This window comes from Atractosteus spatula, chromosome 13 (assembly GCF_055471065.1).
Source record: "Atractosteus spatula isolate fAtrSpa1 chromosome 13, fAtrSpa1.hap1, whole genome shotgun sequence".
Taxonomy (NCBI): domain Eukaryota; kingdom Metazoa; phylum Chordata; class Actinopteri; order Semionotiformes; family Lepisosteidae; genus Atractosteus; species Atractosteus spatula.
This window is the reverse complement of record NC_142718.1, coordinates 27780645-27898346: the sequence shown is the minus strand read 5'-3', so window position 1 is coordinate 27898346 and position 117702 is coordinate 27780645. Positions and strand designations below refer to the sequence as shown.

The following is a 117702-nucleotide window of genomic DNA, read 5'->3' as shown; positions in this document are numbered from 1 at the left end:
CAGGTGAGCAAACTGCCACTCCATTAAATGTATTGTGGAATTTGCAATAGACACACAGAGGAATTAGTGAATTATATACTATCATATGTGTCACTATTAGTGGTAACAGAATAGTTCTGTGAGGAAATGTTCTTGTCTGTACCCACATTACACTTTTCTCAGTATCTCCTTTTCCATTAAATAGATGTAAGGTGTTTTCCCTGACTTTCAAAATAAAAAAACATCACCACCACGGAATCTTATCCATTAATACCTGTAAGTCACATCTTTATAAAGTTATAGATTCTTCAACATCAGAGTTAATGACCTAAAAACCTGCTCTTTGGCTGCATTCCAGACAATATATGGGTTTATGAAACTTTAATATTGATTTTTGTGAAACCTATTGTATCTGCAAAATTTCACTTTTGTCACTACACTGACTAAGAATGAAATAAAGTGTCTGGATTCCATCTGTGTGCCCATCAGATTTGTATAAGTTACATTCTGACTTACTACAGAATGATGCAACCTTACAGAACACCTTACATGTCTTTCTGTCATTACATTCTGTCATTAGCTGAATATCATTACATGTAATATTCAGCTGATACTATTAACATGATTGCCTTAGTGAATCTGCTTTCTACATAAATTCTGTTTTAGAGAGGGACTAAAAGTGGTACAAATGTATCTAAAACTTAAAAAAATAAGTCGAGTGAATTATTTCAGTTTCACAGGCATGTTAGATGAAAGTGTACTCTTTCGTCTCCTTTCCGTAGTTAACTAATTGATTTTGGTGTTATTTTGTAATTCTGCTTTGAAAAACATCGGAACAAGACCCCCAAATAATGGCTCTCATCCATTCAAAGCCATTTCCTACACCCAAAGGAGTTTAACGACTGCATGGAAAATTGAGTTCAATGACCACAAGTCCCTTACCTCCAGCCTAATTCTTATCTCTGACAGCCTGTGTTGTGAGAGAGTCATAAATTATTTATTATTTTGGCCTTTACCACAGCTTAGCAGTAAGTGCTTCTTTTCTCCTTTTTAGAGCTTCCTCTGAAATTCTAGCTCACAAAGACATGTGAGCTGTTTATATAATTGTCCCATTAAGAGGACTGTACATATTGTCTTCACATTTTATACTCAATTGTACAGTTTATGGACGTTTGTGCATTTACTTCAACTAGATGGGTACATAATTTAATCCTGAATAAAGTATCTAATATATACTAATTTGTTCACTAACAAGTGTCATCATTTTTGCAATATGGAAACATTGTCATAAATTCTTATAAATCATGCAACAAATTACAAATACTATAAACTGCATAACAAACTTAAGATGACTGACTAAAATGCCTTCTGGACAGTTTCCTGAAGCTTTTTGTATTACACAATTCTGGAAGCATGTGTTACTTGTACAATAATTAAATCCACTCAAGTCACATCAAAAGGAACACGCAGTACAGGGAATATTATGGAGCAGAATTTGTAATGGAATATCCAGTGCTTTGACATTACACAATCAGCAGATAAAAAGACACTTTGTAACAACATGAGCAGCAGTGTGTAAAGAAGCACTATGGTCACAGGTACCTCTGGCAATGTAACCATGTCATCTTGAGACATGTTAGTACAGCAATGGGAGTGCCTCTTTCAAAAGTAGTTAATCAAAGTCATTGGCGAGATGCCACTGTTAACGGCTGGCTGTTGTGTGGGTGTTGAGCCAGTCTGCACGCTGTTATTGAGAGCTCTGTGTACCCTGTGGTTTTGATAGCTCTAGACAGTGGCACTGTATTGGGCTGGAGAGCACTTGAGCACCACAATAGGTACAGTATACACCTCATCCTGATCTCAATCCCAATCCCATGTCTGGGAATAGGACAGATTGATGAGAAATGCGTCCACATACACTGATCGGTGCTGAATTCCATGTTTATTTCTTTGATGGCTCAGAGCCCCTAATTTGACACCTACACCAAGTCATGAAAACCAATCATGACTAGGTTTTAGACAAGTTTACCGTCCACTCATTGTAGATCTTGATCATTGGCACTTAGAAAGTGTGCATTTTTCACTAAGCATGTGAACAGGTAAATTAGATCTGCCTTAAAGAAGATTAAAGACCACAAGGTGTAAATGCAAAGGACAGGGCTTGAGTCGTATATTTTCCATTTCATATTTAAAAAGAAATTGGTACAGGTGAAAACAACAAGCACTTAGTAGAATGGTACTGTACAATTCTCCAGACATATCCTAAAACAGCAGGCTAGATTAAGGACTCTGAAGTAGTTCAGGATGTACTGACAACTTGCTGAAAATACATTAACAAAGTACAATCTAGCTGCCGAACAGTTCTTTGCAATCATTAACTAAAGAGCAATCGATATTTTTGAAAGGAACAAACTGTGATAAAAAAAGTCAGGGCAATGGTCTCTGGGTGAAACACCACTATTCAGACAGGAATTTGAACTTTGTTAGCCATTTACCCGTTTTTAATTCGCACTTGGGAATTCTCACAGATGATAACATTTCCACAAAGGAAATTTGCAGAAAATGTTGAATTTGAATACACCAAATGAAAACAAATGAACAGCATTAACAACAGCTCATGACAGCCAAAAGCTGCAACGCTGGCTATCTGTGGATCAGATACTGTCATTGTTGAATTGAGATCTGTCTTGCCTCTAATAATATAGCAGACCTCTGCTGCTATAGTGAAAATGATTGGATTCAAAGTTGTCCTCCAAGATATGAACATGAGGGTAATGAAGAAGGAGAAAGGATCTATTGACTCCTCATGTTGATCCAAGTGTTTGCTAATTTTGATTTAAACTCCTAATGAACTGGCATCAATTCAGCTAGTTTTGCAATTCCTTTACTGTAGAAAATTGCCTTCCGCAATTGATCCATAAAGAATTTGGTCATTCCAGTGCACTTCCCAGTTTGGGTGTCTTTAATTCTTCTTATGAAATTATCAGCACTGATCAAACATCTAACTTGCATTTAGCAGAATTAAGAATGAAAGGTTTGCATTCACCTTTGTTAAGACTGAAATGGGTTATAAAGAAAAAGTGGACCAATGAACTTTTAATGACCGCAATTGAGTTGTATCAAATCTATTGCTCTGTAATTGTGTTAACAGTGCACAGTCAGAAGAAGATTCAGTGCCTATCATTTTCCAAATTAATTTATGCTGTTGTTTACTTCCATCTAGTGGTGCTACTTTCTGTAAAATACAGTAATACAATTCAAATCATATCTGTACTCTATGTAGAAGAGTAGTAATATATAAGTAATTAAAAAACAAACACAGGAAGCTTGATTTAAACGTGTGTATTCACATAGTTGTTGTATTAACACTGTGATGAAGTTACCTACTTATTCCTTACTCTGTTGAATTGAAAGAGGTAACATACTTTACATCATCATGGTTCAATTCAGACAGCACTCTGAACAGCTGTCAAATGCTTATTGACCTACACAAGCTCAATACTGTATACCACTTTCCACAGTAAAGCCCATTACCAATAATCATACTGTATATCAGTATGCCACAGGTGGAGATCTACTGCAGAAACTGGAACCATTCAGGCCAAACCAGCAGAAACTGCCTGCAGGAATGTGACACTCAATGCTGAAAAAGAAGCCCCTCCTCAGGATGGATTGCAGAAAGATTTGACTAAAAGTTACCAAACTACTTTTGAATGATGACAGCAACCATGTCTTATAGTCAAATTAAACAAAAAGTGAGCTTTTTGGACATGCTTATCAAAAGGGGGTATTTTTTTCTTCATATAAATTTCTAATTCCAACACTGCACTCAGTACTGACAAATTCCTGACTTTGTGTGCTTTGCTTGCCAGGATAACCTCCAGCTCCCCCACAACCCTCTTTGGGATAAAGCCGTTTGAAAGTGGATGGATGCATGTGACCAAGGGTGGGGTGCTGGCGCAGTGGTTAGCATTGCTATCGCATGGTGCTGGGGCCCTGGGTTCAATTCCTGAGGTGCTATATGTGTGGAGTTTGTACGTTCTCCCTGTGTTAATGAGGGAGAAGCCAGTTTCCTCCCACAGTCCAAAGACAAGCTAATAGATCACGTGGCTTCTGGGAAGATTGGCCCTTGTGTGAGTGTGTTTGTGTCTGTGTGTGCCTTGTGATGGACCCATCAGAGTATATCCCACCTTGTGTTGCTTAACAGTATAGGCTCTGGCTCCCCTGCAACCTTGTATTGGATAAAGAGGTTAGAAAATGGATGGAATACTAACAAATTGTTAACTCTATAGGGGCAAGGTGTTTTAAGGATATGCCCCTGGAATTCCTGTTTATGCAAAAGAAAAACTGTCCTTCTGTGCACTATGGTTATTTTTTCAAACCACTCCTGTGGATAATAGCAGTCTATGCTGGTAAATCTGCTGAAATAAAAATATAATACATCAGATAATCACATACGATTACTGTATCAAATAAGTTTCTATGTAAACTGGCTTATGCTTGCAATACCAAAAATGAGTAAATTATATGAGTAAAAAAACGTCTATAAAGTGCAATCCAATTAATCATTACTTTGTTGTCGTTCAAAACTTTTTAAATTGTGATAATTTAAATGCTTTGGAAACAACAGATATAAACTAAGCAACACTAATTATTTCAGTAGACAGAACAACAAAGCAAATTTCTATTTATACTATTTTAATAGCTAGGAAGCATAGCACCAAACAGTAAGAATAAAAAGTAAATTTAAAAAGTATTTTTTTAAAAGCCAGCAGGTGGCGTTTTATGAGAATTGAATATATACACACACCCTACACCGGAAGAAGAGGGTTTGCTTTTAAGTGGTACTAAAAGTTCAGGGTCCATCTTCTATATTGGATCAATTGAGGCCACAGAAAGTAGGTGAGTTTACTATAGCTTTCATGTTTCAGACATATTTCAGAGTTCATCTTTTAGTGTAAATGATATTATTATTGTTAATGATTTTATTACAAACAGAAAAATCTACAACATGTACAGTATGTATGACTTTGAAGTATAAGATTGTCATCTCGAATTGCTAAATCGTGAAGCAGACTGATGTTTAAAAGCGATGACAATTAATTGGATTTTTAAAGACTTTTTCGGCCCTACTGGTTGTAATTTCCCACATCGTCGGTATCGGCGTAATCTCTCAAACTGTCGTTTTTCAGTAGGAGCGACGGAGTTTCTGCAGCTTCGGCTAATTATGGAAGCTGCGCTTCGTGTTAACGCCTAAACCGTGGTGTTAACTGAGGTGTAGTCGCAATTTTAAAAAAAGGACTGGATAACTTAATTTTTAGAAAGACTATTCTCGGCTCCTTTCAGAGCTAAGAAAGGTATTATCAATTTTAGATGATCTTCATTCCACAATAATATTTTCAACATTCGGGACTGTTCAGGTAATTTGCTAATTGCACTTATACACTATGAACAGGTCATGCACTCAGAGTGCCTACATTATTTTTCTGTATGAACACTATCAGCATACAGTTTTAATTCTTTATTCCGTCTGCGTTATTTTTAATCTTTGCTGTCGTTATATTAATTTATTGCCTTATTGTACCTGCACGTTTGCTCATCATACGTCTACATAAAGCACATTTCCTATACATTGTAAGTTGCCTTAGATAAAGCGATTGCTGTCCAGGATATAAAGATGATGCTAATCATTAACCTGTTGTTGCAGAACGAGCCCCATTTTGCAAACCGTGCACTTTAAATAGAAAAATGCTGTAATGCCCGGAGCAGTTTTACTTATCTTTTCAACTTGATAAGAATGCATCTTCTTCTGTTACCTCTGTTCATTTGACTAAGTAGCTTGCTTACAGCGAAAGTGCTCTCAGACTAGCCAGTTTGTGTTCACGGTATCATTTAAAGGTATTAGGGGGCTCCCTGCACTTATCTGACACTTGTTTTCAACGATTATGCAAAGTATCTCGGTGTAAATCGATGTGTAGTCATGGATTCCATTACTATTTTCAAGTGCATGCGTTGTTTAATTCTTTCCTGTAATTTGTATAGCTGTGTTTTACTAAATGTTCCCTTTTCTCGCAGTGTCTATTATTTTCTACAATAATTCCCCTTCAAATAACGAATTTGTACCACTATAGTGAGGTATGGCACACTTCAATTAGGCAATAATCCTCACACGTCACTTAGGTTTACAGATTGTGTAACGTCTGCACTGACCAGATTTCCTGTGTTGCTTTCAGAACTATATTGCTTATGAGACGTATCAGCAGTTGGACAGTTGTCGTCAGCTGCCACCTGCTTGATAAAAAGTTAAAAGAAGTACTTTACCAAAAGTGGGATTTCTTGCATCGCCGAGATCTAGTTTATTATTGCAATCAATGTCAAGATTAGAAATTTAGCCCATACATTTACAAAGGTTCTTAGTGCAGGACTGCACTGAAAATAAGCTATCTCAAACTCTTTCTTTCTCTTTTCAGACATGTTTCTGTACCTGCTTGCTTTAGCGGCTCTCTTCTGTGTGTACCGCTGGTACAAGGAACGCAAAACCGTTCCCAATAAATCTGACAAATATGTGTACATCACTGGATGTGACACGGGGTTTGGAAACCAGCTGGCGAAGCATTTGGACCAACAGGGCTTTCGTGTGATTGCTGCGTGTTTCACTGAAAAAGGAGAAGACGCTCTGAGGAAAAGCGCTTCTGACAGGCTCGTGACTCTCCACCTTGACGTCACCAAGTCTGAAAGCATTGCTAAAGCTGCCGAGCTCATAAAGGACAAGGTGGGAGAAAAGGGTACGTCTCAACTCTGTTAATTTCTGGTCTCGGTGAAGTCAGACGCGGAATGGAACCTAAGTACTTTTGGATTTCGTTGATTTCACTCTTGTTGCCATGACGTATCGCTTGTTTGTTACCTGCAGAACTCTACATCATGGCACTGTGTCACAGCCCAACTCCAGCAGAATGAGTAGCCAAACACCGGGGTTAGTCTGCAAACCTTGGCATTGTTTTCATTGTTGTTTGGAAAAGGTAATTACACAGAATAGTACAGAAGGGATGTCTAATTTGATTAAGCCTGAGAAAAAATGCTTGTTGGCACATTTGTATTCTCTCTTTTGTTCACTCTTTTTTCCCAAACAATCTCATTGTTGGCAGCTCCTGAAGCCTGTAATTAGGGTGAGGTTGTCAGCTCTCGTAAGAATGCGACACCGACAGGTATATCAAAGAGCCGCAGGCTTTCCCGCAGAAAAAGAGCTTAGGCCGGTGGTAACCATCCCTTTCCCAGGTATCTAACAGGTTGCAAAGAAACAATAGTGTGCTGAACAGGAAGTATTTAACCACAACAACTAGTTCGATGATATAGGATTCATCCGAGATTTAGGCTACCCATGAGCTTTGTTCTGTGTGCTTGAAATGCGTTGTTATTTTCTGTGTTCGCCAATTCATCGTTGTGTTCTTTTAGCTCTTGAGGCGCTGTTCATTATTATAAAATTAAGTAGCAAGCGACGAAGAGTTGGGACAGTATTTGTCACTGACCCCGTGGTTCAGCTGCAAGGAAACTCCGCCTTTTTCTGCGTCATAGCTTTCAAGGGTCCAAAACACCGAAAGCGTCGGATTAGTATATCAAGTCTGTTATTTCCGCAGTTAAAGAAACTACAGTACATTGTCAAGAGCTTGGCTCAAACACAGAACCTAACACTCTAGCCCCTCCAGAAATTAAGTTTGAGACTCCTGCTTTTGATTGATTCCGAGAAGAGTCGTGATGAGATGTACAGTACTACACTAAGGCTGTCTTTGAGTTTAAATTTCCAGTGGGTGCTATTCATAGTGTACTGGGGGCAGTGCGGTGGCTCTGTGGCTAAGGATCTGCGCCTGTGGCTGGAAGGTTGCCGGTTCAAAATCCCGCGGCCAGCAGAGGAATCCTATTCCGTTGGGCCCCTGAGCAAGGCCCTGAACCCCAACTGCTCCAGGGGTGCTATATAAATGGCTGACCCTGCGCTCTGTCCCCAAGCTTCTCTCCCTGTCTGTGTGTCTGGTGGAGAGCAAGCTGGGGTCTGCGAAAAGACAAATTCCTAATACAAGAAAGTGTATATGGCCAATAAAGTGATCTTATCTTTGTTGAGTGCAATAATCACGCCTTGGTTATCCAGGGTGTCTGTCATGGCGGTGTTTGTGTTGTGCTTTGCAGGTCTGTGGGGTCTGGTGAATAATGCAGGAGTGTCTGTCCCTTCCGGGCCCTGCGACTGGCTCACTGTGGACGATTATAGACAGATGCTGGATGTGAACCTGCTGGGTGTTATAGCTGTGACGCTGAGCGTACTCCCTCTTATTAAAAAAGCCCGGGGAAGAGTCGTGAACGTGGCCAGTGTCTTCGGAAGAATCAGTCCATTTGGTGGACCCTACTCTGTTTCAAAATATGGAGTCGAAGCCTTCAACGACAGCCTTAGGTATGATTTTAGAATTTTTTGCCATTATTATTTGAGGTACAAGTACAAAGACACATGCAAGTCTGCCTTGCTTAGGTCCCAAAAGAAATTCACAGAGCATTCAAATAAAATCATCTCATCTCTCAACAAATGTAGGCTTCCTTACGGTGTGCAAACTGAATGGTCTTCTTACTTCAAAGCAATCTAAAATTGTCAGGTGGTTTAAAGACAGCAATAAACCATTTCCTGTTCAACAGTGAGCAGCTTGTCTGTAAAGTTAAATAAAGCTGTAAGTCTTTAAGAACTCTCATTATATAAATAAAACGTTGGCTATAAATTGAAACAGTTAACTTTTTATGAATACATAGTGCAGTCCTTTCAGTCTGTTACTACTGTTATATTGAGTTATGTATTTGTGTTTGTTAAAACATGGGCACACAGTGTACTGGAGGTACTGGACTGAAGTCTGTACATATGTGTCATAGGTGGTACAGCAGGCCTTTAAGTATGAACCTATGTTGTATTTAGATATTTTCTCATGTTGCTTTTTGTTTTTTTTTTTTAAGGAGAAACATGATACCTTTTGGAGTGAAAGTCCTGTGCATTGAACCAGGCTTTTTCAAAACCAGTGTGACTGACATTGATATTTTATTAAAAAATGTTCAGCAACTATGGGATAAAATGCCACAGGAAGTCAAAGATGACTATGGAGGCTCTTATGTGCAGAAAGGTAATTTTTGCAGACTTACAAAATGAAGATAAAATATAGCACCTTTTACTATCTTAACACATAAACAGGTGTTAATTCTAATATTTAACAAAGTCTAAAATCAGTGTAATGTTTAGCTTGCAGTACTGCAAAATACAAGATACAGAAACACTTTTGGTAGATACCAGTCTTTTGTACTAAATACAAAGTTGTAGTAACTCATTCTTTTCCGTGCAAGAGCAAAAAATACTTTTATCTTTTCAGTCCCAATTCTAGAAAGCTTCCAGATTCATTTTGAATTGTTTTTGCTTGTTATCTTATGTTTAGATAGTGCAAGACCTAAGACTTGTGACGGAGCACATTTCCATCATGAGCAACATTATCAAAACTCTTAATCTGTCACATCATGGTTTGGTGTGCACATACAGTACATAGCGATGGGGCAACCAAGAATCTGTTTCATCAACTAACAGCCAGTTTTCTTCCTATGGCTGTAAATCCAAATTACATTTCTAGGGTTAATGCAAAGGTAAGAAAGCAGTACTTTCCTGTCTTGCAGTGTCAGTGTTGATGAAGAAGATGATGGGTCAGTTGCCAGACTCTGACCTGATGAAGGTGGTGAGCTGTATGGCGCATGCTGTCTCAGCCGTCCATCCCCGAACCCGCTACTCTCCAGGATGGGATGCCAAGTTCTTCTGGCTTCCTCTGTCTTACATGCCAACAGTGATCTCTGACTACCTGCTCCTCAAAGACAGCATTAACCCAGAAAAGGCAGTAGTCTGATTTTTAGAATTTGCTGACTTTCAGGAACTCCAGAGAGTCACTGAAAGTCGTGGCTTAAATAGTTTCTCCGGGGTCACTGTCCAGACCTGTCTAGTGAGTTCCTCCCTGAGTGGTTTTGAATTTTGTTTTTGGCACTTGACACATTTGCAAGTCTGGTGAACATGTTCACCAAAATTACATTTATTCTATTCTGGTTGATTTCTAGTATAGGATGGTACACTAATACTGCAGTTTGGTTTTGTGTGATTTTTGAATTGACATGGGAAGCTGTAATTAAATAAACTATATAGACTCATTTACCAAAATACTGTTTGAATAATGTTAACAAATTATTTTCTTCTAAACAAATGACTGTTATTTCAAAGGGCAACATGTCTCAGATTGGCTTTCCATGTGCAAGAGCATACATCCAGACATTTTTAACTGCTTTTTCCAATTCAGGGATGCAGGAGAGATGCAGCCTATCCTGGTAAGCAACAGGCACAAGGCAGGGTACACCCTGGACAGAACGTCAGTCCATCACAGAGCAGAAAGACACACACACTCACAGTCACTCCAGGAACAATTTTCCTAGAAGCCAGTTAACCTGCTAGCATGTTTTGGGACTGGGGGAGGAAATCCACATGACTATGCGGGTAACATATAAACTCCACACAGATAGCAGCCCAGGTACCTTCTCAGCCCTCATATTTTAATAGTAGTTCAAGTAGGTAGCATGCGTAGGCTGCAAAGGAACAGGTAAAGGTTTATTCCATGCTGAAAAGAAACAGAACGTTTCGGCTGTGGAGCCACACACCCGAAGAAGGCTCCACAGCCAAAACATTGTATTTCTTTTATGAGGGTTGAGAAGGTAGTTTCTATCAACATTTTAGATTTACTTGTAATATTCTTCATAATTACTAAGCTGTCATTGACAATGTTATTCATTTTGTTCTTAAGGTAGTCCTTAAGTTAAGCCTTCCTATAAATATAAATATGAATTTTGTACTGGGAACGAATACTGTGGAATTTCTCTCAGAAAGATTAAAAAGGCTTCCCACATTTTGCTTAAATATTTACATACGAGAGAGACTCTTTTTTTGTTGTTCTCCTTTGTTTCTGTACATAAAAATATGAAACCTGTGTAGTACGGTTCTTTTCTGTGGAGTGCAATTAAAACCAAATACTCAAATTTGTTTAACATTTTTAAGCAAAGCAGGCACTCAGCATAGCCTTTTCTACGGGCAAATACTTCCTATTTAAATTAAGGTAAATGAGGTCAATTGAAAGGTGAGCTGTTTTACCTCTGTTTCCAGTATGCATAAAAATACACCCTTCTTAATTTGTGTATGTCCAGTGCAACAAATTGAAAGGCTGAGTGTTATGTTGATTCTTAGTCAAAATAAGCTAAACATGCATTTACATGTATAAACAATTAAAAATGAAGCGGTAGCATGCGGTTCAATTTGTATGTCTTCCCAAACAACCATGCAAACTAATACACAGCAAACAACTTGATAGTGCTCTGAAAAATACTTAAATTTAATCTTTTTAATTCTTAAGAAACATAGCAATCTTCAGTAATACTGTATAAAACACTAATTTATGAAATTCTTTCACTTTATGAATCCCTCAAATCATCCAGTGGTGTACCGTGGGACCCACTGCTACAATCTCTCGGTAAAGGAAGGTAAAGACTTTATGTAACATCTTTCATTACTGCTAGTACTAAAAGCCTATGTCATTTGAGTACTTATTCATGTTTAAATTGTTCATGGTGAATGGAGTTTTAAAGTTCTCTTTCTGAAGAAAGTTAAGGAGAAGGTCAACCTCTAATCTTGCCCATTTCAGCCTACCTGTGTGTAAATATCACATTTCTGTTGTACTCCTTTGCCCGTCCTCTGCTGTACCTTCACCCTAATCATTCATCCTCCCTGGCTCTTCCCTTACAAAAAAGGGAGGACAGGTTATTCACTCAGTCAGGTGAGATAAGCCAATAAAGCGAATGAAATCGGAAAAGAAATCACATCTGTTCTCCTTCTTAATTAGGGCTTTTAAATCACTAAAAATAAATGAACCAATTGTTCCTATGTAGCTCAGACACAGTTTCCCACTCTGTCCTCTTCATAAATGATTGTTTTTTTTATTAATTTTTTAAAAACTATTAAGTTAAATAATTTTTATCCAGTGTTTTGAGCATTCACAAATCATCCTGTATTTTCCTTTCAGAACTTTGACATAAAAATACAGGTGGATTCACTAAAATACATACCATTTAAATAAAATATTTACCATTTACATTTTTTCAAACTCTGAACTTCCTTATTCAATATATATATATTCAATATAGCTTCAATATATATTCAATACCAATGAACAAACCGAATACTCAATAAAGAGCTTTAATAAGCTTTACTGAAAGGGAAAACATAAACAATTAGAAATACATTTGTGAAAGACTAGAATAGTACAGGCAAATCAGTAGCATGTTGCTACTTTAATTTTCATTAAAACGAGACAGAAATTCATGGTAAAAAATGTTGCTCAACTACATAATAACATCATTTGAATATATGAGATGGAAAAAGGCAATTGATTAGAATTACAGAGTAGATCTTTGAAATAAGCAGATTTCCTAAATAGCCACAATTATACTATGGTAATGAAAATATACAGTACCAGTTAAATGAAAAAAAGAACTATAAATATGTACAGTATATAAAATGATCTTTTTCACTAACAATTTTGAAATGTTTTCTGGTTTTGAAGCAAGAAAACTGTAGAATCAATGTAACACAGAAACAAAGCAATTTGGAAGTTGTGTTCACTTGTTGAGAAATGTATTTTAATGTAAAAACTGTAGAGTAACAGAAATATGGATTGGCTATCTTCTTTTTAAACATAATTTATTTCTTGGAATCAAAAATGATTCCATAAATTCCGGATACAAAAATACATTCCTTGATTCTATTTTTGTATTACTAACAACTTATAATGTATTTAGTACTAATATGGAATGAGAAATTCTAAATAGCATACCTACAATATTCAACATTCTGCAGATCTTGTCTTACATTTAAAATATGTAAATATCTGAGCTGCCAAGTCTAACACAGCCACAGTACATTTTTGTGGGACTTATCAGTTCATTATATGTCACATGCTGTGTTTTGTCTGCATACTATTGTATTGTGTTAATGTTTGTGTATTTATTGTTCGTGTTTTTTTTACTCTAGTACTTTCCCTGCTTAACTGACGGAGAAGTGCATTTTTTACTGCCTCACTATTTGTGATAAACGTGAGGTGAAAGTCCTTCTGCTCTGACATGATAATCAGGATATTAGCTGTTGTAGGCACTGATAATGTTTAGCAAACACTCTGTCCAATGGTACTTTGCTGATGCCCCCCTTAAAGGCCTCATTTGATAAGTTCAGGGGAACACACTAAGGACTGTTCACAGAGATCTATTACAGTATGTGTGTCAGTGTCTCATCAGATATGAAGAAACATACGTTTTCAATCAGTATTTGGACATATTAGGTTATGACTTGTACTATTCAATAATTTAATTAAACTAAGGCCCACTGTCATTATCATGGTATCATAATTAATTGCTTGCGTTTGTATAGTGCTTTTCTTGTCAAAACATGCCATAGTGCTCTGCACATAGGAGGGGACCCACTTTATGAACTACTTGAAGTGCAGCTCTCACGTGGCAGGCCTTACGTGCAGAGCAGAACCCTGCACAGCAGATCAGGAGCAGAAGTGTTAGAAGTGAACAACTACTTCACCCACCGAATTCTCAGCAGTGCAGTCAATCAAGGGCAGGCACAGCGACATTGAATGGCGTAATCCACCAGACTGAGGAGCACGACAGCCTGTCTGACGTGAAAAGTAGATGTGCAAGTGAGTAAGCAAGGAGTGTGATATTCATACGCAGGTAGGCGGACGTGTGCGGACAAGATTAGGGTTCAACTTCCTCCCTATTAGGTGAAACTCTGTAAATTTGTCAATTTAGGGAAGCCAAAGTTAACAAACCGGTAGTACAATCTTGTGAGGATACCAGGTTTGACATTGATATTCTTAAAAACAGTGCAATGGAAACTTTGGTAGCCAAATTCTGATCTGATTAAATTAAGCCAACAATTTAAAGACCTATTGCTACAGGTATGTGCTTATTCTTTTTCTGGTATTCTTATATGGCATCTCAAAGTCAACCAAACATTCATCCTAAGAAATTGCACAAATTGAATATTTATGTGTTAGAGACTTCTATATAAACTGTAATATATTCATAGGTACAGTAGGCTCATTAAAAGCAGGGCATTCAAATTAAACTTTTTTTAAAAAGTTCAACAATATTGTAAGTTTCTAGACTGTTCAGATAAACAGACCTTTGTTTTCATGGTACACAGATAAGGATAGAATGAAAAGTGCTTTTATGTACATAAACATATCATTCTCTATGAAAACACTCGGCCTCTTTCTTCTGAGAAGAGCATGACCAGCAAAATGTTTGGAATGGACAAAGACAACTGCACAGACTCCTCCTGAGGCAGAAGTACATAGTAAGAACATTTTTTTCATTCCAAAAAAACATTGGCATTTCAGAGGCAGAAGATAAAATAGGGGTGGGATCTAGACTACATTTGTATCGAAGTACCGAGAGATTTCTTTTAGTGAAATTTTGCCTCACTTTAGACGGAAAACAATTCCCATGCCTGTTTGGTAATAACAGTGGGAAAGTCTGGAACGGAGTTACTGAAAAACAAGAGATACAAGGAACATCAGCCGTGTTCATTGGTACAACACAAGAAGATTTTGACCAAGTAGACCATGGTAGGCTTTATTTTGTTTATATAGACAATAGTTTAGTTCCGAGTCTGTTTTTGCGTGCGCTTTCATAGTACTCGTGGTGAATGTGGATTATTAAATCAATACCTTTTTAGTGTGAAGTTTCAGTTTGATTCTTATATTAACTGTTATTGAAGTGCTGTCCAATTTATAATTCAGTGTAGAGTTACATAAAGCAGTACTATCTTAATGCAGAAAGCTAAATTTTCATACTGTACCTCCTTTTTCGTGGCACACGCGCGCCCTCTGCTGGCACATTCAGTACCGCATTGTGAAAAGAACTGAACCAGGTTGCAGTGCAGTTCTGCTTTTCAAATCACATTAATCATTGTCTTCAACTTTAATACATCTCTGGATGATTAGGTATGTAAACTTTCTAAGACTGTGTATAATTAGGACAAAAGTACGAAAGTCCACCAATTAATGGAAATCAGTATCAAGAGACCTGTCCTTCCCAACACGGAAACTGACAAATAATCACACATTCCATTTCTTTTCACATTTGTGGTGTTGGTTCATCAAAGCATCAAACATAATAATAGCATTTTCAATGCAAAACAAAAAAAAAATACGCATTAAAAATTAATTTGGGAGAAACAGACAATTCTTAAAGTAGGCGCAGAGACATTTAAAATATTGACAGAACAACACACAGCTCGAGTACTAAAAAGCAGGTTTTAAGTGAACTAAATACTGTATACCTAATACGCTCGTGTTAAAATACTAGGAACTTGTGCCTTCTGGCAGCCTTGTGTACGGCCTTCAAACATGTTCCAGTTCCACGTTTCCCCAGTAGGGTGCGCTCTCTAACCATGTAAACAGCACAGCCGAAGGAGTGGCGGAAAGGACCAGAAAGAACATGCCACTGCGATTGAAGAACTAGAAGAGCAAAGTCAGGACATATCAGGAAGAAATCTGCAGTAAGAAGAAGGTCGTTTTGCGGTTAAACGGAAATTTTTTAGTTGTTCACGGACTTTCCTCAAGTCCGTGAAGTCCACTAACCCATTTATTAGATAGATATATTTATCAAGTCACTTATTTCATTAGAGAAAACGAGGCATCCATTATTACTACTATTTTGGCAGTTGTTGTTTTTTTTTTAAGATACACTGTTTTTCCCTGTTCCTTTCAACTATGCCTTCCTTTCAGTACCTAAAGCACCACAGGCACTTATCGGTGAGGATTTCATCCCACCTGCTGTTTGCTTTTCTCCACCCTGGTGTTTGAGGGCCTTGAGTGTCTAAGCCACTTGCCTTGCCAATGGAAGGCTAACAACTGTGTTCTCGTTTTGGACCACTTCCAGCAGGCTCCGCTCCTTTGTTGTGACGTTTTAATTACTGTCTGACTGCGCCCTCTCCGAGCTTTGTGATGCTGTCACTTTGCGCTGAATGCCGGCACCCAAAGCTGACAGCGAGGGCCAGCCATCTGGAATGACAAAAAGCACTGAGCTCCTTGAGGCGCATGGAGTAGCTCTGGAGGCTGCGCTTTAGGTGAAAGTGTTTCTTTTCTCCTGTGCTGAATCGCTGAGAGATTTCCCTGCTTCATTCACGTTTTGCAGTTCATTTCAAAAGCTGCTAATTTTACACTTGCCTTTCACCGGGGCGCTAGCACAAGACGGGCCCACAATAGCCAGGAGAAAGCCTGTGGCTGCTATTTCTTCCCTACAGTCCGGACGCCTTACAAGTAGGGCCCACTGGGCCTATATAGAGGCATGGAAACAGGGGAGCATAAGCTGAAGGTTGCAGAAGAGAAGCCACAGAAAGACACTGTGTCAGGGATTAGACATCCCCTCAAGCCTCAAAGAGACAGGCAATTCAACCCATGTGTACACAAAATAAAGCATATGTAGGGAAATCTGATGTTCCACAGTCAGAATGCTAGCTTTCTAAATCTAAGCTAAAACCTTATTTAGATTTTTTTAAATAAAAATAAATTGGTTAAAGATTAAGAAGAAAGGAACTGTCTGTACTGTACAACGTGACAGGTCTTCCCAGTCAGAAGAATGTTCCTATAACAGACATCAAATAGATCCAGAAAACACAGAAGGAGTGAGACACGTTGATGATTGATGTAGTCTATGAAGAATTTTATCTAACATTATCTTGTATTATTATTATATTATATTATAATTATTAAATTAATGTAAGAACTCTTTCAGCTCTGGTTAACTCTAAAGTAAACTATCAAAACAGTCTCACAAAAAAAGAAAGAATTAGCAGCCAGTAGTATGTCTTGACCTTCATTATTACAGGGATTATACTGTATTATAAATCCGGACATGTTATCACACTTGACTATACTGTAAGTAAGGTAATATTTAAACTAATCATTGCAGTTTATTAGGGGGTATATAAACATTTGAACTTGAATGTTTTTCAGTGGAGACTGTGCTCTTTGCAGTCTATTTCTGCAAAGTTTTCCTGAAAGCAGCTGACACACTCTTTACTTGAAGTAGAGGTTTAAACTGGCATAATAGGATTAGCTGGGAAGATGAAGATCCTACTCCAGTTTACAGGCAGGGATAATAATGAAAGCCTTGGGATATTTAATACCCTCCATTCTATTTGCTGAGCACAGACTTCACAGCACAGTCATTTACAGCAGCTTTATAAAAGCAATGGATGAAGACATTCCTTCTAAAAATGAGGTAAGTAATGTTATACAGTACAGTAATTCAACATTCACTTAGTTTATGTGAAGTTGTTAAATGCCTGTATTTAATATTATGGAATATCTGTATTGGATTTGTTTTATCATAAGGATATTTATATCTACATTAGCAGTTTTAAACTAGAATATATTTCAAAATGTGTCAAAGAATGATCAGATACAGTATACAGCCCCGGACTGAGCTGTGACCATGTTGTGTTTATTTTAAGATAGCTGAAGATGAGGGTTGTCTCGATAATTTCATTCAGGTGAGTCCCAATAACACATTTCTAAAGGTGACTTTGTCATTTTGTATGAGGAAACCCCATCTAGTGTTTCTTAGAAAACATACAGTTTTACTGAATCATGTGACATTTTACAATATGGATTCAACAAAAAAAAGCACTAAGGAACAGTCATACATAGAGCAGAAACCTGCAGTCAGATTGCAAAAAAGTACTGACCAGTAATAAACAGAAATTGATTCAGCTGGTTTTCAGCTGGTATCAAGATTTCAAAGTAGAAGGTGAAAGCATTACTACTTTTTATTTATTTTTTCATTGTTTTTTTCTTAACTGGGCATTTACAGTAGTACTGGTGAAGATTTCCTGTCATACAGCTGTACTGTATACGAAGTAATACATTTCCAAGGGTTGTAACTTAAAGTTCTGCAGTTTTCTATTTTGTTTTAGTTACATTTGAACATAGAATTGAATAACATTAGGATATTTATGTGAATGCAAAATTCTATGCTAAGTATGATCTCTGACATTTGAATTTAAAAACACTGGCTATGGCATCTTCAAATTCCAGTGTTTTTATAGAACACCAAATAGTTGTTTTTCTTTTCAGGCCGTCATTTCCAACCCAGTTCTCTCTAGCATCTTGGTTTCCTCTCTCATCCTGTTCGCTGCCTGGTACATAAGGGATTCCCTGAAGATCGATCACTTTGACCAGAAAAGCGTCTTGGTGACGGGCTGTGATTCAGGCTTTGGGAATCTGCTGGCCAGACAGCTCGACCACCGAGGCTTCGGTGTCATAGCCACGTGCCTGACAGAGAAGGGGGCTGAAGACCTCCGAGCCGCAGCCTCCCCCAGACTGAAGACGCTCCTGCTCAATGTTACTGACAGCACGAGCATTGAGAGAGCTCTGGAGTATGTGCGGGCTGAGGTTGGAGAGCGAGGTAGGTGGAGATAGTGTGCAAGTCAGAGTCAAGCACTGGGAAAGATAAAGAGGAGATTCCTGCAGTCCAGACAGTTATAAATATGCCCACTCCTAAGCTACCTGCCACCCTTGCAGCAACAGGTTAATAGAAGCAGGGGCATACAGTACCTGTAAGTTAATTTATCTGCAGTGTCCTTACTCTGAAGGATACAACAAATGAACAAATCATAAAACCAACTATTGCTAAGGACAGCAATCAAATCTCGTTATATGGAATTCTACTACAAGTACACTTTTTCTTGCCAAAGTGCCTTTTAGTTTTCTTAACTTGAGTTGTCATGCCTTAGTCTAATTTTGCTCAATATTCTTGTTCTCCCGTTAACAGCCACTTAAGATAAGGTGTAACATTATTGTCAGTCCAACAGGGTAGAAATAGGTGTTTGGCATGACGATACAAAACTACAAAAAAGAAGTAACACTCAACATGAACTAAAAACACATTAACAAACAATAGTCCTAGACGTTCATCAATACATTTGCACACATCTTGCTCTGCCCATATTACAGGACCATTACACATTTTCCAATAGCTCCATACAGGAAACAGTCACTTAGCTGTGTTTCATATACCAACTGCACAGGGAATACAGGATTTCTTGTATATATTTTTCTTGGCCACAGGCGTTCTAAAACACCTCCCTGAAGGTAGCAGAGACCAGGAGGGGTCATCAATGATAAACTGAGCTTTGCTTTGAACTGCTATACAATACAGTTCTTTAAACTGTTTCTGTGGTCGACTAGTTATTTTACTAGCAACACTTACTGTAGGTTTGTAAACTACCCTAGTAAGCAAAGTGGATTTACACACATAAATGCTTTGAATGTACTGTAAGTCTCTCTGCTTTTCATCTGACCACAATATTTTCCATTAATTTTCATGGCGAGTACTCATGGTCCTCAGGCCTTGTGTCAGGTTAAGCCTTCACGAGGAAAAAAAAACCCATTATCTGTTGCCTAAAACCTGTTTTTAAGAGTATATCATTCTATCCCTCACAGTTCTGGAACCTTAACATTATTAGTGTTCTATTTTCAGGTTTTACGGCTGTTTGGATTTGTAGTCTTTATTTTCCTGGAATACTGAAGTTGTGGTCTTTTTTTTCTATAGTATCCTTAACAGGAGTACTCCTCAATATACAGTACTGTACAAGGCCCATTTACAGCCTTCACTGCCTTTGTCACAACAGTCACAAACCAATGAAGACTGAAAAGACTGGAGAAAAAATTAAATCAACTGACCAGGAATAAACGAGAATGTAAAATATATTTAAAACGTTCTGTGCAGTAGTTGTGATTATATGTTTGATTTTACGTACAGTACAACTGTTTTGTGGCTGTGCCTATTCTATTATCTATTTTTTGTAGTGGTCTAAAAAGAATAGGTTTCTTTGGTATGTTCGGTGATTCTTCTACCTAGCAATGCCAACCTAGTTTAGAAAAGGTTATTACAACAGTGTGAAAACCTGAATCATAAAAATAAACTGTGCTCTGTGTACAAATCCGATTGGCTATACACAAGTGCCAGAATGACCCTGTCCTGAAGAATATTCATCAGGTACTATGCACCAGACAGGCACGTCTGTCCAGCAGTCCTAGTCATTTACAAGATTAATTCGTTAAAGTACGACGGTAATGGGCATTGCATCATTTCCCATTCAGGGATTTAATCTGGATTACATCAGGTTTCATTTACTGTAAAGTGCCTTTTGACATAAATTACAAGTTTCACTGGTGTTTGAAAGTTTTCCATTCAAGTTCCTTGAGGTATTTATTAGTATTGGATTACTTATTGTCGAGAAGCTGTTAAAGGTCTTTTCCTTGCTGGGTTTCTTTCATCCTGTTAAAGATATTTCATTTACTTCCAAGATATGTCAACTGCTCACACAATGTTTCATTTCCTTTACAGTTTGTTATATATAATAATACAATCAATTAAACAATAATACTGTCTGTTTTTAGCTTGTACTCTGGCTAGGGTTTGGACACTTATTAGTACAGAGAGTTTTTATGTAACGTTTCTCTTTGTTGTCTTTTGTGCGTCAGGCCTCTGGGGGTTGGTAAACAATGCAGGCATAGCCTCACCGATTGGTCCGACCGACTGGATGCAGGTGGAAGATTTTAAAAATGTCCTTGACATCAATCTGATGGGTCTGATCGAAGTGACGCTGAAGTTCCTGCCGCTCGTGAAGAAAGCCCGAGGCAGGGTGGTGAATGTGGGAAGCGTCATGGGCAGACTGGCTATGACTGGCGGCGGGTACTGTTTGTCGAAGTGGGGTGTGGAGTCCTTTTCAGACAGCCTGAGGTACAGCAGACGGCTTTTTAAAACAGAATCTTAAGACACATACTTCTATTATACTTCAATTTGTTTCCACTTAAAAAAAGACGATTATGCCGGAAAGCCAAACTGTAAATGTAATCAACTGGTCACATGAAGGAACAATTAATATTGAAGGTATAAAAGAAGTAACTGAAGCAACGATGCAGTAAATGATAGTTACACGTTGCAGCATCGTGCAATAAGTGCCCTACTGTGAAAAGTAAATTGTCACTGGGTCGAAGAATCAAATGCTTTGTTGTGAATCCTTGGAATACTTCTTGATTAGATAGGTTTGGCTTAACCCGCTTGGTTAATGGGTCACCTCCAGGCCATAGGATGAGGAGACTCAAACCCCAATCAGACTGAGTGAACCCAGGGGCAGCTGCAAGGTGGAGATGGGAAAGAGGAGGGATGCTTGAGATGGATGCAAAGAGAAACGTTTGAGTTCAGTATATGTACAGTAGCTAGTTTAGAAAAATGATGGTTATATAAACAGCTTTATGAGCTTGGCTTGCATTGTTATTCTTCCAGAACTTCATTTAATAACTTCCATTTAAAGTAGATTTTCCATCTGTTCATATTTTACCTGTAGAATTAATACTTTTAAGCCTTTAAGAAATGTGTGCTTTTTTTCCACTTCAATAGGAGAGACATGTATCATTTTGACATCAAGGTCAGTATCATAGAGCCTGGTTTTTTCAAGACGGGTGTGACAAGTCTAGAATTGATTGAAAGAGATCTTCTGCGGCTCTGGAATCATCTCCCCTCTGATGTCAAGGACTCTTACGGGGACAAATATTATGAAGAGTGTAAGTAAAAAGGATGTAACCATAACTTCAAGATTAAAGCAAATAACAAATTCATTTTCTACAGTCTGCTAGTAACCAAACTGCATTTCTCAGAAGGTCTTTTGTGTCTTCATTTTCTGTTTTGCCCAAACTGTCTCTTTGAAATCTTCATTTTCAGAATCAGTTTTATGGTTCTATACAATTTTTTCTTAGCATTACTTGTTACAAGACCAGCCGCTGTCACTGTAGATGTTTTGTAGAAAAGAGATTTTAGTGTTTCTGGCGGTTACTCGGCTTATTTCAGCACAGTGAGTTCTATTAGCGTAAGAGCTTTTGGAAGTGGAGAAAAATCCCACAACTGTGTTTCTCCTGTTGCCTTATCTAAATGTCTTCTATCTTTTAACATTTAAGAGGCATTCGTGACGTTCACTCAAGGCAAATCACTTAGGCCTCTTCATTTTATAAAAAATGCACTTTGAGCAACACTAATATTTTTTTCTTGATCTTCTGTCCTAGATGTGAAAGCCCAAAGTGTTTCAATGAAAGTGCTTCGCAGTTCTGACATCTCCAAAGTCACTAATTGCATGGAGCATGCCCTGACAGCTCGATACCCCAGAACACGATACGGAGTAGGCTGGGACGCCAAACTTCTCTGGCTTCCTCTCTCTTATGGGCCCTCCTTTGTTTCGGATTCCCTGATAAGTGCCCTTCTGCCGAGTCCAAAAGGCAAAATTGTACAGACAAATCAGGTGGATGTTTCCAAAACCTGACCAAAACAGAGATCTAGGTTTCAAATCCACATATCTTTATCTTTATACTGGGTGAAAAATATGTGTGTTTACTTTGTTGGGTTTAATATACAACCTTCTTGATCTCATTGGAATGTTCTAGTAAATAAACCAAAAGCTCAGTATACCAAGTTCACAAAGTGCCATATTTTACCAAGGTGTTACCCAGGCATTTTCCCAAGCCTGTGCAGAACATTATTGTTGTAAAAAACCATAGACAACAAAAACACAAGTGCAAGCTGTGATTTCATACAATCCATGCCAAAGGGTTTTTGAAAAGAGCACAACACAGGAAAGACACTGTATTTGGACTGTGGAAGGAAACCAACACAAACACAGGGAGATCATTCAAACTCCACACAGACAGCACTGTAGAACCAGAATTGAACCCAGGGCCCTAGTGCTACAAGGCAGTAATGCTAATCACTGTGCCACCCTTTAAAAGAATTGTCAAAATGAAGAACTCGAGAGTGAATTAAAATGATAAGAGTGTAGGATTCAGTGTAAGAATACAATAACTTCTGAACATATAATTGTTTGCTACATTTGACATGTTTTGTTAAAAAATGTGGATTAAAGAACAGATGTAAGAACCGATAATACACATGATTATATACAAAAGACAGAGAAGCTAGTATTTTGCTATGTTCTTTTTTTTTGTCTCCTGTTTTTCCTTTTGTTTCACTTCTTTTTTGAGTGATGATTTAGGAGGAACATGGAAAGGAGATTATATTTTTCCTTTTCATAAATTATGCTCAGATGAAACACTGCACAAATAATTTATATGTTCTGTAATATACAAGATGTTTTTTGTTGGTTTAAAAAATCAATAAAAATATTTGATACAAATTTTACTTTATGTAATTTGGATTTACGTTTATGTAAAATGTGAATTATTTTCATCAGGAATATTAATATTGTTTGTCTAACCTTCAAATCTCATTACAATACTATAAATGCCTTCAGCTGTATGAAGCTGCACATCGGGTTAAAATCCTACTAATTGTTCCCCAAAATGAATTGCCTCATGAATATTTATCCAGTGTTACTGTCTACAACCCTATGAAAACGCATGCAATTTTACAAAAATATATTTGTTCGTTTTAATGTTGTTTAGCATGAAGTTTGTTTACGTACTGCTAAATCATTTAAATGTATTCGGTATGGTCCATTGTATCCATCGCACAAGTATGCAGAAAATACTAGGTAATTTAATGTCGTACTTTTAATCATACTCATGAAAAATAATTTAGACAATTTGCATCATGATTATTCAATAAAACCACCAGTCTATAATATTCATTAAGTAACACCTTTTCTAATGATTCTGTTCTGTTGCCTTTGTAGTAAACGCACATTTACAAAACAATCACAAAATCAGGTATTGATAAAATAACACATTTATTAGATTTGTTTCAGCAGCAGCAATTTTTTTCCAGTTCCTGTTCTTTTCATCTACAAGTATATTTAGGCATATTAAATGTGTCTCACAACTTCATCAAAAAAGTATTCTACATACTGTATGGGTGCAAGGTGTTTTATTATATTCTTCTTGTAATTAGAATACAAAATGGTGATCCTTGAAAGTTTTGCACTTAACAAAAAGTCAGCAAAAGAATCCTACCTTATATTCATATTGGACCACACGACCTGTTTGTTGAAAACAGAACTGAAATGTTTGGAGCAGGAAAACTGTTTGACAAGGCAAAAACTGCAGAAATATGGAAAACTGCAAAGGAGTGGGCCTGTTTATGTATTGCTCACAAGAAAAGATACTGTCTGTGCATGAAATGAATGCTAACAGCATTTTTTTTGTTTTCAGTGATAATGACTTGAGATATGATGGCAAATCTCAATAAAAAGGAACAATTTATAGTGTTTCATAATTCATTTTAAAGAATGTTCTCAGTGCTGATGTCCCTAAACAGAGCACTCACAAACTCACAAACAACAGGCCCCCAGTTTGCACTAGTCCTGGATTAGTGCTAAGAGATATCTATGAAACTATTGCTTTATGTCCTTTCCTACCCTTGAAGGACTTTCCCATCCAATCATTTAATCATTTCATTTCTTTATATGTAAAGTTATTTGTAACACCGGTCAAAATGTTGAATAACTTACCTAATGCACCATCTACAACAGACTGTGTGATCTACAGTCCTGAGTTTCTGTGAACTGCACTGCAATGTTAAATTTCCATGATATTGCAGAAAACTTTTGTTCGTTTAAGCATTTCAATGGAAATATTAGGCTAAAGTACTAATCTGAGGTGGATTTAAACACATTTCCTGTTTGTCCTTTGAAAGTGAAAGAAATAATATTCTGACTTACAATTCTCAAGAACAGACAACAAGATCCCAGTTTTATGTCTTTGTTTTGTTTCTCAGCCTAGGTATGAGGTATATAAACATTAAAGATGAAATGCGTTAATCTTCATCTTTGTTAAAGACTGCTTCATTATTTAGATTAATCCAAGCTATTGTTATTTTTTTACAGTTATAGCTGTTTGTACTTTTCTCATAAACTGTGTTTTCTTGCTCATGTACCACTATGGAGCAGATCTTCTATTGCCAAGAGCGTATTTTCCAGAGAAAGTTGACATAATCTTTCACAAATTTACAAATATACAACATATTTATAACATTAAGCAGGTTCAGTGCAAAGATATACATATAGTACATCACCATAAAAAATCATAAAAAATATGAGAATTGGCATTAGAAATATAACAAGGCAATGTTAAGACAGACCCCCACTCTGTAAGCTATTATAATTTCATATAAAGTTTTTTTTTGGAAAATAATCTAGTTTTGTACAGGCTGCATATAAAAATATATTATGTGCAAAGGCAAGTCTGTCTCTGATGTCTCTGCTGAACAGTTATACGTCACTGTCTTCTTTGACGAGAGTGGCCGTGTCTCTGAAAGTGTCTTCCGTGGGCGTGAAGGCAGATGGTCGGTCTTTCTTTTGAGATTTCTGCGGTGGAGCAAATGGAGAAGGTTCAGAAGCAGCAGCTCCGTCCTCAGGACTGCCCTCCGGCTGATCTTTCTGCATCTGTGGAACCAAGGAAGATGAAAAGACTAAGAAGCTTTGCATGGTAGCATGCTTTTTGAAAATGTTTAGTTAAAATAAAATAATGCTGAAAAGAATTGTTCCAGACTATTCAGATCGGACAGTTCATTATTTCTTTATTTTTAAATTCTAAAACAATTCTATAGGTATTACGAGAGTTGTGAACTCAGCTAGCTCGGTGGGTGCGATAATTCATGTTTCATTGCATTTTGAGCATCAAAAGTTTCACAGCTATTAGGAAAATAAGATATTTTTTTGTAGCTTGTGCACTGACATTGTGAACAGACATGAGAAGAGAATTTCATTCTGCTGATTCACATTTATTATCAACACAGATAATCAACAGGGGATCTACTGTGAAACGTCACAGGTCTCAGTAGTGTGTGACCACATCTGGTAATAGGGCATGAGTATGAGAACAGTGTGAGAAATCACATTGTCCTGCTGGGAAATTACCCAAATACAGCTTTCAACACACTGATGACACAAAAGCATTGTTCTCCAGGAAAGACGAAGGACGAAGACAAACCAGCAATGGCAGGTAACACAACCCATTCACCAGTTCTTTCTTGTGTTTTTTTCTGGATGTTTATCAGGCTTCAAAAAAGCCTGATGCCCAGTGAACCTTCTCACTAATGAGTTGAAGTAGTGCTTTTGCTTTTATGCATACGTACTAACATTATCTTTTAATGCAGCCAAAGTTTCCCCATGTGTATCATGGCCAGTCATGAAGGATTAATCAAAATTATAATCAGGAATACATAGTCAATATTCAAAATATATATGCATTATTTTCTGAAAATGTACATGCATAAACAGTGATAAGTTTCTTTTGATGTTCAGTATATTGATGCTCTCAGCATTCTACTTGTTTTCTGAACTATTATGCTAACAATTGACAGTCTAAATGAACCCAATGAATACTTTGTAGCTTTACATTTCTTTAACTACTTACCTCTGTGTATACAGGATTTTCAAAATTTGTACTTGGTTTCAGCTTTCTCTTGAAGAAAGTCCATTTAGACTCCTATTAAAAAAAATAACAATTTAAAACGAATTAAGTTGAATATTAATGCACCCTTTAACCTTATTCTCCTTAATTCCTTCAGTAAAGAATAGATTTCCACATACAGTACGTCTGTTTATTTGTAAAATACATTTTCACCAGAAACAACTCCCAATAGTATAGGTTGCAAGCCCATTTAGAATGCTTTCAGAGAATTATGAAGCCATGGTGGACATTGCTTGTATTGTTGTATTATGTTTTTTTTATTTGTGTGAAAGGTCATCTAATGGACAAAAGATTGACCAAAAGAAGCATGGAATTCAAGGCTATAGTTTCCCTCTCCCCTGGGCATTCCCTTGTACTGGTGACAAACTGACCACACATTCATCGGTTCATCGGCAGGGAGGGTTGGCGACTCGGCCAGTCTTCCTTTGCTGCCCTTTCACAGATACTTGCCTGTGGTGTCTCTTTGCTGGCCGAAGGACCTTCCACTTCAGCCGCAGGCTGCTCCACATAATAGGTGGGGTTATCAAAGCTTTTTTCAGTCCGCTCAGAGTTCACATTCACCGTAACCTAGCGAAGTCAAAAGAGCCGCCATGTCACCCTGTAATTCACAATTGGCAGTCCACTGAAGCTCAGCAGGTGTGAGCCTGGCCAGTACCTGGATGGGAGACCTTCTGAGAGAAACTAAGGTTGCTGCTGGATGATGAGTTAGTGGGGCCAGCAGGGGGCGCTCACCCTGTGTTCTGTATGGGTCCTAATGCCCCAGTATAGTGACGGGGACACTATACTGTAAAAAGGTGCCATCCTTCAAATAAGACATAAAGCCAAGATCCTGACTGTGGTCATTAATAATCCCATTGCATTTCTCGAAAAGAAAAGGGGTGTAACCCTGGTGTCCTGGCCAAATGTCCCATTGGTCTTTACCAATCATGCCCTCCTAATAATCCCCATCTCTAAACTGGCTTCATCACTCTGTTCTCCTCCCCACTGAGAGCTGGTGTGTGGTGACCGTTCTGGCACACTATGGCTGCCGTCGCATCATTCAGATGGATGCTGCACATTGGTGGTGATGGAGGGGAGTCCCCATTACCTGTAAAGCGCTTAGAGTGGAGTGTCCAGAAAAGCCCTATGTAAGTGTAAGCGATTATTATTATTCAAACAGAGACATATAAAAACGAATGAAAAATATCCCAGGCAGAACGATTCAGGAACAGGTGAGTAGACTGCTGACAGAAGAGAAGCGCTGGGTACCTGGGAGGCATGGATGACCGCAGGATCATTGGGCGCGCCTGCAGCAGTCGCATACAAAGGATTCTCAAACGTGACGGGCTGCTTTCCTGGTTCCACTGCGAAGCTTTCGCTCTGCCAAAGACATGGTACTCAGACATTAGTTATAGTTAATGTACAATTAAATACAGTTAACGAGGCATCTGTAATGACAATATATGCCCACAAAGCATTTTTTCCCATATAAATCATATGATGTTAAACCCTGTGGCATTATCCTCAGCTAAACTCTGAGTGCTAAATCACTCAGGTTTCTAGACAGCCTTGCGCACTCAGTGATCTGTTAATTCCCTCACATTCACACTGAATCCTTCCTAATCCTGTGGATGTCAACTGCAGTAGCACTACTGGTTAAGGCAAACTACATGTCAATGGAGAAATGTGTTTGACTGCTCTACCATCCATTATTTGTGTGTCATCTATTTTCAATGTATTTCAGTATTTTGATGTCTTCCAATGATAGGAACAATAATTACTTTTCTTTGGGTTTTAAGGACTACACTACCCTAAGGGATGCAGTATGTATTGTATACTTTACTGCTTAGTAAAGTGTTGTATACACTATTTATGGCCACATTTCAAAACTATAAGAACAAATACATCAAATACAAAACAAAGCAATGTTGAACAAGTCTACTGTACAAACTTCTCTGTACTAATGGTGTTTTATTCTGCATAGTAGAGAGAAATTGGATTCTTAACTACTGAACCAGTGCAAACCTAGTGAACTGTGCGGTCCATTTACCATCCCTGTTAATTATGTACTTCTAAGTCTATTAGCAGGGGAACAAAAGTCAAATGCGTGGTTTATAGGTCAACCTTTACAGCTCTTTAAAGCTGCTGATTTCGCTGTTATGTGCCAAGCAGATAAGGCCCAAACATCCTGAAAACATCACATTTAATGACTACCATTTGCATAGCTCTGTCGATCACAGAAACTCCTAGCGCCACCGGTGGCCCAAGATCCATTGTGACATCGTCTCCTGAATGGAATGTGACCCCATTGCCATTCTCACCAGACTTCACCAGGCTGCTCAAGCTGTAAAGAACCAAAAACCTTTTTAGAATGAAACACATATCAGTACTGTCATGACATACAGGTATCTGATTGGCTACTGACATTTATATAGGGACAGCAGACAAGCAGAAAAGAAATTATGGATGAAGCCACTCACGGAAGTTGGACAACCTCTGGATACATACAGTATATTGTACACGTATTTACTGTAAGTCAATATACAGTATAAACCAGTACAGAAGTCAGGTTAAAGGTTCTTGACTATATAAGAAGAGGTGGGTAGGCTGGGGGGTAAAATGACAAAATCTTATAATGTGTTTCCTGTTAATTTCCTTCTAGTGAAAAAGAGCAATTTAAGCACTATCTTGCAATCAGATTATTACAGGTCGATATTTTAAAAATAAATTGTGTTGATTTGATTTAGATCCAATACGATATAGGCTCCATCACTGACTAGTTTAAAACATACAAAGAAAGTGGTGTAATTCAAGTTAGTAAACAAAACTAATAAACATCAATAATAATCTGAATTAGTAGAAATTTGCAGCTGTCACTGCAATCATGAATTTGTTCTCAGTAATCTTGGGCACGTTGAGGGCAAAGTGGTTGAAGGTGTTTTTTTTCTAAAATTTGCATACAGTTAACAGTGTTGTGCAAAAGTAAATGTTTGAAAACATGCACAACACAAAATTGGTTAATAAAATCTTCCGTTGCCATAATAGGGAAAGTAGATTACCTAGGGAGTTTGGGCAGGGGTGGAAGAAGCAAGCCAGTCCGTTTGTAATTGAAGAACAGCCCAGCTGCCAAAGCCCCAATAAGCAGGATTATGATCACGGCCAGCAACACAATGACTGTGGGAGAACAAGAAGATGCAATGTTACAGAAGAAAAACATCTCTCTGTTTCATAGTTAGAAAACCTCAAGTCGCTAACATGGTCCTATTAAATAGACAAACACAATGGGAGTGTTTTTATATGTAAGAATACAGTATATTAATCCTCCAGCTGCCTTCTTCGATGGAATTAATTCTTCACGTAGGTTCTCCAGTTGACCTGAGTCCAATTATGTTTTTAATCTTTTTTTTTCAGAAATTATATTGTATACTACTTTCACAAGAATTCCCAGCACTTTTAGTTTTTTAAAAAACATTGCTAAACTAATTATAGCAAGCCAGAACGACACAACCCATGACGTCTCTGAATTGTTTTAAAATAAAGCTGAAGTACCTCTGAATTTGTAGACTTTGATCCACGTGTCTGTGTCATTTTCTATTGGTCAATCTATTGAAAGGTGAAGTATTAAAGTACTGCAATAGTAATAAGCTTTGTAGATCTCAAAGCTTGACCTCCAGTGTAAAAATGTAATAAGTGGTAATGCTCAAGAGGAAGACTTTTCAAACCTGATGTTAAAAGTAACAGCCTACCCTTTTTAAGGGTCTACTGTATGTAACTCCTCTGAATTCAAGAGCAGTCAACAGAAGTCAGACCTCAAAAAGATTTCTACAGTCAACCCTAATCAAAGAACTGACCTCAGAGCTGGATAATGAGGTCAAGAGATAACGGGAATGTGCAGTACAAATTGTTCATCTTGCATTATGCTGCTTGATTATTTGAATATTCGCTTATCACATGAGGAAAAGCTGGTCTTGCCAAGGAAATGATCTTCTGCTAAATACGTTTCACACCCATTCTTCCTCCCACAACCACCTATCAGTCTAGATATACATATCAGCCCCGTCTCCAGATTGTAGCAGGAGACTCCCAGTGTCACATTCTTGATGATAAAGATTTCAACAGCCTTCCCCGCCCAACCCCCTCAAAGGAAAACATCAGCAGCCCCCTGTCTGGGGTTCACATTTTCAGTTGTGGATAAGCGATTTAATTTATAATTTGTTTTTCTTCTTGCGGCCATTTCAGTAAATGCTTTAAAACATTAATTATTCTCATTTCATAACGTGTCTTAAAACATTAATGGAAGTGACACAGTAGTGCAAAACCACAGCTTTAAATAAAATCAGTCCTGAGATCACCTGCCAGTAGCAAAAAAAAAAGGACATTGTAGAAAGCATAGAAAATGCTAAATAAATTTTTCTTATCATTTTTGTCTATTTTGAATATCCAGCACTACACGATAATATTGTCTAAATAACCTTAAAGCTGTCAACAGACAGGAAGAATGAGTTAATCCAAGCAAAAGTGCAGTTTGACATTCTACCTGTTCCTGGAGGGGCTCCTTTCCATGTCCCCTGTTCACAGTAACTTCCACTATAGTAAGAAGCACACCTATAAAGGCAAATAAAAACATTTGCTTCAGTGTGAATATGATTTCCTGCATGCTTTTTACCATCGCCACTTGGAATTATTATCTTCAAAATTGAAATCAAAAACGAAAGGTGAATACTGTAGCTGCAGAAAACATTTCTTTACACCAGTGTTACATTTGCATCCTCCACCAGACCACACTTTGTCTTGGGCATTGAAAACAACTACAATGCTGACATTCAGATAGTGCATACTTTCAGCTCTTTTAACTGTCAATCCCCTGAGCTGATTTAGAGCAGACGTCCCCAATCCTGGTCATGGAGGGTCAGAGTGTCTATACTGTAGGTTTTCAGTCCAGCTGGGTAATTAATTATCTGAATCAGCTCATTATTGTCTTAACTGGAACAGTTAACAGATTCTCCCAGCTCTCCAGGTGCTGCTGCTTTAAAGAGACCTGATACACCTGCAGGGACGCACAACTAGCACCAGGAACAGGGACCCCTGATTTAGAGGAATAAAGGTCGCAACGTCTTGTGATCGATGCCTTGTAGAACAATAGATAAAATAGAAAGAACATATTAATATCAGTTCCAAAATAGTCTCCCAAGGAGGAAAGGAAAATTGAGGGTTAAAACGGCAATTAAGGATGAAGAAAGACATTTTAAGCAACAGAAATAATTAATTGAAATCACAGTCTACTGTCATGTATAATTTGTTCTTTTTATCTGCATTCAGCCTGCAAAGCAAGATACCTTGCTCCTGTTAAGGCAATAATAGATAAGAGCTTAATTAAAATTTGATAAAAAAAAACACAAACGTAGCTTCTACCAACCTTTCAAGATGACATTGCCCACAATGTCTGAATTTTTGAGTAGGTCAGCCAGATGTCTCAATCTATCATAATGCAACTCTAATTACAAAACTAACAGGGCAGGAGCAGCATTAGAGATTATCTGCTGTACACAGATTCAAAAGACATGTCAGGTCACACAGAATGCCTTTGTTGGTTAATTAAACACTCCGAAAGATTGAAAAGGTTTGGGCAATTAAGTATTGTTGCTAGAGAGAAACAAACTAGACTTCATAAAACAACACTACAAATAACAACTCCAAGAGCACTTTTCAAGAAACCCAAAAGATCGTGCAAAAGCACAAACATAAGACACACAGCAGACGAAGAAAAACAATAAAAATCTAAAGCTCATCAAAATGACTTTGTAAAACCAAGAGCAAAACAAAATTATACTCTAAAAGCTTTTTGGAAAAGACAGGTCTGACAGAGTCTCTAATGGGCTTCTCAGATATGGGTTAGCAGTAAAGAATGCTCCATTGCCTTCTATGTCTTTGGCAAAATTACAGGGCAGAAAGCAGCAGATTTCAGCTTCAAAGTCAGAATATACTTATTCAATAAATCCTTAACATCACTTGGAGTTAGACATTTCAGTCCCTTTCAGATGGCCGGTATAAATGTTAACTCCCGTCCAGGGAGCTATTACAATTTATAGAGAAGTTATGTGCGGATGCAGAGTACTTTTAATTGACACACAAGCTGCAGAATTTTGGGCATACTGAAGACCACAGAAGATACCCCATTAAGTAATTTCCCCAGTATAACCTAGATATCCCAGTAGTGTTACAGTAGTCTAATCTTGATGAAGTTGTGGCTAAACTTACTTGCATTTTGGAAGACCATTCTCATCAGTATAGCAAGTTCCACCATTCACACATCTGCATGGAAAGGGCATTGTCAGTGGAGCTTCAATCGCTGTAGAAAATAAAGCCATGAAAAACATTAATTCATTGGATGCCAAGCATAAATCAAACAGATGGCAAAAAAAATGGAAAATGAGAGTATTAGTAATGGAAAGTTTTTGACCTGCATCACATTCATAGGGGTTTCCACTGGCAAACTGTGAGCCTTGCGGACAGGCACAGGTGTAACCACCAGGTCGGAGCAAACACAGGTGACTGCAGACCCCTTTACAGGGATTAGGCACTGAGAGAGGACAGGGATAAATCACAACAGACATGTCATTCTGGAAAATATATATACAGTATATAACCTTATTGTCCATTCAAAAGGTGAAAATTGGTCTTTGGTATCACCAAACAAAACTACAAAAAACAAATAACACTCAACATGTTAAGCATACAGGTTAAACACAAAAGTCCTAGCCATTCAAATCACATAAAAACATCTCATTGTGTACATATTACACTAATCCAATAACATGTAGGAAACAGTCACTTAGCTGTTTTTAGTTTAATATAATAATATACCGATTGCAAGGGATCAAAAGATTTCTTTCTGAATTGTTACAGATGATGTACTGCAAGAAGCAATTAATCCAAGCACTTCGTTACATGAATGGAGAAGAGGGGCTGAATGGCCCATTTTTGTTTGCTATTTTCTTACAAAAAACAATGACACCACGGTGAACCTGTCAATTCACATGACGTCAAAGTAGGTTTTAAATTGAAAGAGTCTATTTTTTAATGTATGCCATTGATGTATTTGATAAGGAACAATAAACAGAGTCAAAAAGGACTACACTGTAAATGTGTACTGTAGGGGGTGTCATTTTCTCACCTGAATGGTTGTATCGATGTTCTTGGTAGATGCGAACTTGAGTCAGCCAAGGATTTATTGTTATCACCTTCACTTTTTCTCCCTTTCCAAATTTATTTGTCTTCCAGACTTCACCTTTTTCCTTTGTTGTCCAATATATGTGTCCCTCAAAGACATCCAGACTGTATGGATTGCCAATGTCTATGTTAAAACAAAAGTGCAACGTACTGTAGTGTTATATAATTGGATTAGATATACCGTATGTTCAGCATTGGGAAGGCTGTTAGTGCTTAAAGGCAAACAACTCAAAATACCACATTTGCACTTGCGCGCTTCAAGTCTGTGTTTGCACCTCAAACACATCACATTTGCAAACATGAGGACTTGAAAAGTCGGTGGCTATGTAAGCTTAAAGTTTCCTCTGTCGTGTCACGAGAGAAACAGAAATCTGGAGAGGAGGGAGAGGGAGTGATTTTCAAGTTATTCTGTTGAGAATTTCATAACAAACTATTCCTGTGTACCTGCCATCCACTGAAGCGAAGGCCTCTCTCACAAAATGTCAAATGTTTTGAAACAGGAGGCAAGCATAATAAAGATTTAAAATGTAAATGACTCATATCAAGGTTATTTAAAAAAAAAGATATTTAAAATGAACCTGGTCTCTTTTTATCTTACCCCCTGATACAATTATCTTCCTGTCAGTTCCATCTGCCTTCATGGATTCAATAATGTTCTCTTTGGAGTCGCTCCAGTAGATCCGGTCTCCATTGAGATAGTCCACAGAGAGGCCAGTGGGCCATCCAAGGTCTTCACCCACCAGGACGTTTCTGTGCTGGCCATCCATCCAGGCACTCTCAATCCTGGGCTCCCTGCCCCAGTCAGTCCAGTACATCACTCTGAGACAAACACAAGAAAGGCCTTTTTACCAGCTGGTGGCAGTCACAGTTAGTTTGCTGTAATTGGTGAATCTGACTGAAACTGTATTTGGTGATGTTTAAACAAGCCGGCCTTCCACCTCCATAGTTAAATCATGAAAACAGAAGACTAAATAATCTGATGGAATACAATCAGGAGTTGGATTTAAAAACACACCCTGCTGTCCCACTGTAGTGTGAAATCAAGTAAACCATGGCAAGGACATGGCTTCCACATAATGCAAATGGACTTAAAAGTTCCAGATATTGAGTATGATCAATTGAAGATGGCCAAAAAAAAACCAATCATCAGCAGACAGAGTCAGTACATATGAAATTCAAGCAGCAGTTTCAAAATATACAAGTTGTTAAATATGTAGAAACCAAAAGGCTGAGCTAAAGAAAGTCAATTAGGCTGGTTTGTTTGCTTTTGTTCTGCAGGGACGTCAGTTGGGAACACCAGTCTGTTGCACAATAATGTGAGCATGTGCAGGGAAATTTAACAAGCCCTAGGGGAAATCAACCAGGATTTAAAGAATGAGAGAGAGCAGCAACGCCTTCATAAGGAACATGCCATTAAGCCAGTTTTTATTTGGGAAAATAAATTCTGCAGATCAAGAAACAGCAGAATTGCTTGCAAAAGATTATTTTTATAGCAGAACTGAGTTTTCCTGTAAATGAAAAACCTCATAATTAAGACTACTTGTGTGAGTTAGTCCAGAACAGACTAACTGGTACTTTAAATTATTCAGTTATCTTGAATTATTCTATGAATTATAGGCTTGCTTTTTTTGAGATTTATATTTCTGTGATAGAACAACAGCATTTTTATCTAAATTTATATTTGTAGGTTAATTTTGGGTTAACATAGCTTGTTTATCTTCAATATCCAAAAAGTAAAAGAAAACCTGGAATTCTACTTTTCCCTGTGTTTTTTACCTTGTTATTCTATATATACATTTAAATTGAAAAATTCAATGCTTGAATAAACAACCTGTTCCTGAAGATCCTGTGTTATTTATTTACAGTTCACAACATGGCATTCCATAGTATATACAGGTGGGTTGGCAGTTTCTATTATATACTAGGTGCTGTTTAAAACCCAACAAATGTTATTGTAGAGTATAATATAATGAAAATAATAATATAATAATAAATTGTCGAGTCTTTTTATTGCGCAAGGGTAGCCAAAACATGGCTCTGGAGAGTGGGCGATGCATTGCATGTTTCTCCTCGTGTTTTTGGCTGTTTTGTGTTGTGGGCTTTTTGTGTTCAGTCTGCTTTTTCTGCGATTATGTATGATTGATAAGTACTAGTGGACACTGGATTTGTATAAGCATTTGATTGCACTTGTGCATATGGCAAATAAACTGAACTCTGAACTCCGGAAGCGGTTTGGATGTATATAATTTCCCTGGCAGAGCTCTGTTCCCTCTGTCAGTCAGTTGAGCAGAGTGCTCACCCAAGTTTTGGGTTGACTACAATGGCAGCAGGCTGGTCCAGGTCTGTGTGAACAAGCCACTTCCTATAACGTCCATCCATCTTTGCCACTTCAATTCTATTGGTCCCTGCATCAGTCCAATAAATGTGTCTGCAATGCAAAAATAACATAAAGTTGATATACATATACATTTAGGAGGCACAGCAATTTACACATTTTTTTCAGCTGGTGTCAAGGCCAGCGTTTGTTCCAAACATTAAAATATACATTTCTAGGTAGACAAATCCTTTAAAAGGCAGAGGCTGCTGAGACTGTACCTTCCAATCCAGTCAACAGCAATCCCATCTGGGTTGGCAATATATCGCAGATTCAGATCCACCTCCTTCACTGGGTTGTTACCATTGTCATTGACGGTGGTCATGTAAGCACGTTTAATAGCTCCAAACTGAGCCCCCTGGCCCCGCACTGTCCAGTACACGATACCTGAAAACACACCAGGTTTTGCATTTTATCACCACCATCTGTCGAGCTTATAAGACAGTATTATATCTAGGGAATCCAATCCTGGATACATTTAACAAGGTCCATATATCTGCTAAAACAATGATTTTTCCATTTAAAAAGTATGAGTTCTCAAAATGGCAGAAAAAGAAAGGATCGCGGTATTGCAGTACCTAATAAAGGGACAACATTGAGAAATTGTGTGTTGTCATTACTTTAAAGCATGGAGAGTTTTCTTTATAAAGAGCAGCTCAGCACAGGCTTTTCCGCAGGCTAGGAGCAGTTTAGGAGAACGTTAGCGTTAGCTTACTGAGGCCATTTCCCTCCGGGTCCCAGTCGTAGTCTAAAGCCTGGATGTGCTCTGCGTTGTCAACAAAGTCCGAGTACTGCTGAGAGGAGAGGTTGAATCTGCGGATTCGCACACTGTCAGGCAGGAGCAGCAGAGGAGGAGTCCCTGTGTGGACAGCACTCATTATAAAAGCGACTTCTTTAAGCTCCTTATCTATGCACCATATAGCACTGAGAGTAAGATGTGCTTTTTCCATGTGAAATAGTTTTAGCAGAGACAATTCAGGAACCTTAAATGCCTTTTTTCCCAAAAAAATTCAAAATACAATTTTCTGGCTTTTTTTTCCTTAATACTCCAAAGCTGTCTTCAAACGTGAGTGTATTTAGCAATGTTTGTGAAAACACTGTGGAATATCTGAAACTGTAAAAATATAAGGTCAGTTTTAAAAAGCAGCTTCTAGACATCTCAGTGGAATATTACAGAAACAAGCCTGCACAAAGATAAAAACTGGTATTATTCACGATTGTTGGATAATCTTACTGCAGTGTGAATAACTGAGTTACTGTGCCACCCTGTTTCTCTGTCACACACCTTCTGCAGCACACTCCTCTCCATACTGTTCACTGACTGATCGGAATCCCTCCAAACAGAAACATTCGTAGCTTCCTTTGGAGTTCTTACAGTCCTGGGGACAGGTGCCATAAATCTCACATTCATTGATATCTGAGGGTAAAAAATGGGAAGAGTCAGTCTTTAAAATTCTGAAGAGAAAGGATGAATGAAAGGGCCATGCATGACATTCACAGAAACATATTCTGTAGTGTAAAACAGAGAGAGTTATGAAATTTTTATGAACCAGAAAGAAACAAGCCTCTGGAAACCAAGTTTTTGATTCCACAAGGTGTCTCCAATGAGTCATAGCATCCTTGATTTTTGATTTTCCTGCAGTGGAGTTAGCTTTGATTCTGAAGGGCACTTCAACAATAGTCAAGGAATCATTAGTCATACATACTGTACTGCAGAAAAGTAACCTTGACTTTTTAACAGATGTCAAACAACAGACACACAGCTGCAAACCTATTAAACTGAAATATATTAAACAGTACTTCAAACACAGTTTTGATGATAGGAATATGGTTTTATCGCCAAAAATCAGGCGCGCACACGCACACACCAGCCGAGGAGTACATCTTGTTTGATGTATCCTGTTATTAGAGCGATGTACTGCTTACCATCACATGAGTTTCTGTCTGTCTCTCTGGGTCCATATCCAGCTCTGCAAGAGCAAATGAACCCTCCTCCTTCTGCCAGATCGGTGCAGTTGTGTTCGCAGATGTTCTCGCTGCAGGAGCGCCCAGTGCCATGGTCTAATCGGGGGTGAAAAACACCAGCATGTCGATCGCAAATATAAGTAAAGGGTCTCAACAGCCCTCTGAGTAGCATGATGGTGTCCCAGGAGAAAATGGCATGACTGCTGTTACTTACTGCAACCGAGCTCATCTGAATGGTCTCCACAGTCGTCGTACTCGTCACACACATAATGCAGTGGGACGCACTGGCCATTGCCGCATTTGTATTCATCTGTCATGCAGGGAGCATGGGTGGGTGCTTTACCTGTATTAACAATAAAACATACACAGTATATTAACCTGAATCCACTTGAACTACTCAATACACTTGATTAGCATTGAACTACTCAATACACTTGATTAGCATTGAGCTACTCAATGCACTCGGTTACCATTGAGGTAATTAATGCTAATCATGCTTGAACTTGGCTATCTTGATCCCAAGTTTCAGAATACTAGCCTGTAAATGTATATGATGAAACTGAATTACACCTGCATCACAAGCACTTTCTTTCCAGATGCCTTCAGTAGTTAACCAGGACCTTAAACAGTGAATGATATGACCACTGATATTGCTGCAGCACGGAGGTAAATTCTAGTCCAGGAAGAATATGTTTTCACCAACTGGATATTTTTAAAATGTCAACCGAAGCCCTTGCTTGTTGGCTGATGGGTAACCTATCCTGTGCAGGCAGAGTGACACTTGTATGTTCAGACTTACAGTGCTCTTCTTTCTCATCAGTTCCATCTCCGCAGTCGTCCACTGAGTTGCAGAGCTCATGGTTGTAGATGCAGCGGTTGTTTTCACACCGGAATCGGACACGTGGGTCGCAAGGGATGTCCACTGGGGAAGAGACAGGATGGGCCCTTGGTCAAATTTCAAAACAACCAAGCAAGACTCAGAAAGTCATTTTATAACTACAAATGTCTGTCCTCTACAGGTATCTTGATTTTTTTCCTTTACCATTTTATTGGAAATAAAATCATGCAGTACAGATACAGATCTCTCTCATTTTTTGTTCTTTGCTTGCACAGGAGAGAGACCATTTTGTAATGCTTTGCAGCCATTTTTTAACTATTCTTAAGGGGAATCATTCATAACTAAATGTTGATTAAAATGATCAGAAGCCACTTAAGAAACCGTCTGAGATCTTGTGAGGTTCCTGATGGGCAGTACAAGAAAGGGTTTCGGCTTTCTTCTTACAGCAGAGGTGCAGCTCTTCATCTGAGTTGTCTCCACAGTCATTGTCTCCATCACATTTCCAGTAGGGCTGGACACACACATGGTTCTTACATTCAAACAGGAACGGAGGGCAGTAAGTGCCATTCGGGTAACGTGTTGCTGTGGAAGAAGCAAACAGAATCTCTTACATTTAAAATACATTTCTGAGGGAGGAGAAAGTAGTGGCAAGTAGCACTAGTAAATACTCCAGTGTCAGTGAGTGTCAGTGAGTGACATTATTATACTTCTAAGTATTATACAAGTGGGTTGTTAGAGCCGAGACTTACGACACGTTGTCTCATCGGAGTAGTCCAGACAGTCGGCATTTCCGTCACATTTGAACCTCTCAGCAATGCAATGACCGCTGGTGCACTGGAAATAACCAGGATGACAGGTCCCCAGCTCTGCAAAACATTTTCATGAGGAGACTGATTACAACATAGAAACAAACATTTTTTCTGAGTTTGCCTGTGCACAAACCAATGCTTTAATGAATTACTTAAAGTGTTAAAAAATGCAAATGCAACTTCAGATTCACGATAAACATTAGAAAATGTTGGGATGATGTAGCTCTGTTGCCCCCATTTGCATCATCGTCACGGTAATCATGATATTACTACTGGGGTGTCTGATGACTGTTATGTAATTTATAGCATTCAATGACTTAGAAGTATTAGAATATGTCCAGTTGTGGTGTTGAGGTAATCAGGTGTTAATAAGAATTTTGTTGAGTTGTTTCAATTTTTGCTAGCTGGTTGAGCTGCTGGTGTCTAGAGACTATGGGTGACTCAGAGACATCAGGTTACAATGCTCCAGCAATAACCCAGAATACATCCCCTCTCTTTCACTGAGCTGTGGCTTTTCTGCAGTGTGATTAAACCTAGTCAACTTGTAATCCTTTCACAAGACCACATCGCCCACAATGCAAGTCTTGGGTCATTGTTTTTCGACGGAAGTAGCAAAGAACACAAAAAGGGGACTCTGAGTGGAGCTCTGATATTCTTGGAGCACAATACTAAAGTGAGCTCCGATGCTGTGTAGATATATCACAACCTTTCAAAAAAACATACACACACAGGGGTGAACATTTTCTAAATGTATGTATGCTCTGTGTGCTGGGTCAAGACTCAATATGCCATCATTAGAAATGTTAATGTTTGCTTTCCTTTCCCCACTTGCCCTCTTCCTTCAGCCCTCACCACAGACAGAGTGCGGGAAAGACTAAACTTACCGCAGTCTCTTTCATCAGAATTGTCCTCACAGTCGTTGTCATGGTCGCACACCCAGCGGTTAGGAATGCAGTGCAGATTGTCACAGCGATACTCGCTTTCTGTACAAGCACGAGGGCCTGAGAGCAAACAAAATAGGAGGCTTAAGGTCTACACACACCAGCCATGACTTAACCGCTTGTGTGACAATGTACTGAATCTGCTGTTACTGTATTTGACGTCTGCAAAGTGAGAACTTCTGTTCTTCTGGAAAAATATTTTCAATTGGAAGGACGAAGTAGGAAATACACATCACAGAAATTTAGCATCACACCACTAGGTAGTTACATCTTTGATAAAGTTTTCCCGTATGTTTATTCCCTCCTTTGTGCCTTTCTCTTCAACATCTATTATTCTGAGGTGCTTAACAAGAATGAATTTAACATCTCACAAACCTTTCTAAGGTATTAATATATTTGTTAAGTTTTAAGAATCCATGGATGAAAACTCTTGTATATGATCGATTCATCATCCATCAAAAACAATACACTGTCTAAAGACAGGTTGTTCTCAAATAAGACTTGTTTAAATTCTCTAGGCAAAGCATGAATGACTCCCTTACTCCCTCGAGTTGAAACACGAAGGACAAGTTGTTTTTCTACAATACTGATAAGCAATAGAATACCGAAAGAAAATAAGTCTTGTTCACATAACACTCAAAATGGAAGCAGATTTTTTTTTGACCAGATTACATTTCTTTTAGGATTTTGCGTACTCTGTAAATCAGGGTTAATTCGAGCCACAACAATAGTTTCCAGTACAATAATACACATGAAAACATACTATGAGCTGCGAATAATACTGTTAAAAGATCATAGTGAGCTAATAACATGATCTGGAGGCATGTATTATAATAAACTGAAGTGAACACAATGCTGATCACTCCAGTTTATTTTTCCTTTGCTCTTCATTCCATTGCCTTTCGATTGCTTCTCCACACTGTGTCAACCCTTGCAATGTGATGTTAGCGCAGCTCGAGCCCCGGGGGCGGATGAGAGGTGTGACAGGCTCCTGATGGGACGTACTGCATCCACGCTCGTCGGACCCGTCGCCGCAGTCGTTGTCTCCATCACACTTCCAGCGCATCGGGATGCACCGGTGATTGTCGCAGCGGAAATCCCCCAGAGGCTCGCACGTCAGCTCCTCTGCAAACAAACAGGCCAAAAACATGCCCAGGGTGAGCAAACGCATCCAAAGCCTGAGGCGACACCGACAGATAACGAGAAAGATGAGTGTTTTCATGAGCCCAGTCTTCTTTATTGTCTCGTTTTCTTGTGCTTTACATTTTCTTCAGGCTATGGATTTGGAATCAGCAACTGCTATTCCGAAAGCACTGACCTGACCAATTTGACAATCCACCCAGCCATTTCCTACCCTCTTTATCCAGTTCAGGGTCGCGGAATTTGACAATCACTCATTCCTGTTTATTTTACACTTATAAAGAGCTGTGGACAAACCCACGATGCTCTGAACATTTGGGGGCATTAACAATTGATAGTGAATGAAGCTGTAAAACATTCAAAACCAACTGATTCCTTAGAATTAAAGGAGACATTAACAGTTGAGGGCATCGCAGATTTGTAAAACATATTGAATGTGTAAATTACAATAGTACTGGATCATATATTCATTCTGATATATCAATCTTGATTGTCTATTAAAATCTAACAGACAAACTGAACAGCATTTTTGTACATGAATAGATGTGGCAGTAATGGACTGTGGTCTAGTGATAAGCCATGGGAGTACAAATCGTGTTGTGCAGATCAGGGAATCAGCACAAAGAGCACAGTGTTCACCTTCCCCTCACACTGCTAATAAATCAGGGCAGCTAGAGGCTGTAAAAGAGGAGTGAAAATGGCCTTCAATCAATAAGAACTCCCCATCACTCCAAACATTATCTTATAATGAAATAGCTCACATTTTAGTATTTTAGCATATCTCCTATGATAAAGAAAGCAAGTAAAAATCATTTGACATTCTTAAAAAAGACAGCTTTATATCAGACCCTTAGTATGTATACATATTTCTGCATGTATATATGTCAGTGTCTTATTCTGATCTCAACTAGCCACTATAGATCTTAATTGGCCATAAATACTTTCTATCAACTTCGAGGGAGAGATGGATACACTCTTGCATTGTTAAAATGAAGGTTACCACAGCCTTGCTCATCGCTGTTGTCACGGCAGTCATCGTATCCGTTGCACACTGACCACAGGGGAACACAGCGGTAATTCGTTTTGCAGTCAAACTCCGTGTGGTTGTCACAGCGATATGCAGGGCCCACTACAACAAGGCAAGAAATTGTTCTGTTGGCTGGTTTACAGCACTGAAATATCAAACCATTTTAGTGATCTAAGTGAAACAAAGAGTACAGGTTCTAGTATAGTGTTCTTATCATTGTATTTGCCACTTATTTAAGAGTTAATAAATCAAGACTTCAAACATACTGTTTACATACCATCAATTAAAAAAGCATTAAAAGGGTTTGGAGCCCAGATGTTATATAACTAACATCTGCCATTACCTCTGGAATACTCTTATGATGTGGTAGTCTTGCTGAGAAAATAAGCTCATAAAAAAATAAGGTCATAAGCCACAACCACAGCACCCCAGACCCCAGGATCGATGGCAGGGCTGTGCAGCGGTAAGGATCGACTATAACCGACAGCGCAATGCTTCTGCCTGCCGGTCACTCACTGCACTCATCGTGCGGCTCGTCGGAGCCGTCGCCGCAGTCGTCGTCCACGTCGCACTTCCAGCTCTGCGGGATGCAGCGGCCGTTGCGGCACTTGAACTGTCCGGGGGGGCAGGTCCTGGCGGCGCAGTGCGCGGCCTCCTCGTCGGAGCCGTCGCCACAGTCGTCCTCGCCGTCACACTGCCAGGCCTCTGGGATGCACTTCCTGTTCTGGCACTGCCACTGGTGGCTCTCGCACTGGTGATTGGCTGCAGGAACAGGGGTCACGGAAAATTACGACCAGTTCGGTCAAGGTTTGGCATGAGACCACTGAAGGGATGGGCCCTTCCTGAGAGCACAGTAAAACTCCAAATATAATCACCCAAGCACAGCCCTGGCCCTCCTCTTGTGTTACCATGAATGTCCAGAAACAAAATACATACAGTATATTTAACCAAACAATGCATCAGAGCATAAATGTAAAAAGCAAAGTCAGAAAAACAGCCAATCGGTCTGTTCACCTGAATTCTACACCATTCAAGTATAACTGACTGAAATATGTTTTTGTACTCTGGACTTTTTACACAACAGCAAGACATTTTGGAAAAGATTTCTTAATAACTCAGCTGAGTAATTAAGAAACCTTGTAACCTTGTCTCAGCTCAGGAATTAAAGTTGCTTTGGAATTGGAAAAAAACAAGCCTCTAAAGCTTTTATTAAGTGTTGAATCTTTTTAGTGAATGCTTTTCCTTTGTTTGCTAAGCTTTAATAATAATAATAATTCCTTACACTTATATAGCACTTTTCTGGACACTCCACTCAGAGCTCTTTACAGGTAATGGGGACTCCTCTCCACCACCACCAATGTGCAGCCCCACCTGGATGATGCAACGGCAGCCATATTGTGCCAGTACACTCATCCCAAATCGAACATCAGTGGGTATTATTAGAAGGCCATGATCGGTAAAGGCCAATGTCCAATGTGAAAACCACGGAGTCAGGACCTTGGTTTTACGTCTCATCAGAAGGACGGCGCCTTTTTACAGTATAGAATCCCCGTCACTATATTGGGGCATTAGGACCCACACAGACCGCAGGGTTAGCGCCTCCTACTGGCCCCTCCTACTAACACCATCTCTGGCAGCAACCTTAGCTTCTCCCAGGAGTCTTCCATCCAGGTACTGACCAGGCTCACACATGCTGAGCTTCAGTGGGTTGTCAGTTGTGAATTGCAGGGTGATATGGCTGCTAGCTTTAGATATTATACTGTATGTAATCTTAAGAATACACGATTACAGTTCAAATGTACTTTGTGTACAAGTGAGGACGTACTGAGCTGGAAAAGGGAAGACAGAAGGTGACTCTAATGGAAAGGAGCACCCACCACACAGGACGGGGTCTTCGTCGGAGCCATCGCTGCAGTCGGGGATTGTGTTGCACAGGAAGTGTGGGCTGGTGCAGTTCCCGTCGTTGCACTGGAACTGTCCCAAGCGACAGTGTCGACTGGGGCACACGGGTGGCTCATCGGACCCGTCCCGGCAGTCCCGCTGCCCGTCGCATTTCCACCAGATGGGAATACACCTGCAAAAACCCTCGCATCTCATGAGCCTGCCACACGATACTCAAGAGCGGGTCAGCGTGCAGCAACAAACACGACACGCTAAGGACACAATTTTGTTTTCACTGCTGTAGACCCAGAATGTATAAACTAGATTCCACCCACAAGAATGTTCAAGAACAGTGTAGGAAACAGAAACAAAAGTACTGGCCATGAAATGACTGAGCAAAACACCAGACTAATTGCAGGAATGGATGCGAACATTAGAATATGATCTCATTAAAGATGTGATATAAGCTAAAAGGAAAGGCAGAGGTTTGACTCCTTTGCAGTGTTTTGACTGTTGACCAGGTTTGAAGTGGTAGATTATTATGTTTGCGGGAAGGCGAAGCAATTCTGCACATTCTTAAATACTACCCATCCAAAAAGATCTCAGCTTAGGAAAAGGGGGAAACACACCGTGCCGGCTGAAAATTGTAAGAGCCGTTTTACCGTTCGTTGTCGGCACATCGGTACTGGGTGCTGGAGCACATGGGAAGACAGCGGGCGATGCCCCCCAGCTGCACGGTGAGGAAGTGGTCAGGACACTCGCAGGTGTAGCCTTGGCCACCCGCTCTGATCAGACACAGATGGGAGCAGCCTCCGTTGTTCACACCACAGGGGTTAGTCACTGGGGGACAGATTTCGGAAAACGACAAACAGGCGTCATTCATTCACACCTTGATTTACGAACGTAAATCTCTGCCTTTAATCCTTAATGCAGAACTGTCTCTTCAAAACTGACAATGCATCAAAAGGAATGAAAATATTCAAAAAATGACAACATTTACTGAGAGCGTCAAACTGTAATAATGTGATGAGGCATCATTATCTACTTGTAACATGTGGAGGATCTCTTTTAATGAGCGTTCTTCCTGGATTGCTAAACAAAAACACCACTCTATTCACGGAACCTAATCTATCTTTGCTCAATAAATAACAGTAAAACACATTTTTCTACGCTTGATGTACAGCTTTAAAAACCTGGTTACCTATCGGCTGTCTGTAGGGGTGGTACACGTGGATGTCAAATGGCCTGTGTGTTGTGTTGACAAGAGCACCCCTGCCTGATCCGTCGTACTTGTTTCCTTTCTCCACAGTCCTGGTGTTCCAGTCGGTCCAGTACAGAGTGTCTTCAAACAGCGTGATGGCGAAGGGATGAGGCAAAGTTCCATCATACACTGTGTGACGATGGTGACCATTTAAGTCTGAATATCTGGAAAAACAGCAAAATTATATTTAGATGCATTAAAGTGGAGGGGGGGGGATTCAAATGATTTCACAATACAGTACATATACTGTATATTATATAAGTATATAAAATTTGCTTTCTTACTCAATATAGTTCAAATGTGCATCGGCCCAGTAGAGCTTATCGTTTGTGTAGTCAATGGTGAGTCCATTTGGCCACTCTATCTTGTAAGTGATGATTGCCGATTTATTTGATCCATCCATTCCAACACGGCCAATAAATGCTTTGTGACCCCAATCTGTCCAATAAACGTAGCTGGAAAGAATACATTTGAGAGCTTTTGCTAGGTTTAGAAACGATCACAAACAAAAGGAAAAATGGTTTTGCATAACGTCATGTGATTTCAAGCATCTATACTATAGAAGCGATGTCGAGTGTATTTAACATTTCTGCATGTACATTAAAATGTTTTGTTTTTTATAGTTAAGTAAATATGGTTGTTTATTTAATTACATTTTGCATTATATACAATTTTTATTTTTTAATAGTATTAATGAAACGTGGTATCCTTTCATGGACGTGCATGAATACATAATCGTAGAAATAAAAGTCACGAACCGATGACTAAAAATCTTTTTGAAACAGTTTTTCTAGTACCTAGTACCGGAATTTGAGCTACATTAGAAACCGCTATTGTTATTCTTAGACAAGAGTAGCCTTCACTAGTCCTGGACAGTCTTATTGCAGCACGTTTAATGGGTTACCCATCAATTTCTGAACACTTGCAACTCTTTTGAGTTGAGCACCTAAGGAGCTGATTTTTGTAATTAACTGGTTCAATTAACTCTGTGGCACTCAGGGACCAGAGTTGGCTGTTGCTGATTTAATTGAATGAATCAATTTACCACTCCTGTGTTTCAGGTCTTTACAAACTGATGATTTAAAGGTCAGTTGTAAAACTTTCTGAATTGTGGCTTTCCGTGACCAGGTTAGGTCACTCCTACTGAAAAGGAACATATATAGAAAGCTTATAGTTTTTTTTAAAAAAAGAGACGGAAGTACGAAAACACAAGCCTAAAAAGTGTTGAAGTTTTAGAAGTACTGCAGAAATAAATTACCATTAACTTCTGATAAAACATAAAACAAAACAGAAAACACTTACCCATATTTAGGGTGTACAGCAACAGCCCTGGGATTTTCAAAGCAGTAAGTGTTGTTGAGGTCAACACAACGGTCAGCAAGTTTTTTAACAAAGCGTCCATCCATTTCAGCCACATTCAGGCAGTCCCGAAATGCATCAACCCAGTACAGTTTCCTGCAGAGGAGATATAAGGAGACATAACTTTTAATGTTGCTTTTCAGAAGTGCATTTCTCCTTGCATTTAAAAAATATTCCAAATATTTGTGTTTAAAGGTTTACGCTTTGTGTCGCGTTGGTCCACATACAACAGAATTGATTTTTGATTTTCCATTTGTTGTATTTTCAGGGTATAATAGGAAGTAAACATTTGGCATAAGGTATAAATAATAAATAAAATACATTAAATAAATAATGGTGTATTTTTTAAAATGTTATATTGTGAATGGGTTGATTTAATTGAAAAAGCAACCATTTGTGATAAAGTGATATCCTTCATAGTGCTTTTCTATTCAGTTTTTTAAATATTTAAATAAGGAAATATGTATATGTTTATAGTTCAGGAAACAGATTTGAGAAAAATCAGAAACCATGCAGCACTGCTGCAGTTCTTTGAATACAAAAAAAATAGTTTACCTGCCAACCCAATCCACTGCCAGACCCTCACCATGTAACACTCCGCTGACTACTGTCTCCTTATCTGTGCCGTTGAAGAACATTCGCTCAATCACACTCCTCCCCACATCGATCCAGTACAGCCGCCTGTCCACCCGGTCGAAGTCCATGGCCACTACGTTAGACAGGCCCTGCAGGATGAGGGAGTAGGCTTGTCCGTCTGTCGACAAGTTGCGGAGGTAATAGCGGTTGCTGAAGATCAGGTAGGGGGCGATGTTGCTGTTCTGCCGACATCGCCTCCCGTCTGGCTCGCGGATGTACCCCGGAGCGCACTTGCAGATGTAGGAGCCAACTGTGTTCTCGCACACCTGACTGCACACACTGGGCATTTCGTGACACTCATTGATGTCATCGCAGGTGCTGCTGTCTGACATCAGCCTGTACCCTTGGCGGCAGGAGCAGTAGAAGCTTGTGGGAGTGTCCGTGCAATTGTGATCACAATGGTGCATTGAGGGATCCGTGCATTCGTTGATACCTGGAACGGAAGCAGAATTAGGGCTATGCACGATTACACGAGGTTATAGATGGGATGTACAACAGCTTGAGAAAAAAAATCTCTTAACTCTAACTTCAGTAAATAACCAAATTAAAATTAGAATTGCTTTAGGATAGTCAAAAAACCTAATCTAAGAGTTACTATATCTATAAAATCTATTCGGAGTGAAATTATAATGACAACATCTGTAGAGGAATAGGAGGTTGTAAGGAAGGCTGGTCTTGGAACAGATTGCTGTGAAGAGACGGGATTTAGTGAGAGAAAGGGGCAAGCAGTTCAAGGAGGAGGAGGAGAAGGAATGACGAAGAGACCTAGTAAAAGATTTAGCAGAAACCATAGTGAGTCACAGCGGAAATGGAAATGGGTTGAAGAAGTTCAAGTAGGGAGCAGCGTCAGCATGCCCGGGCTGCAAAGGAACAGGTAAAGGAACCTGTTGAAAGGAAAAGAACATTTCCTCTGTGGAGCCTTCGTCAGGGCGGCTTATCGAAACCCACCACATCCTTTCTCGTCGCTGTTGTCGGAGCAGTCGTCAGCCCTGTCGCAGACCCGGCTGCTCTGGATGCAGTTCCCGTTGTCGCACGCGAAGTGGCCCGAGGGACAGGTGGGCGGGGAGGTGTGGCAGAGGTGACCCAGCTCGTCCGACTCGTCCCCGCAGTCGTTGTCGCCGTCGCAGACGAAGTCTTTGAAGATGCAGCGGCCGTTCTGACAGGTGAACTGGTGCTGCTGGCAAGACTGGTAGGTGCAGCCCTGCTCGTCACTGCCATCGCCGCAGTCATTTCGCCGGTCACACCTAGCGAGAGCCAGTGGCGGCAAAACAGGGTCCGTTTGACCAGACCGGAACTGACCGAACTCATCGACTGAGAGTGAACAACACACGCTACTCCAAACCATCCCGGGCCTTAACTTTGACATCTGGTTTTTTATCACTTGTATTTTAGTCATTTAAAAAAAAAACATACTGTACAAAGATGACAAGAAATGAAGCTGCCTGTCTTTGATATCTGTTAACCATTAACATTTGTCTCCATAAACACGCAGTGTATCAAGACGTATTAAAAATGCAACGCATGCTATTGGTTCTCATGCTCACTGGTTGTGTTTTAATGCCTCTCAGTATATATAATATGAAAACAAGACAAAGGACAGTACAAAATTTTGCTACAAGCACCATCAATGTCACCTTAAGGATTACATTGTCCCTGTGATTAAAATCAATTAATGAACTTTCATGTTCAACCTCAATTCAAATCTGGAGGTGGGAGATAACTCAACCATGGACCCTGACTGACACATTTAAAACGTATAAAAGAAAGTTTATTATTAAACTGGAAGCTGACGCTAGTTATTTGTATTGGATTAAGTTCTTCTTTCGATGGGGGAGTGTTAGCTCTGAGGTAATGCTCCATCCTTTATAACAGCAGGATTTACAACTGAACTCTGAATTCAAATGATCTGTTTAGAAGTTTTTAAACCTGTAGGAGCCACGAATGCAGAGGCCATTGCTGCAGGTGAACTCGTTCGCTGAGCAGGGTACCCTGGTGCAGTTCTGGTGCTCGTCGTAGGCGTCTGCGCAGTCAGCATCTCCATCGCAGACCCAGGACCGCGGAATACACTTCCTCTGCGGAGGCCGGTTGTTAATGCAAGTGAATTCCAAAGCTGTACAGCTGCGGTTCGCTGAAACCCCAAAAACAGACGTGCATTTCAACGTGGTCAGGCAAACTCACCAAACTCTAAAAGCGGTAAGTCAGAATACTGCTTTCTATTACTAAGGGAGGATTATTCTTACTGCGGATGCCGCTTAATTTCAAACCATCGATAAGCAGTTCCTAACAGAGATATTTAGGTCATCTGTGGTATGCTACTTTTGTAAGGAGCAACATCAAATGGCTAAAGTGACAGAGAACATGACAAAGTCACAAATGAGGCAGTGTTAAATCAGAAATTCCTATGCCTAGGTTTTGGACCTTATGCCTTAGACGAATGCAAAAAAGATTAATTTGTCCCCCATACGCATGAATGGGCTTCAATCTGATACAGAGGAAGGAGAAACCCACCACAGTTGTGTCTTTGGTCCTCATCACTCATGTCTCCACAGTCATTGTCACCATCGCAGATCCAGGAAGCAGGAATGCATCTTGTGTCGTCACATCTGAACTGGTCACTGGAACATGTTCTCACAAAGGTGGCTAGGAATCAATATTAAACAATCTAATAAACATGCAGTATCGTGTTGGAAAAACCTACCACCAGCTTGTGAATGCATGGTCATTTGTGTGGTGATGTGCTTGCGTGTGCACTCATGTATTTTCCCATAAAACCTCTTTAGAAGCAAACTGATGGGGATCTCTCAGGTGGCTCAACTGGCAAAGGAGCTTGTGTGACTGTCGCGGTTCCGCACAGGCTCGTGCCCTCGCCACTCCACCCCAACAATTCGTCCTGCAACACCTGGGGCGCAAACCCGGGTCTCCAGCGTAACGCAACGGAACCAGCCGAGTGAGCTAAAGGAGACCTCCCTCGGCCCAGGCGGCTGAGGTCCCTGTTACGTGCAGGGAGGGCGATGACGTTACTGTGCCCAGACTAGCTCCACCATGCCCAGGTGGAGCTTTTGTGACAGTCACGGTTCCGCGCGGGGTCGTACCCCCCGCTGCCCGTTCCGGCCCCCACACCTGGGGCGCGAACCCGGGTCTCCAGCGTAACGCAACAGGACACCAACCGCGTGAGCTAAAGGAGACCTCCTTCAGCCCAGGCAGCTGAGGACCCTGTTACGCGCAGTGAGGGCGCTGACGTCACCACACTAGCTCCGCTACACTTTAAGACCCAGCAGTTCAGGTTCAGGTTCAAGCCTGTGTCATGTAGTGTCCTGGGTCAAGTCACTAGCCAGCTGTGATTGGGATTGCCCAAGCTTCAGCACACAATAAATAGCTGAAATAGTTAACCGGGATTCTCTCAACAAACACAATGACCCCTGCGGGCCCCTGGATGCTTGCAAACTGGCACTGCTACCACTGAGGGATATGCCTCGCCTAAACCTTTTTGTCTATGATGTCTTAAAAGTGGGCAGGTTGACAACACTTCCTCATTTTTCCCTATGTGTTCGCAGGGTTCACTGGCCTCAGCTGAGGTATAAAAACACACAACTGGAGTTTCTAAAACTGGGTGGGAGAAACAAAAAACAATCCTTGGCAATTCTAAATTAAAAAAAAAACAGAATAATGTGGAAATAATAGTAACCTTTATTTTATAAAGCGCATTTCATGGCACATCTTCTCAGATGAGCAATTCAATTTACATGCAGTTGCTTGTGATAAAAAGGAAAAGTGTAGGAGGATGTGAAACGTTTCATTATCCCTGAACAAAGGACAAAAAAAGCTACATTTCTTATGAGCAAATCAAAGGAAGCAGTACTGTGGAATGCTCCACACAATGAGTCGATTTATCAGCTTCCATTGCTGAGTCAATCAACTCCGCAGGGAGTCCCTGAGCTTCCTAATGTCAGCCTGCAGCACCTGTCTCACTTTAACATTGTCACATGCGTGACAGACACTGCACATCTCAGAGGCCCTCCCACAGATGTGTGAATGATCTTAATATAAAGTGGCTTGGAAGCAACACAGGTATATGGGAAAAACACATTTTTAAAATAAAAATACCCACATTTCTCCAGAAATATTCCACCCTATGCTATATGTCTTGGTGTTTGGGAGGTTTTGAAACAGTTTTTACAAAAATCTGAAGTGGAATGGCAAAATATGATCTTCATTGCCAAAGCACAGCATGTACAGTCATCCATGCCTCGGCTCAAAAAGCAAACCATTACTCCAAAGTACCAATATATTTGTATCTTTTAAGTATTTTTATACCAAGAACAACCGTAATGTTCACTTCATTATCTTAGGCCTTTTTGCAGTTTGTTTTTAATCATTCTCAAAGATTAGTATTACTTTTAACACCTCAGTGTAAGTTATTGATAGCAACTTAGATTTACATCACTGGAAACTGAGCTTCATAAAAAAATAGCTGGACCTGTGTGCCATTTTACTTTGCAATTCTAATTCTAATTAATTAAGACATCTAATAAAACCATGCACCCTAACTGGTTAAAGGGTCATTTTGGCATTGAAATAGTGGCTATGGCTGTGTGACTGACAGAAACAGGGACAATACTGACTGAGAGCTGACAGGCAAAACCTACGATCTCATTTGTAAAAGGAATGCACAGTTTTCCTGTGTAATTTTTGCTGTCTTTCACTGGACTAGCATAAAGCCCAATTAGTAACGTAGGTCTGAGTGCATCTGGGAGCAAGCTTAAACATACCTTAAGAGGAAAGCCGTGGGTTAAGGTACAGTATAAGATGAAGTCCTCAGCACTCACCACAGGATGGTGGCTCATCGGACCCGTCAGCACAGTCAGTTCCCTCATCACAGTACCAGTAAGCTGGGATACAGCGTCCACTGGAGCAGCGGAATTCATTGTCCGCACACGTTGCTGTTGCTGTGAAGGGAACATAGAGTAGGTGTCATTCACCTTCACTCAGAGGGCACACTCCTTTCCTTGTCCTATAGTTGATAACAGAGGCATTACTGCTACTACTAATTAAACAAACCTATATTGCACAGGTTTTTGAAAGATGGGCTGGCTTCTCAAAAGTGAATTGCTGCACATCTGTGGAGCAGGGACACTTTTACATGTGAGATCATCTTGATTTTAAGACTTATACGGAGAAAGGTAAAGGTAAATGAGAGCAAATACCATACTGTATGATGTCCAATTTACAAGCTTACTTTGCTACTTTACCTATTTTTTAGAGATGAAACATTATGAACATCCAGATCAATGCAGTGATGAACCGGGAAAATGTCAAGCATTATCAGATAGGGCTGAGACAGTGGTTCAGTGGCTAGCACTGTTGCCTCACAGAGCTGGGGCTTTGGGGTTCAATTCTAATCCTGATGAAGACATACATATGAATTGTCCTCTGGGAAAATTGGCCCTGGTACATGTATGAGTGCCTGGATGTGTGTGTGTCTGAGTCTGTGTGTGTCATGTGATGGACTGGCATCCCATCCAGGGTATACCCTGCCTTGTGCCTGTTTCTTTGCCAGGTGAGGCTACAGCTCCCACAATAAGCATATTATAAAATGGATGGATGGATTATCAGATAGTATCAGACTACTGTAGAATAAAAGTACTGATTATAGGAGTAAGCAGAAGTATTTTTCAGTGGTATTCACTAACTCAGCACAGCGTACCACAGTGAGTGGGGCTCTCATCACTCATATCTCCGCAGTCGTTGTCTCCATCACACAGGTACGAGCGAGGGATGCAGATATTTGTAGTCTGGCACTTTGTATGCTCAGGTTGACATGTACGGTCAGCTAAAAGAAAAGATACAGCATTGAGGAAACACTGATAGAATTGGGCCAAAAGTTTAAATACAGAGTGAAGACAACATGTTAAAAAGATCTGACATGCGCCGTGATGTAGCCTCGTACTTACGACAGTTCTTCTCATCTGTGGTGCCATTGTCATAGCAGTTATTCACCCCGTTACACACGTATTCTTGAGAAATACACCTGCCATTGTCACAGGAAAACTCTGTGTTTGGGTCACAAGGCCGGAAGAGGCAGCCAGCTTCATCGCTGTTGTCACCACAGTCATTGTAGTGATCGCAGCGGTAGTGATACGGAACACATCGTCCATTTCCACAGGTGAACAAAGTGGGGTCACAGGTGTGGAAGGCTGTGGCGAAACCAAAATAGCATGTTAGTATGAAAGCCACATACTAAAGTGGTACAGTGAAGATGAATTCGTATTTACGTAACATAAACATGTAATAATCATATATGCGTGTTACCTGACAAAGCAACAAACGCTGCCATATGACGGACTGCATGCAAAATACAAGTACAAAGTCATTTTAATGTATGTTAATGTGAGTTAAAAATGCAAAACTAAAATCTGTCTACAAATCATTAGAATAATGCAAACTGTACACACCAAAAGGAGTGTTTCTGTTATCTATGAAGGAATCGCTGTTTTTTCCTGAAACAGACACAATGATATTGCAGAAAGGAGATGCAAAATTTGATTAGTGTAACTCAGGTGATGCAGACAAAAGATTAAATAACCAGAGAGGGTATTTCTTACCACAGACTCTCTCCAACTCATCACTTCCATCACCACAGTCATTGTCGTTATCACATTTCCACTGGGCTCGGATGCAGCGCCCATTCATACAAGTGAACTGACTGGGCTGGCACCTGGTCCCATTGTCTGGAATGCAGTGCTTGCTGTCTGCCAAGTACCAGCGACCCTCTGATGGACACTGACACTCTGCACCCTGGGGACCTGAGAGAGGAATGGTCTATGAATATTCCGACGACAAGTCCAAGAATCGTGTCTTTTGCCAAATGGCCCCTACGCCACTATCATCATCCATCTGCTTTCTAACCGCCTCACCCAATACAGGGTTGCAGAAGAGCCAGAGCCTATCCTGGCAAGCAACGGGCACGAGGCAGGATACACCCTGGATGGGAAACTAGTTCACTGCAGGGCATACAGACACTATCACACACACACACTCCCGGCAGGGCCAGTTTTCCCAGAAGCCGGTTAACCTAGCAGTATGTCTTTGGACTGTGGGAGGAAATTGGAGCTCCATAAACACAGGGAGAACGTACAAAATCCACACCCAGAAATCGAACCCAGGGCCCCAGTGCTGCCAGACAGCGATGCTAACCAATGCACCACCAGGTCACCCATCATTATCATCATGCACATTTTTAATTAAAAAATACATCTATTTTATTAAGGTATTTAAAAAAATAGAAATATACTAACATATAGAAAGATACATTACATGATACATGCAATTAAATATATTTGAAATACAAAAATTTAAATAACAAATCGGAGTCAATACCTGGAGCACAAATGTGACTACATCCTCCATTGAACTGGTCACACGGATTGCTGCATTGCAGCTGCTTGCTGTTGGATAAGACATGGATGTCCATGGGCCGCAACGGCAAGTTCTGTATCATGACTATCTGGTCCGATCCGTCATGTTTGTTTGCCCTGTAGATGCTCCTGGTGTTCCAGTCTGTCCAGTAAATATGCTGGTCGTATACCGTCATAGCAAATGGGTAAATAGCTGTGCTGACAATGACTTCACGGTTTGAGCCCGTGAGAGAACACCGCTCGATCTTCTGACTGAGAAAGAAAAGACAAGTCAGCGGGAAAAGAATAATTCCCATAACCACCGCCTTCAAACAAAAGCCATGGATTTCAGTTACAGTACATTCCATCCATCCATCCATTTTCTAACCGCTTCTACCAGTTCAGGGTCAGAGGGGAGCCAGAGCCTATGCCGGCACACAACAGACTTAAGGCAGGGTGTCAGGGAACCGGCAGGTAGTTTTCCGAGGATCCTGTGCGTAGCTGTGAATTCTGCGGGATGCAGAGGCAAACAATCTAAAATCGTAATCCCGAAGCAAGGTCGATAGGAGAAGCTAGAGATCGGATAACCAGAAAGAGCCGAGACAAAGCGAGAAGACAATCCAGAAGGCGAAATCCAAGAGACGAGATCGAAAAGGGAAAAGTTAAGTCTAAAAACCGGGAAATCCAATGAGACAAAAACGTGCACTAGAGATCTCTAAAGGAGGCTTCTCACTAGTGAGCAGGGTTTGGTGCATGAGGGAACTTTGAATACTGAAGGGAGAGGGACGTGGTTGGATAATTGGTCCAGGAGTGAGAATCTGTGGAATCTGGTGCGTGTGGGAATGTGATGGGTTCAGTTAGGAATGAGATAGTGAAACAGTGGGTCTGGGAATGTAATGGCGTTTGCAAGGGAGAGTGCAGGGCGTGACACAGGGTACACCCTGGACCGATTGCCAGGGTCAAAGTCTCTTAGAAGACAATCAATCTACCCACAAAAACACAGGGAGCACCCCAGGTCTGGAATTGAACCCAGGGCCCTAGCAGTGCGAGGCAGCAATGCCAACCACTGCGCCACCCTGCCACCCTCAGTTTCATTCCCTTTGTCAGTAATAAGTTCCTGTATCTGTCTCAAAGAGCAATTACTTACTGATATACAATGTTGGCATGTTCTCAGAAGTGTAGAGAGATTAATATTTATTGAAATCTAATTAGTCTTCTCTCATGACAGCAAAACAATATATAAAATCAGTGATGGAATTAATCCATTAATTACAAAGAGCCTGGGTGCAATGAAAACCAGAAGATTCTGTTTTTCCAGGACCTGGACTGAGCTTTACTGCGATAATTTAAACTGACTTTTAATTTAACACATGTAATTTTAAAAATAAAGAGGAGCCTACAAGAACTTGAAACTGGCAAAACAGTGTGTGGGAGTGGGATCTTTCTCCAAAGACTCTTTTGAAATAAAGAATTGTGAAATATTTCTCACCACATAACCAATTGCTATTTTTGCTTTTTCTGAACATACTGTATATCACATATTTTTGTATTTCTTTAAGTTAGTGTCCACAACTCAAGGCTTGCATTTTTACATAATTTACTTGACTTAACAGTTTTCTTGATTTGGATTCAGACGTTTCCGACACTTACAAACTTGCATCTGCCCAGTACAGTCTTTCCTCATCATAATCAAGAGTCAGTCCGTTTGGCCACACAAGACTGGTGTTTACGATTTCAGTTCTAAAATTCCCTCCTAGTGTGGCTCTTTCAATCTTAGCGTTGGTCCCCCAGTCAGTCCAATACATATACCTAGAATAACACAGAACCATATTATTCACAAGTCATGCATTCCCAGAAGAAACCCTAATGTGCAATATTAGATACAGTATGTGATTCATAGATCTCCACACAATAATCATCACAAGAAACTAACCTTTCAAAGCAAAAACGTAATCAAAATTCTAACATTTTGTCATAACGTTTGTGTCATAAACAGTCACTGAAAAACACAAGAATATAGATCATCCTATCTTGTAATTAAATGCTGCAAAGCAAAAGTGCACCCCAACTATACATATCCTTATTTTACAAATCACTTACTATTTTATTGTACTATTACAGTCTGAAAATAAATTAGGCATCTTTAATTTTTAATTTCGTTTAATTCTTAATCTTGTTTATTTTCTACATAGGGGATGGCACCATGTTATTTTAATACCTTACCTTTAAGCATAAATCCATAAATATACTAGTACACCCTAATAGGCCATATGAAAGACAGGGAAACTTTAAAAACCTACCCTCTACAGGGGTCTAGCATTATGGCTCGGGGACGTGGAACTCGAGCAATGGTTGTGCGCTGAGACCCATCAATTGCCATAGAGGTTATGGTCTGGTTAATGTAGTCACTGTAATAAATCCTTTTATTTATCCAGTCATAGGCTATACCATCAGGAGCACCCAAATCTCAAACATAAAAGAAAGCATTACAATTAGTATCTGTCTCTTTTCAGTGTAGCTGAAATAGAAGCAATAAGCAAACTTTTTGTTCCACGGTAATATACTGTATGTTTATGATATTTAAAGTTTTTAATGAAACAAGTTATCATCAAACACATTCAATGTATCTGTAAAGTTCCTTAAAAACAAAATAATAAAAATCATCATCATCATCATCATCGTCATCATCATTATAAAAGAAACACAAGTGGTTAGGTACATTCATGGTCCTTCGAAAAATGGAGCAGACACAGACACTAATTAAATAAAGGACTTTCTAAAAAGGCAGGTTTTGAGTCTAGATTTAAATGCACTCAGGGTGAGTGACTCTCTGATATCTCTGGGGAAAGAATTCCAGAGCTCTGGGTCATGGCAAGAGAAGGCCCTGACACCCACAGAATATAAACAACTTTGGGGGACATACAGTTTAGGAGACTAGAGACAGATGAATGAATGTTGCGAGATGGTGAGTAGACAGATAATAAGTCAGACAGGTACTGAGATGCCAAGACATTATGTAGAACATAATACTGTACAGTATGTCAGCATGAAGATTTTTAAGTCAACTCAAAACCTGATAGGAAATTATTACAAATTAATGTATTGTTTTGCTTCTAACTCCCAGCATTTATTCTAATAGAATGAAATATGTTTTTGCTTGGATTCAGGGTGAAGGTACTACCAATGTCTAGAGAGATCTTGGAAAGAAGCTCTGCATCAGGAGACAAGCGAGCACATCTGATGGGAATGTGACCCGATGTACAGAGTAGTAAATAGCTTTGGTGGTATTTCGACTATATTCACTTTCTAAAATTGGAGGAAACCCCACCACAAAACAAAATGCTGGGCCTCTGGAAGCAGCCAAAACAGTTTGAACAAGACATAACTTGTTTTCCACAAAGGTTTAAAATATTTTTCCCAAACCCATCCCTTTCTTCTTGCAAGGCATGCTTCCACAAATGTTGTGGTGAGGGGTGGAGGACGTGGGATTGAACTGCATGTTTTACTAGTTCCATCAATTCCCAAAACACGGTTGAGATAGAGGAATGGCTCTGAGCAGGGACAGTGATGAAATTCTGTTTCATGTGCCTCAATCCAGCCACGTTTTACCTCTCAAGGAGAGAATCTATTTACTTGACCAGAGGTTCCAAATATGAGGACCAACGAAGCTCATGAGCTACAAAAAACTCTGAACACGTTGAATTCATCTAACATATGAGACATAATCTTTAAAGTTCGAAGCAACATAACGTATGTAGAAATTTAGTAGCTATTCTGTGTTCAATGGTAAAATAGAGTAATTCAATCACAGAACTATACCTTTGAGACACACATCATCACTTTGATTAAAAGCTAAACGCACATACCTGATGCCACAACAGTAGGGGGCGAAGTAGGAGAGGAGAGGCTTATGTAGCTGATTCTGCTGTTGCCCGCCCCCGAGCTCTGTGTGAAGTACAGTCTGTTATCTGCACGGTCATAGTCCAGAGCCACGGCGGTGCGGAGAACGTTGACCACTGGGAACGGAAGGGCATGGTCCTCTGGGTCCAGACGGAGGCTGCGGATGGTGCTTTCCGTCGTGTAGATCAAGTAGTCGTCCCGTGAAACCACGCAGCTCGCGTCGTCTCTTGCCAAGTTCCCAAAGGCACAGGCGCACTTTCGCGTCTGAGTCCCGGGGATGGCAAAGCAAAAGTGAGCGCAGCCTCCGTTGCTTTCCAAGCAGGGGTTATTGCTGACCTCCTGTGCTGTCCTGGGCTGAGTGCGCCTGTCAAATATGCTGACGTCTCTCAGTAGGTTGATATTATCCCGGACAAGCGCTGGCTGCTCTGTGTTTCCAGGCAGTTTACTGGCTTGGAAGACCTTTTTCAAGTTCCTGTCCACCCAAATCATGGTGTTTTCAAAGATAGTAATGCCGTAGGGAGTGGGGTATCGACTTCCGTACCTCACTATTTCAGTTTCTCCACCCTCAGGCCGTATCCTAGCAATCATATCCAAGGAGTCGTCCACCCAGTAAATGTAACCATTCTGGTAGTCCACAGCCAAACCCCTTGGGGTCACAATACCAGAAGACACAAGCACTGTCCTGTTAGTGCCATCTGGAAATGCCCGTTCAATTTTGGGGTTTTGCCCATAATCTGCCCAGAAGAGATACCTGTTTTTAGGATCCACCACTATGTGTCTTGGCATGTCCACAGTGGTTTTCAGAAGCACACGGCGGAATGTGGTGTTCAAGCGCACCACTTCTATGTATGTCTCGGTCAAGAATGCATTTGTGAAATAAAGATTCCCTGCAAAGCAAAGCAGTCATGAGAATATTATAATATTACAAATATACAAATTAACTTACAACTAATTACAGGGAAATAACTGCTTCCAAAGTAAACCAGTTATTTACTAGTTCAAGATAAAGGAAAACCAAGAAACTGATTATCAGCTGTCAGATCATTTTTTATGTTAGCAATTTCTAAACACTGGCAATTTCATGCTCTCATCTACTGCATTCAAAAGCTATAATATTCCATTTGGCCCTTGCTTTTTATTTTCAGTGATCTTTGGCTAAAACTTTTTTGCTACCACCTGGTTCTTATTATCTCACAGAGATCTCCAAGGCCTCACTCTTTCGTAAATCTACCTATAGTATCTTTTAAATACTAAACACTTCGTTTAGTCTGTCCAGGCCTGTGGTCTTTTATTGTTGGAGCATTCTGAACAAAATGTACAATTGTCCCATAAAACACACAATTACATCAGTATATTTTTGCTCAAGGTTGACAGCCCTCCTATTGTTAGTGGCTTCATGATAGATCACATCTCACCCAGGAGATTCCAAATCTGTCCTTGCCTTACACTAAACAATATGGCACAAGCCATCAAAATATGAAACAAGCTGGTCAGCAGGCAGACATGGGATTTTAGTCCATCTATTCTTTCAGAAGGTAAATAATGAAAATCCATTCTCAATGACTGAATCCTTTACCTGCTACCCAATCAATGGCAATCCCTCTGATTCCATTCCGGCCGATTCCCGATGAAACAACAGTCTTGAAAGAAGAGCCGTCCGGCTTGATTCTTCGGATGCCATTCTGCGAAGCCACGCTGTTGCTGAAGTCACACCAGTAAATATACCCAGAGGGCATGTGCACATCTACATGTAAGGCGTTCCGACCTAAATGACAAGGGGGAAAAATTATTACAGTCAAATCAAGCCGATACATTTCCCCCAAGACTGTGTGTGGGATTGTCATGTGGTGGCGCACGCATTTCTTCAAATTTAATACACCATAAATTCACAGCATATTGCTCATCGGCTGAACAACAAGCAACCCTACAAAGGAACGAGTTAAATGTTTATTCCATGCTCAAAAGAGAAGAAAGGAAACACAACGTTTTGGCTGTCTAGTCGGCTGTCATCCGTGTCTTTATCACACCCGTAGAAGGCTCCACAGCTGAAACGTTGTGTTTCCTTTCTTCCCTTTTTAGCGTGGAATAAACCTTTAAGTTGTTCCTCTGCAGCCCACGCATGCAGACACAGCTGCCTACTTGAACTACTAACAAGCCACCCTGTTTAGTCATGGGGCTTTTGTGAACACGTACCTCTTCCAGCGACTGGCACCATGGCCTCTGAGTGATCTGCGCCTTCCAGACTGAATCCTTTCAAAGCAGACAGCATGGAGATGATGACAAAGGAATCATAGGCGGAGCAGGTCCTGTTGTCCGAGTTCAGTCTGAAGCCAGTGGCACAGGCACAAACATACTGGTCTCTAGGCTTGGGAAGACAGAGCTGCTGGCATGTGCCTATATTATTACTGCAGCCATTAGATGTGCCAGCAGATTCTGAAAGTGAAAAGAAAGACCTGATTTAGGCACACTCCTCCACAGGCGTGACCACCAAAGGGGAATGGTATTGTCTTCCTGTATCCCAATTTTAACTTTTTCCTGTCTTCTATGACTGTCTTTCAGAGCGTGGACTATAAGTGTACTCTCATAAGACTGTAAGAAAGTACTCTGAAAGAAAGTAGCCTGTTTGATTGATACGACTGTTATTGAGTGGCCATGTGATCTCCATTTTGTGAAGATCTTGAATTTCCTGTCTTCTACAGGGTGAACTGTTCTAACAGTATAGCTGGGCTGTTTGTTCCAGACTCCCACATTCCTTTGTGTAAATGATTGTGACATGGTTTAAGTAGTAACACCCAATACAGACATTTGACATTCACAGATAAATGGCAGCAGTTTATTTACATAGAATGTTCTCCCACGCATGTTGGTCGGGGATGACATGCAAGGCTTGTCTTTTTCCCCAAGAGGGAAATATTCCTCCACCCTTCCTCATGGAGCTCTGTAATACAACTCTCACCACTAACAATGCCCAGTGTTCTTTTGAAAGCAAGTGCTGTAGAGCATCCAGTAAAACAACACCCAGCTAAACTGAATCCTTCCTTGTAATTAAAAAAAGCCAAAGCCTGTAGAGTTCATTTTAGCTAGGCTGTGCACAGAAAAGGTTGTGAATCATTCACACCGAACATTTAGAATGGTAATGTTTTTTGGTCAAAGAAAATGTACAGACAGTTTGGATGATAATCTTCCAGATGGATTATTTTATACTAATTTCCTGTCCCAAACAAGTTTTTCATGTTCTCAAAACACAAACAAAAACCTCCAATAGTATTCCAAATGCAATATTATTCATCTTTATTTTATAAAATGAAATTGGTAGGAAATGTGTTTCATTTGTACACAATAACTCAGTTTACACAACAACTCAATTTAACTATCAGCTCCAAAGAAACATGAACTAAATTAATTTTAAAAAAATACATCTCTCTAATTGTCAAAAATAATAAGCACTGGAGCTAGGGTTCACAAAAGTGCATATTACATCCACAACCTTTAGACTTACTCTGTCGATCGTGGACTTTCAGCACTCGCAGTCCAGACACATTGTCTCTCAGCACCACTCTGTTTGCTCCAGTGGCCTTGTCCACACGTTCCACGACCTCATAATCCCTGTCTGTGAAGTACAGGTACGTATTGTGCACAGCGATGCCCCAGGGGTGTGAAAGCCCGTTGACTATGGTGATACGGTTTGTTCCGTCGGGATCTCCTCTTTCAATCTGAAGGAACGCATTTAATAACAGATGACTAAGAACTGAACTGGCGTGTTGCCTAATGCATCAATTCACCTGGATAAACTAGGTTTTTCCCCAAACAATGCAAGTCAAATGACGTCAGTGAATCTCAAAGGTGAGGATGCCCTTTACTTTCTGCTCCACACAAGATTTCTCTGCATTTTTGTTTCTCTTGTTCTCGTTTCTCTGTATTTTTGTTTATCTCATTCAGAAACTAGAAGCTTAAGGTGTAATGACATGCTTTTAACAAAAACAATTGCTAATGAACATACGTTACCAATTATGTTGGCAACCTATATTCCAAGGCAATTATTATTCACCTGAAACATCATCTTTGTATAATACTCTATTCAAATTTGTAAAGTACCTCACTAGTGATTTCTGAATAATTTAAGACTGGGAATAAACAGAAGAGACACACAAATTAAAATGTACACATGGGTAATGTCTATTTTTCCTAATTCCAGCTGTTTGTCTTAACCTTAAACATAAAACAATAGCTTCAACATTATTCAAGCATTCACAAAGACACACAAGTATGAAATGTAAAATTTTAATTCTCACCACAATAACAATAATTGTGAAAAATATTAATTATATGTACTAAGCTCATGTGTCAGTCATAGAATTCATACAGTGATTTTCCTGTTCGGATGAATAATAACAAGGCTGCACACAGGCACTCACCACCCCGTTTGCTGTGACAGCCCAGTAGAGCTTATTTTCACCAGTGTCAATAGTAATGAATTCTATGTGATCCATGTTGTTAGTGAAGAGGTTGACAGCATTGGATCCATCCATATCTGCAGCTGCCACCTTAGCAGGGACACCACTCTCTGTGCCCTGGTCAGTCCAGTACATCCTCCTGAAATACAGTAGTGAAACACACCAGCTAACACTTTACACCCAGCTGAATGCCACTTATTTCAATCTTTCAATCATGCAGCAAAAATAAAATAGAGACACTTATGGGATGTATAAAAATGACAGCACTTGGCGTTCAGTCTGTAAACTTTCTAAACATTTCTTGACATTAGGACATATGGCAAATCTCTCCTGCAGGCACTGCAAATCAAAGAGATTATCAACACTGAGAAGACGTGTTTCAGTGAGCTTACCCACGTGCAGGGTCGACAGTGATGCCAATAGGAGTTCCTGCGCCAGTGGGAGTGCCATTATTAGTGATCAGAGTTTTCCTGTACTTCAGTTCTCCATGGAGCTTCAGCACCTACATGCGTTTACAAATCAAACGATTTTATATTTAGAACTGATATGATTATTATTTCAACATTCCGGTCAGATCCTCCTAAGTGCGACAGAGAGATAAAATGTATTAAAGGTTGATGGGCATAACTCGCCCCAGCTGAGTGAATGGCAGCCGACTGCAAGGAGGAGGCTGGCTGAACCCCCCCTCACTTTCATTAGGAATGAGCCAGGGAGCTGCAGCGAGGGTGAAGATGTGTGGTAGGAAGGGTGAGAGCGAGACATGCAAATAAAGTTATAATAAAAATTAACTTTATTTTATATAGCGCCTTTAAATGTGGTTTCAAAAAAAGTGTTTTACAGAATGGCAACAACAACAATAAAAAAACACAAGATATGCATAATGAAAATACACAATGAGAGGAGACAGTAGACAGGGGTAATGGATACAGTAGGAGCAGAGGAGTAAATAACAGAAGCAGTTAAGTAAACCCTTCTAAAGAAGATGGTTTTGAGTCTAGAAAATATTAGATGGTAAGTCTAGAAGTTCAGTGGAAAAATATATACATAAGAGAGCAGAAGTAGGCAAGATTAGGATCTAACCTTCCTAACTAACTTCTGCCAAACATATTTTCTTATTATTATTAAGAAGAATTTATCTACATATGAATATACAAACCTATACAGTACTAAGAGATTAAATATAACCACTCCCTATGAAGTGTTTTCAGCTTCCAAGTTATAAATTTGTATTTTTTTTTAAAAAAAGGCATTAAATATTGCTCAAAAGTCCCACTTGGTACAAACCAAGGGGAATCCTTCAGGCTTGAGCAGAGATAAATGGGTTGGATTTCTGCATTCAGCTTTAAGCAGCAGCTCGAATTGCAGCTGATGTAAAAACAGCCTCCCGGGTTACCTCAATGGACTGAGACGCTGGATTAGTGTAGTACAGGTTCTGCGTCATCCAGTCTAATGCCAGGCCCACCGGAGAGCCGAGGATGGCAGCGGGGGCGAACTCTGTCCGGTTGGTTCCGTCTGATTTCACCCTGTGAATTTCCCCCTGGAGACGAAAGGATACATTTCTATCAGCTCTGTAATTCAAACTGCGAAGCACTGCAGGCTTCCACTGAAGGGACTGTTTTTCTTTCTGCTTTCTGTTGTGTCGGTAAATCATTAAAAAATAGCGTAAGAGCAAAAAAAAACAATTCAAAGATTTCTTTTTTATTTACCAATGTTTTAGAATGGAAAAAGGCGCTTGAAAAAAAACTGTTGTACTCACTGGGTGCTCTACCCAGTAGATCATCTGCTCGGAATCATCAAAGTCAACATCATAGCCATTGTGCAGACCAGCAATGGGGACCATGGCATCATTGGACTTGTCATCTGGGTTCAGTGGGATGCCATAGATAATACTGTCACGCACCACAATCAGAAAAGGAGCTGCATCTAAAGAAAGTAATATAACAATTGTTTGCCATTTAGAATAAGCAGCTTTGCCAAAGCATGTACACACAAATTTCCTCACTTCATAAACTCACTTAAATTTCAGTAATAAAAAAGGAAAATACATTTACAATCAACAGATACAATAAGTTGCACCAGAAAATACAAAACTCTATAAAAGACACAATCCTAACATTATGTAAAACAACCTCGTGTAGCCAGCAGAAACATATTTAAAAGTTATTTATACATAATTTAATGTGGAAATGTTGCAAAACTTTACTTTCAAACACATTTATAAGCATTGCCCTTGTATTTTCATGTTCACCTGCAATCATTATAAGCTTTGTTGATTAAAAAAAACACCATGTCAAATGCAAAACGTGCCCGCAAAATATTTGTTAGACGTCATTAGAGCAATTTTTATTTATTACATTTTCAGTAATAGTAATTTTTTAATTAGTATTTATATTACCATTTAAAAAACATATAAACCTGCAATTTTAAAAGTCATCTAATTCCAACTTCCTGATAATGGTTTAGATGAGCAAAGCAATTTACATCAGATTATTATTTCTTAGTGCACTGAAAGTTAAAAGAAAGATTGTTCGCTTTATTTATTGTATAAGCCATCTGAAGTCACGCTGCTAAGATATTTTTAAAAAGCTTCATTGTTATCACATCCAAATGATACACCATGGATCTCCAGAGGATAAAACTCAATTTTACTGATGAAAGTTCATGTGTGCAATTTGATTTGCTTTGTCATCAGAGATTAGAGTCAGTAGATGCCTTTGGGCAATGAGTGTATTTTCATTCTCAAGTAATCATTCATCTTTCAGTAGAAAATAAATTTTACAATCTTCCCAGAAGCTGCAACTTGAGATGGGTTGAGTTTCAGACCTAAGAGGACCTGTTGAAGTTTGGATTAAAGGCCTTTTATCAAATTTTAATGAACATTGGCAAACAAAAAAAAAAATATTTCCATTTTTTTCTTACTATTGGTAAGTGAGGATTAAACACACTTCAAAATGGAAGACTGCTGACAACTGCCCTCCACCATTAACATTTATATCCAAATTATCATGTAAGGATTTTCAGTTTAAAGAGGAAAAGTCTGAAATAGTGTTTGTGTACATAACATATTGGAAATAGCTGGGGGCAAAAAGTCATTGGTTTCCATAAAGTGGAACCAACCATTTTCTGCTGATACACGCACTCATCTTTAAATAGATGGGTATTATTATCTAGTTAAATGGACGCTAATGAAAATAACGATAAATGTAATGCTAATCAGCCTTTGTTTTTTTTAAAATGTGATGTTTTAAATATGCATTTACAAGACAAAGATGCACAAATTGTTAAGATAGATTCATTTTCCCCTTAAAACAGACATAGAATGGATTCTGCTAAAAAAATCATAAGTAAAATACATATAGCAAGCTAGACACATTCTGCTCTCTGGGTGTTTTTGTCACAGAGGAACACACTGACCTCTCTCACAGTTCGCCTGGTCTGCAGACAGAGTCCATCCTGAGGGGCAGGCACACGAGTAAAATCTGGGCCCAAGGGTGGACAGGAGACATATGTGGGAGCAGGGACTCATGGAGCAGAAGTTGACACCTGCATTTCAGACAAGATATTTCATTCACCCAAATGAGTCAGAAAGAATTGATTGTGTGGATTGCATAGTGAATTTTATAGGGAAAAAAACCTTGTTAGAAATTTTGAATAAGACCCTTTCCTGATAACAATCACTCCCTCCTGCCAGTCAAATACTGGTGGAATTTTTCATTAGACAGTTGCATGTGGACATTAGCAAATAGAAATCCACTACTAACTGCGGGCTTTATTATCTGAGAATGGAGAATTACAAATGCAGACCTCAGAGTGCAGATTTACAATTTCCTTCTTGCCACATTCCACAGCACAAATGTACGATTGCAGTCCTAACATTGACACTGATACATCACAAACACTGAGAGTTATGACAGCAAGAAAAATGTTGTGTGCACTGAAAAATAAAGAAAGATATTATGAGAAAAAAATATCTGGAAGTTGTCCCCTTGTATTACACACGATTCCTTATTTTATATTTCCTCCTACCTGAAGGCTGCCTGACAGGATGGACAGCCACAACTCCCATAGGCTGTGGGACATTATACAGCATCACAGTCTGGTTTTCCCCATGCCACTTATTGGCTCGAATTACCCGGCTGACATATCTGTCAGTCCAGTACACGTAATCCTCAAAAATCGTAATGGCATGTGGATGTTGCAGCACCTTATTAGTAACAACAGGGGAACACATAATGATTAGGAAATGGAACGTTAAATTCTATTGTACAGTAAGCATTTAGGCACTCTGGACTCATAAGGCTGTAACTTCTAGTCCTCATTTCGGACACTGGTCTTGTACCTTTGAGCAGGCTAGTTTTACCCCAGCTGCTGCAGCCCAAACAGAAAGGTATGTGCATTGATGGGGGTAACCCAGTGATGGACTGCAGTCTCAAGCAGTAAGGAATTATATATTCTCGGTTTACTGAGCCTCTAGCTGGACTGTAATGAGGAGATGAAAGTGTTTTTTGTCAGTCCTCACAGGGAAAAGAAATAGTCTGCACGCCTTAGTTATTGAGTTTATTCTGTTATGTTGAACTAAGTCTTTTAATGAGAGTAACATAGTTTATATGCAGAATGAATATTGAAAGGATGCCTTATGAAAGATGTGAATCTCATTTTTAACTTTTAAATACATTTTTTTGTAATTAGGACACAAAAATATGGTTGAATTATTTTTAAATGCAGAATCAGATTTTTTCTTATTTAAAATAAGGGTTTTTTTTTCTTACCAAATCACTGGCTAAGACCTGCTTCCTGTTGTTTCCATTGTAATCACAATAGTCGATGAAATCAAGATAAGCGTCTGCAAAGTAGAGCAGTTTGTTGGGATAGTCTATGGTCAAGCCGTTAGGCCAGTAGAGTTTGTTGCTAATAATAGCCGTCCTCATTTTGCCATCCATACTGGCCTTCTCAATCCGCGGGTTCCTTCCCCAGTCAGTCCAGAACATAACGTGAGCACTGCACAACAACAGAAGCAGCTCTGTGGTCAATGAACAAAGCAGCAAAATAACTCATACTTCTTTCTAACATACATAACAGCACAGCTAACATGCTTCACTGAGAAACTACAATCTTAATTAAGTGTATGAAGCTTAATACATTTTAATGCACTTATGGTAAAGTTTTAAACTTTATTTGCACCCTGACCAGATCAGGCTTTTACATTTTAGTAGCAAGGTTATCCTTACTCATTCCTTGGATCCAACACTAGTCCTCTGGGGTTCGTCACATTCTCACTGATAAGCACAGTCCTGTGGCTGCCATCTAGTTTGGACACCTCGATGGTCTCAAGGACATAGTCTGTCCAGTACAGATTGCGTCCCACCCAGTCAACAGCGATGCTTTCTGTAACCGTAACCCCGCTGTCAAATATCTGTAGAAACATTTCAGAAAGTGCGTAAATTATGATTTCAAGATTATTTGCACATTCTTCTCTGTTTTGTCTGCCCCTGCCTAAAATATGGGGATCAAATAAACCTCATGAAATTACCTTATGGCATATTTGGTATATTCATTTCTACCTCAATTCTGAGCTCTGACCTCTTTTTGGTAAACATCCCTTATCAGCTTGAATAGATGGGAAAGCTGCTTATTCCTGGTCAAGGGTAATGGTAACCGGGAGTTTATCTGGCAGTATGGGGAAGAAAAAAGGATCTACACCTTGGATTAGATATCTGGGCATTGCTAGGGAGAAGCACTTAGAGACACCAATGGCCCTGCACAGCACGACTCCAGAAGGTGGGAGGAAAACGCAGCAGCAAGAGAAAATGTACGCTAACGCAGGAAGAACATGCACACCCCACACAGAAGGTGCTCCAGTCTGGAAGTGACTGAAGGAACCAAGAGCTGTGAGGCAGCAGGTTTTAACGCTACTGCCTCTGTGCTACCCTTTTTGGCAAAACACGGTTTTAAAATAATAAACTATCATACTTACAACTGTCCGGTCACTGCCATTTTTGAAAGCGCTCCATATTCTATCTTGCGTGGTGTCTGACCAGTAAACACGGTCAGTGACTGAATCAAAATCAATGGCCACAATGTTCCTCCCATCCCGTACCAGGGAGCGGATAACATTCGGCTGGGCTGTGATATTGTCTGAAACTATCTGGTTTCGGCTCGCAACCAGCAACAGTGCTTCTCTGGAACCTAAGAAAAACAGAAAACCAACGAAAAAAAACATATTCAATAGAACAGTTCAAAATAATGGGCTAAACAGCAAAATATTTAAACTGTAATTCATTAATAACCAACTGCTTGTATTGACTATCTCAGAGATACAAATACAAATATCAAACAGTATGTTTTGCAATAAGAAACATGATCATAGAAGAGGTATACGATAATGGCAGAAGTATAACAAATACTAGAAACAAACTTGAGGTAAACAATTCATAAGAGGATACCATCATGTTTATCTGAAGTGGATCTAGAACCTGCTTCTTCTATGCTTATATTACTTATATAGATTTTATTTTTTACTTTTCTCAGCCTGAGACACATGGTCTGTTTCTTCCTTGATAAATGCTGGAGTGAAAAAATTCCCTTCCATCATCTAAAAGTTTCTCCTTATTCTCTATCAAAAACTACTTCGCTTTTGTTGTTGGGATTCTGAAAATATTTCTTATTGATATATATTCTGATTTAAGCCTCTATTAAAATATTGTCTATCTCTCTTGGCCTTTCCTTTTTACAAGTACTTACAATTCAATAAATAGTAAACTCTTGGTTAAACAGACTTTGCTTTAGCAAACAAAATTTGCTAAAGGGGAAATTTTTCTGTAATATCAATTACTTATGAGGGGTGTTTTTTTTATTTGCACACGTTTTAGCACATTTTCATAAACAATCATTTTTAAAAATACAATTAAATAACTAACAATATGTAAATAATAAAACAAGGTATAAACACTGCATAGGTTTATAATTCAGGAATACCAATGGTGTCCTAGGTCACCTGCTGATGATAGGTATTGTTTCCTATACTTTTGTTAATTTTATACAGGAGATTTTCAACACAAAATATTTCATGTCATATTTCGCCATGAAATAAAAATCCTCTACATTTAAGATGAAAAGGCACAGGAACAATTGTGTCAAAGCATCCAGAGATCATATATAGTAAATGTATATATTTATTAATCTAATAGGGTGTTTGGGGGCTTAAAAAACGTCATTCATGATTTAATAGTTATTCGGCAATAATAACTTTTTCCTTATTAAAAACCCTTTCCCCCTATTGGTCAGTTAAACCAAGGCCTTAATGTATTCATTTTCTTCTAGTAGATCCAATGTTTTTTAAATCATTTTACTAAGAACACATAAAGTGGGAACCAGAATACTGTATAATACTGTATTGTGAACGATGGCAGACTTACTGTATAGCAAAACTAAGAAGCACAAAAACCCTTGGTAATCTAAATGCTTGAATAGGTTAATGGTAAGTAATGCTCATACAAAAAAAAATGTATTAGGAACATTAGGCATTACGCATTAGGCATTAGGAACAAAATGAATAAGGATTTAAAAATAACATTTGTGATAAATATTGGAATGCACAGAAAGAAAATTGAAAGGAATTGATCTGTCCCACTCAGGAGTATAGTAAAGTAGTTCTGTTTGGACCTCTCCAATAGTGGAATAAAATCAGAACTAAACAAGTTGACAATGTGATCATGTAAGGTAAGAAAGCTAACCTGTCGGTTGAAAGGTTAAAAGGAAAAGTTCCTCTGGAATAGATCAGGTCAACTGGATTGATGGGAAATAACACACTTTTCTGTAAGTTAAGCCTATAACCTGAGAATCTGCCAAAACTTTCCAGCACAGAGAGAACATGAGGAAAGGCCAGGTCAGACATATAAAGAAGCACATCGTCAGTACACAAGGAATCCTTCTGTTCCTGTCCCTGGTTACTGTGCAATGATATAGAAAGGGTTTGGAAGGCATGCCTTGTACTGCTGTGGAGTGTAGATGACTCAAGAGTACTGAGGGAAAGACAGTAATTTAACCAAATCCATTATGGTTCATTAAAAATGTTCTCAATGCCACCAAATGCTTTTTCTGCATCAACTGAAAACATATCTCCAAGAAGTCTGGTGTCAAGGGACCGATATTAACGATTAACAGATATTAGAAAGAGTGTATTTTCTATCCAAATGTTTGCTCTGAAAAGATAACAGATTCCAGTTTGTGGACCAAAGCCTTAACTTAAGCATTCAGGAATGACATGGAACAACAAAAGCCGCCATCAAAGGGAGGCTTTTTTTAGCAGTACTGAGATGAACGGTTAAAACGTTGGCCAAAAAAAAAAAGAATTAGAAAAGGTCACTGCAAACATCCATCTTAACATGAGATTGAGTTTGAGATTGAGATTGTGGTCATTTGTTTTTACAAAATACAACAGGGAACTGTTCAAAGCCAGGGAAAGGCTCCTAGACTATCAGACTTAGATCCAGTAGTCTGGACAATCTCATCTGATGTCAGAGGCTCCTCCACAGAAGACAGACTGGGATTCAGGCCTGTCAAGATCCTCGAAGAGTCAATAAGTCTGTGATAACTGCGCTCATGTTAGAAGTAATGCTAATAAACAATCCTTTGTTGGAGGTAATATCCTAATTACACCATGTAAATGTTTCTGACTGACATATATGTTATTTTGGTTATCTGTAGTAATCAGATCTTAGCAGGAAAGGAATGAAGTTCTGAAAACAATGCCCCTTTTCTCTTTTTTTAAGATTTCTTACTGGGGTTTGGATGAATTACATCTCATCATTCTGAAACATAACATATTTTTGAAATAGCTAATTAAAATCAATATCAGATGTGGAATAAAGAGGTCACTTATTTGTGCTTCCAGAGCAGCTCTCAGTGTGGGAATTACATCGTCAAAAGTACAAGCAAGCTGCAGGATTGACTGATTTGAAATGTTTAACAAACACAAGTGGCAGAATGTCTTTTTTTCCCTCTTCTTTCCCCTTGATGCATTTAAACACACTTTGGGATGAAGCAGTTTTCCTTGCCATTCAGAACACTCTGCATCAGGAAGTGGCTATTTGATTAAAATAACAAATAAATTGAGTAAAAAAATATATGAAAAGGAAAGGGAAGAATAGAGTCTTATATGAAAATAGCACGAGCCTTTCCAAATTACAGTAAAATAACCATACTATAATATAAACCAGATGAATCATGGAGTATCTGCATGGACCCTCCCAGGCAGGAGTTACTCGAAGCCAGCTTGTGTTTCACCCGGCCTGGAGCTCGCAACACTGACCTTTTTATTTTTTTTTGGGGGGGGGGGGGTTTGTCTGCCGATTACGCCGCGTCCAGAGCAGTCAGAGCCTTACCTGAGGCCTTGCACGTGCGCTGGTCAGCCTCCAGCACGTAGCCCTCCTGGCAGTGACAGCGGAAGGACCCCCGCTCGTTGAAGCAGTGCTGGCTGCAGAGGCCGGGGGGGCTGCACTCGTCCACGTCATCGCATGTCTTGGAGTCGTTGCTCAGCAGGTAGCCCATGGGGCACGTGCACTGAGCCCCGAAGGGGCCCTGGATACAGTTGTGTGTGCACCCCGCGTTGTTGTCCGAGCAGCTCTCCTGGTCTGGGAGGAACACGGGCGGAGGCGATCAGTCAAATTCGCCCATTCCAGACAGCATCCCAATCAAACGCCACAAGAGCACGTGCTCCAAGAACTGTAGCAAGCGGGATACTAAGCTCAAGAAAACGGTTCAACTATTCCAACCTATTCAGCAAGTTCTGAACTGCTACACTAATCTACGCACAAAGAAAGTCGAAATTATGGGCTACCTGTATATACGATATGGAGAATCTATTCTGTGTATGTGCTAGAATGAGTTAACTATAGGGATCTAAAAGCACTTTAGTCATGCATACTGTTTCACATGCAAAGTTAGTGTTTGTTAGTGCAATCGATACTATGATTCAAAACACTAAGCGTATAATCAAGATAAATTCCTACCTGGCAAAGGCTCATCTGAAAGCCATGAAAAAATCAAGAAAGGAAAAATCACAGATCAGTTTCAAGGACTGGATCAACACATGCTTGATTTGACGAAAGAAAAAATGCAACAACAATTTTATCAAACAAAAGTCCACCCGTTAAGGTAAGTGGATTCAGCCATTTAAATATAATGAGACCAAATGATTTGCATCATGACTTATTTAAATCACACAATTACTGTAATTTCAATTTCTGTAACTCAACAGACAAAGGGTAACACATTTATGTGTAATTCATGAACCATTATATAAAAAGAGCACCAAAGAGATATCACGGCCTAACTTGTGAAAATGAATAACCGGTAAGAGCAGAGAAGATACTTGACATGTATTTTGATTATACTATTGACACTGCATCAGTGCTACTACACTAGCAATTATCTGCCCTCTTGAAGTGTAATCAGTGTATGAATAACCTTTTAAATAACATTTAGTAACCCAACATAACAGGATATATAACAACTAACAAGCATCGTAACCCTTTATGGCCTGTCAGAACTTTAAAGTCTCATTTCTCATCAGTAGAAAAGGTTCATGAACCTAAAAACATTCAATTGTTTAATGACGAAAAGACCGTTTGGAGGCAGGAGTCTTATTATTGTTGTTTTAGACACTTATTTGGTATCATGATACTGTACTGTTGCTGTATGATATTATTGTCACATATGTTATACGTTATAAGTTCTCGTTGTGCAATCACTAATTCCGTTAGGAGCAATAAAGGTTAATTAATAATTAATTAACTGAATCTGGGCTTCAAAGAGGAGGAAAGGAAGATTTTCAGTCAAAAATGACATTAGACTGCAGTGTTTAAGTGGATATTGGCAACAGTTCCAACTTCCAAAGAGAGAGATTTAAAAAGCGGCCTATAACATATGAGCACTTCTTACTTTTTTATACAAAAACAGAAGTTCAGGCCACCAAGAGTTAAACTGTGTCATTTCAATCAGAGTTATCATATAGCAACCAGCTAGATTTTTCCAGAATGTCTCGGGAAATGACCGACGTCGAAGACTTACTGCAGAGAGGCGACTCGTCGGCTCCGTTGGGGCAGTCGGGCGTGTTGTCACACACGCGGCTCAGGTTGACGCACATGCTGTGCCCCGGGCACTGCCACTGCCAGCTGGGGCAGCGGAACGGCGGGGTGGGGCAGTCGCGCTCGTCGCTGGCGTCCCGGCAGTCGTCGTCGCCGTCGCAGAGCCAGCCGCGGGGCACGCAGTTCCCGTTGTCGCAGCGGAACATGGAGGGCCGGCAGGTGCGCACCGGGCAGGCGTGGTGCTCGTCAGACCCATCTGCACAGTCCGGGTGCCCGTCGCACTCCCAGCCCGCTGGCACACAGCTGCCGTCCGACTGGCACTGGAACTCGCTCTCGTGGTGGCACATGCCGGGGGGCCTCGTGGCTGCCGGGTTCAAAACACAGCCCGACCATGTTCAAACGAGCAGCGCGCGGGCGAACGTTCACCGCCGGGAGAATACTGTCACAGCTTTAGCTAACTGAAAAGTGCCTCCTAGGTTTTAGATAAAGTTTGTGCCGCTTGGCAGAGTCAACACTTCTAGCTTCAAAGCAGAGGGGATGTTTGTTGAGTTGTGGGATCCCTTGATCATAAACCAAGGTAAAGTTTACCTTGGTATACCTAGGTAAGCTGTGGGTTAGTGATTGTCGATGAGCAGTACAGAAACACACCATATAAGATCACTTTAAGAGCACAGAGAGAACAAGGAAGAAGAGAAAGACAACAAGGAAGAGAACAAGAAGCAGGGAAGAAGGAGAGGAGAGACAAGGGTCCAAAGACTTGGAACTTGAAGCTGGCTCTAGGCGAGAGCCCCTACTTCATGATCGTCCAAACAAAACCTGACTGGAGCTAAGTATTTGCACCTTGCTAGGGAGACCTTGCAATGCTGTGTTTTAGGGATTTTGGGTTTCTTGGGTAAAAGACACCTCGATTAGAAATGTCTTTCTAATTTTTTAGAAAAGGAAGATAGGCTCCCATTTACTTTGTGGCATCCAGGGCGCAGAGAGAGAGATTGAACTGCAGGTTGTATTGCATTTATTTAGAAAGGCAGCTTCTCTCTTCTCTTATTTGGCCTCTGTAGGCATTGTCTGGGGTTTTTCTGGGTAATTAGGATGTGAGGCCTCTGAAACACCTTGTTTGTACATAGTGTAAACATAGTAATATGTTGTATATTTTGTTGTGTGTAGTGTAGATGGTGTCTTGCAATTGTAATAAATATTTGTTTAACCAAGTGTGCCTGGATTATTACTCTTTTCAACAAAGCTGTGCCTCTTCATGTACATCTAATTATACTAGCCGCTCAGGTATTTTCTAGAGAAATCACTTACAAGTTGGGGGTTATGGATAATTATTTTACTTATTGACTAAACCACTCGTTCAATCCTGATTTTAACCATTTAGTAACCTCTGATTTGTAACAATACATATGCTACATGAAGCAGGTAATAAAAAGCAGAACAGTTCTAAACAGCCTCTGTATCTGATTTTTTTCAAATCCCTTTTCAGGGTGATGCAGTCTTTTTTTAAAAAACAACAACAAACAACATTCCAACCCAAATGGAAGCATTCATAAAACCATTCAGATTTCTGAATGGCAGTTTCTCAGAATCCCCCCACAACACTCAGGTTTCCAGAAACAAGTATTAATATAATCCAGAGATCAAAGGATTTAATTCCAGTGCCTAATGGAATTTCATTAATGCATTTAGTATCTAAGGTCTGAAAATAAATAAACCGTGATTAATCCCTCAGCAGTTAGGACTTTTTTCTGCTATGAAATTGTAAACATTCCATAAAATACAACTTTAGCACTAAATTTCTGATCATATATAATGGTATAAATTCCATCTTTTCAATAACTGTACAGAAAGACAGTGAACACTTACGACAACCAGCTTCATCAGAGTGATCCTGACAGTCAAAAACTCCATCACACAGGTAGTAGGAGTTGATACATTGATGGCCATTTGCACACTTGAACTCATAGCCAGTGCAGTTATATGCTGAAACAAGAAAGAGTTTTCAGTGATGGATGAAGCACTGACTGGATACTGTTCCATGTTCTCTGTTTTCTGACATACTTACAGCACCCCTGTTCATCAGCTCCATCGACACAGTCCCTGTCTCCATCACACACGTAGCTCGGGTCAATACAGCGATGGTCTGGGCACTGAAACTGCCCTGGGTAACAAGTTCCTGTAACATCTGCAATTTGAAAATTAACATTTAAATACTGTAAAAAATCCATAATGTATTCAATGACCCCTCTACTGTTATCTATTACAGTCTACATCAACTGACATCATTTCTCTGTTCTTCTCCCCCTGATAGCTGATGTGTGTTGAGCACACTGGTGCACATGGGTGCACACTGGAGATGGTGGAAGGAAATCCCCATAGTCCCCAGCACTTTGAGGTGAGTGTCCAGAACAGTGCTATGTAAGTAAGGATTATTTACTGTTACAGGTTGGGAAAGTTTCAGACTATCATTTCAAGGTCTTGTATCACAGCTTTTGCTAAAGCAGAAAACAGAATATCAGTCTAACACAAGTAATGTCCTGAATACCAAACAGGTTACATCTACTTCATTGGCTTCCAACGCTATCTTTTGTCTTCAGACCTCCGTCTTAAACTGCTTGAATGATCACTACGCTCCAATCTTACATCTAGGCACTAGGCGTTCGAATTAAGAGCAAAGGAAATCTTTGTTAGCAGTAACCCGAGCTCTCACTCACTGCAGTTAAGTTCATCTGAGCCGTCCCCACAGTCATTGTCGGTGTCACACAGCCAGATCAAGGGGATGCAGCGTTTGTTGGCGCAGGTGTGCTGGTTGGACAGACAGGTGGTGGGGACATGCGTGGGGCAGTTCCGTTCGTCACTCTCATCGAAACAGTCGTTGTGCCCGTCACAGCGCCAGCTGGTAGGGATACAACGCTGATTGGCGCAGGTGAATGCAGAGGACGAACAGGTGGTATCTGCAGAAAAAAGCAGGAAGAAAACCTTGTTGGTTCTCAAGCTTAAAGTTGGTATATTACAGTTGTACAGTGAAATATATATTTCAAGAACACAGCAATGCAAGCTGAAAACACTCAAAACGTTTACATACTATGGGTTCCACAGTTGACCTCATCGCTGTTGTCATGGCAATCGTCAACCCCATCACATCTGAAGTACGATGGCACACATTTGCCATTGGCACAGGAGAAAGAGTTGGAGCCACACTGCAAAGTTGGGGGTTCACTGGAGGGATCCTCAACACAGGTTTGTTGATTAGGCGCCAGTTTCATCCCATATGGGCAGCCACAGACTCTTTGAAAGTTAGGCACTGGGAAACAAAAATGGCTGCAGTCTCCATTTGGATTGGAAGGCCTGTTACAATAGTTTGATCCTACAACAATCAGAACAAAACACATCAACAGAATGTTTAGAAGTTAAAAGATAACTTACAGAATTTAACTTTATATCTTTTAAAGCACTAAAGATAACTGCTCACCAGTCTGGGAATTTGCATTAAAAGATTTAACATGCATTATGTGGCTTATGCCTCTTCTGATAACCGTCATTTCTCCTCCATCTGTTTTTCGGACACGAACTATCCCTTCCAGTCTCCAATCAGTAAAATATGCATATGCTTTGAGAAAGAAAAACAAATATTGTTCAAATCAAATAATACAATGCAATAAGGAAAAAATGAAATAACAGGGCAATGCACGTGTTATATGCAAGGTTAATGTGTTTGTTTTATAAAAGATAACGGTTAATTCCACAACATTCATCTTTAGTAAAAAAGAAGAACTACTCACCTCCAAAGATGGTAAGACCAAAAGGATGTGACATCTGGCTGATACGGTCAAGAGTCAATCTATTTAATCCGTCAAATGTGCTGTGCTCAATCTTATCGAAGAATGCGTCTACCCAGTACAAGCGTAGAGAACTGGAAAAAAAGGTAGTTATTTAATTAACACCGAGACAGAAAACACAAAGTTTACTTTCAATGTTTTTACAGAAAACCTTTAACAGAAATCTCCAGTCAGTAAATCAAATCAATAACATTGTGGTTTCTTTCACGTCAACAGGAAAAGTTCATTCATAAACTGAGCTCTGCAAGGGGCTTTTCAGTGCAAAGAGAAAGTGAAAAGGTCTTTCCATTGTTGGTGTTTTTTTTTTAAAGTATTAAAGGTTCAGATGAAAGGAATACTGTAGGAGAGTTTTCAAAGCCTGTAAATCGCTCATATTGGCTCACCTCCAGTCGATGGCCAGGCCGTTGGGCCAGCCAAGTGTTGTGTTTACAATCGACAGTGCATGTGACCCGTCGCACCAGGCCCTCATGATTTTGGCAGGACGATACCAGTCTGTCCAAAAGATGTACCTTGAGGACACAAACAAAAAAATAAAAAAAGAGAGACCCACTTTTTTATTTTAATAATGCAGTTCCTTCAAATAATAGGGATTCTGGCTCTTTTTTTCCTAGTGCATAAGCTCTGAAATTTAGAGAGCATCTTTGGAAGCTGTTAACGACTTTTAAATTTACAACAAGCACCCCGTGTTTGTTACAATACCAGCCATCAAGACGCACTAATCTATGGACCTACAATGTCTTTCTTTGACTAAATAAAGAGTCCCTTCATCAGCCAGGGTTTAAAAGTGGGAACAATCTATAACTGGGTGGGTACCATCATGGTAGATGTGACTGAACACAAGTGCCGTGCTCTCGAACACACTTTCAACTTTTTGTGTTCTTAAGCAGCAAAGAGCCAGGGTCAGAACAAGGAGGCATTGAGTTGTGTTCTTTGCTGACACTTTCTGTGAACTGTGAACTGTGAACTGCAGTTACAAAGTGCAAATCCTGTCCCATGCATTTCGTTGAAGAGGAACTGACTATATCTTCTAAAGATCAAAGCTACAGTATTAACTTTAACTTCTAACAAAAACAGCATTGGATCTAAAGAAACGTTTAAACTGTGCATTCTTTCTGGAAATTCATAAATCAGAATTAAAATGGTATTAGATTATGTTGGCTTGATTTACATGGTAAGATACAACCAATAATGGAAACTCTTTAGCAATCTTTGCTCAGTACAATCATCCCCATGTTGCCCTGTATTCCTATTTTTTTAATTGTGACTTGCGGGAATGGACAGTGTGGGATATAGTGAAATTAGGCTGAAGATACAACACAGACTGAAACAAATATTTACAATTTTCAAAAATCGGCAGTGATTACCCTATTCCTGGATGCACCACTAGTGATCTAGGGTTGTTGAGATTCTGTATTATTGCTCTTCTGGACTTGTCTGCCAGCTTCATCACTGATATGCTCCTGTATCGAGGGTCAGTCCAGTACAGGTTTTTTGAAATCCAGTCAAAAGCCAGATCTTCAACACCATCTACCCTATTGGCTGCAAGAACCTCTCTGCCTGAAAAGATAAATGCAATGACTTCAGGAATACTTCATACTGAAGCCAGCTGTGAAATACATTAAAATACTTTCGTACACTTGTGTCTCACCCTTTTTTATCACTGTATTTAAATAAGAACAATAGAAAATTAAAGCTCTATATGAAATAGTGAATAAACATGGATGTTAAATCACAGAATCACACAAAAAAGGATTTTTTGAGATTTTTTTAGAAAAATCCCAAAAAAGGATTTTTCTGAGAATGCAAGGGGTACATATCAATCATGTGTTACAGTATATGCCCTTTTCGCCGAACTCATGTTCAATTCCAGCACGAAACAACTTTGAACCTACCTGTCCCATCCACTTTCTGTTTATAAATGATATCTTTTGCCGTGTCAGAAAAGAAAATGGCGTCGTCCTCCGCGCTGAAATCGACTCCAACAAAGTAGGATGGGCTTCCAGTCACGGGCAGGATGATATCCTCCTGGGAGGAGAGATTGAAGGGGATTCCTCGCACTGCCAGCTGACTGGAGAAGAGCAGGAACTGCCTCACGGCTACAGAGGGAGGAAAGGACAGGTTTACCTCAAAATACCCACCATCACAGATGCTTCTAAACAAGTCTCCTGATGAGGCTAAAACACCTTGCATTACAGCTGAACAGAATTCTTGGTCTTGTGACTAACTTCTATGCACATTTTGCATATATTTTATTGTTTTTATAGTGACTATGATCATCATATTTTGCACACACCTATGTATTTATTTTTATTTATTTTGTATAACTTTTCGTCTATTCTGATATCTGTTTTTGCTTGTCTTGGGCTGGACTGCTGTAAGACATCAATTTCCCTACGGGATCAATAAAGTCTTATCTATCTATCTTATCTAACTGTAGCCTCCAGATTCACTGCAATTCTATTCTTCCTTCTTGAAATAAATCAATACAAAGTCATATGCATAGTTACCGAAAAGAAAAGAGAAGCCCTTGCAGGTCAGTTCTTTTGCAAATACAGGATTGCACTGGGGAGTATTATTGACATAACTGCACTCTTTGCAGGACTGGGGCATTTTCTTACCCACACAACGTCTTCCGTCGGAGTGCAGGTCATAGCCCATCCGACACTTGCAGCGGTAGCCCAGGCCATCGTTGTCTGTCCTGTGGCTCAGCACGCAAATGTGGTCGCAGCCGCCTTTGTTGCTCCCACACGGGTTTCTCGCTTTTCCCAAAGCACAAAAAATGTCAATTGAAAGGGTTAACTCGGCACTCACGACTAGAAAACCACAAATGACTACGATTTTCAGGAACTCTGCTTCATTACTGTGCGTATTTGCCTAAAGTATTTGTGGCCCGGCCCTGTACTGAACTTACCGTAAGGCTGTCTGAGGGAATGGTAGACAGTCACGCCGTAGGGAGTCAGTGGGGTCTGGTAGACAGCCTGAGGGTTATTCTCGAAGAACTTGTTTGCCTTCATCACAGCCATTTTAGTCCAATCAGTGAAATACACAGTGTGTTCAAACAGGCTGACTCCAAAGGGATGCGGAATGAGTGACCCTCCGTGAACCACAGTTTTCCTAACGTGGAGCGTGAAACACACACACACATCTGGTTCAATTTTAAAATTACACACTGCTTCTAAGCACAGACGTGCTACGTTTTATTTTAACTGTTTTCACCAGAAATTTCAGCTCTTTTCTCCAGTCTGTTAGCACTGTCTTGGATACCAGATGTCAACAGGATACAGAAATAAAAAAAAATGAAATTGAAATATTTTCTTATACTGTGTTACAGCACTCAATACAAAATATTTGAAAGTGACACGCTACATTTTAACTTTGCATTGAGATGATATGTATCCTTTATTTTGCAGGCTCTTACCTGTGCAGGCCATCATAATTTGTTGTTTCAATGTAGTCATATCGACTATCAACCCAGTAAACTCTCTTAGCCACAATATCCAGTGTTATTCCGGCTGGCCAGCCCAGCTTAGTCTTAACTATTTCATAGCGGTTTGTTCCATCCATGTAGGCTCTCTCAAGGCCGGGCTCCCCTGTAACACGATCCCAGTCTGTGAAAAAGAGAAACCTACGCAAAAGGCAGAAAATATTTTTAATACTCAAACACAGTCCATTACTTAGAATAACATCACAGCAGTTTGCTCCATGCAGAGTCTGATATTACACATCAGTAGTATCTCTGCCATGCTGATGCAACTAAACCGCCCTGATCTTATCATTAATTCCAACAGATGGCTGTTTTTTTCATAAATAACATTAAATTATTCGAGGAGCACTTTGCCTTCATCCTACGGAAATCATTTTAACAGAAAAACAAAGACAAAAGCAAAAACAATACTTGTGTTCATACAACTTCTTCAACAGAACGAACAGAGGCATAACAATGCGTTAATTAGTGCTTCCACACAGATGCTATGATTAAATTACACCGAAGCTCATCATGTTTATTACTTTCCACTAATCCCTCAGACAAGAGGGTTCTCTTTGCCCTCCTCCTGAAGGCAAAAGCCTAAAGCCGAAGACACAGGAGTTTCCCTTCTTACCCCACTGTGGGATCGACTGCGATGCCTCTTGGGTTTCCCAGGTTCTCAGCGATCAGGGTCACGCGGTTATCCCCATCTAAATCCACCATGTCTATCCTGTTCACACTCCCCTCCACTACATACAGCTTATTGTTTACCCAGTCCACCGCTAGGTTTTCAGGGTAGTCAACTGATACGTTTAAGACCACCTGGACCCGGGAACCGTCAATATCCACAGAGAACACCTGCAAATGAAATAAAGCATCCTTGTGTCGAGATTATGTTTTCTGGTGGCTGTTCAAAAAACAAACATTTTTAGTGTTTTTTTATTTTAGTCACATAAATAAAGTGGATGTCCTCAAGACCAACAAACATCACTTAATCAAACAGCAAAAACGATGAGTTTCAAATAACATCCTTTCCCCTAGGCTATCGGGGATCCTAGTTATACTACTTCCTTATCGGTTCAGCTGTGTTTTAATGGTACTTCCTCAGTTACATTTCCAACACAATCCTGCTTCACTCAGACTGATTTCAACATGGCACCAGTCTGAAAAACTTTATCAGTTGGCACTCAAGTGCTAAGTAAGGATACTGCACTTTCCTATACCAGTTATTTTGAAATCAGATCCAAGAGCTTTAAAAGCAGTTTTTCGAGAGATTTTAGCTGACTTGTTTTAAGAGAAACAGAAGATGCAAAGTTGCCTTGGGGTTTAGAACAAATTTCCCGTCTCTAGCTTGTAGTCCTCTAGATCAAAAAAGTTGATGTCCCCTGGCCAGTGTGACTGATTTGCAGAGATACTCAGCAGGCTGCCTCTGTGTCCTAGCCTTTCAGCTCTGTGGCTTGTGTTCAAACCAGGAGCAGCGAGAATCTCAAACAAAGCCCTTTGACTTAGCCAAAGAATGCGTATAACTGACGGCCGTGAGTGAAAACAAATACGGCATGTTACTTTGTACATGATCGGGTTACATAAAATTACCAAGAAATATGTGAAGATTTCTACCCAAAGATCAGAACGTTTTCTTGATTAGAAATTTGGATTCCATTCCATGCAGACTTCCCCCCCATTATAACCCATTCATTAGGAGCCAGACAGCTATCGTATTATTATAAGGTAAGCAGTAACAAGAGGGCTCCATGAAAGCACTCCCTTTGATTTTGAGAAAGTCGGGTTCCAGCACAGTACAACATGACCTGCAAGCAACGGGTTGTCGATCGTTTCATAAGACTAGCTAGCAGATTTTTAACAAAGAAGTACTGATGATTAGGGGGGGAAAGGGAAAAACGAAAAATGTCAGTTATATCCATTTTCCACTTCTCAAACATATGACCTATAACTGGGTGCCGAGTCAAGTGCTCCTTCATATCACAGCAGTGTTATATACAAAGGAGCTATAATATGGGGAAGTGTAACTGGAAAAGCTATCAAAAGGAGCATCAAAATAATTGAACACTGTGTTAGGCCTAACAAATGTACAGAATGGTTACAGGGGATTGTAGGACAGCACAGATTAGTAGGGTAAGCCTCTGGACTCATGACTGACAGGCTGTGGGTTTGAGTCTCTGCTGCAGACACTGCTGTTGTGCCATGGGAAAGGGTCTTTACCCCAGCTGCTCCAGTCCCCCTGGCTATACAAGTGAGGACCGGCATTGCTGGGGGTAATTCCTCCCATTCAATCATGTGCTCGGTAGTCTACCTCAGCCTACAGAAACCAGGACGGGCTCTAATGCAGTATAGTGGCTTTGATGTGCTGTTTGCCTTTTTTGCAGTGAATTAACATACATAATATCAGTAATGCAACTTTTTAGGCTTAAGGTAAGTAAAAACAAAACATAATTGCTACGGATGAGTTAAGAACATAATGTTACAAATAAAATTCAGCGTTTTAACCCTGTCTTGAGTGAGTTTTGCTAATGGATAACAAACAAGATCTCTTATTTCTTTAATAAAATTTGGAAAAATACCATTAGGCCCTGGATGGTATATCTTAGTGCTTTTATTACTCAAAACATTTCTGCTTCTTCTATGCTATGTAATTTAAAGCTTTTATCTTTGCTCAGCTTGTGTCATATTGTCTGTTTCTTCCTTACTAACACCTGAGTGAAATATTCAGTTAATACATCAGGTATTTCCCAAATAATCATCTCCGAGACACTTAATTTTTTACTGTTCTTTTACCGTTGTAATACTTAATTACAACATTAAAATAATATTTGTATTATTTATTTTAGCTTCCAATGCAATACCATTTTCTCTCTCTCTGCATTTCTGATATCTTGTCTTATGAATCCCCGTATTTCACACAGAAACCTCCAAGATTGACTGGAGGATGTCTATAGATTTGAGCTGTAAAGGGCTTATTGTCCTGAGCTTTACATCTTTTTATAGGTAACGGGTTGAATTTGGCTGTACCTTTACATCTGTAACTAGATTTTGGGTTTTGACACTAGACATTTTCTTGAGTCATACACAATTGTAATTAAGCAACGGAAGCAGCTGGGAGTAAAAGTGGCGAGAAGCACAAAAAGAAGAACAAAAAAACCTTTCTTGCTGCTTACCTTGTTCTGAATGGTGTCTGTCCAGAAGACTCTGTGTAAGTAATAATGGTAATCTACTCCAACAGCTATACCGCGGTTCTGGGACTGCACAAGTATCCGAGAGCTGTGCCCATGGATATCGCCAACCAGCAGATCTCTTCCATTGGAGAATATAAGTAATGGCAGCCCAGCTAAAGAGTACAAAGTTACAGTTCCGTCACTGGTTGCTCTAATTCTTAAAACAAGATTCACAGAAAAGGCTAATTGTGCCAGGATTCACAGTCACAAATTATCTGCAAAATGTATAGATTTAAATGTATTCTTCGTTTCCAAGTAAAGTATAAGGTATGCAATTTGTATTATACAGTATGCAACTCACTTTCATCAACAGATTCAGCGGGGAATTCTGTTTCTGATCAACAGCTTTACACCAGAAGACAAGACTACTTCAGAGGTAAAAGCTTTCAGAGACTGAAAAGAAGAATGCTTGTCTTGTGATAATTAACATATTTATATTCTTCTCCTGGCAAATTAAGTACTGTATCTAATATAGCATTCTCTGAGCATCAATACAGCAAGACGCAACACATAAGGTCAGAACCTCACTGGCATCACATAATTGGCTGGCATTTAAGGGATGGGCTGGTTTAAGTATGGCTAGGCTCCATGTCGAGGCTGAACTCATGGTTACTTACATGAAGTGTTAGCTCTGCAATGCCTGTGTTGTTCCAGGACGTAGCCTTCCAAACAGCTGCATCTGTGACTGCCAGTTCTGTCTTCACACATCTGGTCACAAACACCCCACATCTTGCACTCGTCAAAATCTTGATCCAGAATGAAAGTACACAATCACAGCAGTGGTCAAGTCCACCTTCTGTTCAATTTCAGGAATATAATTAATCTTATTAATTGTTCCCCATTGTTCTTCAATCTCCCTCCCAATTGGGGGCAAAGGGTGATAAATACTGAATAAACACTACAACAAAGGTTTAGAAACATATTAACAAAAACACCCTTAAAAACATGCTTCCTTTTCTTGCAAAACTGTGCTACAAATGAAACAGCACAAATATAGATTTTCCTTTTACGTGTAATCTGTGAGTTTACCTGTGCAGGTACGGCTGTCATTAATATTGACGATGTAACCTGAAGGACAGTAGCAAGTCCCTCCTGCAGGAGACGGATGACACCGATGCTCACAGCTTAGAGATGCACACCTAGATACACCTGTCAACAACAGTACAGTACACTTCTTAATCTACCTTCTTTGTAAGATTATCACCACAACTGGCTAAATCAAACATATTAGAAGGACTGAAGATTTCCTAAATATCTTCAAATGTACCAGATGAATTTAAAATGTCATACTACAGCTCTTTTATGCAAGATGGAATGATAGGGGCAAGTATGCATTAAACAAACACAGAAACTGAATTTAAATTATAACATACTATTTTTTACAAAACATAAACAAGTCCCAATTTCTTGCTGTACCATATCCAGATTCCATGCCCATATCTTAGAAAACTGATGATACTACAAAAAGTTTCAGAATAACGATGATCTAGCGAGCTCAGCAGCATTTACTCACCTTTTTAAAATCTTGTCTGTAAGATTACTGTATTTAATAATGAATGCAATGCACATATGGAATATGTGGTAAGAGTTGAACTGCTGTGTCTCATACATTGACACGCACCTAAGATGAACAGTCTAAAGAAAATTTAAATTTCCTCAACCAAAATATTGGTCTTCTGGCACAGGTTATTTGAATGTTCTTGATAAACCAGGGACGTAACAGCATCATTAAAGACTCAATATAGACTATGTGACCTGTTACTAGGAGCTAAGTGATAATCATGCCTTGCATTTATATTACATTTTTAATCCCAAAGGATTCTAAAGTATATTACATATAGTAAGGAAACCACCTCATCCTCCACAGTAGTAAAGCACCCATCTGGGTGACATGCATCAGCCAGCAGTTCCACAACATGGCAAAACAGAAGTCAGAGGTTGAATTAAGGGGTAACATGAGGTAGACCTGACGGCATACCTAGAATGGAATTTAGCCAGGAATCCAGATTAACATGTCTTTTAATGATCAAGTGGTTAGGACCTCAGTTTAACGTCTTATCGAAAGGAAAATTCTGGTCCAGAAGAAAGAGAAACACCTACTGGTCCACCCACGCCACTTACTTTAACCTCTGGCGAGATCAGATCTCAGAAGCGGCAAATGTTCATGTTTTACTCACTACAATTCCTGCCTGCAGTTGTGTTGGTCTCGTCCTCCCCCCCAGGGCAGTGGTTGGTTCCATCACAAAGCTTTTCAAGAGAGATACAAACGCCAGAGGCAGGGCATGGCCACTCCCCTGGGTAGCACTCGTGCTCTGATGATTCTAACAAGAAAAGAGGAAGTTCACCTCATAACCCTGCCTGTCTTTAATCAATCTGATACATGAAATATTCAAACTATTACTTTTATGCTTGTGTATACGCTAATTGAAGAGGCAGCGACCTAAGCAGTTGCAAGCACATACTGTACAACTTGACTGTATGGAGTAGAGCCACTATAGTAAAAGACGGCAGATCCAGCAAGCTTTCCATGTGACTTTTCTTCTCATACAGTGGATATACCCAGCTGAACCTATTAAAATGCTGAAGCTACCAGTAGGGCAATCAATCAGTGTCACAGGGAAAGGGAAAAATGAAACATCAATGTAGAAAAAAGAGAACTGTATGTTATAATTCAAACAAAAATGACAGGAATACTAAATGTCAAAGGCAGCCTTACAAGTAACTGTCCCAGAATGCAGCATGGGCTTTAACTATGCAAGCAAAGGCTCAGCAAAAGCATCATTAATTGAGATGACTCTGCAGGGCACGCTGCTTCTTTAAACACTTAAGGAGCCAACTTTGTATGCATCACATGACCATCTTTTAAAGTACACTTTTCAAAGCAACCTGTTGGAAACAAAGCTTTCTTTAAGCCCAAGGGACTGTGAACCACAGACAAAGAGGACGTTAAATAACAAAATCAAAAAAGCATTGAAGTACTCTCCAGCTGCACACTACCCCATAGATGTTAGTGTTAAGGATTTGCAGATTACACAAGAAACGCATTTTCCTTTACATTTAGGGAAAAAAAATGAATCAGTTCTGAAGACACTAATGTTCTTGAATTCAAGCTGGTCTATTACGAAGCAACTCATGTTTACATTGTATTCATGATAAATAGGCTGTAGTAGTATGTCTATAAATTACACACAGAAGCACTAAATATGTTTTTTTTTTTTAAAGTAAGTGACTTCCAGAATCAAAGCAACATACCACAGCCTCTCTCATCAGCATTATCTTCACAGTCATCATCTCCATCACAAAGCCAGCTCTGATGAATGCAGCGCCCACTTGGACAAGTAAAGTAATTCCCACTGCAAGTGGGATAAGCTATATGAAAGAGGAAGATGAGGAATGAATGCATGATAGGAGTGGTCAGTTTCACATCACATCACACACACCTGTAAGTTACAAAGCAACTAAAACACAAAGATTGTTTTAAGATGCGAAGGTTGTACCACATACAGTATGTATGTGATTACAAATCAAAGGAACATACAGTATTTGCAAAGGGATAAACATGTTTCCAGGGCACCCTTGAAAGGAATTATGGGGGTACATACTGCAGTCCTGTTCATCGCTTCTGTCTCCACAGTCGTCGTCATGGTCACAGATGTATCTCTGCGGGATACATTCCCCATTGCCGCAGTGGAACTGACTGCTACCACACCGCTGTGCTGGGGAGGGGAGAACACAACAAAGTAAGAATAGTTAACAACTGTATATTGTAATAATGGAAGCTAATATATGATACAGTCATTCAAGGCCATGATCACATTGTTTACTGAGCATGTAAAAATGGATTGGGATTCTACGAGAAGGAACTACTGTTGATCAGGGACTGGACTTACTGCAGTTGGCTTCATCAGAACCATCCCTGCAATTTATGATGTCGTCACAGTGCTGACTCTGGTTATAGCAGGCTCCATTTTCACACCTCAGCTCTGTACACTGAGGATAATCTGTAAAAAAAAAAGGGCAAAAAAGAAAATGAGAAAATGGATTCCCTACTCTTCTTTGTGGTTGTATAGACCTTTCTGCATGTATAAAGCCCAGCTGAACTGCGTAATACAAATAATATATACAAAATATTTCAAACAGATATTATTTCCTGAACAAAAGGAGACATAAATCAAAACTATACCTACCACACTGAGTTATTATGTACTATTTTCAGTCTGTAAACCTGCATTTTAAAGCTTTACTTAAGAAAAAAATACTTTAGACGCTATGGTTTTTAAAAGGAATTGTTTTCTCTTGCAATTCAAGATTTGGAAACACAAAGTTCCCATTTGTTAAAAAGTACTTTGCTTTACAACAAGAATAATGTAATAGCCTATAGCCCCTGCTTTGTGCTGATTGTTATCTTAGCAGTTCCATGGGCAGCTCTTACATGGCACTAATCTCATTAAATTCCAGTAGGAACCTGACTGTTTGATCTATTTTATTACATTTAATTGTTGAGTTATTTAATATAGGTGGCACTCTGCACTTGGCTGCTCTTACGATCCCTCTAACACAAATAGGTTGGTTTCTTATCTCTTTTACTATATAAATGAGTCTGTTGAAATACTTAGGTACTGAAACCCACACAGACTAAGCTTTGCAATGTGAGGCTGTTCTTTAATACCCAGACACAAGTAATACATAACAATCCACACATTACGGCCTGAGGGAATTAAATGCATTCAGGTAGCCTCAAACCAGCTTTAAGAGACTAGTTTATACAAAAATAATTCAGCAATTGACAAAGGCCATATTAAGGCTCTATTTTTTTCCTCAACCCATAATAGCAGAATTGGTACAATGTATGGTATTTTACACTGATTCTACAAAAACAAAGTACAGTAAATACTTCTTGTGGTATTCTGTGTATTTTGAGGAAACAAAGTTTACAAAGTTTCCAGAGTAAACTAACACATAAATACAGCTGAATTATTAGCCTTAGTAATGTGTGCTACCAGTACTAATACTAATAAAATTCCACAGCAAAATAGTTATTTTCACATCTGTATGTAAAAAGCTAGTGTTTTCTAAAACAGAAGAAGCAAGTAGTCTATTGCGCTAAGAGTCTAATAAACCACCACAATAATGGAATTGTAACTGAACATCAGCTCAGCTAATCCACCAAAGAATCTGAAATGAATTTCTGACAACAAGTAGCATATTGTGGCCATTTCTGTCACTCAACAAGCCCCTTAATCTTACAAATTGATTAAAATGCCAAAGGAGCACGAGTCGAAAAGGAAATCCAATGTTAAAGACTGAAAGACTTACTGCAGCCTCTCTCATCAGCTCCATCGGAGCAGTCAGAGACTCTATCACACCTGTAGTCCCCCGGGATGCAGGCTCCATTGGTGCAGGTGAATTGCCCACTTGAGCATGTTCTGCCAGCTAACAAAAATCAAAATTCACAATAGGAACCTATTCTTTAAAAAGCCTGAACCCCAGTTTTAATTTAAAAGTTACACTAATTTCAAAATCATAAACAAGTACTGTACACCAATGCTCAGCAGGCATGTTTTGTATAGGTTTCCCGACTAATTCTGTTTTTACAATGCTGTTATGTTATCCATCCTGCCATCCATTCTTGATTTCTCATGTTGAAAAGTCATCACCTTATACAGTGAAGGGGAGGATATTGGTGAATAACGAATCTGCAAAAAAAATTAACCAAGATCCATCCATTCATTTTCTTACCGCTTTACTCAGTACAGGGTCACAGGGGAGCCGGAGCCTATCAGGCAAGCAAACTGCGCACGGCAGGATACACCTTGGGTGGGACGTCAGTCCATCACAGGGCACGCACACAGGCACAACCACACTCACACTAGGGCCAGTTTTCACAGAAGCCAAGTACCATAAAAGCATGTTTTTGGACCGTGAGACGAAGCTGGAGCACCTAGCAAAATCCCATGCTGTTACATTATAACACCCTAAATACAAGCCGGATCATCCAGCAAAACTTTATCTTCTAACTGCTGGACATGATTCTTTATTCATATTTAGTGAGTAGACTGTCCTCATGCTCGACTAAATGAAATTTCATATGAAGAGGACACATACTGTAGCAAAGTACAGTCTTTTGCTGTGACCTGTCTTAAAGCTTTGTCGTTTTAATTAAAAGTCACTGGAGATACATCTTCACAGAGCGCGGCTATCGGGAAGAGTGATGGGCAGAAAGCGAAGAAGGGGAGACGTACGACAGTGCTGCCTCTCGTCCGTGCCGTCCTCGCAGTCCTCCTCATCGTCGCACACCCAGCCCGCGGGGATGCAGCTGCCGTCGCTGGCACAGCGGAACTGGCCTTCGGCACAGGTCGTCTCAGCTGGCGGCACACAGCAATCATTGCGTCAGTTTACTCAGACCACCGACCGCCTGAACCGACCGACCAACCGACCGCGCCGGACAGGAAGGAAAGGCGGGGCAAGAAGAGGGTTTTACTCACGGCAGCCACTTTCGTCCGAATCGTCGGAACAGTCCGCTATCCCATCGCATTGCCAGCTAACGGGAACACAGCGGCCGTTTGCACAGCGGAACTGCCCGCTCTCGCATCCTGTAGACAACGCATACAGTAGGCTGTTATCAGAGCTGGGCAAAATGTCAAAGGACCACATATACAGTACAGTGGAGTACTAGGTCTGCACTTCAGTTCATGAACATGTCTGTATTGGACATGTTCATGAACATGGACATGAACATAGATTAGATTGCCTACATACAGGTATACTGTAAGTACTGGCAAGTTGTATCTGAAGCCCTTTTACTCACTGATTTATGAAGTGTACCAAATATTGTTAGATAAGCTGTACTTTTTTGTCAATAATGCCACTTCTAATTGTATTCACTTCTTCATCCTAGTAAATACCATCTTAAATGTTTTAATGGATTACCCAACTTCAGATGAATGCTCTCCAATGTTTCTGCAACTGTACAGTATATCACTAATACCACCAACTGCAATAAACATGTTTTATAATTTGGAGAGCTTTTTAACCTTTTATATTATTAAATGTAGACTTTTTTAGTCTTATCACAAAAATACAAAAAGTCATCTTTTTAGGACAAAAATTTCAGCTAAAGGCTTCGCCATCCCTTCCAATGATAAAGTAACTTTCCCTGACTCCTTCAAGTTCCCACACAGGGGTATAAAAACTGTTCCAGAACATCATTTCTGTGATGTTGCCACAAGTCCTTCTATGATCCTAGTTAGAAGGCAGTTTAGAGTTGAAACAGTCAGAGGATGTACAGAAAAACAAAGTGTCTTTTTCCTAGATCTAGATATACTGTATATATAGATATAGATATGGTCCCTGAAAAATGTTAGCAGCACAAAAATCTGACATTAGCACAAATACAGTAGTTATCCTTATCTACAATCAAAAATAGTTTTTGCACAAAATAATATAAAACAAAAATAAACAATTGATCAAGTCTGCAATATATTGCTACGTCTGCTGGCTACCTTTCAGCAATAACCAAAAATGTTTTATAACACTTTATTATATTAAGACTGAATTGTTTTGTTTTATAAAAGATGAATCAATAACTCGAAAAAGCCACAGGTGCCTATAGAGATAAGAAAGTAAAACTGATCCGTATTGCCCATTGTAGTGTGCTTATAATTTTTAATTCAGCATGTGTCAGTCTTGTGTCAGGCACATAACCCAAAGCCCCCCAGCTCATCTGAGCCAGTAGATGTCTAGATTGAGGAATGGCACTGGCCTATTAAAGCAGAACTGTATTACCGTACTTAACATTTGTGTCAGCGAATACAGCATAGTTCAGTGAAGACTGCTCAGCACGTCCAGCCTGAATGGAATGCACCATTCTGATTGTCTTTCAGTGACACCCTGATTTATCACATAAGCTGTTACATGTCAGAAACCTAACTGGGATAAATAGTGGTACCGCGTGGTACTAGAGCCCCTACACCAAATTCTTTGCGCAATGTAATGTAAGTTGGTGGTTGGTGGTGCAGGTCTAGGGGTTGGTGGTCTAGGTCTCTTATCAACTACCTTTAAACACACTCACTCCCTTATAAAATATGCGCTTGAAACATATCTATGCAAGTACAAAAAGACTATGATAGAATTCCTTTATTGATCTACAAAAAACGATGCAACATTGTAATAATGTATTGACCTATATATACATTCAGTTAATAATATAATTATCAAATTCCACCAAGGTCACCTGAAAATAACACAAACAAAAGAACTGCCTTGAGGCACAGGCCCAAAAAGGCTTAGAAAAGTGACAACACTCTTGACAATCTAATTTTATTTCAAGTTAAACTGACTTTCTTTTTGGTGAAACACAATAATGGATTAGCCATTTAAGAACTTTATCACTTTGCACAGTACAAAAAAATATGCAAGTCATTCAGGCTTCCCCTTCACTTGCTACCTGTGCCATGACAAATCAGCATGCTTGCAGGGTTTCTTTTAAATGAAAGAGTGATTTTAAATTTACCCTCATCAGCATGAATGTACTGTAGGCCCATCTAGTCTGTAAATATCATAGGAAACAGAGCATGAATGAAGGGGTTTTAAACAGCTTCCGCAGTTCTTTCAGAAATGTCTAGGAAAAACAGAACAGTGTAAAAACCTAGCAATCCCCAGATGAAAATAAGTTCAAATGGACAAGAGGCCCCTGTCCATATCAATGGTCAAGTCCATATACTGTATTTGCCAGTTATTACTGCTTCTTGTATCACCTCATCCTATTCTAGAAAACGAAGCAAGACATTTTCGTAACCAACGAGAGGTTTGTTAAATAAATGATTGATTTCTTGCATATTGTAATGCTTAGAGAAACATCACGTCAGTCATTTTAGACAGCACATAAGCTTCCGCATTGAATTTTATCTTTAAAAGAAAAAGAGGCTTGTGTAACTTACTACTTTTGCAATGTGTTTTTGCCTGTTCTCCAAGCACCACATGGAACTATAAAAACAAACTTCTGAATTGTATAGCATAGTTCTCAATATTGACTAAGAATTAAGTGAACCTACTTCATGTCCCAATTCTTTTTAAACCTATCCATTACATAAAACTCACAATCACAGATAACCGAGGTCTCAAGCAGGTTTTCAGAAGCTGAATGTTTTAGAGATGGTGTATTTTGAGCACAGAGCACTTTACAATAATCCATTAAAGAGCGACAGTCCATGCAACTGTTTTTCCAGATACTACAGCATGAACATGCTTCAGAGTCCCAGATGGCCAGCCTGTTAATAAGGAGTTAAGAAACTCCAGTGCACTGAGGTTTAAACACTTCTATGATGTCATCTTTTGATCTTTAGCTGATTAATTTAAGTCGAGGAAGAAACCCTGCCAACAAAATCTGTAGCCATTCAATTGACTGAATTTTAAGTTTCCTAATTAAAACTTACTTGATTCTAAACCAATGTGTAAACCACCCTGATGTGGCAAAAGAGCACCGAAGTTGGAATTTGTGTTGACACAGCAACCTTTTACATGACAGGAAGGCCTGGGGTTTTAAATAGCATTAACAATCCCAAGGCAACAGTTGTATAACCCAATACTACTTTCATCTTACACTTGGCACTTGAGGAAGGTCCTTGTCACATTCAGACATTCTGTTTAAGGCAGAGCATTCTGGAGGAGCTCCAGCATTGCGAAGTTTGGTAAATGCAAAAACACAATGTGGGGTAGTAAAGGAGGCAAAAAAACACCTGACAAATGCTTTTTTCAATGTGTCTACCAGTCCCATGAGTTCACAACTCATAATGTATTTAAATATATATTTCTATAAATGTATTAATATGAATATATAAATATTGTATTGACATTTTATTATAAATGTGGACTAGGTGCTCACTTTTAAATTATAAAGTCACTGAATGTAGAAATGAATATCCGTTTTTACAATGCGCTCTTCAGATCAAGAGCTCTTGTCTGAGATTCGTTTACTGACAGATTCTCACTGCTCTGAATCACATCGGAAATATGAGCTTCTAATTTAACTCTTTCATCCATCAACTGGTAAGTAAAACCTTTTCCTGCTCAGTTTACTAAAAAAAATGTCCTCCATCAGCTGAAAGGTTTCCTTTGTTATCCTGGGGGCTGCTGCATCAATTTTAAAGCACAGGTAACACATACAGCATTCAAGGCATGCAAGCAAGAACACAAATGGACTCTTAGCATGAAGAAAAATAAATACAGATCATTAAATCTTACATCTCAATTCCTTAAAATATATTCAATCTCCACTAGTTTTCCTATAAATACAATCCAAAAAATAATAAAAAATGAAAGATGGCTAGAATGAACCTTTGGAAGTCACACACAATGATGGATAAAAAAGTAACAACTTCTGCATCAGCTGTTTGCAAACTGCAAGCCTTGAAAAGACTTTGAAAGCAGACGGTTTGCTGTGGTACTGCCACTTGAGCAGAGAGTACAAACTGAGTGAGAAAGAAGGGGACTTTGATTCTTGAACGTGAAAAAAAAATATTTCATTTTCCTTTCATTTCATCATTCTTGTTTTTAAACTCTTATCACTAATCCTGCACAAACTTTGGAGCAGTGGAAGAGATTAACATTGTCCTGGACAAATGCTGATTTCTGAGGTTTTGTATTTTTCCATGGGGCAGCTTTTTTTTTTTCTGTGCACGTCTTTTCTAATTAGCTAAATTAAATCCACAGTAGGCAAGCAGGATAAACCAACTCTGGAACAGATAAGGACACCCTACCCCTGTCTAACAAAGAGAAGCAGCACAGGAATTTTCATTAGAAAGAAGCCTCCTAATGGGTCAGAGTCTGCTGTGAAATCACAATGGCACAATGGAGGACCCAGCAGGAAAAAAAGCCTCATAACTGGATGTGTCAACACGCTAAGGGAGAAACAGAGATGGATGACTAGTCTGCAGTACAGTATATTTTCTTGAACCATGAAACCAGGCACGGTTTCCAAAGCACTTGTCTCCCATGAAACATCTCTTTCCAATCATCTGAGCCCAGAAGAAGTTCTCTCTTCTTTTATCAATACTTGTGCTGTTGTAGTGTGTTCTGTCGCTAACCCTGAATGTTCACAGATAATACAGCTGGCACCGTGAAGCGTTCAGCTAGTCCATGTTGTCAGAGTGGGCTGCTGCTGCCTGTTTCATATGGAAATGAAAGCAGTCAATGTCGGAACAAGTGACTTTGGCTCATGGAATAACACAAAACACAGCAAATCTCTCTAGTACAAGTTGAGAGCCCTTAGAAACAAAGAATGACATCTTTTGCATTTTCCTACAGCATAGAAAAAATCACAACTTGTCTGCCATAAACATCTTTTCGAGTCTCTTGGTAAAGCAGCTGACAGTTACAATCGTGTAATCATGTCATTGCTTAATAACTAAAGGCCAGTCGTTTTGTTAACTCGTTGCCTCGTTAACTTCCATTGTGTAATAAAATCACAATCATCTTAATCTTCCAAGCCTGTGAAATAAGAAATGTAATATGTATAATATACATCCTTAACTATTTTAACAATATGTATGGTTGGATAAGATATGAAGTCAACACTTATTTCTTTTAAAAAACTGTTTCTTTTTTCAGCCTCTATTGAACAAGGGCATTCAGTTAACATTTAATGTCTTGTCTGTTTTAATTCTTTCATTCTTTCCACAATTTCTTTTTATGTCCAAGTCCCCCCCCCCCCCCACGCCAAACAGATGGGGATGAGTTAATAAAGCTATGAAAATAAATTTTAAATACATTTATAATAATTATAAATATACAGTATATGCTCACTTCTTTCAATTCCTCCCAAAAAGCACAATAAGCAAAACAAATAGCTGTGCAAAAAAGGCAATTGATCCTCCCTTAACTTCTAAAATGCTATAAAGTTACATTTTAAAACGTTTAAACATTGTTTTGTTCTTAATTAGAAACATAAAAATTAAATTAGAAATCTATCAGGTGTTTACCATTATTCAGTTGCATTTAACAACTGCAGTATTTTAAAAATTACCTTTTAGTATTGTAAGAATATACATATTCACATTTAATTAAGAGACTTCAATTGAAATATGCATTATTTGTATGGAACTGGAAAGAAAAGAAATCTTTAAATCAGATTTTTTACACATATAGAGCACTAAACGGAGACTCAGTTTAAGAGCAGTCCAAAATAAACTCATATTACATCATCACTGAAATTAAAATACATGACGCAAAAAAATAATGTCAAATTACGATACCACCAACGTTTCTCCATTTCCTGTGTTTTGATGCCAGCTTGTAAGAAATGTTTCATGTTACCAAAACTAAACATCCTTACAGCCAGCCATTCCTTTCATTCCACAAGACTCTGAGATTGGAGTTTTTTCAATGACTGTCACTTGACACAAAACAATGTAATAAGATTCTGTTTAAAGTCCCAAACAGAAAGCTGTGCGCTAAAAGAACAATCAGAAGGGAAACTTGGGAAACTATTTGTAGCTATTTCATTTAGAGCTATTTAGTAACTCTACAACAGACTTCAGGAAATGTTTACTTATTATTAGGCTGTACTTGACTGTGTTGGAGGACAGCTTTAGATCATATTCTGAAATTAAAAAAGACATAAACAATGCATAAAATACAGTACCACTAAGGTGCTTTCCCTCTGCTGTAGTTGGTACTGTCAATTGAACGTTTTAGTTCCCTAATTAGCGGCCTTCTCAAGAGCAGTAAAAAAGACTGTTATTCAGCTGCTCATCTTGCTAGTTAACTTGTTGCCTTGTTAACTTCAAAAGTGTACAGTTCGTTCTCTACTTGTTTTTATTAATATTTTACTGTGATTCCGTATTATTGAGCTCACTGAACACAACTGTACAGCCTTACTAAAGCTGTTCTGCACAGGGAAACAATTACTGGCTTCTGCTTGTGCTAACTTTTGTTCTTGGGTCTGAAATCACATATAATGTTAATATAATGTTATAAAATAAAACCTTCTCCCTTTACAGCATTTGCAATGAAGGTTGCTAGCAACAGAATACATTACACCAGACACTTTGTGCTTTACTTGTGCTTTTAGTACTCCCTGAAAAAAAATGCCTCCACACAAGGACGCATCAACAGACAATAAGATGAAGAGATGGTATAGGACTGCATCATGCTGTCTGATATGGAAGATCTAAAGGTAAAAGTAAGATAAAGGTTGGAGCATTTCCATACATGCAGACATTCCTTGCATATCATGCTAAGTCTGGCTAAGTAGTGCACCTCCTATTGTAGATAATATTGATCGTTATGGGCAAGACAGGGTCATGGCATATAACCCCTTCAATGTCAATCCAAACAGAGTGGATTCTAATTAACAGGTCCACAGGTGCCATTTAAAGGGATTATGCAAATTCCATCTGAAGTAAATTAATGCAGAATTTATTGCATATGGTAAAATTAGCATTCCCCAATAACTACATATTATAAATCGAGATGCCTGCTAGTTATATTCATTCTAGAATCCCATGCTTTGTGACATGTGGTTAAAGAAATAGCTGGTGTAAAAGAAAATATCTAATTCCCTCTGATTTGTATGGGTTTGCTGTTCTCGTTTTCAAGGTTCCTATTGACTGTGGTTTCAAATGTCAAAAACGTGTTCGCCAGCCCTGCCCTTGCATTTCTCAGAGACAAGTCAGATTTTCACTCACATATTCCAGTCCTTCTTGGTAACACTACAGTACATACTGTCACTGCCACTGTGAATGCTGCAAGGCACCTCCAACATTACAGCTGCACTCAGTCATACTTTAAAGGTCTTGTCACTTCGACTGACTCTACTCTTACCTTGACACAAAACTACAGAAATAAAAAAAAATACTGGCATCAAAAATAGCTATAGACATAGGACCATTTTCACTTACAGATTTCTGTAACACAAAGGTAAGCAGCTTGCACACACTGTACTAAGACAAATTCAGTTTTATTTTATTGTTCAAAAAGACAAAATTATCAACATTTCTGTCTGCAGACCTCTGAAGTCACTTCAGTACGGTGTGCGGGCGTTTTTATTTCTCATACTGTACATGCTCTTGTTACACAGTTGGTTAGGTGTGTGACTTTTTCTCAGTTTTGCTTACTACATTTGTGAAGATAACTGCTCATTGAAAAGGTTTTTAAAGAGAAGCACAATGTAGCACTGGCTTGTCAAAGTTCAATCAATATGTTCAAGTTTTTCTTATGATCTATTGACCCTGTCAAGTCCAGAGCTGTGATTATATGGTACCTTCTGTAAATTAGTGCTGTTCTCAAGGTAAATGCCTAAATGAAGTGTCTGGTCATTGGATCTAAGACAAGGATCCATGGAGTTTAATTATTTACTATATGCTAATGTATATTGTAAACTAAAGTTTTAAAAAGAAGGTGATTTACAAAACAAACAACGCCCCTATGTCAGATATCAATCCCATCTCAGGCATAACTCATCAGCGTGAGTCAATTCTATAGCTAACTAAATGCTATAACCTGCCAGTGCTATAACAAGATGATGTTACTTGATGTGCACTTTGAGATTCTGCTCATTATTTCCTTTTTTGCAAGCTGTGCTAAGAAAGCCTTAAGGTTTGAAGCATCCCAAAGTAAAATGTAAAAATGTCTCTTTTCAAGGATTGTAACATTAATGCATTGTATGTTGATCAAATATCCTTGAAATCTAGACTTTAAAACTGATGTTCGTAGCCCCAGCAGACACGAGTATTAGTGAATGACAGAATCCCTGTCCCCCTGCTTGTGGCTGTTTTGGTCATTTCCTCTGAAACGCATGCTGAATAAATCCGGATTAAATCAGCCATGAGTTGCTCACTTTTTTTGAGGAAATCTAAATGAAAAATACACATTAGCATGATGGGACAAGCAATAGGTTTATTCCATGCTGAAAAGAGAAGAAAGAAAACACAAGCTTTTCATCTGTGGAACCTATTACTTGTTCCTTTGCAGCCTACGCATGCTGACGCAGCTACCCACCTGAACTACATTAGCATGATGTTAGGAGAGCCAGACACGGGTAGCAAACCACATTCAGATTTTGGGAAACATTTTCTAAAACAGGTTATTTACCATAGTGCAGCTGGACTTTGTCATTTAATAATATGAAGACTAACTTCATTAGCTCATGCACATGTTTTCTTTGCTGGAACCGCTGTAGTGTTAAACTTGAAAAGGTAACTTTTTAATAACAAGAAATTCCTATTTTTGTAGATGATTAACATTGAAAAACTATTAACATTCTCACTGCTTCACCAAAAATGCCTTAATGGAAATTATTTACAAGCAGAAAAATACAAGTAACGAAAACACTTAGTTAAATATTATAGTAATTACAATCACTTCAGTGTTTCCAGCGTCGATAACTGCTACATCAGCATCCTTAAAGACCTGACAAAGGTGCTTTTAAAATGTTTCACAGTTTACCTTGTAAATAATCACCCCACAAAGACATTACTGGGTCTTAAATCTGTAAAAGGAGTTTTGAAAAAATAGAAAGTGCATAGACAGATCTCTTTCTGATCACATGAAGCACATACTTAGTAGATGTTATTTTGGAAATGGTTAAATATCTCTTTAAAAAATTGTCTTAAACCATCAAAGCAATTACAAATTATACTCAGTACAAAGTTACAGTACATATTTTTTTACAATACACTTGCAAAATATATATGATCATTTTAGTAATATGTTTTGTTGAGATGAACCAAAATAAATTACCTACAGATCTATTATATACAGAGACTATTACTCTGTGACAAAACATTCCAAGTTACATACTTTACAAACACCGTGAGATTTGATGCAAAACGAACTGTTAGGTCAATTCCACTGACACCCTAGTCTCGAAGTGCACATTTTGAATCTGAATTTTATATATCTTGTTTTTTGTGTCTTGTTTCTGAAACAGAAATGGTTGCTTCTAGCAGCAGCTGCAGTATAATTAGTGGCTTGATTCACACTAAGGAGCTTATATACTAAGGGTTGAGCAAAAAGAAAGCAGATTATAATTTGAGTAGGTCTGCACAAGTCTGCACGATCAAATCCAAGAACATAGACTGCAGTAAATCAATCTATTTTATCCCCCTGCACAACAATGGGTCTTAAACTGTCACTGTACAAAAAGGCTGCTGTAAAGTTACGACATCTTTAAAATACATGTTACAAAACTAAGAGCGGAGGAGTTCCTCCAAGTCAGATTTGTACCAGTGGCCTGCAGTCCGCAGATTGTCTGCTGGTCACATGCTCTCCTCTGTTACCTAGCAACGGCAAAGCTCAGGCAAAAGTTCTCCAAGAGAACTTCAAATCTGTCTGAGGGAGGCTTTGTGCTCTAGATTAAACTAACGTTTCTGAATTTTATTGAATACGAAAACGCTGAATGAAAAGGAGCATGCCAAAGAAAACTAATGATTTTGTCTTACTTTTAATCATTAAAGAATATGTGCAAATGTTCTAGAGATTTAACACATTCACATGACTGGCACAGCTATTTTGTCACTGAATCCCAAAAATACAAGGATTAGAAAAAACACCGCGAAACACTAATAGAAATTAAAACAAGCGAGAAATCTCTAATATCAGAAAAAGGGTGCATTTAAATAACAGTGCTGTTTAAAACTGTTTAAAACAAATTTTATATTTCATTAATCCAAACACTGAGATTCTATACTCATATTGTTTAAGAATAGGAATTGTAAGTATGCGTGTGTTGGAGATGTTTCTAGAACGACCTTTCATAAAATAACCTGCTTTCTAATTTATAATAAGAGAAATATTGAATTTCACATGCAATATCCCACATATTTACCACCCTTGCTACTGAAGATAAAAAACTAAACTGGCTTGTTTCTGACCGTTAGTGTCCCATCCCTCAAGTGGAGTGGGATGTAGCACCTAAAACAAATGTGAATTTAGCTTACCTTGAGAATGGCACTGAAGCGCGAATAAAGTTAAAAGAAAGAAATTCACGGGGAGTGCTTTCCACATCCTGATGTGCGGTCCCAGCTGGTCAGTCCAGCTCCAGTCCAGGCCGGGTGGTTGGAGGTGCATTAGGGGACTGGGATGCTACCGCTCCTAGCCTCTCCCTTTCTTGTCCCGCTAGCTGATGAAAAAGGGCGTGTTTGAGAGCCGAGACATTGCGCTTTGAATACACTCCTTTCGCTCCGGCCCACTGGATAAAAAAAACCCTTTCTACCAGGGACCCAGGAATCGGCATAATTCAATCATTCACACTAATAAGCTGTCGTCGTCCACACCCCTACAACACAGTGTACTTGCTGCGAGTTCAATACGTTGGCAAAACATTTTCTATGGAAAACTTAGAGTCCATCAACTGTTTTTCTGTGACTCAGTCAAAGCAGATAGCTGATTTAAAATTGGCACAAAAAAAAAGAGTTGTTAACCTGTCATGATGCGCATTGGCAGCATATTGATACAGCATATTGAGACACACTGTCTCCTCTTTGCCAGTTTGAAGCAACTTTTTACCCATTTCTTCACGGCTCTCAAGCGCGCCATTTTTAACTTGTTTAGAGGTGATTTTACACCCCATATAACTGGCACACACAGCTCACAAATTTTAAGCCTTATTTCTGAATTTCAGTATGGAACTTACTTATTTCACAATGAAGATGAAATTGAAATATATTGGATGCACTGACCTGGTGAATAGATTTTTAGAAAATACCACCATCATGTTGAAAACTCTTCTTTGAAATCAACAGTTACTGATTTTAATCAATTTTATTCAAGGAAAGTACAGTCACATATCTGCATGATGATGTATAATCTCGTATTTTAACACAAATTACGTGAGGCCACGTATATTCAGGCGACTACGTGTCAGGTGTGATAGATCAGATCTCTGTTTATCTTATTAAACCGACACAAAGACAACGGTTATTTGGGACGACTATCTCTAATCGCCAACGCAGAGATAACCATCAATACTATATTGTAAATGGCTTGAAGGCGGAGGAGCGCTTCACAGTGCTTGTATTCAGTATCAGGGCTACCTTAGTGTGTTGGTACGGGACAGCACCGGGGTCAAGCCCCAGTAACACGAGGGTAAGATAAGCATATTCAATGAGCTTTTCGACACATCCAGTGGCACAGCAGAAAAAAAAAGAATGAAAGAAAAAAAACATTCTCCCAAGGGACTACATTTCACTGCAAGTATTTCTTACTGTGAATGAGAAAAAGAATTTCCCCCCAAATGACTGGCGTCTCTTTATCCACCTCTTTTGCCAGAGAGCTTGTTGAATTCCTTTCGTGGTTTCACAGCAAGTGTCGGGACGACCAAACGTAACCAGCAGCGTTTATTTAATGGACTCGACTTCGGCTGAAGTAGCCTATAGTTTAATCCAAAGGGTAACAACTGGCGGAGCAAATGTTTAGTTTTACAAAATAAAGTACTGTATATTTGTTGGGGGGTTTTGTTCATTACAAGCTTCATGTGTTCGTATGATTTAGTGTTAATATCCTGTTTAATGGCAATAAACACCATACGTGTATATCTCTATAATGTGTTTTAATTCGATTATACTTCGAAATCACAATTATTTTCCACAAACGAGCATGACATGTTTGAAAGGTCTATACAAAGCTAAGGCCAATTGTTGATTCCCAAATTGCTAAAACGTTAATTTCTTGGGAAAAAAGCCCTTAACTGTGAAATCACCCTTAATTAGATCTGCACCAAACATTATCCTTCATATACTGTACTTCAGTTAGCCAGCGTATAAGGCTACTTATAAGGTTTAGATAAATTGCTTTCCTATTTTACATGCTTGTAACAACTATCAATATCCTCCAAACCTTGCAAATCTAAAATTAGTTTCTGTCACTTTTACAAAGCTAAATCAATAAAGTGTCATATAATGTAGTCTTTTGAAATATATTTTTCTGTAAGAAAGATGGAATATATTAGAATGTCTATTTATGAATCCACTTCTCATTTGCAAACGACATCATGAAAAAATATATATTATAAAATTACGGGCATACTGCTCTAGCGACCCTGGAAGGTGATTCAATTCGAAATTTGCTCATCTAATATTTTTTAAGAAAAATGATGATATCAGTACATTTGCCAAATAAATTTTGAGATTACAACAAACAACCAATGTTTATTTCTAGATGTGCAAATATCGCAACCGCATCTGTTTTTTTGTCTTCGAGAGTAGAAACAACATTGAGCTCTCGAAAAGAGAAACTGAGACTGTCCCGTTAGTTTCACTCATCCACCCAAAGTTTTTTGCATACGCATCTATTGAAAAAGGGGTTTTAAAAACGAAAACGTTAGACATCTGGGAATTGTTGTTATTAATAGTTAATAATTATTAATTAATATTTTCTCAATGTACTTCGCAGCGAATAATGCGAGTGCTTTTAAATGCTGTATTTTAATCTACCATATTGTTGAATTGCAACTACAGCTGTAAAACAACACAGAACTTTCATGGAATTTAGCATTGTCGCCAGAAGAGAAACAAGGCCTTAAAGATTTTACTATTCCTATTTTACTATTCCAGTACATGAAAACTTACAAGAAAACTACCCCGATACGGTTTAGAAAAGAATTCTCGATTGAGCTTGTATGTAAATGGAATGGGACATAGAAAAGACATTTTAAAAATACTACTAATTTAATAAGTATTGGTAATGCAACAAAATTGTGGAGAAGGTTCTTGTGTTATACACGGGGGTGTGGGGAACATGACAAAGGTCTTTATTAAACCTGTGCAGACAGAGCCTTTTTAAACTTATTAGATAAGGTCATTGGGTTTCAAAAGAGAAGCTGATCTCCATGGCCCTTTGAATTTTCAGTGAAATATGTTGGGGCTGATAAGTTATTGACTTTCTGTTAATTCCCTTTTTAGCATTTTTAATCATGTGAAATCTATACATAAAGTGTGCATGTACAGTATGAGTTGGTATTAACACGTGTGTTCGTAGAAAATGAAACTGGCCAGTCCACATTTATGTGGAAGATTCTAAAGCAGCGTGTTAGTGATGCTCTGCCTCTTTTCTTTTTGCCTTATGTAAACATTACCATACACTTCTTTTTCCCTTTGAGCAAATGACAATGATGAAAAGCTACAGCTAAAAACTCAGACTTTTTTTAAAAGCATGAAAAGAAGAAGGTGTAACAAGATAATAAGGGGACTCTTACATTTTTCAGGGTGGCTAACTTTAACCCTTTGTATTGCACTATTCTTTAAATACATTGTGATGCTTCTCTAGGTTCCGACAGCATTTTGCTTTCCTGAGCTGTGGTTTTTGGCACCAGTGCAGGGTATGGTATCTAACTTCAGATTCAGCTGCACCACACACATTGAGGTGTTGCCCCATAGTAGAAAGTAATGTATGACTTAATGAGTTAAATATAAATGACACTTTATTAACCAGGATTTTCTTCCCACTCTTTTAAACCAGGTGTTCTAAGGTCACTTGCAACCGGCAGAATTTATGGTGCTTGATCTGCTTAATCATCGGTTTCAAAGCTGAGAAATGGGTTAAAAATTCTTCAACAGCTTCTTGTTTTGCCATCTACTGTAGGTAAAAACAAAACACCTTTGTTTAAAAACTTTGCACCTTTCTGTTGCTGTGATAAGGTATTTTCTAGAAATGTGTACAATAAGTGGGTGTTTTGCACATTAAACACAGATAATAAATGTCAAGTTAATACTTTAGAATAAATGCCATCAGTCATAAAACTTTGTTAATTTCAGCATTGCTGTTTACCTTAACCAGTTAGTTGTTTTAATAAATTATTGCTTCATTAAACATGTATATCGTTTCAGTCCTAAAATTGATTTTTTTTTCCATTCTGAAGTCATTGCTTGTAAGATTTGCTCCAAATTCAAGTGAGTTAAAAACTTTAGGAAAAAAAGAATTGTTGTTTACTTTTTAATTGGTTCTTTTTACTCAGATTCACCGATCCAATACATGCGTGAAAATTGCATCTGCAGACGAAATCGTGCAGATTTTCAAAAAAATACGTTTTAGACCGAACTCCTGCGGGTTTCCTGCAACTCCAAATACCCTATAATACTCCTTCAGGAATCCATCAGAGCCCTGCAGAGCCCCTTTCACTAGAAAAATAAAGAATTCCTGAGGAGTCTTGAAGGATAAGAATCCGTAAGTATTTTGCCCACCTCCTGTATCCCCAAGCTACCCCCCACAAAAAAAAAAACAGGAATCGTGTGGGATATGGTTCAACTATTACGATCAGTATAAATTTTGTAAACCGTTAAAAGGGGATTAAAAAAAATCTTGCAGCCATCTTATTCCAAACCGAAGAATGTCCCCGTCGCCTGCTATTGATTTCACCCTCAAGTAATAACAAAAATTGACCACAAGTAAAACATGGATCATATAATACGCCACATTGTGGCATTACTGTAGAGTACGGTCACATCACGTTACACCAGCTCCTGATTAGAAATAAAATATAAGTAACCCGTAAGAAAACTGCGCTTTCCACACAGAACTGCAGAGCTATATCCCCACCTTGTGGCCTAACTTGCCGCAGTGTTTTAACAACCTTGGAAATCAGTTCACCCAACTCCTTCTCATTTGAGGATATTCATTAAATGCAACTACCAGAACACCAAAACAAGGATTTTTTTCTTTGTTTTTTGTTTTTTGTTTTTTTTCACCTGGAAACACACTTCAGATTGTAAAACATGTCGGTTCTCTGTGTCTTCAAATGTTCTTGGAAGTGCAACATTTGCAGAGACTGCAGAATCCAACGTGATGGGACATGTCTGGCGTCACAAATTTCCTCCCCTCTACCATCAGTTATTGTGTTCATTTTTAAAGGCAGTAGCTGGTGTTGATGTGTATGTGGGAACACTGTTTACAAAGGACAAAAAGGCAGAGTGAGAGCCAATATTGTCCCAGTGAAGCCGCCGTATGATTGTTACTAGTGGCAACAGGCGAAGCTTGGTATTGTAACCTGCAGTGCAAACGGATCGTCGACGGATCAACAGGCGAGCTGGGCAGCAGTGATTTTGTAGCAGCATCTGTATCCGAGGGGTGTTTACAGGGGGAAAATCAACATGGCATCTCCCCACCGAACTCCCAGAGACCTTAAAAAGATGATCACCGACACGAAGCAGGTTAGAAATTACGTCATGTCATCCACGGTCCACACCCGTTTTCTAGCTTTTGTCCGTTATGTTTGCCAATATGATCTCCGCACCAGTATTTTTTAAATGATTTTTGCAAGCAATTGCGTAGTCGCAATTGCTTCAGCAATGTAAGGCGCTAGTGAAGGAACACGACTAGAGCTATGTGGCATATGCAAAAGATACGTATGCGTAAAATGTGTCTGGATGGAATACAAAGGGAAGTTTTTTTTTCATCTCTCCTTTGCTGATCTTTCATTTATTAGAGCTACTTCCCAGTGGTTTTCTAAAGATATTGGTGTCGGGTTTTTTTTACAATATTTACCCTAGGGACATATTGCATTTCAAGCACCGACAAGGACATTATTTGAAGCAGTTTGTTTTCTAAAGTGGATACTTAAGGGAGTTGACTGTTAAATATATACGCAACACCACATGATGAATGCGGGCCTATAAAGACGAATCTTTTGACACCATCTGGTTACGCTACTTGATCCATCACATTTTTTTAAATTGGTAAATTTAAAATACGACGGGGTTGCATCTGAGGAAGTGTCCATTTTTGGTGCCACGTTTGTTTTTACGCGTGCTGTCACGCCTAAAGTTTTGCCTTTTCCTTTCTGTTTTCTACTTCGTGTGTATACTAGAAGAATCTATACAGACACATAAACCAACTGAACATCAAAAATGAGGTGGAAGAACCTAGTCTTTCATTTGTGACATTAAGTGTAAGTGTCCTTTTTCTGCATAGGAAATGGATGACGTGCACACAGCTCTGGAGAAGCTTCGGGGTCTTTCCCAGGACGACAAGACGGAAAGTGCTCTGCTGAGATCCAGAATTGATGAGCAGTCCAGCCTGATCTGCATTTTAAAGCAGAGAGCCGATGAAATGCTGCTGCGGTGCCAGGCGCTGGAGAGGATCAACAGTGAGCTGGAGACCCTGAGAGAGGACGTGCACAAGGAGCTGGAAAACGAGAGGAAGCGATCCTCCCAGCTGGAGCAGAGGTTCTTGGATTTGGCGGCCAACCACCAGGAGTTAATCAACTTCAAAGACGAGTACAAAAGACAAAACGCAGAGCTGAAGGAGGAGAACGAGAGGCTTCAGCAGGAGAATGAAAACCTCTTCTGTAAAGAGCTCCAGGAGAAAGAGGAAGTCATTTTGCAGCTTACCCAGGAATTAAAAGACCTTGCAGAACAGCACAAGATCCTGGAGGCTGAATATAAGTGAGCATAACCCAATTCCACGCAAGAGAAATGTATCTTCCTCATCCATATTAGTGTATCATTTCCTGTTTAGAGAATGCCAGTTGTTCAGGCTCGGTAGTTCAGTTATTGTTATAGTGAAAGATACTGTACGTTTCCGGTTGCTGCTTTTTACGCTGCTGAGATTTTAAGGGTTTTCTGTCTTTAACAGGGAAAAGACAAATGGATTCCAGACCAAATTGAAAGAACTGATCATAACCCATCAGACTAAAGAAGCATCCTTACAGGGTGAATTACAGGATACGCAGAAACAATTAAAAGATGCTGTGGAAATGTGCACTGGTAAGTATTCATTAGTTTGATGTCTATGGGCAAAGAACAGTTGCTTGTATTATAAAACCAGACCCACAGTAAGTTCCTTATTGTAGTAGATCTTAGGTTCTTGTCATTTTCAGACAGTTTACATCATACTTTGCTTTTCAGATATGCCAAATAAGAGCGGAGAGAAACTGCAGACCTCAATTGGCTGTAAATGATACATTTCTTAAAATGTCTATCCTGATGTCTCTATCACAGTGCTCTTTGGTAACAGATTGCTTTTCTCCTTAGGCATAATTCTCTTAGTCTAAGATGCACTGTTTTCTTATTGTAGAACTAGACTTGCAACTCAGAAGAGCAATGGAGAAGGATGCATTAGAAGAATCCCAGCTGCAGCAGAAATTGGAGGCTTTAGTCAAGGAGAAAGATGAGCTACTGGATCTTTCAATGCAAAGAGGAAGAATAATACAGGTAATTAAAATTTGACAAAAGCTTGTTTTTATAACTGCACCTCATATAAAAGATAAAGGAGTCTGAATCTAAATCCACTTAAATGTTTTTTATACAAGTAACAAAATAATGAACAGAAATTGAGTTCTCAGCTTCCGGACTACAGGATGGATGAATATCCCCTATTCTCTTATAGGATAAACAGAAAGAGATTCAAGAGTTAGAGGAAAAGAGAGAGGAAGCAGAAAAAGCAAGATCAGCTGCAGAAGAACGGTCAGTGCACAGCATTTTATTATATCATTGATCTGGAGGTAAGAATGCATATGCTTAAAACATAGCTTAAATGGTTTGCCATTAAATCATTTTAATTTGTTTTAAAGGTTTGAGAAAGAAGCAGCAGCTGTAGAGGCAAACCTGAAGGTTCAAGATCTTCAACGCTGTCTTGATGAATCGGAACAGTCATACAATGATCTAAAGAAGGTGCGTTGAAACGTTGGGGAAAAAAAACAAAATTGTCCTGCTTAATGAAACGTCTGGAATTATGCAACTTTTGTTCAGTTGAACGCTGCCATTTAAATCATGCAAGTTGTTCCAAGGGACTCCTCTGCCAGCTATAGTTCTTGTGAACCAAGACTGAAAAAAAGTCCAGCTGAAGACCATCACCTATTTTTTTTTATTTTTCTTCATATGCTCAACGGTGTTCCCAATTGTTTTCTAGGATTTTGAGGCCTATAAAAAACACAGCAGTGACCTTCTTGCAAAGGAAAAGGAATTAAATGCCAAACTACGCCACATGATTGGTTAAAGCTACCATCAACTGCATTTAGTGTACTTCAACCCATGCATGTTTAACTACTTTTTTTTTTAATAAACCGTAACTAATTATTCCAAGGCTTGTCTGTATTGGGTAAAAGAGTACTATATAATGCATGTAGAGCTCAACTAGAACACCCTCATTTTCAATATTGTTATCATGCTAGTAATAGTGTTGACCAAAGCTCCCCATCTACTATAAGCTGACTTTTGCATCCATTAAGCAGGTCAATTGTGGAATCGGCGTAGGACTGTTAAAGAACCCTGTGCATCTAGAAGCAAACAAAAACTAAGCAATGTTTACAACAAGAGATTTTATTTCCATCTCCACCATTCCCATTAACATGGAAACATTAAATAGAAACAACTTTTCTTGGAAGATGACACGACATCAGATACAGGTTTTGAATGTTAAATGTTATGAATCAAGTGCTCCTCTATGAACATTTCTCCCCTTCACATCATTTATGAATGTTCTTCAGCCAGTTTCTCTGCTTTCTGGACTACCTCTTCAATGGGGCCAACCATGTAAAATGCCTGCTCAGGCAAGCCGTCATATTCACCTATAAAACAAATCAGAATTACATGTAAAGAATGCCATCTGAGAATCCAGCTTATTAAATATTGCAAATTTAAAGCTTCAGTGTTCAGAATGTAGTCACTTTTTACCTACTCCTATTGAGTCTGGGCTTTAAGAGACATTCCAGTTAACTTGACATGGTCTAAAGTGTTGCTTAATAAATATTACCTGCAAGAATACTCTTGAAGCCTTTGATGGTGTCCTTGAGGGGTACCAGCTTTCCCAAGTGACCAGTGAACACTTCAGCAACCTGGAATGGCTGCGACAGGAAACGCTGAATCTTGCGAGCACGAGCCACAGTCAGCTTATCTTCCTCAGACAGCTCATCCATACCCAAGATGGCAATAATATCCTGAAGGGATTTATAATCCTGCAATAAAAATATTTAAAATAATGTCACACTATTGCATACTTGCAAGTTTCACACCCAATTTAAAGGGGAACTGCAGTCTCAATTTCTCAGACTGGTTATTAAATCTCAGTAAGAAAAATTCACCTAAACTATAGAAACATTTTACAAATTCCAAATTAAGCACAAAATTGTGAACTTTGTGAAAGTACTGTAAGTCACCACATTGTTGCAAACCCCCGATTTCGCCATGGGTGAAAGCTAAAGTTCCCACCAGTTGCGACATGAAGTGGCCCTTCCTGCTCACTAGTCATTGTAATGACTAAGGTAATGTATGAGCGAATAAGTACAAGCTGTGGGGCAAACATTTCACCAATATGTTCCTACGTGATCTGCACACAGTTTTTGGCAAACTATCTCAAAACTGAAATCCAATAAGATTGCTTAAAAGATATTCACAAGCCTGCTTGTTAATGTAATCAGGCCACAACATCAACAGAAGTTTTGTTGCCACGCTCTGAATCACAGCACATGGTGCTGTGCATAAAAGGTAATTTCATTTATTTGGCGATGTAAATTGGAGGTTTTACACTTTTGACTCCAAAATATAAAAATAGCATTGCAGTTCCCCTTTAAGGGTCATTAAACACACTGCACCCTTAAGATCAGTGTATCAAAATAATTCCCTCATTCCACATGGTCTCAATCAAACCATTCCTCCAACCCATTGTGAAAACTGCTCAAGTAACACTCACTAGGGAATTCAGCACAGTTGACTTTTTAATGCCAAATGCTGAATGCTCTAAAAAAAACACAGGTTCCTTATTCAAAAAGGGTTTGGAAGTTCCCCGAAAAACAAAGCATTTGCACACATCGTTCCTTGGCAGCAGTTCTTTAAACTGTAATGAAGACTTTTACCTGAAGGATCTTCTGCACACCACGGGCCACATCATAGTGCTCTGCGCCTACAATGTTGGGGTCCATTATTCTGGATGTGGAGTCCAGGGGATCCACAGCTGGGTAGATGCCCAGCTCAGCAATAGCACGGGACAGCACAGTGGTGGCATCCAAGTGAGCAAAAGTGGTGGCGGGAGCAGGATCAGTCAGATCATCAGCAGGCACATAGATAGCCTTGACAATGAAACAAGAGATTCCAAGATCATTCATTGAAAGTGTCTTAACATACTGCTTCACTTGCTGGTTTGGCAACATAAGTACTGGTAATTGTAATAGGCTGGGTAAATAAGTGAATATAAGTGGTAAAATAATCAAATCAACTTAAGTATCCCTTATAGAGGGTGACTAAGAAAGCCAAAAGCATCATCCTGTAACACTACTGTATTCTCTTCCCTTTTGGTCATGTTTGTCCTTGTGTTGCGTTTGTGCCGTAAAACATATTTCCCCTATGGGACAATAAAACTTGTATTGAAGCTACAGAATACATTGGGGCTGTGCAATATCTCACAGGTTTTTGGTTGTCCATACCTGTACTGAAGTAATGGAACCCTTTTTGGTGGTGGTGATTCTCTCCTGCATGGTACCCATGTCAGTGGCCAGGGTTGGCTGGTAACCGACAGCAGATGGAATACGCCCCAGCAGGGCAGACACCTAATGATGAAAGATAGGAACAAGAAGTCAGTGAGGGGATTGTATCCAGTGCACTCAAGTTTATGAAACACTTGTACTCCATCCATGGTCAATACACATTTAAACTGGAAGCAATTTTATACAGGTAGGGAGACATCACTGATGCATTTCTGAACAATTTTTCCTATGGAATTGTGGTCCTAAAACTGCAACCTCATCATATTTTGGAAAGAGCCTAAAAGAATCCAATTCCATCCTGACTAACAAAAAGGTCTGGATTTTAAAATGTTAAAAACGATACAGCTTCACTAATTTAACACCAACACTACATCTACCAGAATGTCTCCAGATGTGTCAACCTGCCCCATGACCCACTTCCAGTCCAGCAAACTGACCTCTGAACCAGCCTGAGTGAATCTGAAGATGTTGTCAATGAAAAGCAGCACATCCTGTCCTTCCTGATCACGGAAATACTCGGCAACAGTAAGACCAGTCAAGGCAACTCTGGCACGGGCACCTGGGGGTTCGTTCATCTGTCCATACACCAGCGCCACCTGAAATCAACCCAACCACAATGTCCATTAAGCCGTGAAAGTCAAATTTAAGATTTGTAATTAAAATGACAAGACTTGCACGCTGCCATTAGCAAAACTAGAAACTCCAAATGTTTTACCTTTGAAGTGGTGTCCTTCAGGTTGATGACACCGGACTCAATCATTTCATGGTACAAATCATTGCCCTCACGGGTGCGCTCTCCCACCCCGGCAAACACCGAGTAACCACCATGAGCCTTGGCCACATTGTTGATCAGCTCCATAATGAGCACAGTTTTGCCAACACCCGCTCCTCCAAACAGACCTGAGAAAGATAAGGTTAGTGACCACATGTATTCCATCCGTTCCTGTGGACATTACAAATGATAGATCATGCAATTCAAAAGTATATGTGGAAATAATCCCTTCAGCAAGCGTATTGTGAAAAGCATTAAAACAATGAAGGCAAAGTCAAATATGAAGTGCATTCTAATTTTAAGGATGATACTTAAAAGAGCAGGTCATCTGTAAACTGCCACTTCAGACACTGAACAGCATCACAACTGCAGCACTTGATGAAAGTAATTATACACCTGAAACACTATCACAATTACACCCAAGTGCTACTATTTTTTTAAATGTGACCGATCAATATATTCACAGAGGTGCAAAACACTTTGTTGTTGTTGTTGGCAGGTTTTAGATGCTATCCATAAACCATGCTTCATATACACACTTGTTACACAAGGTTTTTAGTGTACATTAAAATTAGCTCTTGAATATTATTCAAAATGACTCCTAAATCATGCAATGTGTAAAGCTGAAAAATGAATAATGCATCACTGAGGTTTAAGCCAATGGCAGAGCCAGAGTGCACATAAGCTTTAAAACAACGTATTTTTAAGCAACCTAAGAGATATTTAGGTGTCTGATGTGTGAAACCAGCACCACACAATCTTCATTTTCAACATCATTTGATCACTAATCCATTCGCAGCATATCATTTTATTATGTGCCCTTGCATCTAGTGCAATAACATTTATATAGTAGTACATCTAACTAACGTTTAGCATTATATCTCGAGTCTGAAGAGAGCTAGCCCTTGTTCAGGGTCATTCTTCTGACAGACATTTTGACTTACCGATCTTACCACCCTTGGCATAAGGGGCAAGCAGGTCAACAACCTTAATACCAGTGACCAGGATTTCTTGCTCCACACTCATGTCTGTGAATTCAGGGGCTTCTGCATGGATGGGAGCAGTCCTGAAAAACAAAGCAAACTTGATGCGAGGGGGAAGAGCTACAGCCAAGTTTTATTAATCCATCTGCATGAACAAGGAGAGAGTACAAGCAACCACAAGGAGTACTTACTGCTTAGTGCTGATTGGTCCTCGCTCATCAATGGGCTCGCCAATGACATTCATAATTCTGCCCAGGGTTTCCGGACCGACTGGAATCCTTATTGGTGCCCCTGTGTCAATGACTTTCTGTCCACGTACCAACCCTTCAGTGCCGTCCATGGCAATGGTACGCACAGTACTCTCCCCTGTAGAGAAACAGGCAACACTCAACTGCAAGACAGCCAGGCCACCTTTTAGGTTTAATCCAGTAGCTGTATGACCAACACTGCATGATCTAAGGGGGTTTGTCCCCTGATATCATCCTGAAGCATGGGCACAAAATGCAAACTTACCCAGATGCTGTGCCACCTCCAGCACCAGCCTGGTGTCACGGCCGGCGACCTCCAGCGCGTTGAGGATGGGAGGCAGGCCCTCATCGAACTGGACGTCCACAACAGCACCGATGACTGCCACGATGCGGCCATTGGCTGTCACAGGCTTGGCTGATGGAGAAGCCTGAGCAGCATAGTTTCGGCCTGTGGACATGCATAGTTCACCGTTACCATGGCCAAATACTACAATACCAAGCCAAGTATAATTGAAATCTGCCAAAGGCTCTTATGCGGACATATAGAACAACGCCACAGGTCTTCAGCCACCTTAACCGTGAAAAACCGTAACAGCGCAGGCCGTATCCACGATTAAGAGTTTAAAATGACGCTATATTTTAAAACAAATTTTTTTAAAAGATGAATGTGACCAGAGTCTACAAGTATCAGACTAGTCATGCTGCAACACCGGACTCCGATTCCTTAGAAACCTCCCGTCAATGACGGTGAACTTCCTGGAGTTTAAGGTTGAAGGACAAAACGTCCTCGGCATGGAGGGATTCAAACTGCCCCAAAAAAATAAGATCAGACAATCCCTAAAATACAAATAAATTCACGCTGGAAAGGGTATACAATGCATTCCGCTACCAAAAAATAAGGAAACTATCAGGTAGCTTAATAATAAAGGGGACATCCAAGCGGGGCACACGATTCACTAGACGCTGAAGATCATCACAAAATTCAAGTTGCATGCAAACCGGTGGTAGAAAACGGGGTGAAAAATAAAAACGTGCCGTGGACTGTTGCAGGTAGCTAGGAATATCTGCACTGAGCCAATCTACCTACCTCCTCCCTACTGCCACCCACAAAAATATCAAAAACAAGAATCTAAATCCGAAAATGTTTATCCATGCCAAGGGGCTATTGTGCATGAGAAAGTCGTACTGTGGAAACATGGCAAAAAAAACAACAACGTAGACTTCATCAGTCGGGCCTAGACCTCTAGCGCAGAGGCTGCTTATGACAAATAAAGGTCATTGGGATTTTCAGACCACAACCCGCCTACAAGACAACCCCAACTGGATACGGATTATTACACGGATGTTTTTACGAACTTTCGAGACACTTCAGATTCATATTCGTACGTGAGCACCGAAAACGGCATCTTTACTTAATACTGTACAGGCCTGCTGAAGACAAGGTACTGTCAGCATGCAGACGTTATGACACTGCCCTGCCCTGTGCTTCGCTTAATAGCGCCACCGGAATATCCACCAAGGTCGTTTTTATTACAAAAAAGCGTGCAATCCAGGTTAACTTACGAGAGTAAAGAGCTGCTGGAGTTCCACTGAAGACTTTTAAGGGGTTGACCCCAGGCTTCAGAGCCTGGAGTGCCCCGGTACAGCAGCGTCCTACAGCGCCCAACATGGCTAAAATGGCTGAAGGTGGAACGGGACGGAGCCGGCGGCTCTTATATATAGAGCGAGAGCTCGGCCACACTGAGCAGGCGCGGACGAGCTGACGTACGGGCCCTGCGCACTGAGCATGCTCGGCTCACGTGGGAGTTTGGCCGCTCGAGCCAAAAAAAAAAGGGCAAAATGGAGGGGCGCGTTAACGTCCTGCGTTCTGTAATAGCTAGAGACGTACTTGTGCAAGAGAAGGGGGGGATTAATGTTTGTGCGTCTAAAAAAACTGTAAAGGAAAAGTGTGTGCTTGCTAAATCAAAGCACGCGACACACTTTATATTTATTTTAAATTAGATTTTCTAATGTAGGTTAACGAATGTAAAGTTCGATTAAAAACTACAAGTCCCACAGACCTCCGCGCTGTCTGGCCAAAGAGAGCGATTATTTTTTTTACATTACGTACTTATAAATGGGGTGGGTTTGTGCAGAGTTTTATCGATAGCACAAAATTAGTAGCATTCTTCTGGTGCCCCGAAACCCTTTTAACAAGAAGTGTGCATTCACAGACAGGGAAAGTAGTTTTAAAATTATGATGCATCTGTCAAATTCACACCGCCTGCAGGACACACAGGCAAAGAGTCGGAATATATAGTTTCAAATTACACCTTTCAATTTATAGTTCTTAAACCAAGCGATTGTAAAGCAATGATGCTGGTTAAGGCAATGTAAATATTTTGTATTTATAATGTACATGCCAATACAATATTGGCATAAATACTTTTTAAATGAAAAGTACAAATTTAAGTATTCAGTCTTTTAGACCTAAATCCAATACTCAGTGTTTGTTATAGACCTAAATATAAAAAGAAGAATAAACAGAAAATCTGGAATATAGTGTGTCCATGGATTTATTAAGTGAATTGTCCCGATAATTTATACAATCACTTACGTAATATCAAACTGCTTATTTAAAAATATAAACTCTATACTTAAACTTTAAATATAGACGTTTACTGAAAGTCAAATAGTTAAATGAAATTTAAATAGAGGAACTTTAACTCTCCAAGGAGTCCCACGGATCCACTAAAAGAACACCTTTACAAACGTCACAATTCTCAGGCCTCCAATAGCAAAAACTGAAAAGAGACAGCTGTTTTTTTAAATCTGGGATATTCAACTTTTCATTTAGTAAATCAGGTGAGGTGTCAATACAAAGGTTCAAATAAAAACAAGGTTTTGTAGCTGAATTCGATAGGTTTAATTCATTCC

At 39.4% G+C, this 117702-nt stretch overlaps 5 protein-coding genes across 9 annotated transcripts; 3 read left to right on the top strand and 2 right to left on the bottom strand.

Moving 5' to 3' along the window:
* Positions 1 to 4804: 4804 nt before the first annotated feature.
* On the top strand, positions 4805 to 11011 carry dhrs9 (dehydrogenase/reductase 9). Of its 3 annotated transcripts, none has more exons than XM_088931302.1 (5): positions 4805 to 4881; positions 6450 to 6764; positions 8158 to 8416; positions 8962 to 9125; positions 9664 to 11011. In XM_088931302.1, exons 2-5 carry the CDS (start codon positions 6452 to 6454, stop codon positions 9885 to 9887), a joined length of 960 nt encoding a protein of 319 aa, XP_088787428.1. In that variant the 5' UTR covers positions 4805 to 4881; positions 6450 to 6451; the 3' UTR covers positions 9888 to 11011. The 3 variants fall into 3 exon arrangements, with proteins under 3 accessions (XP_088787428.1, XP_088787430.1, XP_088787429.1); XM_088931304.1 differs by having other exon boundaries at positions 4858 to 4877; XM_088931303.1 differs by lacking the exon at positions 4805 to 4881 and adding an exon at positions 5330 to 5399.
* Positions 11012 to 14560: 3549 nt separating this feature from the next.
* rdh1 (retinol dehydrogenase 1) lies at positions 14561 to 23793 on the top strand. Of its 3 annotated transcripts, none has more exons than XM_088931301.1 (6): positions 14561 to 14705; positions 17600 to 17638; positions 18222 to 18552; positions 20634 to 20892; positions 21553 to 21716; positions 22212 to 23793. In XM_088931301.1, the coding sequence occupies exons 1-6, from the start codon at positions 14703 to 14705 to the stop codon at positions 22463 to 22465; spliced, it is 1050 nt and encodes a 349-aa protein (XP_088787427.1). In that variant the 5' UTR covers positions 14561 to 14702; the 3' UTR covers positions 22466 to 23793. The 3 variants fall into 3 exon arrangements, with proteins under 3 accessions (XP_088787427.1, XP_088787426.1, XP_088787425.1); XM_088931300.1 differs by lacking the exon at positions 14561 to 14705 and adding an exon at positions 16946 to 17367; XM_088931299.1 differs by lacking the exons at positions 14561 to 14705; positions 17600 to 17638 and adding an exon at positions 17176 to 17367.
* A 1435-nt stretch (positions 23794 to 25228) lies between these two features.
* lrp2a (low density lipoprotein receptor-related protein 2a) lies at positions 25229 to 102441 on the bottom strand. Its single transcript, XM_088931298.1, has 79 exons — positions 102312 to 102441; positions 91860 to 91967; positions 91617 to 91739; positions 90691 to 90807; positions 89265 to 89375; positions 88977 to 89090; positions 88627 to 88743; positions 87552 to 87695; positions 86404 to 86523; positions 85992 to 86120; positions 85318 to 85487; positions 82779 to 83002; positions 82097 to 82303; positions 81590 to 81792; positions 81297 to 81437; positions 80571 to 80774; positions 80043 to 80235; positions 79062 to 79187; positions 78622 to 78752; positions 78312 to 78449; positions 77925 to 78206; positions 77554 to 77793; positions 76905 to 77024; positions 76706 to 76822; positions 74826 to 75206; positions 73139 to 73387; positions 69730 to 69941; positions 68984 to 69168; positions 68525 to 68753; positions 67782 to 67959; positions 67170 to 67298; positions 65512 to 65678; positions 65149 to 65292; positions 64148 to 64257; positions 63717 to 63894; positions 62801 to 63014; positions 61495 to 61734; positions 60878 to 61066; positions 59268 to 60188; positions 57702 to 57867; positions 57052 to 57210; positions 55385 to 55674; positions 54610 to 54810; positions 53959 to 54201; positions 53712 to 53837; positions 52834 to 52953; positions 50516 to 50647; positions 49934 to 50135; positions 48956 to 49251; positions 47927 to 48440; positions 47315 to 47467; positions 46297 to 46467; positions 45953 to 46176; positions 45414 to 45591; positions 44748 to 44944; positions 43387 to 43632; positions 42844 to 42972; positions 41709 to 41828; positions 40647 to 40763; positions 39703 to 39819; positions 39398 to 39535; positions 38915 to 39037; positions 38330 to 38458; positions 38077 to 38211; positions 37436 to 37567; positions 36866 to 37009; positions 36372 to 36537; positions 36076 to 36204; positions 34375 to 34595; positions 33721 to 33900; positions 33007 to 33126; positions 32805 to 32895; positions 31084 to 31151; positions 29606 to 29720; positions 28761 to 28890; positions 27816 to 27926; positions 27018 to 27134; positions 26511 to 26582; positions 25229 to 25537 (listed from the first exon to the last, which is right to left on the bottom strand). The coding sequence occupies exons 1-79, from the start codon at positions 102439 to 102441 to the stop codon at positions 25364 to 25366; spliced, it is 14031 nt and encodes a 4676-aa protein (XP_088787424.1). The 3' UTR covers positions 25229 to 25363.
* A 4914-nt stretch (positions 102442 to 107355) lies between these two features.
* ccdc89 (coiled-coil domain containing 89) lies at positions 107356 to 110387 on the top strand. Its single transcript, XM_088931297.1, has 7 exons — positions 107356 to 107516; positions 108277 to 108749; positions 108940 to 109070; positions 109381 to 109517; positions 109693 to 109769; positions 109877 to 109976; positions 110215 to 110387. The coding sequence occupies exons 1-7, from the start codon at positions 107457 to 107459 to the stop codon at positions 110299 to 110301; spliced, it is 1065 nt and encodes a 354-aa protein (XP_088787423.1). The 5' UTR covers positions 107356 to 107456; the 3' UTR covers positions 110302 to 110387.
* A 221-nt stretch (positions 110388 to 110608) lies between these two features.
* Positions 110609 to 116483, bottom strand: atp5f1b (ATP synthase F1 subunit beta). The gene is made up of 10 exons (XM_088931295.1): positions 116350 to 116483; positions 115052 to 115234; positions 114730 to 114904; positions 114500 to 114621; positions 113499 to 113683; positions 113221 to 113379; positions 112724 to 112846; positions 112157 to 112369; positions 111058 to 111259; positions 110609 to 110872 (listed from the first exon to the last, which is right to left on the bottom strand). The coding sequence occupies exons 1-10, from the start codon at positions 116453 to 116455 to the stop codon at positions 110775 to 110777; spliced, it is 1566 nt and encodes a 521-aa protein (XP_088787421.1). The 5' UTR covers positions 116456 to 116483; the 3' UTR covers positions 110609 to 110774.
* Positions 116484 to 117702: the final 1219 nt, after the last annotated feature.

Excerpts from the sequence above, each read along its gene's own strand:
- dhrs9 (XM_088931302.1), top strand. The coding sequence starts at position 6,452 with ATGTTTCTGTACCTGCTTGCTTTAGCGGCTCTCTTCTGTGTGTACCGC. Across the intron at positions 6,765-8,157 it reads GGACAAGGTGGGAGAAAAGG|GTCTGTGGGGTCTGGTGAAT; the intron begins GTACGTCTCAAC and ends TGTGCTTTGCAG. Across the intron at positions 9,126-9,663 it reads AGGCTCTTATGTGCAGAAAG|TGTCAGTGTTGATGAAGAAG; the intron begins GTAATTTTTGCA and ends CCTGTCTTGCAG.
- rdh1 (XM_088931300.1), top strand. The coding sequence starts at position 17,248 with ATGAAAGCCTTGGGATATTTAATACCCTCCATTCTATTTGCTGAGCAC. Across the intron at positions 17,368-17,599 it reads ACATTCCTTCTAAAAATGAG|ATAGCTGAAGATGAGGGTTG; the intron begins GTAAGTAATGTT and ends GTTTATTTTAAG. Across the intron at positions 21,717-22,211 it reads GGACAAATATTATGAAGAGT|ATGTGAAAGCCCAAAGTGTT; the intron begins GTAAGTAAAAAG and ends CTTCTGTCCTAG.
- lrp2a (XM_088931298.1), bottom strand. The coding sequence starts at position 102,441 with ATGCACCTCCAACCACCCGGCCTGGACTGGAGCTGGACTGACCAGCTG. Across the intron at positions 81,793-82,096 it reads AATTATGATGGCCTGCACAG|GAAAACTGTGGTTCACGGAG; the intron begins GTAAGAGCCTGC and ends GCTCCACGTTAG. Across the intron at positions 80,775-81,296 it reads CGACGGAAGACGTTGTGTGG|CCGTGAGGCAGTTCCTGCTC; the intron begins GTAAGAAAATGC and ends CTCCCTCTGTAG.
- ccdc89 (XM_088931297.1), top strand. The coding sequence starts at position 107,457 with ATGGCATCTCCCCACCGAACTCCCAGAGACCTTAAAAAGATGATCACC. Across the intron at positions 108,750-108,939 it reads ATCCTGGAGGCTGAATATAA|GGAAAAGACAAATGGATTCC; the intron begins GTGAGCATAACC and ends TGTCTTTAACAG. Across the intron at positions 109,518-109,692 it reads AAAGAGGAAGAATAATACAG|GATAAACAGAAAGAGATTCA; the intron begins GTAATTAAAATT and ends ATTCTCTTATAG.
- atp5f1b (XM_088931295.1), bottom strand. The coding sequence starts at position 116,455 with ATGTTGGGCGCTGTAGGACGCTGCTGTACCGGGGCACTCCAGGCTCTG. Across the intron at positions 114,905-115,051 it reads GGAGGTGGCACAGCATCTGG|GGGAGAGTACTGTGCGTACC; the intron begins GTAAGTTTGCAT and ends GTTTCTCTACAG. Across the intron at positions 113,380-113,498 it reads TGAAGGACACCACTTCAAAG|GTGGCGCTGGTGTATGGACA; the intron begins GTAAAACATTTG and ends GGTTGATTTCAG.